We start from the raw sequence: 121,896 nt of genomic DNA on the forward strand, positions 1-121,896 counted from the left end.
ACAAGTCTCAACCTAAGAGTCCATGCTAAAGCCCAGCCTGGGTGGCATTTAACAGCAGAGGTAGAATTTACCTTGTTCCCAAGACTTCCGGAAATTCCTACAGGGAAAAAGAAATACTGCCCGGTCAAGGACTTATGTCCCAGGTGATTCCCTCCACCTCTTCATCCCCAGTTCATTACAAAAATCTTAAGGATTTTTAGAAACTAAAAGTAGCTCTTCATCAGCAAGCACTAGGGAGTTGCCAAACACCCCACTGAGGACTTTGCGCCAGACCACAGACACAACTCATGCCATAAAAGTAGATAAATCAAACACATGTGTGGGCTATTAAAATTGCGTTAAAATATACATATGAGCAAATGTAGCCCATGAGATGGGAGCCTGGCTGCTGGAAAAATCATTGGCCCAGAACAAGGGGTTTGGCCATTGCATCTCACCAGGACTTCACCAGCCCCCATCGCTCAAATCCTGCTTGTCTCCCAAAATCTAAAATGATAGCATCAGCATTTTGCATCCTCCATCTACTGAGATGGAAGCCTCTTGTGGAAAAAATTCTGGAAAGGCATACACCAGCTCATTCACAGCAGCTACCTGTCGGAAGGAAATTGTAGGGGAAAGTAGGAGATACTTTTAAATTCATGCACTTTGGGATTTTATAATCTGTCAAAACAAGCATATATTACTTTTGTAATTTAAGAAGTCAATCATGAGACTTTTTTTGTTAAGGGTTCTGTGGAAGATAAAAGTAGGCTCCTCAGACAGATGACTATATGGAAATTCTCAGTGACAGACAATTCCAGCTTGCTCCAGTGGGAAGCAAGGAAAAACAGGAATCTCATCCAGCTGGTCATCACCAATGCCACGTCTTCTCAGGACCCAGCGTTCAGCCTCTCAGAGGGGGCTTCACAACTGGGCTTCTCTTGTGTTCCTTTAGCCTCGATGGAGCAAGTGTTCGCTTCATCAACATTCTGCTCCGGAAGGTGGTCTGCAGTGTTCCCTGCAAGACTGCCTGCCTGAGACCAGGGCCACTCCCAGACTATTTCAAATGATCCCTTGTTTGCCTGATGCCCAGGGTCCCGCTGAACAAATTGCTTTAAACCCTCGAGCCCTGTTCCAAAGGGGATACAGCAAAGGGATTTATGAGAAGTCATGTCTGCAGACAAGAGGAAAATATTGGGTAATCACAGCAGTCTTGCAGAGGCTGGCGGTGGTAACTAGACGTCCGCTCTGAGGCAAGGCAGAGAACTGGGTCATGTTACCTGGACTCCATGGCACCACAGTGGGTCCCATTCACAAAACCACACCCCACGGCCCAGAGCCGGGAGAGGCTCCATGCCAAGGGCATCTTTTCCAAAATGTGGCAACTCAGATGTGTAATCAGAAAGAGTCTACATTTCCCTGTGGTCAGTGTCTGTGACTAAAAGTGAGGCAAGGCTGGCATTGCACAATGACTTTTAGAGTTGGAAGGGACTGTGGGTGGATCTAGAGGGTGATTTCAGACTGGGCTTCACAGAGCCCCCAGGGTCAGAGCCGGCATCTCAGGACACAAGGGTGAAGCTAACGGGGTATCTGAGATGCCCGCTCTGTATTCATCAAAAGTGGTTTACCATTGATCCATGTTATATTTGGCTTCTTCTGTAAATGCCAGACAACTTTGTGGTCCAATCTTGGTGTGGAGTCACATTCAAAGAAACAGCTGTCATTCAAAAAATATATAATCTAAAGCAATTCAAATCTATACTCAGTCTCTACAGAAAAAGCCCAAGGGGTGAAGAGCACATTTAATGCACACCAAGATATCTTTAAAATCCGTTACTCCCAATTGCTGCCATTCTCAATCTCCTTCACCCAGATGGCAGGTGGTTCCTGAAATCTTATGTTCCTTCTTACTTTCACAGCCAGAACAAAAACTTTCCACGACAACCAACCTGTGTAGTTCCTCCACCTCTCTTTCCTCCCTTTTCTGGCTCAGTTCCCCTTTATGTAGCTCAACTTAGCCTGTCTGACTTCACCAGTTGGGTTTTTATTTTCCCGTTGTTTGCCCTGAGTCTGCCCCACACAGCAAAGCCCAGGTGCTGCTGTAGTCCGTATGAACCCTTGGCAGGCAGGGAAAATGAAAGCAGTCTGTGAATCGTAATACAGTAGTCATTTCTACCTCATTGCATTGAAGTCCCACAGAAAAAAATCATCTGTAAAAGGATATCACTAGGCTAATCTTCCTAATTGGCATCTCTGAGAAAATTCTAACTGGTAATCACTCTGCCTCTACACACCCAGTGACAAGGAGGGCATTACTTTACAAAGCAATGTGCATACGTGTTACCCAGGTTTCATTTTTTCAAGTTCTTCCCTGGCCAAATTTTTCATAAGGTTTGAGGTCTGGCCAAAAGTCCTTCTGCTTAAAAATATTTCTTTCTATCAATCAGAAGAAATGTCTCAATGTCTGAGATTCCCACGTTGTGTTCTCAAGGACTAGTTAAATATAAATATATTTTCTAAAACAAGTAAACTCTTCAGTCACTAACACCAGCCTTATTCTTTGAATTTATTTCTCACATTAGCTAGCCAGGCAACCAGTGATACCTTGAGACCTTGGGTTAGGAGTGAAGAAGGAAAAACTTTCAAAGTATGAGGTGACCAGGAGGCAAGGCCCAGAGAGAGTCACACTGAAGCGGGAGGAGGGGCGACAGCCTGAAGAAAGGGCATATTCAAAGACAGACAGTGATGGAGACCCCTGCCCAACCCACAGCCCTCAGAGGAACAGGCCTGGAACCACCAGACACAGCCATCCCAGAAGCCTTGAGCTGTCACTGTCAGTGGACACTGTGGTCCCAGATGTATTTTTGGAATGATGTATCACCTGAGGGCACATCCTCAGCAAACACTCCTGACACAGCAAACTCACTAACTCTTCTCTTGTTTAATGACCCCACTGGAACTTATCACTTGATTCCAAATACCTCACCTAAACTGTCATCCAGTTCTCTCTTCTATCCCAAACCTCACCTTCTCCAAGCCTACCCAACTACTGCCCTTTCATCTCCTGGAGGGGACAAAAACCTGTTTCCCGACCCAGCGCAATGTGTTCCCATGATGCAGCAAGCTCTGGCCCTCCAAAGCCTCTCCCCACAACAAGCCTTTTTCTTCTCCCACTTGCCTCCAACTGTCAATTATCAGCTGTGTTTCCAGCCTCTGAAGGAGTTTAGCTACTTCACAGTTTCACCCAGGGACACCTTTCCTGCCTAATATCGCAAAACCACACTGTGGAATACTTCACTTCTCAGGGCTCTCTAAATACTGTCTCTAAATACAGAGGGTATTGTGAGAATCTACCAAATAGAGGTTCCCCTGATATGTGTTCAACATTAACACCAATGGCAATAGCAACGACAAATATATTGCAGATGAATGCTCAGTATGGACCTGTCCTAGAGCCCAATCCAACCCCAGTGGAAGTGGGCATTTATTGCTTGTGTCAAATTCACACTCACTCTCTTCTGATTTGCCTCTTGGAATTTTCATTCAAAGCACTTGTCCCTCTCCTGGCCAGAAATGGGTTCATGGCACAGTGAGGCCACCTCTCTTCCCCAGGAATTTGCATCTTGAGCTGACAGACCCAAAACTGGAACTAACAGGAGCAAATTCCTCCAGAAGGCTGTGCCCTACAGAGACTGGACAATTGTTTGAGCTCCAGAACGCTGTGCCCTACAGAGACTGGACAATTGTTTGAGCTCCAGAACGCTGTGCCCTACAGAGACTGGACAATTGTTTGAGCTCCAGAACACTGTGCCCTACAGAGACTGGACAATTGTTTGAGAGGCAACATGTGGCACCACATGAGTACTAGAACCAGCTGGCCCAAGATTGAACATGGCTCTACTATTTATTGTCCATGTGACCATGGATTACTTAGGTTTACTTCTCTCTGCCTCATTTTTTTCTGCAGAAAAGCAATATGCACTGCCCATTGGGGTCTTCTTAGGTTCAAATAAACATTTAGACTCACAAGACAGCAATAAGCACCAAAAGCTCCACATTTGGCATCAGTTTATTGAGAAGCATATCAGATGTTCTTCAGCACAAGAGTCCTTTCAATAGTCCACACAATAAAAATTAGGCTTAAGATCCACATCAGGTGGGAATTTCTCTGGATTAAAAACCTCATGACCTCTCCTCCCCCTTCACCCTCTTCTTCTTCAATAGCTGGTAGTTCTTGCAACAATTCCAGAGGCATAGCTTTCAGGTCCTCCCATAAGGACATGTAAGTTGTAAAAGTCAGAGAAGCCCAAAACTAGAGCTTCCTAACAGGTATTTATAGTTCTGTCAGTCTAGGAGCAATTTCCCAATCAAGGGTCATTTTTACCATAAGCAATGTCTCCTAGCATCATGGTTGACACACAGCATCATAACTGGTTTCCAGAGAACAGGCAGTTAACGAAAGGTCAATTAGGTTTTGTAACTCTTTTACCCACAGCATGACAAGTATACCCAACTTATAGCACTGTTTCAAGAAGCAGATGAATTAGTGCATGCCAAGGGCTTAGAACAAGGGCTGGAACATAGGAAGTTCTCAATAAATGTTAGTTATTGTTATCGGATATTTCTGGGATAGTCTGTATTTTCTCTGCCTTACAAGATCTGATGATCCAGTTATTTCTTCAGTTCTCTTAGCTACTACCAATCCTTCCAGTAAACTGAATCTTTGCTTATGTTGATCAGTACCTTTCTACTACAATTTATCAACTTGAATTACGTTGGAGTAGCCAGAGGAGAAAGAACCCATCTTAACCAGGTAGTCTAAACCTACCTGACTACAGGACTTTTGCTGAAGCTCAGATTTCACAAGTTACTGAGACTCTGAAAACTTCCAGCATCCCACTGGCCCAAAGTGACAAGTGACCTGAAGCCTATGTGGCTTCCAGCCCAGAGCCTTCGGTGACTGCCGTCAAGGAAGAAGCCCTGTTGCTCCACTTACTTCACTCTGTGATTTTAGGTTGCTGTGTTTATTAGCGACTTGAGGGAAGAATGTCGTCAGTGTACACAGGTTCAAGTAGAGAGTGGTCTCAGAGAAGCAGCTAATTAGGGAGCAGGGTGTCAAACTCAAGTAAACAAGACAGGGATGCTTTTATCCTTGTATGATCCTTGGCCAGAGCAAAGACCTCAAGCCAGGGAGGAGCAGGTTATGGTAAATCTGTGCCTAAAGGGGAATCACTACAAATGGCATATTCATTTCTTTCTCCTGCTACTGGTGAATGAGAATGATGGTATCAGCAAATTTTGTTCCCCTTCATTTCACTGAGGTAACTGTCTGGTGTTGAAACAGGATGACTCATTTAAAGCATTTCTCCTCCCGTCTCCTTCTTAGGGTCATGGTGTCTGGTTTTTTGAATTGATAGTTCCTTTCCTTGTCCCAGTTCCCCCAAGTCCCCTGCCTCCAGCACCCTGGGTCTGGCCTGGCTTCCACCTTTCTGCCTCCAACACTCTGACTAAAGCGTTCAGAGCAAGGAACCAAGGTGGCTTTTCTTGGTTTTCTTGTCCTGGGGCCTGGTAGAGTGATTGGAACTGTACTCCTTGCTAAAGTGAGTCTTCATGCATTGGGTCTAAGGAACATTGCCTGGGAAGATGACTTCTTCAGAATAGAGGAGAGGGTAAATGGATACAAAACATAAGCAAATGTCCTGATACAGGCTGAGACTTCCACTGCCATCTTTCCCTCCAGAAGCGAGGCAACGCAGTCCAGCCCCCGGTGCCTCCCAATGGGCTCAGGCTTCTTTGTGCTACTGTCCTACCTGATACAGACTAGTCATTGTCTTCATAGATGACCATTACCTGTGCTATTAGTTACCTACTTTACTTCAAATTATTCCAATCTTTTTCTTTTACTTAAATGCCTATTTTACTCTCTTTAAATTCAAAATATCCAACGCAATCATAAGTTCCATGTATTTTTTATTTCCTTAATAAACGCTTATAGAACTCTCGTAATGTAACCAAATATTAACTCATTACAAATATTAACTCATTGAATCTTTGCAATAACCCTATGAGGTAGGGCTACTATTATCCCCAATTTACAGATTAGGGAATTGAGACTTAAACTAATGAGGAAACAATCACATCATAAATCATAGAACTGGAATTAGAATCAGGTAGGATGGCTCTGGAACTTGAGTTCAGCCTGAGTTCACCTGAGTTAACCCCTATGCTATTCTGCTTGTCCCCCTTTTAAATTAAATTAAAATAAAAGCCTAAATAGTAAAATGTTTCTATTTCCATTCCTGCACCACCTGAAATTATCTAATGTCCCACCAGTGGTATATACCACACTTTGAGAAACACCAGTTGAGTGAAAGGAGCTCTGAACCTAGACTTAACTTCAGTTTCTTTCTCACTATTTTCTGGCTGTGTGCCCTTGAGCAAATTTCTCGAGCTGTCTAAGCCTCGGTTTCCCCATGGGTTTACTAGTGACAATAATCCCTACATCTCCCACGGGTGGTTGGAGAGACTAAGGCAATCATACCATGGAAAGTGCTTTGGGAAATACTGTCACCACAAGTCAACATCATCCCCTCTGATGATGAATAACCACTTAAAATTAAGGAAGCAAGGCCCCTAGTTTTCATTACAAGCAGCCCTTGCTGGTTGGAAAATCTTTCCAATAAAAAGTAGATCCTTATGTTCCTTTGTGCTAGATATTGTTGCTGTTGCCACCAATCCAAAGTAAATTACTCCACGAAGTAAGGTCTGTTTATACTATTCCAGTACCTGATGACTTCCTATGCAGAACATTCAATGTGAGCATCTCAGCCAAAGGCCCATAAAGCCATTTCCCCCACACTTTACACTTAGCTGTGCTAAACATCTGCTTTTCTTGGCCACCTGAGTTGATGAGTTTCACTTTGCACTACGGTGAGGTCCAGGTGTCAAGCAAGGACCCAGACAGTTTCTTCCCTCCATGTCTCAAGAGGGGTCTGAGTTTATAGCCCTATTTCCCCTGCAAGAGCTAGTGGTGAGGAAACCCTGCAGCTGGGCATCATTACACTCAATCAATGGCCACGACTTTTTTTTTCAAGGTAGCAGGCAGGGCCGAAGGTTGCATTCTCAAATTTTCAGCCAGGTTGAAACTGTGGCCATCTGGAAAGATGGATATGAATATAAACCTTGATGAGGAATCTTTCGTTTTGCCTTTTTGGGAGAGCTCCTCCAACGTGAAAACGCCTTGAGTCCTCACCCTGGGGGTAACATGTTTTCTTGACTGATCCTGTCAGTGTGGGCAAGCATCTAATCTCAGCTCATTTTTGCTTCTCTTCGTTATCAATTTAAAATGAGAATAAATAACGTAATGCTTGTAGAGTGTTTTGATATCCTTGCAGGAACAGTAATCTGTAATACATAAGTGAAACCCTTACAATGCAGATGGCTTTTGGGGGCTCTTACCTGATTCTAACACCCTTCAGTGTCAGAGGATGTCTTTTGAGCCCTGTACCACTTTTCTCCTTGGAGAATATATCTCATATAAGAGATAACATTAACTGATAACTGGCCGTTGTGAGAGGAAAGTTAAGAAAAATAAACACCTCCTGATGCAGAGGAAGCATCTCCTGAATCCCACATGGCTTATCTCTGTACCTCTGCTGGCCAAACAAGAGTCTCCTAACATGGGAAGAAAGTAACTCTTTTCCTGAAACAATACAGGCGGTATTTTGGAGACCAGATCTCATCAAGGAAATGATTCAAAATCTGTTGCAACTGCACCAATATACTGATAGCCCAAGTGTTGCCCTTCACTGCTTTTGTATTTAATAACATGGGGGTTTTTCAAGGCTCAGTAACACCTCAGAGGATGACGGTAAAAATGGAAAATGGACCAAAAGCATAAGTTTCCATTCTTTCTGAAAGAAGATTTGCACATGGGGTCCTGTTTGACATATCTCTGTGCTTATAGTCCAGTCCTGCCAGTAGTTTTCCTAAGCTACCTCCACTGCCTATCGAACAGGCATAGATCACTTCTTAAACAGTGGTCATGGTTGTCTCTAAATAGCCATATTCATGTGGCTACTTGGGATTTTTCCCTTCAACCATTCCTTTAATGCAGAGATGTATTTAAACACCTGTATTTTAAAGATGGGCTTTACAATGTTGAAGTGGTGTTATCTGGGGTAAATACCTGAAGTTCATTGTCTCAGGCCAAGAGAATCAAGCATACCGACGCAAGAAGTGGGTTTAGGAGCAGAGGTTTAATAAGCAAAAGAAAGAGAAAGGAGAACAGCTCTCTCTCCTGGGACAGAGGGGGCACCCCAATGGGACTTCTGACCCATAGCGGAGTACACCAGATTTTACCGACAGGCTTGAGGAAGCGGTGTCTGATTTAAATAGGGCCCAAAGATTGGTTGGGCCAGGTGTGACATTTACATAATGCACGGGGAAACTGGTTGCCCCACCCTAATCTTATTATGCAAATGAGGTCTTTGCCTGGCCAGCACCCTGTTGCCTGTTTCTTACTGTACACATGGCTGGCAAAGAGAAGAGGAGATGGAGCCACCATTTTGAACATGCCTGGTCCCACATAGCCTTTTCGTATTGGCACAACTGCCGGCATTCACCCATGCAAGCTTCCAGCTTGTTTGTCTATGTCCGCAGCTTGATTTTACAGGCTGCTCTTTGTTAGAAAAGAAAATGATGTGGGGGCTGCCTTTTATTCAAAAGAAAACCTTACCAAGGACTCTCATACACTCACTATCTGCCTAAATAATTCCTTTTTAACTCCTATAGCATTGTTCCCTGTCCATCCACATCTCCCAAAGCCATCATCTTTGATAATGTGCTCTGTATTCCCAAGCTAATGGAACCAGACATCTTCCTGTGCCTCAAACCTTCAGCCTTATGATAACCATGACACCTCCATTATAAGCAAGAAAACCCAGACATGTAAAGGTCATAAACCTGGGGGTGGTTGACCCAGGGTTTACACCTGGCTGACATCCAAGTCCTGTATCCCATCTATTAAACAAACCAACTTCTCTTACCTCCTCTCTGAGCTACCTCAATGGGCATCACTAATTGCCCACTCCCCTTTATCAGCAGTGTCCTCCCTTCTTTCCTCTCATACCTGGGAGCCCAGCCTCTCTGAGCTGCATCGCAACCTTTTTTCTCTGAGTCTTGTATTTTCTCTTTTCCGATGACTCTCCTTTCCTATCCTCCTTTCCTTCTCTTTTCCTATCATAGCCAAATTCCTGAAAAGCCAACTATACTCTTCCCATTGCTCAATTCCAATCTGCTCCTCACTCCCTTGGAATTGACCACCAAAAGGACAGCTTCAATTCACTGCTGGTCTATTCCTTTATTTTTTATCACATTCAGATTCCATTCAGGCCCCAGGCAAACAAGTATATGCTGATGTTCATGCAATTGTGTATGCCAAAAAGAGATTTATATCCAGATATACACTTTTGTCCACAAATATTTCAAAGCATCTTACTAACAATTTTTCCAGGTCTTTTGTTTTCCTTTTAATTGCTGAACAATTTAAGCTACCTGGAAGTAAAAACTATGTCCTCTTGCTTTCAGTAGTGGGACTTAGGACAGTCGTATAATTAAATTAGAATCAAATATTAGATTAAATTCAAGCCATTTCTACCAAATCAAATCAACTGCATCTATTCTGTTAATACTGCAGCTCCCATAACTTCAGACAACAGGAACAGTATGTAAGAAGAGCTGCATTATCTAGGTAACAACTTGTTTTTTGAAAGTTGCTAATATTACATAAAAACCCCACTTCGGGTAGATGGAAAAGAGAGACAGAAAGAAGAAATTAAATTGTTGCTAGCTCTATCAAAAACCTGTGTGAGCAGGAGTTCAAGGGAAAAACAACTTTGAGGCATTGCTGGTGTGAGTGTGAAGAATATGTGGCCCCAAATATGCCACTTTGGCATAGAGAATATTCTGAGCTAAAGGCAACTGAGAACCAGCAGATACAGAAAAACCTCTTTATCTCCCTCAAAATGCCTAAAAACAGTGTATAAATTTCCCCTTGCATAAAGGAAATATATATTTTTAAAGGAATTTCCATTTGTAAAGATGTCTCTTAACCAGGAAGAGAGCTATTGCCAGAGACAATTCTTATCACATGAGAGACTCTTATCTGAATAAAAGACAATCTTTATTTACCAAACATTTTCTCTCCTTGAAACCACCTTTGCAAAATTATAACTGAGGAAATTATGACAGTGAAAGGAATCAGACCTTACCAACTCCACCTTGCTTCTAACTTTTAAGCTGTTCTTGTTCATTCCTGGCACAGGCCAAACTAACTTTGAGAAGAAATTCAGTTCATGGTTTGATTCTGAAACAAAATTGATAAAAGTCCTTTACCGAAAAGACCCTCTTCTTGCCTGGGGACCAGTCTGCCTTTGCAGTACTAACAAATCAGCTACAAGATTAGAAATTACACTTTAGGGTCCAAGAGTCTGAACCTTCCCAAATTGCCCCTGGGGATAACATCACTGTTATAAAACCTAAGATCAGTGCTTAAGATATTTTTCAGACCCTGCACTTGATGGATCAGCTGACACCATCCAGATTGGTAATCTGGCTCAACCATCACCCAGAAACAGAAAACAGCAAGAAAAACTTACTTCAACCCCCTGCGATTCCATCTCCAACCTGACCAGTCGGCACTCCCCACTTCCCAAGCCCCTACCCACCAAATTATCTTTAAAAACTCTGAACCCCAAACACTTGGGGAGACTGATATGAGTAGTAATAAAACTCTGGTCTCCCACACAGGTGGCTCTGTGTGAATTACTCTTTCTCCATGGCAATTTCCCTGTCTTGATAAATAAGCTATCTCTAGGCAGTGGGCAAAGTGAACCCATTTGGCTGTTACATCCTCACCTTTCCATAATTTGCTGCCCTGTCCAAAAGCCCCATATCGTTTTTTCTTTGGTTACCCAAAAATAGTATATAAGCCTCCATCTTCTAGCCACCTCCTTGAGCCATCATTCTCTTTATGAACTCCCATGTATACATCTGTAATTAAAACCTTTTTCTCTTATCAATCTGTCTTTTATCAGTTTGATTCATGGCTCTTAGCCATACAACCTAGATGGGTATACAGAAAACAATCTCTTTTCTCCCCTGCAAGTGTGAATTGGAGGAAATTTTGTCAATATATATCAAAATTAAAAATGTATATACTCTTTGACACAGAAATTCTACTCTTTTGGAACTGATCCCACAGATTTATTTATATTTATGTACAAAGAAATGTGTATTAAAATATTCACTGTGGCATTAAAAAATGAGGCAAACATAGGAAATGCTATTCAAGATATGTAAAAAAGCAAAATGCATATTTTGCATATGTATAATATGCTAATAGTTATAAGGGTAGGGAAACACACATATACATATATACACACATGTACTTACATAAGTGTGTATATCAAAAAGATGATAGATCCATAAACACACACATACACATTTGAATTTGGAAAGACTGCCTCTGGTAGCTTATACCAGAAAATACTCTCAGCTATTGTCTTTGGGAAGAAGAATTAGGGGTTGGGGATGGAAACTTACTTTTCCTCTACATTTGTATGTGCTAACTTAAAAGTTTTGCCCTGTGCAAGTAAGTATAAGAGAGGAAAAGTAATTTCCTCTCTACCCTCCATGGTTCTTAGCTGGGATTCCCTGCAGCAAAAGACAGATTAACAAGGGAAAAATAAACAGAAGTTTATTAACATGTATACCTCCTGTATACACAAGCAATAACTTTGGGAAATCTCAAAGATTAAATCTCAAGGCTAGATAAAGAATTGTCTTAGACTTCAGACTTAAATACTATTGTCCCCTGAAACAAAGAAAGAGGAGTGTGGAGAAAGACATGGTTATGGGGAGGTGGTCAGGAAAAGTGCAATAAACAAGAACCAGGTTTATTTTGCAGATGTAAGACCACACTTTCTCCATTGATAAGAGTCTCTAGTGATTTAGTCAGCCCTATCTTCCTGGTGTGGAGAGGGAGATATCCTTAAAAGTGAAGATTTCCTTCATAGGTATAAATTTCTCTTACAAAAGGGTAACTTCTTTTTCAAACTGTCTCCTGTGTCTGCAGGTTCTCAAAATAACCAGCTCAAAATAATCCTTATGCCAAAGAGGCATATTTTGGGATGACTTGGGGTAATGTGTTCTGAACCCTGTTAAAGTATTTTTAAAATTATTTTTAAAGAAAAATAATTTGCTTAAAGATGGGGTGTGAATTTGAATCCCTTTTTTCCCCCAGTTTAAAGAGTTGCTGTAAGATTTGAGAGGTATGGGTGGGCCAACTCTGAATTGAGATGTTTCAGCCACTGATTTAGGATGAAAGAGGGTTTTCTCTTGCCTCCCACTGGTTTTGTGTTTCACTGTTTTCAGAACATTAAATGAAGTGTTACCATGAAGAACTCACAAATTACTTAATCCTCACACAAGAGCCAGTCTCATTAGCTCACACTCACACCTCTTAGGTCATACCATGGCCATCAATTATACCCGGCTGATGTTGCAAGGGACAATCTCACTGCTCTGTGAAATATTTTTCTGTCTTACAGATTCTAGGTCTCAAAATACAAGGAATGACCTCACGAGTCATAGCCATATTGTTCCTATATGTAGTTAGAAGGAGATACCTTAAGGTCGGTAACACTGTTAATATTATTCAATCATTTCATCTCTCTTCTCAACCTCTCTATTCTCAACACTCAATTTCAAGTTTATGGCACCACTGCGATTCTAGCCCTTCCATTTCCCACTCAGAATATCTGTGTTATCGTCCCTCAGGAGCTCCTCGGATCTGGCATCCTCTCTACTGTCAACCTCACACCCCAGGCAAGAAGGGGAAATCCCAGAGGCCATGATCCTCCAGCCATCTGGGAGGCACCCCAAAGACAACAATTAGCAGACACTCTGGGACTTCAGGCAGTTCTGCTCCGTGAAACAACTGTCACTGGAGAGGCGATTTTACAGCAGCTACTGTTGTCAAGTGGAAATAAATTTTTAGTAATAAGAATAACAGCAATGGACGGATAAGCTGGCTCTTCTGGAACAGCCATCCAGGGATATTCCAGCCTTACAGTTCTATCAGGTCGAGCAAAAGTTGATGTTTCCACCTCACCAGGGAGCACTTTAGCCCTTAATCTCTTTTACAAGCAGCAGAGGACTTGAAGACCAAATGACAGCCAAGGACCTGGCCATTGCCGGGTAGCCTAGGAATGCACGACTACTAAGGAATTGAAGCCCTTCTCTGTGTCTCTGTTTTTCTCACTTGTCTTCTTTCCAGCTGTCCTATAGGTGTGGTAAATCTGAATGCACAATTCTCAAAAACCATAACTCCCACTTTTTCTAGATGCCAAAGAGAATGTTAAAATATCTTCAATTATCCATTCTCTCATTTCAACTTCAGCTTCTAGTATTGATTAAGAAGTGGAGACCACCTCATCTGTCCTCCTCAATCTTATACCTAGATGCACCTACAGCAGGAGAAACACTTCCAAGCACACGATGTGAATTTGTATCTTTACACACCTAACATACAGACTATTCCTGAATCCTCTTCCAGTCTGAAAGAGAATACAATGCAAGTAAAACCTGAATTGATTTTAGCCTGATGTTTTCCCATGGAACAGGGACTCATAAATCACTCCATATGTCAAACTCTACCCTTCTTCCCCGATTCAGTAATCACTCTCTTAGTAACTTGGGAGATATAAACTAGACATTTGTATCTACCAGGGGTTCTATCTGGCTTATTTATTTAATTCAGCTGAGAATTTGGGGTGTTATGTTTCATTAATTCACCAATGGCCTATTTTAAATCAACAATTCTGAGCCAACTTCTTTTTGAGATATTGGACTTGATATAAATACAATGCAGAAAGAAGTAATTCTCCATTCTGGGTTAACTTTGTTATTGTGCTAAGTATTCCCATAAGAAAAAAAAATTATCATATGCTCTCAAGCTTCACAGACATATTTTTGTCTGTATGTTTACTCAGAAAGGAGATAAAGTCTACAATTTCATTTTCATACTTTTACAGCAAGATCCTAACCAAATCCAAAAACCCCAGCTATTTTGCATTAAAGCTAAAATCATGAAAATTAGTTAGAATCACAAATTATGTCTGGCTTTCAAGCTATCTGTAATGCATAGATGTAATGTAGCAAACATGTTGTATTTAAAAAAAAAATTTAAAGGTTTTAAAGGAAGGTTGGTGTCTTCTTCATTTCTTTTCAGACCAAGTGCTAAGACTTGGAGTTCAGTTAACTACTATTATTCATAATGGATTTTCAAAAATTCTAATGCAAGGAGAAGATAAACCTCTCCACCAATGTTTACTTACTGGAGAAAGCACAAAAAAAATGGGTAAGCAGATAGAGCTTTGTGATTTAAAGCAATAGCTTGCACTAAATGCCCCATCAAAAAGTAAATTCTCAAGTGTCACCTTTCAAATCTAAACCTGGAGGATGATTTTGCATTCACCACTAATGTCATCCATGATCTTATGACTCAGAAATACTGAGCCACTTCAGGCACATTGGTTTTCCTAACTAAATATCCATGTCTCCATCTGTAAAAAGTATAAATTCCTCTCATGCCTGTAATCCCAGCACTTTGGGAAACCAAGGTGGGAGGATTGTTTGAGCACAGGAGTTTGAGGCCAGCCTGAGCAACATAGCAAGACCCTATCTCTACAAAAATTTTTTTAAATTAGCTTGGCATGATGGTGCATGCCTATAGTCCCAGATACTGGGGAGGCTGAGGCAGGAGGATGGCTTGAGCCCAAGAGGTCAAGGCTGCAGTGAGCTGTGATTGTGCCGCTGCACTCCAGCCTGGGTGATAGAGTGAGACCCTGTCTCAAAAAAAAAAAAAAGTTTAAGTTTCTTTTCTGTTTTCACTACTCAACTTTAAATGGCCTCTTTTGGTCTGAGCTATGAGGTCAAAAAAACCAATCAGAACTGAGTTTTCAGCTATATATATTTTACATCCTTGCAACAATACTCTGATGAAAGTGTTAAAAGATAAAGTTAGCCACATTGAAATTTTATTTGAGCAGACAGCAATTCATGAATCAGGAAGCTCCAGATCGCAGGTGGTTGGGGTTCCACCAATAGGGCATGAGAGGAAGAGTTCCATAAGGTGAAACTTTCATAGGGTGACTCTCAGAAGCAAGGTAAAGAAAATACAATTGGTTAAAATGGAGCAGAAGTTTAATTTGGACCATTCCAGTGGAAAGTCCCTAATTAGAAATTAATTGGCAGTTCTGGCTGGTTAAGCTTAAGTTTCATTTTCCTAGAATATGACCCTGTACACTGACTTGGGTTTCCATTTGCTTACATAGTAGGCAGTCTAATAGCCTCCTAATTAATTATTTTAACAAAAAGAAAGAACACATGTGTCAGGCCTCGGAGCCCAGGCCAGGCCATCGCATCCCCTGTGACTTGCACGTATACATCCAGATGGCCTAAAGTAACTGAAGATCCACAAAAGAAGTAAAAACAGCCTTAACTGATGATATTCCACCATTGTGATTTGTTCCTGCCCCACCCTAACTAATCAATGTACTCTGTAATCTCCCCCACCCTTAAGAAGGTTCTTTGTTATTCTCCCCACCCTTGAGAATGTACTTTGTGAGATCGACCCCTGCCCACCAGAGAACAACCGCCTTTGACTGTAATTTTCCATTACCTTCCCAAATCCTATAGAATGGTCCCACCCCATCTCCCTTTGCTGACTCTCTTTTCGGACTCAGCCCATCTGCACCCAGGTGAAATAAACAGCCATATTGCTCACACAAAGCCTGTTTGGTGGTCTCTTCACACGGACGCGCATGAAATTTGGTGCCGTGACTCGGATCGGGGGACCTCCCTTGGGAGATCAATCCCCCGTCCTCCTGCTCTTTGCTCCGTGAGAAAGATCCACCTACGACCTCAGGTCCTCAGACCGACCAGCCCAAGAAACATCTCACCAATTTCAAATCCGGTAAGCGGCCTCTTTTTACTCTCTTCTCCAACCTCCCTCACTATCCCTCAACTTCTTTCTCCTTTCAATCTTGGCGTCACACTTCAATCTCTCCCTTCTCTTAATTTCAACTCCTTTCATTTTCTGGTAGAGACAAAGGAGACACGTTTTATCCGTGGACCCAAAACTCCGGCGCCGGTCACGGACTGGGAAGGCAGCCTTCCCTTGGTATTTAATCATTGCAGGGATGCCTCTCTGATTATACACCCACGTTTCAAGGATGTCAGACCACACAGGGATGCCTGCCTTGGTTCTTCACCCTTAGCGGCAAGTCCCGCTTTTCTGGGGAAGGGGCATGTACCCCAACCCCTTCTCTCCTTGTCTCTACCCCTTCTCTGCTTTTCTGGGGAAGGAGCAAGTACCCCAACCCCTTCTCTCCTTGTCTCTACCCCTTCTCTGCTTTTCTGGGGAAAGGGCAAGTATCCCAACCCCTTCTATCCTTGTCTCTACCCCTTCTCTGCTTTTCTGGGGGAGGGGCAAGTATCCCTCAATCCCTTCTCCTTCACCCTTAGTGGCAAGTCCCACTTTCCTGGGGCAGGGGCAAGTACCCCTCAACCCCTTCTCCTTCACCCTTAGCAGCAAGTCCCGCTTTCCTAGGGGGCAAGAACCCCCCAGTTGCTTATTTCCACACCACAACCTTTATCTCTGTGCCCCAATCCCTTATTTCTGCACCCTGACCTCTTATCTCTGTGCCCCAATCGCTTATTTCTGTGTTCCAACCCCTTCTCTGCTTTTCTGGAGGGCAAGAACCCCCCACCCCTTCTCTGTGTCTCTACTCTTTTCTCTGGGCTTGCCTCCTTCACTATGGGCAAGCTTCCACCTTCCATTCCTCCTTCTTCTCCCTTAGCCTGTGTTCTCAAAAACTTAAAACCTCTTCAACTCACACCTGACCTAAAACCTAAATGCCTTATTTTCTTCTGCAATGCCACTTGACCCCAGTACAAACTCAACAGTAGTTCCAAATAGCCGGAAAAATGGCACTTTCAATGTTTCCATCCTACAAGATCTAAATAATTCTTGTCGTAAAATGGGCAAACGGTCTGAGGTGCCTGACGTCCAGGCATTCTTTTACACATCAGTCCCTTCCTAGTCTCTGTGCCCAGTGCAACTCATCCCAAATCTTCCTTCTTTCCCTCCCGCCTGTCCCCTCAGTCCCAACCCCAAGCGTCGCTGAGTCTTTCTAATCTTCCTTTTCTACAGACCCATCTGACCTCTCCCCCCCTCGCCAGGCCGAGCTAGGTCCCAATTCTTCCTCAGCCTCCGCTCCTCCATCCTATAATCCTTTTATCACCTCCCCTCCTCACACCCGGTCCAGCTTACAGTTTAGTTCCGAGACTAGCTCTTCCCCACCTGCCCAGGAATTTATTCTTAAAAAGGTGGCTGGAGCTAAAGGCATAGTCAAGGTTAATGCTCCTTTTTCTTTATCCCAAATCAGGTAGCGTTCAGGCTCTTTTTCATGAAATATAAAAATCCAGCCCAGTTCATGGCTCATTTGGCAGCAACCCTGAGATGCTTTACAGCCCTAGACCCTAAAAGGTCAAAAGGCCATCTTATTCTCAATATACCTTTTATTACTTAATCTGCTCCTGACATTAAATAAAACTCCAAAAATTGGAATCTGGCCCTCAAACCCCACAACAGGACTTAATTAACCTCACCTTCAAGGTGTGCAATAACAGAAAAAAGTTGAAATTCCTTGCCTCCACTGTGAGACAAACCCTAGCCACATCTCAAGAACTTCCAAATGCCTGAACCACAGCAGCCAGGCATTCCTCCAGAACCTCCTCCCCCAGAAGCTTGCTACACGTGCCAGAAATCTGGCCACTGGGCGAAGGAATGCCTGCAGCCCAGGATTCCTCCTAAGCCACGTCCCATCTGTGTGGGACCCCACTGAAAATTGGACTGTTCAACTCACCTGGCAGCCACTCCCAGAGCCCCTGGAACTCTGGCCCAAGGCTCTCTGACTGACTCCTTCCCAGATCTTCTCAGCTTAGCGGCTGAAGACTGACACTGCCCGATCGCTTCGGAAGCCCCCTAAACCATCACGGACGCCAAGCTTCGGGTAACTCTCACAGTGGAAGGTAAGCCTGTCCCCTTCTTAATCAATATGGAGGCTACCCACTCCACATTACCTTCTTTTCAAAGGCCTGTTTCCCTTGCCTCCATAACTGTTGTGGGTATTGACGGCCAGGCTTCTAAACCTCTTAAAACTCCCCAACTCTGATGCCAACTTAGACAATACTCTTTTAAGCACTTCTTTTCAGTTATCCCCACCTGCCCAGTTCCCTTATTAGGCCGAGATATTTTAACCAAATTATCTGCTTCCCTGACTATTCCTGGACTACAGCCACATCTCATTGCCGCCCTTCTCCCCAACCCAAAGCCTCCTTCACATCTTCCTCTCATATCCCCCCACCTTAACCCACAAGTATGGGACATCTCTACTCCTTCCCTGGCAACCGATCCCATGCCCATTACCATCCCATTAAAACCTAATCACCCTTACCCTGCTCAATGCCAATATCCCATCCCACAGCATGATTTAAAAGGATTAAAGCCTGTTATCACGCGCCTGCTACAGCATGGGCTTCTAAAACCTATAAACTCTCCTTACCATTCCCCCATTTTACCTGTCCTAAAACCAGACAAGGCTTACAAGTTAGCTCAGAATCTGTGCCTTATCAACCAAATTGTTTTGCCTATCCACCCCATGGTGCCAAACCCATATACTCTCCTATCCTCAGTACCTCCCTCTACTACCCATTATTCTGTTCTGGATCTCAAACATGCTTTCTTTACTATTCCTTTGCACCCTTCATCCCAGCCTCTCTTTGCTTTCACTTAGACTGACCCTGACACCCATTAGGCTCAGCAAATTACCTGGGCTGTACTGCCGCAAGGCTTCACAGACAGCCCCCATTACTTCAGTCAAGCCCAAATTTCATCCTCATCTGTTACCTATCTCGGCATAATTCTCATAAAAACACACGTGCTTTCCCTGCTGATCATGTCCGATTAATCTCCCAAACCTCAATCCCTTACAAAACAACAACTCCTTTCCTTCCTAGGCATGGTTAGTGCGGTCAGAATTCTTACACAAGAGCCAGGACCGCACCCTGTAACCTTTCTGTCCAAACAACTTGACCTTACTGTTTTAGCCTAGCCCTCATGTCTGCGCGCAGTGGCTGCCACTGCTTTAATACTTTTAGAGGCCCTAAAAATCACCAACTATGCTCAACTCACTCTCTACATTTCTCATAACTTCCGAAATCTATTTTCTTCCTCATACCTGACGCATATACCTTCTGCTCCCTGGCTCCTTCAGCTGTATTCACTCTTTGTTAAGTCCCACAATTACCATTGTTCCTGGCCCGGACTTCAATCTGGCCTCCCACATTATTCGTGATACCACACCTGACCCTCATGACTGTATCTCTCTGATCCACCTGATATTCACCCCATTTCCCCATATTTCCTTCTTTCCTGTTCCTCACCCTGATCATGCTTGATTTATTGATGGCAGTTCCACCAGGCCTAATTGCCACATACCAGCAAAGGCAGGCTATGCTATAGTACAAGCCACTAGCCCGCCCCTCAGAACCTCTCATTTCCTTTCCATCGTGAAAATCTATCCTCAAGGAAATAACTTCTCAGTGTTCCATCTGCTATTCTACTACTCCTCAGGGATTATTCAGGCCCCCTCCCTTCCCTACACATCAAGCTCGAGGATTTGCCCCCACCCAGGACTGGCAAATTAGCTTTACTCAACATGCCTGAGTCAGGAAACTAAAATACCTCTTAGTCTAAATAGATACTTTCACTGAATAAGTAAAGGCCTTTCCTACAGGGTCTGAGAAGGCCACCACAGTCATTTCTTCCCTTCTGTCAGACATAATTCCTCAGTTTAGCCTTCCTACCTCTATACAGTCTGATAACAGACCAGCCTTTATTAGTCAAATCAGCCAAGCAGTTTTTCAGGCTCTTAGTATTCAGTGAACCTTTATATCCCTTATGGTTCTCCATCTTCAAGAAAAGTAGAATGGACTAAAGGTCTTTTAAAACACCTCACCAGCGGTCAGGAGCCAAGATGGCCGAATAGGAATAGCTCTGGTCTATAGCTCCCAGCGTGAGTGATGCAGAAGATGAGTGATTTCTGCATTTCCATCTGAGGTACCGGGTTCATCTCACTAGGGAGTGCCAGACAGTGGGCACAGGTCAGTGGATGTGCGCACCATGCACGAGCCGAAGAAGCGAGACATTGTCCCACTCGGGAAGTGCAAGGGGTCAGGGAGTTCCCTTTCCTAGTCAAAGAAAGGGGTGACAGATGGCACCTGGAAAATCGGGTCACTCCCACCTGAATACTGCGCTTTTCTGATGGGCTTAAAAAATGGTGCACCAGGAGATGATATCCTGCACCTGGCTCAGAGGGTCCTATGCCCACGGAGTCTCACTGATTGCTAGCACAGCAGTCTGAGATCAAACTGCAAGGTGGCAGAGAGGCTGGGGGAGGGGCGCCCGCCATTGCCCAGGCTTGCTTAGGTAAACAAAGGAGCCAGGAAGCTCGAACTGGGTAGAGCCCACCACAGCTTAAGGAGGCCTGCCTGCCTCTGTAGGCTCCACCTCTGGGGGCAGGGCACAGACAAACAAAAAGACAGCAGTAACCTCTGCAGACTTAAATGTCCCTGTCTGACAGCTTTGAAGAGAGCAGTGGTTCTCCCAGCACGCAGCTGGAGATCTGAGAATGGGCAGACTGCCTCCTCAAGTGGGTCCCTGACCCCTGACCCCCCAAGCAGCCTAACTGGGAGGCACCCCCAGCAGGGGCAGACTGACACCTCACACGGCCGGGTAACCCAACAGACCTGCAGCTGAGGGTCCTGTCTGTTAGAAGGAAAACTAACAAACAGAAAGGACAGCCACACCAAAAACCCATCTGTACATCACCATCATCAAACACCAAAAGTAGATAAAACCACAAAGATGGGGAAAAAACAGAGCAGAAAAACTGGAAACTCTAAAAAGCAGAGCGCCTCTCCTCCTCCAAAGGAACATAGTTCCTCACCAGCAATGGAACAAAGCTGGACAGAGAATGACTTTGACGAGCTGAGAGAAGAAGGCTTCAGACGATCAAATTACTCCGAGCTACGGGAGGATATTCAAACCAAAGGCAAAGAAGTTGAAAACTTTGAAAAAAATTTAGAAGAATGTATAACTAGAATAACCAATACAGAGAAGTGCTTAAAGGAGCTGATGGAGCTGAAAACCAAGGCTCGAGAACTACGTGAAGAATGCAGAAGCCTCAGGAGCTGATGCGATCAATTGGAAGAAAGGGTATCAGCGATGGAAGATGAAATGAATGAAATGAAGCGAGAAGGGAAGTTTAGAGAAAAAAGAATAAAAAGAAATGAGCAAAGCCTCCAAGAAATATGGGACTATGTGAAAAGACCAAATCTACGTCTGATTGGTGTACCTGAAAGTGACGGGGAGAATGGAACCAAGTTGGAAAACACTCTGCAGGATATTATCCAGGAGAACTTCCCCACTCTAGCAAGGCAGGCCAACATGCAGACTCAGGAAATACAGAGAACGCCACAAAGATACTCCTCGAGAAGAGCAACTCCAAGATACATAATTGTCAGATTCACCAAAGTTGAAATGAAGGAAAAAATGTTAAGGGCAGCCAGAGAAGAGCAGCTCCAAGATACATAATTGTCAGATTCACCAAAGTTGAAATGAAGGAAAAAATGTTAAGGGCAGCCAGAGAGAAAGGTTGGGTTACCGTCAAAGGGAAGCCCATCAGACTAACAGTGGATCTCTCGGCAGAAACTCTACAAGCCAGAAGAGAGTGGGGGCCAATATTCAACATTCTTAAAGAAAAGAATTTTCAACCCAGAATTTCATATCCAGCCAAACTAAGCTTCATAAGTGAAGGAGAAATAAAATACTTTACAGACAAGCAAATGCTGAGAGATTTTGTCACCACCAGGCCTGCCCTAAAAGAGCTCCTGAAGGAAGCGCTAAACATGGAAAGGAGCAACTGGTACCAGCCGCTGCAAAATCATGCCAAAATGTAAAGACCATCGAGACTAGGAAGAGACTGAATCAACTAACTAGCAAAATAACCACCTAACATCATAATGACAGGATCAAATTCACACATAACAATATTAACTTTAAATGTAAATGGACTAAATGCTCCAATTAAAAAACACAGACTGGCAAATTGGATAAAGAGCCAAGACCCATCATTGTGCTGTATTCAGGAAACCCATCTCACGTGCAGAGACACACATAGGCTCAAAATAAAAGGACGGAGGAAGATCTACCAAGCAAATGGAAAGCAAAAAAAGGCAGGGGTTGCAATCCTAGTCTCTGATAAAACAGACTTTAAACCAACAAAGATCAAAAGAGACAAAGAAGGCCATTACATCATGGTAAACGGATCAATTCAACAAGAAGAGCTAACTATCCTAAATATACATGCACCCAATACAGGAGCACCCAGATTCATAAAGCAAGTCCTGAGCAACCTACAAAGAGACTTAGACTCCCACACATTAATAATGGGAGACTTTAACACCCCACTGTCAACATTAGACAGATCAATGAGACAGAAAGTCAACAAAGATACCCAGGAATTGAACTCAGCTCTGCACCAAGCGGACCTAATAGACATCTACAGAACTCTCCACCGCAAATCAACAGAATATACATTTTTTTCAGCACCACACCACACCTATTCCAAAATTGACCACATACTTGGAAGTAAAGCTCTCCTCAGCAAATGTAAAAGAACAGAAATTATAACAAACTATCTCTCAGATCACAGTGCAATCAAGCTAGAACTCAGGATTAAGAATCTCACTCAAAACCACTCAACTACATGGAAACTGAACAACCTGCTCCTGAATGACTACTGGGTACATAACGAAATGAAGGCAGAAATAAAGATGTTCTTTGAAACCAACGAGAACCAACACACAACATACACAGAATCTCTGGGATGCATTCAAAGCAGTGTGTAGAGGGAAATTTATAGCACTAAATGCCCACAAGAGAAAGCAGGAAAGATCCAAAATTGACACCCTAACATCACAATTAAAAGAACTAGAAAAGCAAGAGCAAACACATTCAAAAGCTAGCAGAAGGCAAGAAATAACTAAAATCAGAGCAGAACTGAAGGAAATAGAGACACAAAAAACCCTTCAAAAAATTAATGAATCCAGGAGCTGGTTTTTTGAAAGGATCAACAAAATTGATAGACTGCTAGCAAGACTAATAAAGAAAAAAAGAGAGAAGAATCAAGTAGATGCAATAAAAAGTGATTAAGGGGATATCACCACTGATCCCACAGAAATACAAACTACCATCAGAGAATACTACAAACACCTCTAATCAAATAAACTAGAAAATCTAGAAGAAATGGATAAATTCCTCAACACATACACTCTCCCAACACTAAACCAGGAAGAAGTTGAATCTCTGAATAGACCAATAACAGGAGCTGAAATTGTGGCAATAATCAATAGCTTACCAACCAAAAAGAGTCCAGGACCAGATGGATTCACAGCCGAATTCTACCAGAGGTACAAGGAGGAGCTGGTACCATCCCTTCTGAAACTATTCCAATCAATAGAAAAAGAGGGAATCCTCCCTAACTCATTTTATGAGGCCAACATCATCCTGATACCAAAGCTGGACAGAGACACAACCAAAAAAGAGAATTTTAGACCAATATCCTTGATGAACATTGATGCAAAAATCCTCAATAAAATACTGGCAAACAGAATGCAGCAGCACATCAAAAAGCTTATCCACCATGATCAAGTGGGCTTCATCCCTGGGATGCAAGGCTGGTTCAATATACGCAAATCAATAAATGTAATCCAGCATATAAACAGAACCAAAGACAAAAACCACATGATTATCTCAATAGATTCAGAAAAGGCCTTTGACAAAATTCAACAACCCTTCGTGCTAAAAACTCTCAAGAAATTAGGTATTGATGGGACATATCTCAAAATAATAAGAGCCATCTATGACAAACCCACAGCCAATATCATACTGAATGGGCAAAAACTGGAAGCGTTCCCTTGAAAACTGGCACAAGACAGGGATGCCCTCTCTCACCACTCCTATTCAACATAGTGTTGGAAGTTCTGGCCAGGGCAATTAGGCAGGAGAAGGAAATAATGGGTATTCAATTAGGAAAAGAGGAAGTCAAATTGTCCCTGTTTGCAGACAACATGATTGTATATCTAGAAAGCCCCATCGTCTCAGCCCAAAATCTCCTTAAGCTGATAAGCAACTTCAGCAAAGTCTCAGGATACAAAATCAATGTACAAAAATCACATGCATTCTTATACACCAACAACAGACAAATAGAGAGCCAAATCATGAGTGAACTCCCATTCACAATTGCTTCAAAGAGAATAAAATACCTAGGAATCCAACTTACAAGGGACATGAAAGACCTCTTCAAGGAGAACTACAAACCACTGCTCAAGGAAATAAAAGAGGATACAAACAAATGGAAGAACATTCCATGCTCATGGGTAGGAAGAATCAATATCGTGAAAATGGCCATACTGCCCAAGGTAATTTACAGATTCAATGCCATCCCCATCAAGCTACCAATGACTTTCTTCACAGAATTGGAAAAAACTACTTTAAAGTTCATATGGATCCAAAAAAGAGCCCGCATCACCAAGTCAATCCTAAGCCAAAAGAACAAAGCTGGAGGCATCACACTACCTGACTTCAAACTATACTACAAGGCTACAGTAACCAAAACAGTGTGGTACTGGTACCAAAACAGAGATATAGATCAATGGAACAGAACAGAGCCCTCAGAAATAATGCCGCATATCTACAAGTATCTGATCTTTGACAAACCTGACAAAAACAAGCAATGGGGAAAGGATTCCCTATTAATAAATGGTGCTGGGAAAACTGGCTAGCCATATGTAGAAAGCTGAAACTGGATCCCTTCCTTACACCTTATACAAAAATCAATTCAAGATGGATTAAAGACTTAAACGTTATATCTAAAACCATAAAAACCCTAGAAGAAAACCTAGGCATTACCATTCAGGACATAGGCATGGGCAAGGACTTTATGTCTAAAACACCAAAAGCAATGGCAACAAAAGCCAAAATTGACAAATGGGATCTAATTAAACTCAAGAGCTTCTGCACAGCAAAAGAAACTACCATCAGAGTGAACAGGCAACCTACAAAATGGGAGAAAATTTTTGCAACCTACTCATCTGACAAAGGGCTAATATCCAGAATCTACAATGAACTCAAGCAAATTTACAAGAAAAAAACAAACAACCCCATCAAAAAGTGGGCGAAGGACATGAACAGACACTTCTCAAAAGAAGACATTTATGCAGGCAAAAAACACATGAAAAAATACTCACCATCACTGGCCATCAGAGAAATGCAAATCAAAACCACAATGAGATACCATCTCACACCAGTTAGAATGGCAATCATTAAAAAGTCAGGAAACAACAGGTGCTGGAGAGGATGTGGAGAAATAGGAACACTTTTACACTGTTGGTGGGACTGTAAACTAGTTCAACCATTGTGGAAGTCAGTGTGGCGATTCCTCAGGGATCTAGAACTAGAAATACCATTTGACCCAGCCATCTCTTTACTGGGTATATACCCAAAGGACTATAAATCATGCTGCTATAAAGACACATGCACACGAATGTTTATTGTGGCATTAATCACAATAGCAAAGACTTTCAACCAACCCAAATGTCCAACAATGATAGACTGGATTAAGAAAATGTGGCACATATACACCATGGAATACTATGCAGCCATACAAAATGATGAGTTCATGTCCTTTGTAGGGACATGGATGAAATTGGAAATCATCATTCTCAGTAAACTATTGCAAGAACAAAAAATCAAACACAGCATATTCTCACTCATAGGTGGGAATTGAACAATGAGAACACATGGACACAGGAAGGGGAACATCACACTCTGGGGACTGTTGTGGGGTGGGAGGAGGGGGGAGGGATAGCATTGGGAGATATACCTAATGCTAGATAACGAGTTAGTGGGTGCAGTGCACCAGCATGGCACATGTATACATACGTAACTAACCTGCACATTGTGCACATGTACCCTAAAACTTAAAGTATAATAATAATAAAAAATAAAAATAAATAAAAACACCTCACCAAGCTCAGTCACCAACTTAAAAAGGACTGGACAATACTTTTACCACTTTCGCTTCTCAGAATTCAGGCCTGTCCTCCGAATGCTTCAAGGTACAGCCTATTTGAGCTCCTGTATAGATGCTCCTTTTTATTAGGCCCCAGTCTCATTTGACACCAGACCAACTTAGACTGTGCCCCAAAAAAAACTTGTCATCCCTACTATCTTCTATCTAGTCATACTCCTATTCACCATTTTCAACTACTCATACATGCCCTGCTCGTGTTTACACTGCCGGTTTACACTGTTTCTCCAAGCCATCACAGCTGATATCTCCTCCTGCTATCCCCAAACCGCCACTCTTAACTCTTGAAGTAAATAAATAATCTTTGCTGGCAGGACTATGCTGAACCTCCGTAGGCACTCTCTAATTAGATGTCCTAGGTCCTCCCAATTCTTAATCCTTTTATACCTGTTTTTCTCCTTCTCTTATTCCATTTAGTTTTTCAATTCATCCAAAACCGTATCCAGGCCATCACCAATCATTCTATACGACAAATGTTTCTTCTAACATCCCCACAATATCACCCCTTACCACAAGACCTCCCTTCAGCTTAATCTCTCCCACTCTAGGTTCCCACGCCGCCCCTAATCCCACTTGAAGCAGCCCTGAGAAACATCGCTCATTCTCCATACCACCCCCCAAAAATTTTTGCCACCCCAACACTTCAACACTATTTTGTTTTATTTGTCTTATTAATATAAGAAGGCAGGAATGTCAGGCCTCTGAGCCCAGGCCAGGCCATCGCATCCCCTGTGACTTGCACGTATACATCCAGATGGCCTAAAGTAACTGAAGATCCACAAAAGAAGTAAAAACAGCCTTAACTGACGACATTCCACTATTGTGATTTGTTCCTGCCCCACCCTAACTGATCAATGTACTTTGTAATCTCCCCCACCCTTAAGAAGGTACTTTGTAGTCTAGCCCACCCTTAAGAAGGTTCTTTGTTATTCTCCCCACCCTTGAGAATGTACTTTGTGAGATCGACCCCTGCCCACCAGAGAACAACCCCCTTTGACTGTAATTTTCCATTACCTTCCCAAATCCTATAAAACGTCCCCAACCCTATCTCCCTTCTCTGACTCTCTTTTTGGACTCAGCCCATCTGCACCTAGGTGAAATAAACAGCCATGTTGCTCACACAAAGCCTGTTTGGTGGTCTCTTCACACGGACGTGCATGAAAGCATGTTCTCAGAAAACCATTACTGTGGAGGTTTCTGAGTGCTCTCCTCTCATGATGTGCCTTTCACTTCAAAGACCTCCTCTCCATGTATCCAAGCCCTTTTTGCATTAAGGACTGTTCTGACAGACACTTCTTCTTTCCCTAATACCTAGCAGAGCCTACCCACAGGAGCACTAAAAAAAAAATTGTGGAAGAGGGATGCTATGCTTTTCTGCTCTTGAAGGAGCTCCAAATTGTAACCTTTCAAGATTTTCATGTGCCCACAGGATGTAGCTCAAGTCAGGGCAGAGACTACACTAGATGCAACAACTTAGGTTAATATTTGGTACAAAGCTTAACTGTAACTGTTGTCTCAGAAGAGGTATACCTATGCACACCCTATGGCCACACAAAATGGACTTCTGCTCACCCTTCCCCCCTTAACCTGAAAGCTACCCACTATAGATTAGATGTTTGTCCCCCCAAGCCTCATATTAAAATTATCCCCATTGTGGGAGACAGAACCTAATAGGAAGTAGGAAGTGTTTGAGTCATGGGGATGGATTTTTTTTTTTTTTTTTTTTGACCGAGTCTCTCTCTGTTGCCAGGCTAGAGTTAAGTGGTGTGGTCTCGGCTCACTGGAACCTCTGCCTCCCAGGTTCAAGTGATTCTCCTACCTCAGCCTTCTGAGTAGCTGGGACTACAGGTGCCTGCCACCACACCTGGCTAATTTTTTTTTTCTTTTCTTCTTTTTTTTTTTTTGGATTTTTGGTAGAGACAGGGTTTCACCATGTTAGCCAAGATGGTCTTGATCTCCTGACCTCATGATCCACCCACCTTGGCCTCCCAAAGTGCTGGGATTACAGGCGTGAGCCACCGTGCCCAGCCAGGATGGATTTTTTATGAATGGCTTGACACTGTCTTCATGGTCATAAATAAGCTCTGGCTCTATTAGTACCAGCGAGAGCTGGTTGTTGAAAAGAGCCTGGTACCGCTCCTCTCTCTCTTGCCTCCTTTCTCACCCATGTGATTTCTGCACATGCCAGCTTTCCTTCATCTTCCACAGGGAGCAGAAGCAGCCTGAGGCTTTCAGCAGATGCCCAATCTTCCAGCCATCGGAATCGGGAACCAAATAAGCATTTTTTTCTTCATATATTACCCAGCCTCAGGTATTTCTGTATAGAAACTCTAAATGGACTAAGACACTACCCACAAACGTTTCATCCTGGCTTGCTGAAGTTGTTCGAAGAGGAAGTTACAGATCAGTTTCTTTTCCTGAAAGTATAGTCTGTTACCTCAAAGAAAGTGTTACCATCAGACAATCAAACGTATATAAATAAAGCAAAAAAATGTAAAACACTTTGAAATGGACCAAAGTTATTGTAAGGTGTCTTCAGTGGAGAACTAGGCATTGTCTAAATACATCATTTCAAGTTATGTGATTCTATGAGGCCTCTGTGCCTTTCCTTGACTTTCACTGTTTTACAACTCTTTAAGTTGTGGATAATTGGTAGTGACACAAACAGTTCTTTGTCCATAAACATGCAAGTCAATTTTGTTCTCTGAAAATACACCATTGGTTTTCCTCCCCCACTGTGGAATGAGACAGTTTTGCATCTATTTGTAAATTTATTGCAGCATCGTTTGCTGGTTCTTTAAATTTTCCTTTGAACTAGTTGTAACATCTTACTAGTTCTCTCATTAATTAATGATTTAAATAAAATCTCTAATGTGTATTCATTTTATATTTGAGATTCGTGATTCTATTCTATTTTTAAAATTATAAAACCCAGAGAACAGTACAAAATTGTTCTTTATTTTCCTCATTGAAGAATTCATGAAGTCCACCTCAGGTGGGCCTCAAAGAACCCCTCCTGTCTGATCTCTACCTTATTCTCTCCCCACTTCCACTCCTAAAGTCTTCTCAGTCTTTTTAGCCATTTACCCTTATGTCAGAGGTGTTTGAACCAGAATAACTCCATCTTGAATAGGAGGTGGGTAAAATGAGGCTGAGACCTACTGGGCTGCATTCCCAGACAGTTAAGGCATTCTAAGTCTCAGGACGAGATGGGAGGTCAGCACAACATGCAGGGTATAAAGACCTTGCTGATAAAAACAGGTTGCAGTAAAGAAGCTGGCAAAACCCACCAAAACCAAGAGGGAGAGAGACCTCAAAACTCACCAAAACCAAGAGAGAGACCTCTGGTTGTCCTCACTGCTACACTCCCACCAGCGCATGACAGTTTACAAATGCCATGGCAACTTCAGGAAGTTACCGTATGTGGTCTAAAATAGGTTATAGAGAAATACCAATGGTGTATTTACAGAAAACAAAATTTACTGGCATGTCTATGGACAAAGAACTGTTTGTACCACTACTGGTTATCTACATGCCTACATGGCATGAATAATCCACCCCTTGTTTAGCATATCATCAAGAAATAACCATGAAAATGGGCAACCAGCAGCCCTCAAGGCTGCTCTGTCTATGGAGTAGCCATTCTTTTATTCCTTTACTTTCCTAATAAACTTACTTTCACTTAACTCTATGGACTCGCCCTGAATTGTTTCTTGCTCGAGATCCAAGAACCTTCTCTTGGGGTCCAGGTCGGGACCCCTTTCCTGTAACACTTAGGGCAGATTCGTAGGCAGTCAGTTCTATCTGAAAGGAGGAGAGACAAATATTTTAATTCTTCTGTTCCCTCAGCATATTACAGCTACAAAAAATAAATAAATCTTCCCGGTGTTAGTATTCATGATCCGTCAGTGCAAAACTCAAGTGTGTTATGCTATTTCCGGTAGTCAAAGATGCCTTTGGTGAAAGGGGAGGAAGAGCAGTTAAAACTCTCTTCTGCCACTCTGTATTGCCTTTCTTCTTTTATTAAAATGGCAGGTTGCTAATTTGTCCTTCCATTAATGAGAATGTTTTTTGTTTGTTTGTTCATTTTGAGACAGGGTCTCGCTCTGTTGCCCAGGCTGGAGTGCAGTGGTGCGAACTAATGAAGATGTTTTTAATTGATCCCCACTCTTTCATTTCATCTATTTTATGGCTTGAAATGAGTTCAGGTCATTAATTGAGCATTTACTATAGGGTAGGCATTGTTTTATTTGCTGGGAATTCATAGATCTCAAAGAGCTCACAGTTTGAAAGGGTCACTTTCACATAAATGAGTATTTATAATACAATGTAGCCATGCAGCACATAATAAACCTGCACATTTTCAGGACAACTGTTCTGCAGGAGATGTCCAGCCTGTGGCTAGTTAACGCAACTAAAGATTCAGCAAAGCACTCAAGCGTAAGGTCCTTAAAGTTTTTCTCATTGAGTTTTTGTTTTTTTATTTTTTTGTTTTTGAGATGGAGTCTTGCTCTGTCGCCCAGGCTGGAATGCAGTGGTGCAATCAGGGCTCACTGCAAGCTCCGCCTCCCAGGTTCACGCCATTCTCCTTCCTCAGCCTCCCGAGTAGCTGGGACTACAGGCACCTGCCACCACCCCCGCTAATTTTTTTATATTTTTAGTAGAGATGGGGTTTCACAGTGTGTTAGCCAAGAGTCATTAAGTTTTAATAAGCCCAACCATCTCCAGACCAGAACCTCTCTGAATATGAGATAGGAGAGGTGAGATATCTCACACAGTAGCTATCAAGTTACTACTCACAAGCCAGAAAATGTCAGGGCTTACTTTGGCTTTCAAGTTCACAGTTCATGAAATACAGAGTTAGGAAGGCTATCTTGATGAGCATTCTTGATTGGACCTCTCTGCCTTTGGACTTGACATTCGGGGAGCTGTTCTACTTGGGGGTGCCTTTGTTAAGTGAAATGGGCAATTCATTTCCCTGACCACCAAGAGACATCCAGAATTTGTCATGTTTTATGAGTAATTTTGAAAGTGCTTACTAGACCTCCCTCCCTTTTCAACTGCTCAGGCTCAGTAAGCTTTTAAACTTTCTATTTCCTTACAGTACAAACAACTCTACGAGCAGGCCTCCTGCTTCTCCCCTCAGGCTATGCAGAATTATTCATACTCAAGGTCTAAAGAGGAACATCAGCATGAAGGAAAAACAGACTAAAGAGTGAAAACAAATTAGCAATCCAAACAGCCCTCTCCCCGCCTGTCACTGGAAGGCCTTTGGTGTCTCATTCCAGAGTCAAGGGGTTTTCTGAGTTGAAGATTAAAGGATACATTTTCAGGGCTCAGAGAACAGACAGTCTGTGAAATGCACATTCACCCAAGGCAGCCAGAACAAGGTGCGCATATGAAGAACCAGGATGTGCCTTCACCCCAAACCAGATGAGCCTGGTATGGATAGTCGGTATTTTGCACCTACTGGGCTGGAGTCTTTCATATTTTATTCATGCTTGGGTAGGAGAAAGAAAAGAAGAAAGAAAGAAAGAAGGAAGGAAGGAAGGAAGGAAGGAAGGAAGGAAGGAAGGAAGGAAGAAGAAAGAAAGAAAGAAAGAAAGAAAGAAAGAAAGAAAGAAAGAAAGAAAGAAAGAAAGAAAGAAAGAAAGAAAGAAAGAAAGAAAAGAAAGGAAAGAAAGAAAGAAAGAAAGAAAGAAAGAAAGGAGAGAGAAAGAAAGAAAGGCCATTAAGCTCTCTTTGGGAATGTGGTAAATCTTATCTTAGTTATTCTCAACCAGGGTGATTTTGCCCCACAAAGAAACATGTGGCAAAAGTCTGAAGATATTTTTGATGGTCAAAACTGGCACTGGGAGGTGTTGCTGGCATGTAGTGGGTAAAGAATAAGAAGGAGAAGGCTGAGCACCCTGTGATGCACAGGACAACCCCCACAACTAAGATTTATCTGTTCCAAGATGTCGTTAGTGCAAAGGTTGAGAATCTCTGCCTTAAAACATAAAGCAGTAAAAATAGATGTTAAGAAAGCTCCTCCCTCTCTCATGTGTATATTTGTGTGTGTCTCTGTTTCCATCTCTCTCTCTCTCACACACACACACACACATACAGCCGGCTTCATAGGGGTGAAACCTATGCACATGAGCAGGGTCCCATACTCAGAACAGTTCCTGTACTTGATGTAATCCTCTGCTTCACCATCTTGAAATTCTCAATAATTTTGCATGAGAGGCCCCATATTTTCCTTTTGCCCTGGGCCCTGCACATTACGTAGCTGGTCCTGTATGCAAATGCCTGTGCAAGAGACACTCAGCCATTTCATGCAGTAGAACCATATGTTCTCCACTACCCTCTTTTTTCTCCCCTTACATTCCACTTTATTATAGTAGTGCATGCTTTCGTTCTGTTTTTGAAACCTCTCTTTGGGTTATGGCAGAACCGAAGCTGGAAAATAGACTTGTGTCATGGATTCTGAAGCATCTGCATATTTTCTTCTTGCCCATCAAACTGTCTAGAAAATCCATACAGGGCACCAAGTGGCAGTCAGCAGATCGTGCGACATAAAAATTTTCTCAAAGACGCTGGAAAGAAGCTGCAGAGGCTTTTCTTTCCTGCAAGGGCAGCAGGGCTCTGCTCCGATCATCCTTGCAGAGATGACAAAAATGATCCAGGACAAGAATCTTAATATCTGTAATCAAATAAAATCCACTTTCATGTCCATCCTCTTCTTGCCAGTCCTTTTTCATTCAATGTTCTGGATTGTTCACAAACCTATGAATAAGCTTAAAACCTATTAAAAACCTGCAAGGCAGGAACCATCACTTTGCTTCTTGTTAATCACTTTTAATCTACTACCATAAGTCAATCAGCAACAATTTACTGAGCAATCGCGAAGGGATGGAAGACCCTATCTGCACACAATCTTGTTCACTTTTACAAATGGATCCCTTAAAATGTCCTGTTCCTGGAAGGATGTGGACCTCTCAGGGCACTAGAAGAAGCACCTAAGTGGATTATCTATGAGGCCTACATGAAAAACCAAACAAGAGCAACAATAAATTTGTTTTTTGAATACTGTACAGTATGACAAACCCTGCCTAAGAGATCCGGGTCTGCATACACGTGTCTCTACTGCCATCTTCTGACGGGCCATCCAGCACAGCCATCCATTAGCATCTGCCACTTGGGAATCCCTCTGAGTACTTTAGAATTGAACTTACAAAGTAAATGGGCTTTGAAAACAATATTAAAGCACAAACCATAGTCGCTGCCACACTAGTAAACAGTTGAGAACATCAATAATAATTTTTAAGTTTGCAGGCAATTCAACTTAAAACAGTACACATGGAGCAGAATTCATCACTGTAGTCTGTGAGCAGACAGCCTTGACTGAACAGTGGGACTCTTCAGGGACCCAGGCAAGGACTATGGGAAAGTCCAAGGGAAGAGTCAACAGGCTGTGATCCTAATAGCTCAAATTCTTTTGGAGTTTTTGTTTGTCTGTTCCTATGAGGGGGAAAAAGACCAAAGCTCTGAGCCTGCTTTTCTGGGTAAAGTAGAAATACAGCCAATGTTCCTACTTAGGCATCACCTGAGACATGCCTAGTTCTCCTTTCCCTTTTGTTCCTAACAGCACAGACCAGATTGGCAATAGTAACAATGATGGTGATAATGTGGATTCCTCAAGGGCAGAGACTTCATTCTATTAACTGCTGCATTCCCATGACTAGAACAGCAATTCATAGTAGACATTCCAAAGATACGTTTCTTGCAGGGACATGGATGAAGCTGGAAACCATCATTCTCAGCAAACTAACACAAGAACAGAAAACCAAACACTGCATGTTATCACTCATAAGTGGGAGCTGAACAATGAGAACACATGGACACAGGGCAGGGGGCATCGCACACCGGGGCCTGTCGGGGAGTGTGGGGGCTAGGGGAGGGATAGCATTAGAAGAAATACCTAATGTAGATGACGGGTTGGTGCGTGCAGCAAACCACCATGGCACATGTATACTTATGTAACAAACCTGCACGTTCTGCACATGCATCCCAGAACTTAAAGTAAAAAAAAAAAAAAAGAAAGAAAAAAAGATACGTTCTTAACAAAGGGGCAGTCATAGCTATCATTGATTGATGATATATTTTATGCCAAATCCTTTACAGTTCTTATCTAATTTAACATCTATAATAACCTATGAAGCATGTCTTATTATCCATGTGTTGGGTTTTTTTTATTTGTTTTTTGTTGTTGCTGTTGCTGTTTTTTGCTTTTTGGTTTTTGGTGTTTTTTTTTGAGACAGGTCTCCCTCTATCACTCAGGCTGGAGTGCAGTAGCGCAATCATGGCTCACCGCACCTTTGACTTCCCAGGCCCAAGCAATCCTGCCACCTCAGCCTCCTGAATAGCTGGAACCACAGGCACATGCCACCACACTCAGCTATTCTTTAAATTTTTTGTAGAGATGAGGTCTCACTGTGGTGCTCTGGCTGGTCTCGAACTCCTGGGCTCAATTGATCCTTCCGCCTCAGCTTTCCAAAACACTGGGATTGCAGGCATGAGCCACATTGCTGACCTGCATGTGTTATTGATGGAGAGTGAATCACCAGACTTGACAGATGACCAGACTGACCGGAGAGGAACGAATTTATGTTGAGTTGAATAAGCTGTAGCCCATGAAGAGGTGGCTACATAAAAATAATAATAAACCTCCGCTATTGAGAAATTACTATACACCAGGACAGTGCTCAGCGTGATCTTATTTACTCCTAGGAACAGCTTGATGAAATAAATCTTACTTGGCATTGCCATTTTACAGGTGAAGGCCAGGAAGTTTCAGCAATCTGCCCAAGTTAGGAAGTGGAGAGCTGGAGGTCCCACCCAAGACTGCCTCGTGGATGCAGCTTCTCTTGCCCTCATAGCTTCCCTCTCATGATACATGCTAGGCTGTCCTCCTTCCTCCAGGAAGTCACCCCACTTTCTCGTGAGCCAACAACATCATTCTTCACACATCAACAATGTGAGCCAACTCCCACATAAAATGCCCACCAACAGACCAACTGCAGGGCATTTCATCCTGAAATATGTAGCAGCTGGACACACAACAGAAAGAGACACAAGGTGGAGACATGAGGGTTCAGGCTGGTTTGTCTACAGTGGAATGGAGTCTCCTAAACTCAATGGCAAAGGTCACAGGATGGTCAGCTGTGAGAAGACAGCATGGAATCAAGGGCAGCAAATTGTTTTGTCCTACAAACACTGTCCTAAAAACACTGCAAAATTCTCATGTTGAAACAAAACTCCTGGATATCTACACAAAAATCTGCACACAAATATTCCTAGCAACATTATTCATAATACCCCAAAAGTGGAAACCACCTCACTATGAACGGAGTGTCTCCAAAATTCATATGTTGAAGTCTTAATCTCCATTGTGATGATATTTGAAGGTGGGGCTTTGGGGAGGTAATTAGGTCATGAGGGAGGAGCCTTCGTGAATGGAATTGGTGCCATTAGAAGAAGAGACAGGAGAGAGATCCTCTCTCTCTGCCACAGGAGGATCCAGCATAAAGATGGCGCCCTCCAAGAGCTCCCTCACTGAGCACTGAATCAGCCAGCAACTTGATCACAGACTTCCAGACTCCAAAACTGTGAGAAATAAACATCTGTTGTTTAAGCCACTCAGGCTACAGCGAGTGTTGTGGCAGCCAAACAGACTAAGACAAACCCAAATGCCCATTAACTGATAAATGGATCCATAAAATGTTATAATATTGTATGCAATATTATTTCATAAAAATGAAGGAAATTATTCCACAATACAAAGGAATACAATTATGATTCATGCGACAATACGGTTGAATCTTCAAGACATTATACTAAGTGAAAGAAGTCAGGAACAAGGGTCCCATATAACCATAGGTTCCACTTACACAAATGTCCACAACACATAAATCTAGAAACAGAAACTACGTTAGTGGCTGCCTAGGGTTTAGGGTGAGGAGGGTAGATGTGAAGAGTGAAGGAGGAGTGACTGCAATAGAGTACAGTTTCTTTTAGGGTAATGAAAATATTTTAAAATTGATTGCAACTCTGTGGATATACTGAAAACCATTGAATTACATACTTAAAATAGGTGAATTGCATAGTATGTGAATTATACCTCAATGAGGCTGTTACCAAAAAAAAAAACCCCCCACAATATTCTACACATGCTTAGAAACAAAATAAGTTCTCCGATTGTTGGGGGTCCAGGGAGGAACTCATGGTGTTTCATCAAAATGATCCAAAATTGATTCTGTTCTGATCTAGCCTCTTCTCCCAGACATCCTTAACTCAGCAAATGGTCCCACAATCTGCCACAGCTAGAAAGATATGAGTAATCCTTGATTTCTCCTCTTCCTGCAGCATCCCCCAAATTCAAATCCATCAGCAACTCCTGTCCATTACCTCTCCAAAATACACCTCACACTTCACCTATTTATGCTCCTCCTCAATGCCACCAACCTAATCCAAACCATCACCCTCTCTCAATTCTGACACATCTTGCTCCCATTCTTGCCATCCTCTGATCCATTCGCAATGCATGGCAAGTTATTGTTTCACAACATAAGTCAGCTCCTGGCTCTCCAAGGCAGACACCCTTCTCTGGTTGCACAAGGCAGGAACTGAAGATCCACCCTTCCTCGTGCCTCCAGCGCTCTGTTCATCATGACCCCCTAAGCTACTCCAGGCGTGCTCTGCTCCCTTTCGCCCTCAGCTATGCCAAAGCCTTTATCGCCTCCAGCTCTTTGCACTTGCTGTTCCCTCTGCCTGGGCGCCTATTCCTTCACATCTTTGCATGACTGACTGGCTGTGACTCATCCTTTAAGGGTCCCAACTCAGACCTCTCTCAGAGAAGAGGCCCCTGCCCCTGACCACCCTGTGCAGAGGGGCCCCACTCAGTTCCACCTTATCTCATCCAGTGTTCATGTTATAGCACTGCTTGCAAATTGTAGTTACCTTGTTTGTTTATCTACTTTGTTCTCATCTGCCTTACCCATTAGAAACTGGATCCAATCTTTTCTTTTTATTCAAATGCCTTCTATAAATATTTGCTTTTTGTTTCTGTTTTTGTTTGAGACACGGTCTCACTCTGTTGCCCAGGCTGGAGTGCAGTGGAGCGATCACTATGAAAAGATCAGGTCACAGGGATACAAAGACGACCAGGATTTGTAGTTGACCAGGATTTGCTGCTACCCTAAAAGAGGTCTTCTTTTCTGGGGGAAAGGGACACGGTAATGTAAACGTGTATTTCAATGCAATATGATAAATGCTCTGAGTACTTTTGCTATTGAAGCACAGAGATAAAGCTCTCTCCAAGTCTGAGTCATATTTGTTCTGGAAGAATCAAGGAATTTTGAAGACAAAAAAATGGAGCAAGGGCTCTCCGGTTTTATTTGCAATGTTCTGTGTTTCCAAATCACTTTTAGTAATCTGCCTTTTGAGAGAGGCATCCCCTTTACCACTCTGCCTAAGAGGAAAATTAATTAGATGATTATTTAAAATTTGGTAGGTTTAAAAGGAATGGGTATTTGGAGCACACTTCACTGGTCTTTCCCCTTTTGTTTTAAAAATTTGCCGAAGTAAAAAGTTGCTTTAGAAAGTAGAAAACCAATAATGACACTAGCAACCTGGAATGCAGTAGAGGCAGTTATCCGGCATATCTCACGTTATAATATTCAAATATATGCCAAAGACAAACACAATTTGGCATGCTACAGAACTAGAGAAACAGGTAGGCCTGAGAGTTACTTGAATTTTTTCTGGGGCAGAAACTCAAAAATCCAAAAATGATCTTATTTACAAGCCTTTAGTCTCAGTTGACCTTTCTTCTTTGAAAGACATCCATGCCCTTTCGTCGTTTCATTTTCTGCCAATTTCCAAATGTTTTCCAAGAAAAAGACAACCTCTGAAACTCACCAAAAAATAAATAAATAAAAACCCTCTAAATCAATCACTAAATGAGGAAAAATAGACAGAACTTCGTTAATTGACTCAGGCTTTTAAAAATTGTCTCTCCTGATGGAGACTGAGGGATGATATGTTGACGCTCACAGAACACAGAGTGAGTCAACAGCGGCATCTAGTGTTCAATCAGAATCCTGCAAAGCCCCTCGTTGGAGATGGGAGGATCTGTGTGTTGTTGTAACAGGCAAATCAGTTACATTTATCCACTCATGGAAATCATTGAGAAGCACTCACCCGAGTGTTTATGGTGCTGCTTCCACAGATGTTCACAGAAGAAGGACGCAGGTTGTCCTAATTCCAGAGAGACCGAACATCACACAGCCTTGGCATGCATCTCACTCGCATCTCAGCCTCATCTCAGCTTCCCCTCAGACTCAAATTCGAAGACAGGACTATGTGCCTGAGAGTCCCTGAAGGAGAGAAGCCCTCTAAGATGGCTTAACAGCCTTCTCTGGAGTAAACGGAATAGATCGTGTTAATTGTTGGAAATAATCCTGCTTTTGCCTTAACTTTTTTCTGGACACCCTGAACTCTTCAGTGAATAGTGAATTCTGGGGAAACTATTTAATCGGCTACAATCTGTAAATAAGGGGTGATTTTGGATCTGTGTATGCCAGTGATTTTCACCATTTTTCCCCAGCAATGAAATGATTTAAGGGAAAAACGTGAGATATTTGGAATGACAATGTTACAAAAATAGATACATATACATAATCTATAGCTGATCTCTTTAAAGAGGGGTTGGTGTAGAAAAACCAGACCTACAGGCACTCAGCCTTCCAGAACTCCCATCCTTCTCTTGCCTCTCCTCACCCCACTGTCCTTGGCCTCCCACCCTATTGACCCCAGCCTCGTGCCACTCCCGGCTTCTGAGGCTTATCTGCAGAGACCTAGGTCCTCCTAGAATAACACAAGCCTTTTAAACTTGGATCTGTTTTCTTTAGGAGAAAAGTGACAGAAAGGCACCCAACAGACCTGGGCAAAGGATGCAAGGTACATTAACACAAGTTAAGATGTAACCTAGCAGACACAGAAAGCTACAAAAAGCGGGAGGCTTAGCAGCATTTTGGCAGTTGGAAAGACAAGCTTCCCTTGTTTTCTATACCCAGCAAGGTGCCCTGCCTTCATCCTCACCACTTTGCTGATAGCATTATGTCTTTGGCTGAGGATGCCATCAGATCCTTTGGGAAATTCTCTTTGCCATTCTGAGAGATTTTATACCCTCCTGAGCTCTCCCAGGGGCTGCCCACCTGTCTGCCCATAGATGCAAGTTACTGGAGACAGTGCCAGCAAAAATCTGAAGGTTTACTGAAAGGAGAGTCAGTGGGCAGTATCTTCCTAACACCATGTGCCTTGGAGCTTCCTATATAATTATTCATTCGTTCACTTCATTCTCTGAGAAAGCATAATTGGGCATATTCCAAACTACCCCAACCAAAACGCCAGCATTTGTTATGGTTGGAAACTACATGTTTACCTAGATTATAAAAATAATAATCCCGGGCACAGTGGCTCACGCCTGTAATCCCAGCACTTTGGGAAGCCAAGGGCAGGTGGATCACCTGAGGTCAGGAGTTCGCGACCAGCCTGGCCAACATGGTGAAACCCGTCTCTACTAAAAATACAAAAAATTAGCTGGGCTTGGTGGTGGGCGCCTGTAATCCCAGCTACTCAGGAGGTGGAGGCAGGAGAAACACTCTAACCCGGAAGGCAGAGGAGGTTGCAGTGAGCCAAGATCACGCCATTGCACTGCAGCTTGGACAACAAGAGTGAAATTCCATCTCAAAATAATAATAATAATAATAACAGCATCTTCTAAACAACAAAAAACCTGGAAGCCAGCCCTTATGGCTGAAATGTCATTTGTATGGCTTATCAGAGAATAAAATGAATATTCCTCTCCATCTCTTTCACTCAGTAAACTATGTGTCAGATGTATGTCATTCTTACTCAAAGCTTATTAATGATAGGTAACACTGAGCAATTGCCACAAGACAGGCTTTCTTCTCAATACTTCATCTCAGGATTTCTCAATCTCAGCATTACTAGTATTTTGGGATGTACAGTTCTTTGTGATGGGGGCCTGTATTAAGCATTGTAGGATGTTTAGCAGCATCCCTGGCCACCCACCACATAAGAATTGCTTCCCCCAACCCCTGCTCCAGTTGTGACAGCTAAGAATGTCTCCAGATATGGCCAAATGTCCCCTGGGGAGCAAAATTGCTCCCCTCTCCTGTTATATAAGAATCATTACCTTGACCAGGTGCAGTGGCTCATGCTTGTAATCCCAGCACTTTGGGAGGCCAAGGCAGGTGGATTGCTTGAGTTCAGGAGTTTGAGACCAACATAGTGAAACCCCATCTCTGCTAAAAAATACAAAACATTAGCTGGGCATGGTGGCACATGCTTGTAGTTCCAGCTACTCAGGGGGGCTGAGTTAGGAGGATTTCTTGAGCCTGGGAGGTTGAGGCTGCAGTGAGCCCTGATGGTGCCACTGCACGATAGCCTGGGTGGCAGAGCAAGACCCTGTCTCAAAAAAAAAAAAAAAAAGTCACTGCCTTATGAAGTAATTATATAATTCATGCAAAAATCTATACAGATTAGTTGGTTTTATTTCCCCTGTTTTAAGTTGACAAAACCAAAGCACAAAAGGTTGTATAAATTTCCCAACTGTACACAACTAAACTCATCTTAGATGAGCACTCCAGCTCCAGAGCCTATGCTCTCCACCACCACTCTGTTCCATTCTCCTCTAAATTCCAAGTCCCAGTTTATTAACCAGAATCAGCAGAACTCTCAGAAGAGCTGGTAATTTCCCTGGCACCATCACTGTCTCGGGTGGATGTGCTGCCTCTTCCAGAGGCCTGGACAGTAAAAAGAAAAACAAGAGTTAACTCAGATCTTTTCAACCTTGCCCTCATGTGTGAAACTACATTTCTCAGGACATCTCAGCTAAGAAGTTACTATAAAGTTTCAAGAGCTATCACAAAACAAAATTTCTCCAGTTTCATCTCAATTCACTGTGGCCACCCTCTCCACCTTTAAATTCCTTCCAAAATCTTTGGGCCCCTGATTTGTTCAGAAACCACAGCTGGAACCACTTCAAGTGGGATCTTAGTGCGCGCTGTCTGAATTGATCAATTCCCATGCACTAGCTCATTTAAACTTTACAACAAGTATTTTACTCATTTAACTATAGGGGAAACTAAGGATTAAAGTGATTAAATAACTTGCCCAAAGTCACTCACATCATTAGTCAGTATTCTTCCAAGAAACATAACCAAAAGGAGAAATCTATCTATCTATCTATCTATCTATCTATCTATCTATCTAGGGTCCATAAGACATTTTGATACAGGTATGCAATGCATAATAGTCACATCATGGAAAATGGGGTATCCCTCTTTCAAGCATTTATCTTTCATGTTACAAACAATCCAATTACACTCTTTTAGTTACCTTAAAATGTACAATTAAACTATTATTGCCTATAGTCACCCTGTTGTGCCATCAAATACTAGATCTTATTCATTCTAATTTATTTTGTACCCATTAACCATCCCTAACTTCCCCTCAAACCCCTTCTCCACTACCCTTCCCAGCCTCTGATAACCATTCTTCCACTCTCTATCTCCATGAGTTCAATTGTTTTGATTTTTAGATCCCACAAATAAGTAACAACATTCAATGTTTGTCTTTCTGTGCCTGGCTTATTTCACTTAACATAATGACCTCCAGTTCATCCATGTTAGTGCAAATGACAGGATCTCATTCTTGTGTATATGCACCACATTTTCATTATCCATTCATCTGTTGATGGACACTTAGCTTGCTTCCAAATCCTGGCCATTGTGAACAGTGCTGCAACAAACATAGGAGTGCAGATATCTCTTTTTGATACACTGATTTCCTTTCTTTTGAGTATATACTCAACAGTGGGATTGCCAGATCATGTAGCAGCTCTATTTTTGGCTTTTCAAAGAACCTCCAAACTGTTCTCCATAATGGTTGTACGAATTTACATTCCCACCAACAGTGTATGAGGATTCCCTTTTCTTCACATCCTTGCCAGCATTTGTCATTGCCTGTCTTTTGGATATAAGCCCATTAGACATCTTCAGACATGCCTGAATCCTTGAGTGGACACAACATCCAGTCTTTCTCCAAAGGTGCTCCAGAGATCACCTGCATCAAACTATCCTGGAGCAGGAAGCATGAAAGCTGTCTAGTTTCTCAGGCAGGTGATCAAGGTCAACACCATCATACTACGTCGCCTTGTTAATGTGTAACCTTTGTATGATGTGATGAAAATGACACTTCATCTCTGTGGCCTTCCCCCAATCTAATCACAAGAAAAATATCAGACAAATCCCAGTTGAGGTATATTTTTACAAAATATTTGGCCAATACTCCTCAAAAACAGGGACAGTCCAAGACACTATCATGCCCAAGAAGAGGAACTTAAGGAGGCATGACAACTAAATGTAATGTGGCATTAGGTAAAAACCAAGGAAATAGGAATAGAGTAGAGCCTTTAATTAATAATAATGTATCAATATTGGTTCAGTAGATATGACTAACCATACTCATGTGAGATGTTAATAACATGGAAAACTGGGTGTGGAGTATAGGAAAACTTTTTTTTTTTTTTTGACACAGAGTTTTGCTCTTGTTGCCTAAGCTGGAGTACAATGACATGATCTCCGCTCACTGCAACCTCTGCCTCCCTCGTTCAAGCGATTCTTCTGCCTCAGCCTCCCTAGTAGCTGGGATCACAGGCCCCCACCACTACACCCAGCTAATTTTTTGTATTTTTAGTAGAGATGGGGTTTCACCATGTTGGCCAGGCTTGTCTCAAACTCCTGACCTTAGGCGATCCACCCTCCTCAACCTACCAAAGTGCTGGGATTACAGGCATGAGCCACTGCGCCCAGATCATGAAAACTTTCTGTACAATCTTTGCAAATTTCTATAAATGTAAAACTATTCTAAAATAAAAAGTCTATTTAAAATGCCTATTTTCAGGCCTCATGCTAGTCCTTCAGAATTAGACTATCCCGAGTGGGATGCAGGCACCTACATATCTAACAAGACCCCCAGGTCTGAAAACTAATTTAGGCTTAGCTGGAACTCCTACTACACTTACAAGGCAAGACCCTTGCAGCCACCTGCTCAGCTGCCCAAAAGAAAGGTGCAGAAGCTTCAACAGAGATGAACTTCAGCATACTAAAGGGTAAATACTTAGCTTCTAGAACACAGCAGCCAGTTCCTTTGTCTCGTGTATTATATTGCCATCAAATGCCTCTGAATAGAAATCATCAGTTCAATCTTTGCCCCAAAATTGGATTTGAACCTCTTGCAGTAATGATGCTAATAAAATTACCTCTAATAAGATATCTAAACTGCATTTTTGCACTCTGCCATTAACAAAGTAAAACACTTAATGGTTAATTTGTCCTGCATCTTGGCTCACCACTGTATCTCTTGAAGAGTAACAAAACCAGCCAGGCATGGTGGCTCACACCTGTAATCCCAGCACTTTGGGAGGCCAAGGCGGGCAGATCACAAGGTCAGGAGATCGAGACCATCCCGGCTAACATGGTGAAACCCCGTCTCTACTAAAAATACAAAAAATTAGCCAGGCCTGGTGGCGGGCACCTGTAGTCCCAGCTACTCGGGAGGCTGAGACAGGAGAATGATGTGAACCCGGGAGGCGGAGCTTGCAGTGAGCCGAGATTGTGCCACTGCACTCCAGCCTGGGCAATAGAGCGAGACTCCGTCTCAAACAAAAAAAAAAAAAAAAAAAGAGTAACAAAACCAATATTTATAAAAGTTTTCCATGGCTCTGGAAATTTTTCATCAGGCTTGAAAGAGCTAAGTAACTACTCCTCTGTAACAGATTTCTGACACGAATATAACGAAAATGCTGCCATTCCTTACTTGAATTAAGATACATCAGGACCAAATTATATTGCAAAATGTAGCAGCAACATGCAAACAGAACATGATGCAGCGGAAAGAAAATTAAACTTGAGATCATAGTCGCAGGTAGTAGACCATGTTGCAGTTACTTAACTAGCTTTGTGGCTTCCAAGAAGTGACCTGAACCCACATTAGCAAAATGATCAGTTTGGAATAGAAGACTTGTAAGATCCATTTGAGCTCTGGAGTTTTCACTATGGAATCTCAAAGCCGGGAGTGAGTCTTGCACCCAATATCAGTGTTAAAACTTGGATTTGTAAGCTCAAAATAATTTAGAACATAATTCAGAAACTAATGATAAAAGGTAAATGTAAAACTTGAGCATCTTAGTCCTTGAGAATTATGTCCCACAACATGAACTCAGCCAGTATCAAAGGCATTCAAAGATGCCTTTCAATCCATTTTGCCTCTATTACAAATGCTGCCATGTGAGACAGAGACCCAAGGATAAAAGCTGACAAGTAGTAGAGAACAGAAAAGCCCCATAAAACAGATGTTTTAAACATGAAGCAGGTGTTGATGTTTATTTATACCTGGCTGCTGCATAGATTGACGTTGTTAAAATTTCAAAGTAGAGTTTCTCCCCCACAGACAAGGGACAATGAAAACAAATAGACAAGTCAGAAAAGAAATTAAAATGGTAAACAAGCATATGGAATAATGTTCAACCCAACTAATAAACATGCAAATTAAATCAACAAGGAGGTACCAATTTTTTTCCTTACCAATTTTTTTACTAGTGTATATTTCAGTGATGACAAAGATATAGTGAAACTATATTCTCATACATCACTGGTAAGTGATAGCATAAATTTGTACGGTCTTTTGGAAAATACGTGATGATAAGCATAAAGAATGATTTATATATTCATGACCTTTGATTCTGCAATTTCACTAAGAACACAGGACAAAGCAATATGCGTGAAGATGTTCACTGCAGAGAAAAATTGGAAACAGCCTCTAAAAGTCCAAAAGTAGATGAAAGATTGTAAACTTTGTTACATCTACTCAAATATTATATAGCTTTGTAAAAATGATGTTCTCAGAGGCTATTTAGTAACATAAAATGTTTATGACTTGTGAAATGTGGTAAACTACCAGATCATATATATATATACATATATATATATTTCTTTGGCTTATACAATGTTTTTAAAATTTTAATTTAGTGAACATTTTCACACTGAGAAAATTTACACAAAAATATGTTTGTTTGGCTCTACTCAAAAAATCAGAATAACTGGCAAAACTGAGCCCTCGTACATGACAATTATTTGCAGCTGAGTAGTAACTATTCCCTTTAGGACAAAAAATATATAACCCCCTTTGATCCACAGTCCCAATCCAATGGCTCTTGGAAGCATTTGAGTTCATAATCCCTGACCTAAATTTAAAAATCAGGGTTTAAAATTATACATATAGGCCAGGCACAGTGGCTCTCACCTGTCATCCCAGCACTTTGGGAGGCTGAGGTGGGCGGATCACCTGAGGTCAGGAGTTTGAGACCAGCCTGGCCAACATGGTGAAACCCCATCTCTACTGAAGATACAAAAATTAGCCAGGCATGGTGGCAGGTGCCTGTAATCCCAGCTACTTGGGAGGCTGAGGCAGGAGAATTGCTTGAACCCGGGAGGCAGGGGTTGCAGTGAGCCAAGATTGTGCCCCTGCGGTCTACCCTTGGCGACAGAGTGAGACTTCATCTCAAAAAAAAAATTATTATTATACATATAAATTTTAAATATGCACATAAAAAAGAATGAAATATCCCAAATTGCTACGAATGCTTGGTTGTCTTACAGTTCTGATATTATAGTTGATTTTTCTTTTTTTTTTAATTTTCTGCACTACTCTTTTATTTGGAAAATTGGTTAGGAATTAGAAATTAGAAACCTGAGCCAATGTGACCTCTCAGTAAATGTCCAGTCTTTTAGTAAATACCAATAATCTCCAGCAACAAAAAAAAGAAAGTGAAGACGATATATTTATTTCCCCATAATCTTGTAAACAGGTGTTACAAGAACCAGGTGTTACAATGAAAGCAAGTGTTGCCCCAAATTCTTCTAAACGTACAGCCCTTATTGGCCAGAATTTCTACCTTTGCTTCCTGTAATCCCAAATAAGTCCTCCTTTCTGTTCTCAGAAACAAATATTGAAATAAAAATGGGAGTGAAAGTTTCATTCTTAGGCAGACACAACAATATTCCAATAATAAGATCCGACAACACATTGTCAGGTGTGTGAAGTAGGCAGATAAAAAACAAATAGAGCTCTAGGCCTTGAGTACTGCTGGGTTTGACAGATTTTTAGTATCTTCTTCCTAAAAAAGGTGATGGAAACCAGACAGAAAAGTATTCCTAGTATCGTTTACACAGCTTAATAAACTTTCAGATACAAATTTTGATGAAGATAATTGAAATGATTAAGCAACCATCTCTAGAAAGTGGATTCCTGATTAAGATACTTCAAATGCTAACTATATGTCTCTAGAATATATGATAAAGTTCAGTTACACATATGCATAATTCACATTACATGTTTAAAAATGTTTAAAATAAATTGCTGCATAAAAACTACAGATGTTGTTTTTTTAAAAAGTAATGATCTATAGGCCTAAGCTTCCTCTAGCTATTATGTCATTATTTTATTTCTGTATTTCTAATTCTATTCTCTCCGAATGTATTATCTTTAAATACTTAGAACATAGGTGAGAAACAATAGCAAATAAATCCCCTGTAGCTAATAAGTGATCAAACGATGAGACTCAAGCTAAAATCTGGTTGCCTGACTTAGTTCTCCACAACCCAGTGTTCTAAACCCATATGTTTAAGTGACTTGAAAACTGGATACCCAAATGTCCATCCATAGTGTGTCAAAACAGAAGATGGAAGAATATTCTAGAAGTTAATAACACTTGCTGAAACATTGTAAATAGCAAGTTCAAAGTGGCTAGCCATTTTCATGCTGTACGTAGTTGTGATTTAGAAGTTATGAGAGTATATACTCCCTTCACTGCAAAATATTTCTTGTGATGTTAGTAATAGAAAGTGATCCGAGGAAATGAATAAATACATTAATTCAATGGAAAGGAAGCCAGGGTTGTGCCATGATCCCTCTCTGGGCATTGGAAAGTAGTCAGATAAATTGGTTTCTGCTGCTATCACTGCAGTTCTCTTCCAAAATTACTGCCATTAGTCGGATAACTCCTAGGGAAACTTAACATTTAATGCCTTCACTAAAGAAAGGACACTCGATGATGGTCTTGAAAAACCATCTCATTGGAAAATAGGTGATAGTGATTGTATTGGCAACTCAGATACTGTCACAGTTGGATTCCCTGAGGGAAATTCTTTTGAAATGGAGATTGGCATGAAAGAAGTCTATTAGCAAATTCCTGTGGAGGAGAGAAGGAAGACAGGCTTGAGGAAAGGGAGAGATTTTACTAAGATGTAGTCACAACAAAAGCCTCAGCCAACCTAGTAGGGAACTCTGGAGCAATGTAAGTGTACGTGTGTTGTGTGTGTGTGCGTGTGTGTGTGTGTGTCCATCATAAATAGTTTCTATCTCAAGTGAATACAGTTTTTGATCTACCATTCTGATGGGTAGGGAAAGAACACATTTGACAGATCAGTGGCCGCAAACCATGTAGCTGACATTGTCTTAATCTATTCTAGCCAAGGTTTCACATCTGGTACAGACGCTGCAGTTACGGTTACTACTTGGCTGAGTTTTCAATAGTCCACTTTCATCCTCCAGTGTCTAGTTTTCATAGAGGTCAGAGTGGTGAATTAAGTGGAATTATGATAAGGCTCAACATTCCTGCATGCTTTAGGTCTGGAAGGGTAGCACTAATCTCTGCCTTCAGATGAGATGGAGTATTAATTTTGGTTTACTATCTTGGCCAAGAGGTGGGGCAGTTTCAGAGGCTTCCACATGGCTTTCCCTTTAAGAAAATTCTAACATACGCACCAAGAAAGGAATGGTGGTTCTGTCAGCTCTCAAGTATGTTCAGTCTGATTATTTATTCTGAAAGTAAGGAGATGACAGGGAGTCTAAGTAGAGGGATGATTATTTATTCTGAAAGTAGTTGTCAACAGGGAGTCTACCATTGGGTAGAGCCATGAATTCAGTGGACCTAGTGTTAAGTAATAACTGGAAAAGAATTCCATTTATTACCTGAATCCCATATGCCCCTCACTCCAAAAGGTGGACTCTAGTGATACTCTCGTCCTGAAGTGTCAACGTCAGCTTGGACCTTGTGTCTCAGCGCCCTCAGATTATTCATGTACTCCCCTTCCCCAGTGTACAGTTATCCAAGTAAATAACCATAGGGACATCATGGCCATCCACACTTGCAGTGGTTTTACAAAGCCCTTCTTGGAGACCTAGACTTTCCTTCAATCAGCAGTTTCTGCATTTGGAAAATAACAAAGGTCTGAAAATTTGGCAAAAGATTATAACCTTTTATTAAGGTGGCTATGTCCTATCTCCTGATCACCCATCCTTGAGGTCTTTTGAAGGTATCGTTTGAGCAATACTCATTTTAGACCTATTTTGCTCCTAAAGATGGCATGTTCCATTAACTGTCTCCAAAGCTCTCTGCAGGAATCCTTCGACCTGGCCACTCATTGTGATAATTGTATCCATATGGCTTCTGATAGTGACTCACTGCCATTGGGCCTCTGTTCTTCCATGTCCACTGCTGTCAGTGAGCTCACTTCTGTAACAGCATCTGGCCTTCAGAACTGCCACTGAGCTTCTCAGGGATGCTGGTGCCCTCTCACCAATGCATTCCTTATCCCTTTAGTACATATGTCCTCTGTGCCTTCCTGGGTGTCCCTTTGCCCTTAAGAAAGCATAAATAATATTCTGTGCAATACATCCATGAACTGTAAAACCAGGTGTTTGATCTACTAGTTAGAGGGTTTTCTCCTGGTGCTTATTAAAATAAATATTAATATAAAAACTTCCATCCATCTACCACCCCAAATCAACCTGCATACACAGATGAGCCTTTAAGAAGTACTAAAGTAAGAAAATAAAAAAAATTAAAAAGGAGTACTAAAGTAGTCGACAGGGAGACAAAAAGTGGGAAACTCTCTGGCGTTCCACACATCTGTGACTGGTCCTGCCAAACACACTGTGACATCTGCAGTGGCCACCTGAGGCACCCCTGCACCTCTCTCATGCACTGCCATGTCCATTGGACTTAACACACATCTAATCCTTGACTGGCTTTAGGATGATGGGAGGTCCTTAAACCCATGAGTGTTTCAGCCTCTCTGTCCTTTAATTGAAAGGGATTATGGAAAGAATATCTATCCCTTCTTATGTCAGAAATATAACACACATCCAGCTGAAAAGTAAATACAGGAGTCTTTTAATTCCTTGTAAGGAAAATTTCCTGGATAATTCCATGTATTTTAATAATCACAGAGATAGTCCTTATTCATTATCAAAAATACTATGGTAACAATTTATAGATGCAAACAATCTCATCTATTTTGACATAAAAAAGGCAGAAAGGCAAAATACAAATTCTGAGACGGAGAGTAAAACAATACAACATCCTGATATTTATTTATTTTATTGTTTGTTTCACTGTTTGAATGTTTATCTTGCAAGAGCCTACAGAATTGAGAGAAAATATCTGCAGGCTAATTTTACATAACATGAGGCAAAGATTAAGCACTAAATATAAAAAATAAAACTTTTAGCTTGCTTATTAAACTAGGAAGAATTTTCCTGAAACACAGCAGTTAAATTGGTCTACAATGCATTAATAAAAGGAGAACACGGATTTCGCCTATGAAATATTTTAAACATTGTGGACGCTACCAAAAAGCTCATTGGTATATAAAAAGTTTCAAGTCACAGTCCTCTAAGCAGACTAAATACAAGTTAGTTTTTAACCTGAATTCAAAGTGCAAAATCTGTAAAAATAAAAATATTGCCATTGTTCTCAGCAATCTATAGATTAACTTTACAAATCCTTAAAGTCTTTTCAGTAACAGGAACCATGATCTCTTGATAAGTTCCTTGCTTAAGTGGCAAGTAACTTTTGAAGCTGGACTTCTCAATCTGTAGAGAGAAGCAAGCTGCATTCGCAGCATTGCTCCCTTTTGAAAATTATCTTCTGAAGAGAAGGAGTTCCAGCAAAGATCTTCAGTGCAATACTCCCTGCATATGTGCAGGTCTACATGAGAGGTCCCCCCACAGGTGCAGCTGCCAGCTAACGAATCAGAAACAGATGAAAGACAAGAGAAGAAAACAGAGGTCAAACATTTCAGTTTACAGATGCCATTCCAGATAAAATGCCAAGGGCTTGGCCGGGCGCAGTGACTCACGCCTGTAATCCCAGCACTTTGGGAGGCTGGGGCAGATGGATGATGAGGTCAGGAGATCGAGACCATCCTGGCTAACATGGTGAAACCCTGTCTCTACTAAATATACAAAAAATTAGCCGGGTGTGGTGGCACGCGCCTGTAGTCCCAGCTACTCCAGAGGCTGAGGCAGGGGAATCACTTGAACCCAGAAGGCAGAGGTTGCAGTGAGCCAAGATCACACCACTGCACTCCAGCCTGGGTGACAGAGCGAGACTCCATAAAAAACAAACAAACAAACAAACAAAAACAAAAAAAAAAAAACGCCAAAGGCTTTTGGAATAGAAATGGACAATATACAAAGATGAGAGAACCAGATATCAATAATGTTGGGAATTTAAAATGCATGTACCACACATGAACACATAACTCTTTAAATGCAGCTGCAGGAAGTTCCATTTGGGTCTCCGCTCTGTCGCCGAGGCTGGAGAGCAATGGTGCAATCTTGGCTCACTGTAACCTCCACCGCCTGGGTTCAAGCAATTCTCCTGCCTCAGCCTCCTGGGTAGCTGGGATTACAAGTGCGTGCCATCACACCTGGCTAATTTTTGTATTTTTAGTAGAGACAGGGTTTCACCATGTTGGTCAGGCTGGTCTCGAACTCCTGACCTCATGATCCACCCACCTTGGCCTCCCAAAGTGCTGGGATTACAGGCATGAGCCACCGCGCCCAGCCATTCCTTGTCATTTCTATCATCTGATACATCTATACTTCTGAATAATCATAACTGATACTCAAAGAGATGCCCTGACACCCTCCAAGGTTCTACAAGGTGACCAAATCAGAGAGGTCACCTCATGCCTAGTATTATTTGGGGGTTAGCATACATTTTATAATAATTATTTTTAAACTGGCAATCCATTTTGGGACTCAATGACAGCTCTATTAATCATATTGTTTTATTAATTGAAATATTGCACTCAGTCAGTAGGATTAATGATCAGAGATTATGACACAAACAAAACCAAAACTGGAGCAATGGGCTCTCGTAATGGAACCACCCATTATGAACTATCCATCTGACCAACTCTTTAACTTTCTTCCTAAATGTGAGATCACCAAGGCGTTTCAGTGCAGCCTGCACAATTCATGGAGCAGGGTCCTCAGATTAAAGACTTTACATTTATGTAGAATTCAGTATCATTTTTCACTAAGCAAACTCTATTTGCTCACTCTCTTCGACATGTAATCGTCCAACTTTGGTTGACGGCTGAGTCCTCGTGGAAGAATTCCCATTCTGCCCCTGAGCCTCTCCTTTAGGGACTTGGAAATGGAAGGTAGTGCAGTTCTTTCTGGCCATCTGCCACGCATGGAACCCCAGGCTTCTTGGGGTAAGTTCGACGAGCAAGCTTAAAGAACTCTTCTGCAGCATCAAGTGCAATGAGACGGTCCTGCAAAAACAAACAACAAACCAAAAAACTGCTGGCAAGGTAGGAACCGAGACATGTCGATGGGAAAAATCAATCTAACAACAACAAAACCCACCCTGGAAATGAAAATGAGCAAGTAAGACATTTATTAATTTTTTCCTAACAAATGTAGAGACACGCCTTAATCCTTTACTTACATTATCCAAGAAACATTTCCCCACTCCTTAGTGTCCTTTCAGATTATTTTTTAGTCTTATAGGTTATATAAATAATACTTCTCACATCTCTTTGACCTACAAATGGTTCAGAAAATAGACTACACAGGAGAATTCACTGAAAAATACAAACTCTTGAGCTGGAACCCAAGCCTCAGTAGGTCTACGTGTGATACAGAAATCTGAACTTTCAAAACTCTTTAGGTGATTCTGATGCTGCGTGCCACTGAGGACCAGAGTATATAATGCCAGCATCTGCCACCTCATATGTGATAGTGATGGTGGTGTTGGAATACGGAGGATAGTGAATAGTTTTAAAAAGGCAAACAATTAAAGCAAAATTAGGGCAAATGAGAAAAAGCATCCACTTACCACAACAAAGAGATATCTCTCTGAGAGCTCCCAACTTGTTGGGAAAATATTGGTTTCTTCAGCCAGTTTTAACAACATCTCTCGAGCTTTCCTTGTGTTTTTAGAATCACTGATGGTGCTGAGTTTAGTCACTGACAACAAAGAGTCAGCTTCCTTTTGAAAACCTAAGGTACAAAAATGTACCACTCATGTAAACTGGTCCCAAGTTAACAAGTGTCCCCCAGTATGGTCCCTGCAGGAGATTACGAACAGACCCATGTGGATTCTGTACAAGCATGAAGCATCAGAAAACTGAAGCCAAAGGCACTATTCCATGTGCTGCCTCCCAGATCCATGTGATTGGCAGGATATTTAATTATAATTCTTTTGGTATTTTTTTCTCTTTGTTAACTTTTCCCTCAGAGCCTCAGATACTCACCCACTGGCTGCTTGCCACCTTGTTTCTGGTTTGAAGCCCTCTTTCCTGTCCTCCCTACTCTTTACTTTCTCCCCTGTCCCCAGAATTCCTACCTGCCTCCCAGCCTGCAAAGTGGTTCCCTCCAGGCTGTCCTTCTCCAAACCTAGATTTCCTTCCTCAGGGTAATATGATTAGCTGGTAAAAATCACTTACCCAAAAGTATAAAGGACTCAAAGACTTAAACCTATTTGGAGTAACTTACATTGTTTAAAAAAAAAAAAAAAAAAAAGGCTATTAGCTCACAACAATACTAGATATGCAAAGAGGGCAGCGGTCCCATCCCATTGCATGCCAACCAAAGCCATAGAGATCGGTCACATGACCCCCCACGCTTGAAAAGTGATGATGCCAAGATGTCATGTTCCCTTTCAAAGCAAAAGGATCAAGGACTTCAGAACTGATAAATTCACTTTTTAAACATTGAAGCAGGGTTATTTTATAATGTGGGGGTCACATTTATTGTATCACAATCCTGGGAGAACTGAGAAAAATCATTATCATTAACCATTAGTGATGAGGGCAGGTATCTACCCTAATGCCACAAGTATTTTTCCCAACCTCGAAGCTTTTCTTCCATATTTCTTCTGAAATTCTACACTGAGTTTTGCTGTCTGTCTTGCAAACAATATTTCTCCCAACCTGCTTCATCTTACAAAGCTATGACTAATTGGCCAATACCCCATCTAATTAAATTAATTTACAATGGCAAAAAAGTAAATGGTAGTGCCCACATGACTGCACTGGCCTGTGTACCCTATACTAGGGACAGATGGAGTAACACATGGCAGAGTGTGTCCTGAAGACATGGACTGGTGACATCAGAAACATCAGGCATTTATGCTTGAGGATATAAGAGCAAGATTGGGAAAATAATTAGTACACAGTAGCCCTAATTAGTCAATTATTGACATTCCTTTTATAAAAACCATGGTGAAGAAATTGAAGAATAACGATCACAACTAGTTATTTTTACCATTTCACAATCTCTTTCAGACTTACCTAAATCTTCTAAGATGCGCTTCCATCTGTTTCTTACTTCCCTTCGAATCTGCCGCAGGGTATGGATATCATAGTTGAGTTTCTGCCACTCCTGTAGGAAAATAAAAGTTTAGTTTTATTTATACCTCTTGGCTTAAACCTCTATCTCATTCCCAAACTTCATGTTGCCTAAACACGTGGCTCTTCTCTTTTATTAATCTTCAAAGCACGCCTAAAAGAAGAGAAGGAGATGGATGAGATAAAGTTGATAGGAATAGTATCAGCTACCACTGCTGGAGAATCTGCTCTGCATCAGATGATATGGCACCTTGCATAAATTATCTTACTGAAACTCTTCATATTACATATTCTCTCAACTTAGTGATCTCACCTGTAAAGTGGAGTTAACAATGATAAATATTCCATTTAAGAATGTTATAAAGATTGATGGCATACAGAAAGTACAATATCTGCACACAGTGAGCATCTAATAAAATCTATATATTATTAAAGCCATTTTATAGATACAGTAACTGAGGCCCAAAGAGCTTCCTTGGCTAATCCAATGTCATCAGCTAATAGGTATCAGAACAGATATTTGAACCCAAGTCTGGCTCAAAAGTTCATAAGAAACTGACACACAAAAAAATCTATGTCTCCCTTTGTAGTCAGAATAAAGTAGACCCGAAAATCCCAAGTTTCTTGATTCCTGGGCAATGTTTCCTTCACCACCATATCTCAGCAACATTCTTTTTTATTCATTTTCCTTTGATAGGATGAATCTATCACAAATTCAACTTTATCAACTGATTAAAGTTCTTTATCAGTCCTATGTATAGGAGGCCATCATGTTGTTCCAATACAGAACTTGAATCTTTTAGGAGCATTAGGGTCTTTATCGAGATAAGTGTGCCTTTAAAATGTCATAGAAATTTGTTTTTAAGGAGGCTTGTCACTATGGAGCAGTCATTTTTTAGAGTATACCTTTTACTGTTTCTTAGCAAAGACATTAACCACACAGCTATCCTAATGCACAGCCCAAAAGAACATCGTTCTAAATGCTCGATTTAGGACTCAAGTTATATGATATTTTGACTCCTGTAACTGAAAATGTTTCAATGATGCCATTATTTCTCTACTAAGTTCTGTTCAAGGCTTGCCTTGTTGATTGCTAATCAACTCATGACTGGTTAAGAAAAACCAATTTAGCTGCCATTCGCAAATGTTTATAGATACCACTTTGAAAAACAAAAGCTAGCAAAACAAATTGTGTTTCGTTATGACTGCATTTTAGATCTTGAATCTGAGGATATGCCATCAGCAAGGCATGGGCTTTCAGCTATTTTCTAGAAGTCAAGAAGTAGCAAGTTTGAACACTTTCGCCTGGTCCTCTTTTATTTTACCAAAGGCATGTTGAACATGCATGTGCACATGTGCATGGTGATTGGGGTCAGGGACAAAGTCTGTGACCTTGGAAGAGGGCAAAGTTAACTAAGTCATACAAGAAATATGCACCCCTGGCCATATCTTTAGCATCATGTTAAAGCATACCTATCTAATCCCCCACAGACTATGTAAGTTGTAGGGGAAAAAACTCAAGTACTGCTGTCTTCATTGGATGGGCCTTATTATACTTACTTGGCCACTCAGTATAGCATATTGGAAAATACTGTGGGTGCTGAGCCTGAGTGTCTGGGTTTGAATGCCAGCTCTGTTATTTACTGACAGCCTGACTTCAGGGAAGTTCTTAACCTCACTGTTCCTCAATTGCCTCATCTGCAATATGGGGATAATAAAACTACCTACCTACCTCATTAGCTTATTGTGAGGATCAAATGAGTTAATACAAGCCCTTAAAATGGAGGTGGGTCCACATCCTCCTCCAAATCAGTGTAGCACAATTAAGAAACAATCCTAGGTCAAGAACGCTGGCTCACACCTCTAATCCCAGCATTTTGGGACACAGAGGTGAGCAGATCACTTGAGGTCAGGAATTCGATACCAGCCTGGCCAACATGGCAAAACCCTGTCTCTACTACTACTACTACTACTAATAATAATAATAATAATAATAATACAAAAATTAGCTGGAGGTGGTGGCACACACCTGTAATCCCAGCTACTACTCAGGAGGCTGAGGCAGGAGAATCGCTTCAACCTAAGAGGCAGAGGTTGCAGTGCGCAGAGATCGCACTACTGCACTTCGGCCTGGGTGAGAGTGAGACTCTGCCTTAAAAAAAAAAAAAAGAAGGCCAGGCATGCTGGCTCATACCTATAATCCCAGCACTTTGGAAGGCTGAGGCGGGTGGATCACTTAAGGTCAGGAGTTCAAGACCAGCCTAGTCAACACGGTGAAACCCCGTCTCTACTAAAAATACAAAAAATTTGCCGGGTGTGGTGGTGTGTGCCTGCGGTCCCAGCTACTCAGGAGGCTGAGGCAGGAGAATTGCTTGAACCTGGGAGGCAGAGGTTGCAGTGAGCTGAGATCACGCCACTGCACTCCAGCCTGGGCAACAGAGCAAGACTCTGTCTCAAAAAAAAAAAAAAAAAAAATCCTCCAGGACTCAGAATTATTTCTACTATGAGCATGGAGGACATGATACATTACATTATGCAGTATGCAATTTGTGAGGACCTCCAGAAGAAAAATTTCTCTGCTCTAAGTACTAGATGGTTTTATCTTTCCTAAAAATTATTTCATCTTTCTGGATGTTGTAAATTTTATAACTGATCCATTTCCACTTGTGCCTGAAAATTTCAAGTCCTTTCATGAAAAAATATATACATATAGGATTTCACAAGCATTTCTGAATTACTTCAATTTCTGGCTACTTTTTATGACTTTATTCATATTTTCCTCTTTCTTTCCTGTCTTATTCTAGTTTATCTTATCTCACTATACTTTTATGTAGGTTGCCTTAACTCCTTTTAGATAAAAAAAGATGACAATAAAATAAACAAAATATTAGGCAGTGCTACACTGTGCTTATTCTCAATGAAAATGACCCTGCTTTCTGGACTTCATGAAAAGTGACCAGATTGTTAGTCACACTTGATTAGAGACCCACTCAATCAATCCTCGGATGAGTTGCCTCATATGTTCACACAACTTTAACTTATGAAACAAACCACTAGGTGGCTTTGCCAACTTGCAATTACAGGTCTCTGCCAATTTTTCTTTTAGCTCCTTAGGCTGATGTCTTAGGCCTTGTTCTAAGTGCAGCCAAATCTCTGTTTTTCAGAGACTCATTCATCATTGGATCATCCAGGCTTTGGACTTTTAAAACATCCTTCCCTTCCTGCTGTCCATCTATTAGTCATTTTGCTATTCCTAAATATCTACAATGAATGTGATACGAATTCATTCAGTTTCAGTGTCTGTTACTCTGATAAAACATTTTATGGGGAAGCAACACATAACTAATAATCAATATGAGATTAAAGATCTGCTAAGGATGGGTCCATAATTGATGCATCTTTGGATCGCACCTTCCCCTACCATGGTTTTGGGACAGCTTGCACATGACAGGTGCTTGTTAAAATTAGTGGAATGAAACTATGGATGTCATACTTCCATATTATTACTGTCTTCTTTTGACAGAACAGTCATGAATAATCATACATGAAAGTATCTGGAAATTTTATGCAAAATTTAAAGCTCTAAAACCAGTAGAAGCATTGGTAGGGTTTTAACTAAGAATAGGCACTTGATTAAATAATTGGTAAGAGGAGAATCTGGATTCCTCTTAAACATGTGACTCCAAAGAATTGGATCTTGATATGGTTTGGGTCTGTGTCCCCACCCAAATCTCATATCGAATTGTAATCCCCATGTGTTGAAGGAGGGGCCTGGTGGGAGGAGACTGGATCATGGAGGTGGTTTAGCACCATCCCCCTGATGCTGTCTTGTAATAGAGTTTTCACAAGATCTGGTTGTTTGAAAGTGTGTAGCGCTTCCCCCTTCTTTCTCTCTCTCTTTCTCTCTCTCTCTCCTGCCACTGTATGAAGAAGGTGCTTGCTTCCCCTTCACCCTTTCACCATGAGTGTAAGTTTCCTGAGGACTCTCAGCCATGCTTCCTGTACAGCCTGTGGAACTCTGAGTCAATTAAACCTCTTTTCTTCATAAATTACCCAGTCTCAGGTCGTTCTTTATAGCAGTGTGAGAACAAGCTAATACGGATCAAAATGCAGCAAATGAAAAATAGTGATGTAAAAAATTTTATCCACTTACGTCTCTCCACAACTAAAGAAACTAACTCCCCTACTCCCTGGTGTTAGAGCAAGTCTTCTGATGTCCCTCTCCAATTTTTAAATTGTAATGATTTATTTTTTAAGCTTGAAACAAATAATTTGAAAATAACAGTTAAAGGTTAATTACATATTCTTCCCTAGTGACTTCAATGCAATTCTACCAGACATCAAAAGCTAAAGTCTTATTTTCTAAAGTAATATTTTATCTGTTTCTCCTTAATTTCTGAAATAATATAGTGTGGTCAATGTGATGCCGTGGCCCTGAACTGTAACAATGGGTCAATTAGCAAAGGTGTAGCAAAAGAAAACATACTGAGCCAATTTCATAAGATACCTGAGAACAAGTCAAACTGAAAAACATAATTGAAATCAATAACTGAAGATGTTTATAGCTGAATTCTTGGGGTTTTTTTCCTCGTCAGTTGTTGGCCAAATCAGATTAGGGCTGCTAGATAAGAAGGTTGAGGCAGCAAGATGAAAGGCAGAAAGAACTCAATGTCCTGCCACCATCAATGGCTAATTCTCCTCCAGCTTTCGATCCCCAGGAGCTGACCTTGACCTTGAGTCCTGATTTAAGCTCCTCAGATCACTTTCTCATGCATAAAACTAAAACAACATTTGATTCTTTGACCAGCATTTCCCCATTTCCCCCACCCTCTATTCCCTGGCAATGACTGTTCTACTCTGCTTCTACGGGTTTGACATTTTTAGATTCCACATATAAGTGAGATCATGCAGTAATTGTCTTTCTGCGCTTGGCTGATTTCACTCAACACAATGACCTCTAGGTTCATCCATGTTGTCACAAGTGGCAGGATTTCCTTCTTTGTTAAGGCTGAATAGTATTCCACTGCAATATATTTACCAAATTATCTTTATCCATTCATTCATCCATAAACACTTAAGTTGTTTCCATATCTTGGCTATTGTGAATCATGCTGCAATGAACATGGGAGTACAGATATACATCCCCATAGTGTATATATGGTGACTATAGTTAACAATACTGTATTGTTTACTTGGAATTCAATATGATTTTAAGTGTTCTTACTACACACGTGCATGTGCACACACACACAGATGGTAGTTATGAGTGGTAATGGATGTGTTAATTAATTTGACTGCGGCAATCACCACACAATGTATATGTATATCCAAGCTTCATGTTGTATATCTTGAATATATATAATTTTCACTTGTCAATTAAATATTTTAAAATTAAAACACAACATTTGATTCTCATCTGTATTACTGAGTTTGTAGATAAATGGGATTGTTTAAAAGTACTTTTTATTTCTTATAAAAAAGGGGACTTATTCATTTAAAGAAATATATTCTAACAATAACTTACATATATTTTAAACCATCTTAAACTCTTAGGAACAACTTCAAAAGAGATCAATTTATTTTTAATTATAAAAATAATATAATCACATAGAAATACAATATCAAAGAGAACAGAAAGATACAAAATGAAAACTAGAGGTTTTCATTTTTCATTTAATCCTCTTCTTCCAGTCTAATTCCTCAGAGATAGCTATTGTTGAACATTTCCTCTTCTTCTTCTTTTTCTGATAGCTACTTTCATAACTCCAAGAATAGGCTTATACTTCCAATTTCTCATGTGTTAACTTTAAACTTCCTTGTACTCCCTCTATGAACAAAGAGTAACTTAGCTTTTCCTCTGTGCACATGTGTGCTCTCTCTTTCTCTCTCTCCCCCTCTCTCTCTCCTATCTCATTGCAAGGGAGGCTGGAAAAGTGAGGAAGCAGATTATCAATAGCACTTTGGACCAACCACGATTCATCCCTTAAGGTTGGCACCTTGCTGCCCCAAACAAAAGCTGGATTCTGATGGCAAGGAAGAAAGAAAGGGCATGAACACCGGGGCAGCTAATACGTTTGCCACAAGTAATATGATGTTTTCTTTGCCAACATCTGTTATCCCCTTCTCCCATCAATCTATTAAGTACACTCAGACTTTCCCTTGCAGAACAGTTATAGTCTTAGCTCTCAGAGCGGACACTGATTGGCTTATGCCAATAAACTCATTTTTGGCTGTATATTAGAATCACCCAAGGAGTGTTTTAAAATAGCCATGCATGGGATTCACTTTCCAGACCAATGACATCAGAATCCCTTGAAGGGGTTCCAGGTTTGCGATCCAATGACCAAGCCAACTAGCATAACCTATTGGTTCAGGGATGGGCACATAACCCAACTCAAGCCAAAAGAGAGGCAGTGAAATCCATGAAGCTTCTGGAGCAATCAAGAATGGTGTTTTCTCTTCCCCTGCACAATGTGATATGAAGGTGCAAAATCTGGAAATGCTCTCATCACTTTGACTAGCCTGAGAAGAGCCAGATTAAGCAAGAAGTAACACTCAGAGAACAAAGTTGAAAGAATCACAGAGATATAGAGCCTATGGATATCCTGAGACTCTGGGTCAATTCTCATCTGAAGTCAGACCTACTTCAGGAACTCTCTGTTGCCTTAGCCAATTCCATTTGGGTTTAGACAATTGGAGTTCTTTTTCTGGCCCTTGCATTGGAAACATTCATGTTGTAAAGCCTGCTCATTGAGTATATAAAGGACAATATAGATACCACACAAAATGTTAGCTTCATATTTTCCCACCCTCACCCCCAGGAAAAATTTTCAGTGCATAGATTTACCTAGCAGGGAATAGATAGGGCTTATAGCAGATGCAATGTTAATGGCTCTGCCTAGATCCCAATCTTTCTGTCCCAAAAGTGTCTTAGGCAATGACACAGATATAACAGTAGCCCTTGTCTGTAGCCAGGGCTTACTTTATGGTGCCTCCCCTGAATTCTGTCCAGCAGAGCAAAGCCTCTGACTCTCGTGAAATGTTGCTATAACAAAGGAAAGAGGTGGCTTACATCTAATTGGCTAATTTCTTCCAAAGATCCAAGCAAGAAGGGTCTAACTATGATTGGCTTAACCATTCAACTCTCTTATGAAAATAGGTTGAATCCTTCTGGCTGGATCTAATGACCAATTCAAAGTTCACTTTTGATTAAAAACTTTGAGCTAAAATCTATTCACCATCTGAAGACCAACCATTAAGATGACCTTGTCTTTTGTCTTTCTTGGATGGTGAAAAACCATCTTCAGAGGAAGATGTTCATACTGAGGCTAAAATGATCCTTATTGTATTTGATCTGTGTGCGTGCACACACACACACACACACACACACACACACAAAACAATCAGAAGAGTATTGCTCAAATATTATAGATGACACTCTGGTGAAGTTATGTAACTTGCCCCATGCCCAACCGCAAACAGCAGCTAAGCCAGAACTCAAATCTAAGTGCATCGAATTCCAAAGCCCACAGACTCTATAAAAAAGAAGAAACAAAAAAGAATGACTATTGTTGTTTCCTCAAATTATGCTTCTTTTTTCTTATGCATTCACTATTTTATTTTATTTTTTTTTTTTAGAGAAGGAGTTTCGCTCTTGTTGCCCAGGCTGGGGTGCAATGGCACGATCTCTGCTCACTGCAACCTCCCCCTCCCAGCTTCAAGCAATTCTCCTGTCTCAACCTCCTGAGTAGCTGGGATTACAGGCATTCACCACAATGCCCAGCTAATTTTGTATTTTTAATAGAGATGAGGTTTCATCATCTTGGTCAGGGTGGTCTGGAACTCCTGACCTCAAGTGATCCGCCCACATTGGCCTCCCCAAGTGCTGGGATTACAGGCGTGAGCCACCGCACCTGGCCACATTCATTATTTGTTAAGGTAATACATTTATATGATTCAGAAAGTACTAAAGGTTCTGTCCACCAGTCACTAGTGTTCTCTCCACAGGTAATTAATGTTACCAATTTTATCAGCATTTTCCCCACAAACAGTAGCATATTATACCTTGCACTTTTCATTTAATAATATGTTTTAGCAATCAGCCTGTATCAAAAATGTAAGATCTGGGCTCTTTCTTTGACTTTTTTACCATTTAGTATAGACAGAAATGGAATAATAAACATATTTGTTTTATAGAAAATGCCCCCCCATATTACAATATTTTCCTGCATCTGCCTTAAAACTTGAACATTCCTTAAGATTTTTCACTTCCTAGTCATTCTTTCCAATATCACTGTTGAAAAGCATTAAGCTCCCACGTGGATTCATGCACCATATACAACCCTTTGGGAATTTTCATTTCAACTCAAACAGCAAACTAAAAGAATATGCCACACTGCTGGGACGATGACAACACTGCATTACAAAAATTAAATACATCTAAATCACAGACTAAAAATTAGAGTAGTTAAATACTTTTACTTGGAAGTGGCAGCTTCTTGGTAAAATGAATTCTTTGAATATGATGACTGTTGTCTCTTTCCTTTCAGTTTTCACCAATTGACATCATCTTATGCTGCTTCTACTTAAAATGAAGAGGGATTATCCAAAAGATAGAAAAAATGTATTGACTGCTTCTCCAGTTTAGTTTTCTTTCATTTTGTAGGTAGTAGGAAATATCAGATAAGGTGGAGAAAGACATATAATACACGGTGGGAATCTGGATTATCACCAGCATCTAGGAAATCCTCTCATGTTTGTCTTTCACAGAGAAATGTGAAATAGGTAATGCAGACTAGGGTAGTTTTTCCGCTACTGAAGAGTACACAGAACTGTTGATGTCAGTCTGGAGAAAGGTCTCCAGTAATGCACCGTGGGACTCAATTTTGGAGCTGATTTTTATCAGTGACTCGATGAAGTCAAAGATCACAAAAGTAGAAAGGATTACTAGTACATGGAATCATAATGTCAAACGTATAACAAATAAAGCCTGTGAGGTACAATCTAAAGGCCAAAATTTATTAGGAATAAATAAAAATACACCCTACTTTTAGGTTGAAAAAAATCAACAAAGCCAAAGCAGCAGATCCAGGGATCGGCCTACAGAGCAGTTCATGTGAAAGAAAGGCTAAGGCCTTGGATAAACCAAATGTTCCAAATCTACCCAAAATGTGGCATTCCTGAGGATTAACTGAGTTAATATATGTAAAGAGATAAGAGTGGTACCTAGAAAATAGTAAATACTCTGTAAATATTACATCTATCTATCTACCTACCTACCTACCTATCTAATCTATCAATCATCTATCTGCCCTTTTTTGCAGATGCCTTTAAATCCTTTTTGGGTTTTGTCAGTTAGGTGATACAGAAAATAATATATATATCAAAAGAGCCTGTAGAAATTAAATTTCTAGAAATTAAAAATTTTATAGTACATTTCTTTTGGTGGTGTTTGTTGTTGTTTTTGAGATAGTATCTCACTCTGTTGCCCAGGCTGGAGTGCAGTGGCATGATCATGGCTCACTGCAGCCTCGACCTCCCAAACTCAAGCAATCCTCCTGGTTCAGCCTCCCGAGTTGTTAGGACTACAGGTGTGCACCACCACGTCCAGCTAATTTTGTTTACTTTTTGTAGAGATGAGGTCTCACTATGTTACCCAGGCTAGTCTCAAACTCCTGGGATCAAGTGATCCTCCCGCCTTGGCCTCCCAAAGTGTTGGGATTACAGGCATGAGCCACCATACGTGGTCTAAAAATCGTATAGTGTGTTTCTGTATAAAGTATAGAAATTATACTTCAGTGCTCCAGTTGGGGAGGTCTGTGTTACCCTATGAGACGGACACCCTTATAATCCATCTTAAGATGAGGAAACTGAGACTGAAGTAACTTCCCAAAGCGCACACAGCAAGTAAGTGAAAAGCTGGGATTTGAAACCCAGACAGTCTGGTTGTGCGGCTGACACATTGAGCCACTATCCACGCTGCCTGTTAGAACAGGACAGGAGAGCGTGGGCAAGGCAGGAAGGAAGGAAAAGAAGCAGAAAAAATAGAGAAAAAGCAACTGATTCAAGAAAAGACCAACCTGAAGCCACAGCAGCTACGCCTGAGGAGGAACTAGGAAAACACAATTGAAATCTGGAGAGAAAACAGAACTTTTCTAGAGGCAGAGAATTCCCCGCATCTAGCACAGGATGCTGCCAAACCCAAAGATGTTCTTTTTCCGAAGGGTGGATTCACGGGACACAGCGCCCTGGTGCTTCCTCTGGGGACTTCAGCGCTCCTCTTCCTCCTCAGAGCCAGTGGCAGGACCCTCCAGCCCCTCCTACTTTTCCCATCCCTCCCTCCCCCACACTCTCCTCTCCACTTTGTCCCCACTTCATCTCTCAAGGAGTTTGAGGAAGGTAAACCATTCCCCTCAAGAGGAAGAAAGAGACAGGCGGGCAGGAGCCACAGAGGTCTGAGATTCTAAGGACTGAGGAGAGAAGGTAAATATTTGGGGCTGAGCTGTGCTTGTCTGCAGCAGGGAGGGCTGTGAGATTCCCTGATACTTTTCTGAAAGGAGGTTTCAGGCTTCTAGACTGAGAAATCCCCAGGAAGACTTACCTAAAGTAACTCCTCGGCTCTTCCCACTTCCTTCCCCCAGCTCTCATCTCAAAAGGAAGCCTCTCCTTGGAAACCACCCTGGACAGCATGCCCCATTTTTCCCCCATGCTTGTGAGATTACAGCTTTAAAACTATTCACAATAGCAAAGACTTAGAACCAACCCAAATGTCCAACAATGATAGACTGGATTAAGAAAATGTGGCACATATACACCATGGAATACTATGCAACCATAAAAAATGATGAGTTCATGTCCTTTGTAGGGACATGGATGAAGCTGGAAACCATCATTCTTGGCAAACTATTGCAAGGACAAAAAACCAAACACCGCGTGTTCTCACTCATAGGTGGGAACTGAACAATGAGAACACATGGACACAGGAAGGGGAACATCACACACCGGGGACTGTTGTGAGGTAGGGGGAGGGGTGAGGGATAGCATTAGGAGATATACCTGATGCTCAATGACGAGTTAATGGGTGCAGCACACCAACATGGCACATGTATACATATGTAACAAACCTGCACGTTGTGCACATGTACCCTAAAACTTAAAGTATAATAAAATAAAATAAACAAAATAAATAAATAAAATAAAATAACTCCTGATTCAGAACCCAGCCAAGTCCTCTTCAGAGTTCGTGCAGCAAACCAGTTTCACTCACTCACATGATGGGCCTCTTCCTCCCAGAGTTAATTAGCTGCACATTTTAACAAACACCCAAATGTTTGACTGTATTTGCCAAACCCAAGAGAAAAAAGATTCCACAAGAAATGAGCTCACTTCTCTTCATAGGACAGCTGGCCGTACTGACGCAAGCAGCCACAGTGCCCTGCCCTTAATGAACTCCTTGACCTCCTCAAGCTCCAGTCCATTCTCCATCCCTCCCTTCACTGCCAAATGGCTTAGACTGGGAGCCTCCATTGCTCTTCTCACTTCCTCCTATCCCCTGATCACCAGCCCCCAGCAATCTGCCTTCTTCAGGCCTGCTCTCTATGGAAAGGGCTAAGGTATTAATACTTCCTCCCCATCCCACTAGTGACCTGATTTAGGGGAGTCTTATAGTCCTTTCCAAAGACCCTCACCACCTCTAAAGCATTTAATCCTGATGGCCATACCCTTCTTAACATGCCTTTCTAGGTTTCTAAGGGAAAGGGAAAAGGAGATGAGCATTTATTAAGTGCCCATTGAGTGCCATGGGTAGTAAGTCCCCCACCACCCTGTGAGGTGGGTATTAGTATCCCTATTTTGGGGAGGAAAGCGACAGTATCCTGCCTAGAGTCTAAGTCAAGAGGAGCTCTGGGATTCGGGATCTGCTGCCTCTAAAGCACATCCTCCAGCTGATCCCCGTCACTCTCAGCTCTCTTCCCTCTGCTGGTTCCTCCTCCTTCATCTCTTCCTTTGCAGTCCTTTCCTAAGGCTCTGTCTTAGGTCTTCTTCTCACCTCTGTCTCCCTAGATAATTTCCCCTAATGCCTCAATTTCTCTTGTCATTACTTCTCTCTAGTGACTCCTAAGTCTCTTACTTTAGTCCTCACCCCAAGCCTTGGCTCTAGGTCTCAATTTCCACCTTTCTGCTGGATGTGTCCAAGTGGACGGGCTGCTGACATGTGGATGAGCCCAATCAGACTCCACCATCCTCCTGCAAGTCGCCCTTCCACCTTCTGTTCCCAACTTTGTCAACTGCTGCTCACTCCCTTAATCCCATCTTCCAAATCTAAGCCAGCCACCTCAGCTTGTTGATTTTCCCTCTGCACAAGTTTCTTACTCTTTTCTGCCTTAATTGGCCTGAATGCCAGCAGAAACTGGTTCCCCTGCTTCCAGAAGATAAATTCTCCAATCTCCTCCCAACCTGCTGTCTTCCAAAGATGAGATTGGGTCACTTCCCTCCCTGAAAACTTCAGTTGTTCCATACCGCTTACTGAATAAAGTTTCAATCCCAAGAAGGTTACCCATGATCTGACCTTTCTGGTCTTGTTCCCAATGACAGCCCTCCACACACAGTCTGCCTCTGACACTTGGGACCACCACTCTATCCTCCAGCACACCTTGAATGAACCTGCATGCCTCAACCATGTTCATTCATGGCCTCCTCCCTCTGTGATCTAAATCCTACTCACCCTTCCAGGCTCAGCTCAAATGCCACCACCTCTGAGAAGTCTCTGCTGTTCTTACCAATTGAAAGTAAACTGCTGCTTCCTTTGAACTTCCTCAGTTCCTTTATGAAAATTGTTGTAGAGTTACTGACTGTATAGATACTCCTTTTTTTTTTGAGATGGGGTCTCACTCTGTCGCCCAGGCTGGAGTGCAGTGGCGTGATCTCGGCTCACTGCAAGCTCTGCCTCCTGGGTTTATGCCATTCTCCTACCTCAGCCTCCCGAGTAGTTGGGACTACAGGTACATCCCACCATGCCCAGCTAATTTTTTGTATTTTTAGTAGAGATGTGGTTTCACCGTGTTAGCCAGGATGGTCTCAAACTCCTGACCTCATGATCTGCCCGCCTCAGCCTCCCAAAGTGCTAGGATTACAGGCATGAGCCACCACACCCGGCCAAGATACTCTTATACCATAGGCATCTATAATGTCTCCTTTATTAGCAGAGTATAGGCTACCTGACCACAAGAACCAGGATTCGCCTAGGTCCTACCCAGTGCTTTGTACACAGCAGTTCCTCCAGTGGGGCTGCTGAACTGCACTGCACATGATGATGCACGTAAAAGCCAAGTTCTGGCCGTGCTCGAGTGCCTATCGTGAATACTGAAAGCCACACTAAATTTTATTGGAAAAAGTCACTTGGGCTATAATCCATGTGAATTCTGAACAAGGCAGATTTATATAATTATGATATTTGGGCTGGGTGCAGTGGCTCATGCCTGTAATCCCAGCACTTTGGGAGGCTGAGGCGGGCGGATCACAAGGTCAGGAGATCAAGACCATCCTGGCTAACATGGTGAAACCCCGTCTCTACTAAAAATACAAAAATTAGCCAGGCGTGGTGGCAGTTGCCTGTAGTCCCACCTACTCGGGAGGCTGAGGCAGGAGAATGGCGTGAACCCAGGAGGCGGAGCTTGCAGTGAGCCGAGATGGTGCCACTGTACTCCAGCCTGGGCGGCAGAGCGAGACTCCGTCTCAAAAAAAATAAAAAATAAAAAATAATAATAAAATAAAAAAAAAAACACCTGGGCCTGGACGGTGTCAAGGAGGGCACCCTCTTCCGGCACTACAAAAGCTGACTCTCTGCATCTACCAGGCATGGTGTGCAAGCAAAAAAGATAAGATTGTATTTCACTGTTCCTAGACAGCTGGCGCACTCATTAACTGTCTGCCCTCACCTCAGCCCAAATGGAAAAGGATCAAATGACACAGCAAAGAAACATAGTGACTTAGAGGATAGGCAAAAGACTGGACTAACCTTGGAGTAGCGGTTGGCAGGGGGTGGAGGCCAGGAGGGGCCTGTGCCCAGCGGTCTGGCACCTTCAAGACTTAGAGGGGCCCTCAATAACTCCCAACAATGGTTGGCTTTATGCTTTAGCTTGGATGTCTCACCACCCTGGAGCACTCCCTTTAAGAAAGGTTTGTCTATTGGTAACCAGAGCTGAGGAAAATGAGCCTTTTTGGCTGGGCAGGTCAAACTCGGATGTAGGTATCTCTCTCCATGCCTCATTAGACCTACTCATTCTGTGAGAAGAGAACTAGCTTCTAGGTATCAGATTCACATGCAGGTCTCCTCCTCCTTTTTTTTGAGACAGTGTCTTCCTCTGTCGCACAGGCTGGAGTGCAGTGGCGCAACGTTGGCTCACCGCAACCGCAACCTCCATCTCCCGGGTTCAAGTGATTCTCCTGCCTCAGCCTCCCGAGTAGTTGAGATTACAAGTGCCCACCACCATGCCCGTCTAATTTTTGTATTTTATAATACAGATGGGGTTTCATCATGTTGGCCAGGCTGGTCTTGAACTCCTGACCTCAAATGATCTGCCTGCCTCAGCCTCCCAAAGTGCTGGGATTACAGGCATAAGCCACCGCACCCAGCCTCTCCTCCTTTTTGACTCAGAGCTATCTACTTGCCCTTTCACTGAATCCCAGGAAAAACTGGGTGTTAGTGGAGTTCATGATGCCCCCAGGCCTAGGACCACCTGCTGCTCCCATCACCAGGCCCTAAGGCCCCACCCCAGATGCTCTGATACTTAAAAGATAAATAAAGTGAAATTTGGGGGCAGTTCATCTCTATATACCATACGGAGCCTCAAACCCCAAATCGCACCTCGGAGTTACTGCTTAGAGCACCTTAGACAGGCACATCCATAGCCTGGTTACTAATGCAGTCCCACCACTCTTTGCAATGCTCAACTGTTTTGACTCTGAATCTGAGCTAGAGTTTTGACCTAGAACAGGTCAAATGCGAAGGCTGAGTAATGCTTTTCCAATTCTATTTATTTTTATTCCACGGCTCCACTTGAGTTCTGGAAACAGACTGCTTTGCAGCCAGAGGCCCCTGACCTAATTCTATATCCTGGTTTTAACCAGATTAAGCCAAGGGAGAGCTCACAGCTCCTGCTGCCCAAGTGTGTCTGCAAAGCCACAGGAAGGGGCCACTAAGCAATAAGATTCAAGCTAGTTTTGTCTAATTTAGGCACTCCCACCTCATGTACAGTTTAGGGTTAAAAGACCAAAACTCAGGATGAGATTTTGCTAATGCTGTCAGTGGGAGGGCTGGGGGCTTGCCATTTTCCATGTGATATTGTTATTCCTAATCAACTAGTTGGAACCACCTCCGAGTTCTGGGGCTCTGCAAGGAAGAAAGATAATTAGTCACAGCAAAGACAAAGGATAATATGACTAAATTCCTGCTTGTGGATAGAAAAAGAAGACTTACATTTCTAACAAGGCGGAAATAGCCAATTCATTCAATTAGTTTAAGCACATACCATTGAGAAAGGCCACTTCTTCAAAGTAGTGACCCAAATTTAGATTGAACTCTGAATCCAGAGTAGAGAAAACATCTCAAAGATCTTGCTATCCCTCCACATCCAGACCTGTGCTGTCCAATACAGCAGCCAATAGCCACACATGCCTACTGAGCACCTCAATGTAGCTGGTCCAAACTGAGATGGGTTGTAAGGGTAAAATACACATCAGATTTTTGAAGACTTAAGAAAAAAGGGCCAAGCATGGTGGCTCACGCTTGTAATCCCAGCAATTTGGGAGGCCAAAGCAGATGGATTTCTTGAGCCCAGGAGTTCCAGACCAGCCTGGGAAATGTGGCAAAACTTTGTCTCTACAAAATATACAAAAATTAGCCAGGCGTAGTGGCGCACACCTGTAGCCCCAGCTTCTCAGGTGACTGAGGTAGGAGGATTGCTTGAGCCTGGGAAGTCAAGGCTGCAGTGAGCTGTGATCACGCCACTGCACTCCAGTCTGGGTGACAGAGTGAGACCCTGTCTCAAAAGAAAAAGAAAAAGAAAAAGAATGTACAATCTCTCATTAAGAGTTTTTATATTGGCCAGGTGACGTGGCTTGCACCTGTAATCCCAGCACTGTGGGAGGCCGAGGCAGGTGGATCACTTGATCTCAGGAGTTCAAGACCAGCCTGGGCAACATGGTGAAAACCCCACCTCTACCAAAAATACTGTAGTCCCAGCTACTCAGGAGGCTGAGGTGTGAGGATGGCTTGAGCCTGGGAGGCGGAGACTGCAGTGAGCCGAGATCGTGATCATGCCACTGTACTCCAGCCTGGGTGAAAGAGTGAGACCCCATCTCAAAAAAAAACCAACAAAAAAAACAGAGTTTTTATATTGATTACGTGTTGAAATGATAATTTTGTTATATAACTGATTAAATAAGACTATTAAATTTAATTTCACCTATTTATTTTTACTTTTTTAATGTGGCTACTAGAAAATTTAAAGTGACTTATATGGCTTGCATTGTATTTTTATTGGGCAGTACTGATCCACACAACATTATACTCAATTGTTTAATTTTAAAGTATGGCAAAACTTGCAAAGGAATGTCTTTTTAGCCTAATACCACCAGAAAACACTCTTGTGTGGCTCCTTCAGGATTGCAGGCCCTCTCCAAGTGATGGTGGAGGTGAAGATTCATCCCCCTTTTAGTCCTTTATTTGAAGCCTGTCTTCCAGTTTACAAAAATGCTTTCATACCCATAATTCATTAACTGATAACTACACCTAGACAAACGTCATTGCTTTGAAAAGACCTCTAAGACAAGAAAAAAGATAAATACATTTGACTAAATACAAATCTGAAACTTTTATGTGTGACGGGAAGGAAATAACAGTGTCTTTCAGTTTACAAAAATGTTTTCATACCCATAATCTCACTTAACTGACAGCTACACTTAGACACGTCTCATTACTTTTAAAAGACTTCCAAGACAACAGAAAAGATATACTTCACTAGTAAAATTTTGAAGCTTTTATACAGTTAGGGAAAAAATCACAATAAAATGGCAAGCAATATACCAGAAAAAGCATTTGATACAAATATAGCAAGGAGTTAATATAGAAAGAAAGTCAGGCCAGGCGTGGTAGCTTACACCTGTAATCTCAGCACTTTGGGAGGCTGAGGCAGGTGGATCACTAGAGGTCAAGAGTTCAAGACCAGCCTGGCCAACATGGTGAACCCCTGTCTCTACTAAAAATACAAAAATTAGCTTGGCATGGTGGCACACATCTGTAGTCCCAGCTACTCAGGAGGCCGAGGCACCAGAATCGCTTGAACCCAGGAAGTGGAGGTTGCAGTGAGCCAAGATCACACCACTGCACACTAGCCTGGATGACAGAGTGAGACTCTGTCTCAAAAAAATAAAGAAAGAAAGAAAAGAACAGAAAATCACACTAATGAGCAAAAGACATTGAGATAATTCACAAAAAAATCAATTAAGCCATAATATCCACCCTATAATAATCAAAGAAATTCTCAAACAATGAACACTGTGTTGCTATTGTTGTCTAGCCAAATTACCTATCAAAACTAAAATGAAATTGTCCAGTGCTAGAGAGGGTCTAGTGAAAGGGGCTATTTTGTATTATGATTGAGTTATACAATTTCTGTCACTTACTGTGAAAACTATTTGTCAGGATGTATCAAAGCATATAAAAATGGGCAAAATCTTTAACCCAAGAATTCCAGTTCTAAGAATCTAGACAGACAGACAGACAGATAGATAGATAGATAGATAGATAGATATCTCTTTTTAAAATACCAGAAGCAAAATGCAATAAAATAGTACGATAGTATTTATCTTGGCTAGGATTATGTATGAGTGACTTTTTTCCTCCTGTACTTTTCAAATTTTCCACAATGCTCACGTACTTCTTTTATAATCAGAACAGAAACTTTAAAATCCCTAAGAATGATTTTTTTTAAAGCTTCCTTTGTAAACCTAATCTAGCATCTAATTAGCTCAAAAATGGAAAAGTCTAGGTCTGAGTATGACTATAACTTAAATTTATTTTAAAAGGTATTTGCTATGTTTCAGATGGCAACTCATAGGCCATAACTCATCTGATTTCAAAGAATTTTGTTAAACTGAAAATCCTATTGATACATTTGCAGGTTCCTGTGCATGTCCCAGTATTCAGCCGAAAACACTGTTGCTTCTATGGGGCATTGACCCTGTATTCCAGGATCTCACCAGCCTCAAAGGGGAGGAGGCAGACAGGGAGCATGGCGACAGCAAGAACAAGGTGGCGACAAGGACAGGAGCCCCAGCAGAGTTGAGGTCATCTTGGGGGATAGGGGAGAACATTCAGCAGAGATAGGCAGGGTATACAGAGGGAGGAAGGAAGAGAAGAAATTAGAAAGTTAAAATGTGCTTTTTAGAAAAACCAACAATCCTAGAAATCTGACAGTTTCTCATTCTTTAGCCCAAAAGCTTCCTGTTGTAGTGGTCAACCCTTTCCTAATTATTCCTCCAGGATACCTATCACCATGGACCCTACTTACATTTGCTCTTCCTTTGTTTGCAAGCTGTCCTGCTTGACACTGAACAATTACAGTCCTTTTTTACCTTTACTCCCTAGGAGGAAGAAGTTTAAGCAGCAGGGCTGTGATCCATTCGTTCACCTAAAGGGAGTAGGGGACTTAGTGGCAAGAAGGGATGAATGATCCCAGGAAAAAAGGAAAGAAGGCAGGTGATCCTATCTAATTTCTCATCAACTGCACCTCCAGGTAATGAGAGGAATGATCCTTGCTAGGAAGAAAAACCTTGTCTACTGAATGCCCTTAGAAGGATGTCTCTGGCCAGAGGATTTCTTAGAATTGCAATACCCAAAATCTTTGAGGCATGGCTCCTTGGAAAATGCCATGTAGCCAACAAAATAATGAGGGGTATCAAATGGAGTTCTTTTATAACTTAAAAGCTTTGCACTGTACACCTTACTTAGACCCATTTAGTATTGTGAGTCAGAGGGACAGGTCTAGGGAGGGAAAGGGGGTCCCAGGGAGACATCCTCAATGCCCCAGACCTCTCTCTGCTTTATCTGAGCCTCTCAATTGCCTGCCTCTTTGGAATTATTAGTAAAGCTTAATGATGGGTAAAATTCATGATCCGCATGGATCTGATTTGACAATGGGTTTTGCTCATCCCACTCCACTTCCATAGCTTGATTTCTACTTTATAATTTTTCCATATTTTCATGACCTACCCCAGATCTTCTCAAATTACCTATATTCTTTTTTTAAGACTTAGAGCCACAAACTAAACCACTTCCTTAATCACCCCAAGCACATCTAGAGCACACTGTGTCCCCACAAACAAACCTGGTCATACTGACACTTTAATAAAAGGGACAGTATGTTGTGCTTGTCAATGGCAATAGGGTTCCTTTAACAGCTGAGAATTATTACTTAAGTTCAAGCCTTGTAAAACATTTTCCCTTTTTTTTTTTTTTTTTGAGACAGAGTCTCACTCTGTCATCCTGGCTGGAGTGCAGTGGCACGATCTTGGCTCGCTGCAACCTCTGCCTCCCAGGTTCAAGCAGTTCTCCTGCCTCAGCCTCCCAAGTAGCTGGGATTACAGGCGTGCACCACCATGCCTGGCTAATTTTTGTATTTTTAATAGAAACGAGGTTTCGCCATGTTGGTCAGGCTGGTCTCGAACTCCTGACCTCGTGATCCTACCACCTTGGACTCCCAAAATGCTGGGATTACAGGCATGAGCCACTGCACCTGGCAAACATTTTCCGTTACAATTCTAGTATCCCATTCACTGTCCATTTTTACACCCCCATAATCTTTAACTGAGCCTACAGATTCTGCCTACCTGACTCAAGTGTTGGGGCTTACTCTTACAAACCCTGATGCCAAAAGCCTCAGGCAAAATAATCACTTAAGCTGAAGCAGTCCTGGGATTGTCTGGAAAAACTGGTTAACACATTTATTTATAATTACCCAGTCTTTCCTCGCTATTATAGACATATGAATGACTTCTCACCAAGCCAGTTACGAAGCTGCATTTTGGATCCTGAATTCTGCAGCCATTCCCAGTTTCTGAGACCTTTACCTTGTCGGTCATCTGCCTGCCTCTTTGTCAACATGACAGGCTTCAGACAAAGCCATTAAAACATTTCCTGTGAATTTAAAACCCCAGAATAGGAAAGGAAAATAGCAGAGTGGCACTAGTCCAAGACAGGGTGCATTTTAATATATTTGAAAATTATAGTGCATTTTTTCACTTAGACTAATCTCACATAATAGAGCACTGTTTAGCCATTTTTCAAAAGAAAGAAATCACCAGTAAATGAAAAATGTTTTATACCCATAAATGAAAAAGCTAGAAGACTCTCTCAATCTCTAAAGAGGATCTCTTCTTCCAAAGTATCATAATATCATAAATCAGGGGGTATAAGAAGTCTTCCTCAAAGAGATTGCTCATGTGTCCTTTTTGTATGAAAAATTAAATCCACACGGTCATTTGCGCCAAGTCTACTGAGCACCAAGTGGCCTCAAGTAGAGGTCAGCAAACTTTTTATGTGTATTTTATGTTGGGGTTCTGTGTGAGACATCATTTGTAGCACAAAAGCAGCCATAGTCAGTATGTAACCTCATGGGCACGACTGTGTTCCAATAAAACTTTATTTATAAATAGGCAGCAAACTGGATTTGGCCCACGTGTCATAGTGTGTCCTAAGTGTGAAGGGAAATGTAGCAGGAGGAATCAAATCCACCCATTTTATTCTCAAAAATGCCCACAACTTCCACTTCAGGCCCAGTGCATGCATCTTGCTCAAAGGGCATGAATGAGGTCTGGCATGAATGAGGTCTAGCAGCTTAAGATGCAAACACATAGGAGTCCAATATTTAATGTTTTGGGGGTTAAAAGCTACATCACCTCTTCACAGTCCATCAGCCTTTAAATATGAGGACTTTTTGAAATCATGTCTCCAGAAGGAGGTATCACTTCTGTCAGATGAGAAAACAGGCCCAGAGAGGTTGAGTGGCCAGCCAAAGGTCACACAGCAAATTCACAGTAGAGTCAGAAGACAGTAGTAGAGTTAGGCCCAAACTCCAGGAACCCTTTCTGCTGAGTCACCTTCCTCTTGTGCTCTAGGGAACAAGCATCTGTTTTACTTTTCAACACTCATTACCACAGCATCAGGTAACAGAGTAAATAAGATGAGCTTTTAATCTTGCTTCAGCAGGATAGTGATTTTTTCAAATGTTGCCTCACAACAGAAGCCCAATATAAAATACACATGAAAGAAAGGTGCCTCTCTCCCTCTGCCTGGCCCTACCCAAAGCTCATGGGACAGCTCGAAGGGATCCTAATGATCACAGAAACCAAGTAGTTCAAAAGTGATTTTCATTACCATCTACTATCTCTTAGCACCTCTCAGTTCTAGCACTCCCCTCCTCTACCTCTCAGACCTGCCCTATGCCCAGGGCCCACTGATGCAGTGTTCCCTCTTACAAGCTTCCCCTCCATAGCCTACCATCAAAACTTACTAGTCCTGGAGCCCAGTCCTTTGAAAAACTAATTTGTGCTGACCTATGAGTAATTGGTAACTTAATTTTTTGCTAAACATAATTAATCTCTCATTAGAACTTTTTCTTTGAGACAGGGCCTCACTCTGTCACCCAGGCTAGAGTACAGTGGCGCAATCATGGCTCACTGCAGCCTCAACCTCTGAAGCTCAAGCGATCTTCCTGCCTCAGCCTCCAGAGTAGCTGGAGCTACAGGTGCACACCACCACACCTGGCTAATTTTGTTTTTTATTTTTAGTAGAGATGAGGTATTGCTATGTTGCCCAGACTGGTCTCAAACTCCTGAGCTCAAGCAATCCTCCTGCCTTAGCCTCCCAAAGTGCTGGGATTACAGGCGTGAGCCACTGCACCTGGCATTGTCTGATAAGAATTTAATGTGTTATTCTTCCCAGACATCAGATTTGAGTTTTAAAGGGGCCTTTAGTAGCCCAACACAATGTTTTTGAAATTGGGCAGCTTCTCCAAAGATGTCTCAGGAGCTGCCTAAGATGGAGAAATCTAGGCTTCTACCCCTATGTCATTCACCCAGAGAAGCTTTAATTGTATGTTTCCTGGTGGATTTCATTTGAGGGAAGAGTTCCAGAGATAACATAAAAAAGCTTAAAAACCACAGACTTATGCCAAAGCACTGACCCATGATCAACATCTGAACCACAGTGCCAGTACAAAAGTTATTTTAAGTGTGTCAAGAATTGTAAAGCATCTGAGTCTGAGATTTCACCCCCTTTACAAGCTAACAAGTTCTCCTGCCAATTTCAGGGGGGCTGGCAAAAGAAACGAGATTCCTGGATCAGCATTTTTATGTCATTTCTCTGAATGCCAGTTTCCATATTGTAAGGCAGAGAAAAACAGATGATGCATATACAGTAGGTTGCATTACAGAGGAGAAACCCTGAACTTAGGGAACCTGAATCTTTTATAATGGGCAATAATCCTGCCTGCCCTTTGTGGCAGAGGGAGACAGTATGTCCACCTCCCAAGGCCATGCATTATATAAGCATCCTTGAAAAGACAGTCCAGAACAAAGGGCAGACGATGACTCTGCTTACAAGATGTGCAGAGACCAGCAGACCCAGGGAGAACTGTCTCCCAATATGGAGGTCATGGAGGGGTGGGGGGCAGTTAAAGCTAGGCCTACTTAGGACTCCCAGCGTAAGCTTCCCAGGCTGGGAGTTAGCAGGTTCAGAGGGAAAGAAAAAACCTTGCAAAGGGACAAAGAAATGTTTTCTACTCATTTAGTTAGAAAGCATTCACCATCCCTCTTAGGATAGAGTTAAAAATTCTCACCATGGCCTACATTTTTTATTTTATCAATTGCATGCCTATCATTATGGGTTAAATTGAGTCCCCCCAAAATTGGTATGTTGAATCCTAAGCCCCAGTACCTCAGAATGTGACCTTATTTAGACACAATCTCTTTACAGAAGTAAACGAGTTAAAATGAGGTTATTCTGGTGGGCCCTGATCCAGTACAACTGCTTTCCCAATAAGAAGGGGAAATTTAGATAGAGACACGTGCACAGGAAGACAACAAAGATACAGGGAGAAGACAGCCACCTCCAAGCCAAGGAGGGGGCCCTGGAGAACATCCTTCCCTCAGAGCCCTCAGCAGGAACCAACCCTTCATCTCAGACTTCTAGCCCCCAGAACAGTGAGAGAACAAATTTCTGTTGTTTAAGCCACCCAGTTTATGGTACTTTGGAACGGCAGCCCCAGCAAACCAATACACCCACCAAATGAATGTATTTTCCATTTTGAATTCACAAGATGAATCAAATAAACAGAGCCATCCATGAAATATGAGTTTTTCTACTTTGAGACTTCTGCATCAAAGGACTGTGACTCAAGCCTCTTTAACAAGGGTCTCTTACTCATCTGCACAGCCATACACGCACAGGGCAGCAGGGAAACAGCATGGGCTCTGGGTCTGAGTCTGAGCTTCACCCCTGACTAGCAAGTCATTTAGCCTCTGTGACCTCAGTTTTACGAACTGTAGAGTGGAAGACACTTGCCTGCCAATGCCACAGGCTTGTAAACTCAAACATTACACAAGAAAGCACACTGCAAAGAAAAGTGTTGTACAAATGTTAATTATTAGGACAAGATGATCACAGCTTCAGCTGCTACAGTAGGTTAAAAATAATACTGATATTTACAATACCAAAGACTTGGAACCAATCCAAATGCCCATCAATGATAGACTGGATAAAGAAAATGTGGCACATATACACTATGGAATACTATGCAGCCATTAAAAAAAGAATGCGTTCATCCACGTCCTTAGTAGGGACATGGATGAAGCTGGAAGCCATAATTCTCAGCAAACTAACACAGGAACAGAAAACCAAATACCACATGTTCTGACTCATAAGTGGGAGTTGAACAATGAGAATACATGAACACGGTTGGGGGGGACATGACACACTGGGGCCTGTTAGGGGATGGGGCGCAAGGAGAGGGAGAGCATCAGGACAAATACCTAATGCGTGCAGGGCTTAAAACCTATATGACGGGTTGATAGGGGCAGCAAACCACCACGGCACATGTATGTCTATGTAACAAACCTGCACGCTCTGCACATGCATCCCAGAACTTCAAGTAAAATTTAAAAAATAATAATAAAATAGTGACAACTGCTATCCACGCTTGGAGGCAGGAGTTCAATAGAAAATCATCATTCTGACACATGTCAGCATATGCCCTCTCTCTAGTTTCCATGTACTCTGAGGTGCTTTTTATTCCCCAACCATCACTTCAAAACAGGTAAGCGGTAAATACTACGTCATGGATCAAAATATTAAGAAGTCAATGAAATTCTATGCTTTTGGACACCTAGCAATCAAAAGCCTAGATCTATCTGGTCCTGAGCCAGTTCCTCCAGATGACTGGATCTTGCCCTGTGTCAGATGAGAAGGATGAGAAGTTTGCATAAAGAAAGGCACAGGCAGAATAAGGTAGAATATCCTGGGCAAGGTGAATGTAGAAAAACATGGATCAAAGGAGCAGAGGTCCTGCCTGCTTCCTTTCCTGCCTACACGGGCTGCGCGCTCAACTTACTGCAGCTGGGAGAAGAGTCCAAAGCAGCAGAGACAAAAGAGCAAGAAAAGACCTTTTGAAACTAGGGCAGAGGAACAGGTAGAGTGAGTATATGAAGGACAGCCTGTGTTTCAACATCAGCCAAGGATCTGCTAGCGAGAAGGGAGATCATTTCTCAAATGCACTGCCTTACCTAACCCATCAGAAGGGAAAGACATTCCCGGCACCCGCACTTAGTTGCCCGATGGTGCAACTCCAAGATATGCCAGGTGCTGATTGCCAGCTCATGCCAGGGATCACCCCCTCTAGACCATTCAGCCGTTGGGCTCCACAAGATCGTTTCGGACAGGAAGCCACCTGGATGGTCCAGTGCTGTATCCTCTACCTTCAGGACCCTGTCTCCTTCCTAGGAATCCTGGATCCCAGGCCTCTGGCAGTATTTCTCAGATGATGAGGCTGCTCCAACTCCAACTTGGGAAAGACCAAAAACTTCAGCAGCATTATCCACGGGTTATCTGGAACTCCAGCAAGAAAGCACTGAACTGGCCTCTCTATTTGGAAAACCTCTCCTCTCCATAAAAAATTAAAAAAGAAAAGGAGGAATAAGAAGATAGGATTAAAAAGAGCTGTGAAGCTAGGTGCAGTGGCTCACACCGGTAATCCCAGCACTTCGGGAGGCAGAGGCAAGTGGATCACTTGAGGCCAGGAGTTAGAGACCAGCCTAGCCAACATGGTGAAAACTCATTTCTACTAGATGTACAAAAACTAGCCAGGCCTGGTGGTGCTTGCCTGTAATCCCAGCTACATGGGAGTCTGAGGCGAGGTTGCAGTGAGCCGAGATTGTGCCACTGCACTTCTGTCTAGGCAATAGAGTGAGACTCTGTCTCAAAAAAAAAAAAGATAGAGGAAGCATTTTAGGATACGGATATGTTCATGACCTTGATTGTGGTGATGATTTAATGGGTGCAAAAATTATCTAATTGTACATTTTAAATATATGCAGTTTATTATATGTCCATTATACCTCAATAAAGTTGTTTTTTAAAAAAAAACAACAACAACAACAAAAAACCTCTCCTCTCCCTCAATTTCACCAATTACGATGAACTGGGGTTTACAAGTTCTTCTTCCAAAATTGCAGAGCAGGTTAAATTCATCCACCATTCACATCCCTCACTGAATTCCTCTGGTTGTCTCCTAATACCTGCTTTTTAACAATTCCCAGCTGAGCTAAGCCTAGGTAAAGTGAATGGACATGTAACTGGGTGAAAAGAAGGGAGAAAAGAAATATCAGTGTTGGGGTCCTTTGGGGGTGAGCCAGACTTGGTAAGGAGCAACCAAAAGGGGCACAGCCAGAGGATGACAGGGCAAGAACCCTGGAGGCTGGATGACCCTGGAGAAGGGGCCCTTCGAGAGTTAAAAGGAGAGCCCAGGACAACAGAGGGAATGACCTTGCATGCAAAGGCAGCCCACCTTGCTGGTTACAAATACCTCTTTGGGTAGCTCAGTCCTACTCCAAAGCCCATTCCCTCCCAACTTCTGCCTGGAGAAGCAAAGAGACAATGGCTCAAGAGCATGTACTGTAGTCACTCTCCATTGAAAGAAATGTTGAAACCTCATCAACATTAAACAGATAACACCACATGCAACATAAGATAACAAAGAGCATTTTTGAATTTATTTTTGCAGACTGCCAAGGCTGGATTCAAAGAGAGGACACCCTGTCCAGTCCACAGTCCACAGGCCACTGCCTCCTTACAAGCTGTTGCATGCCCACTCCCAGGTATCCTGCAACTCCCCCAAATGTTAAGTGATTGCTGGGAAAGAGATTGGAGCAAATGGATAAACACACATCCCTGAGGCATGTCCCGCGCTTATCAACAAATTCAACTGCAGTAGATTTTTATCTCTACCACTTTGACCTGTTTTCCAAACTTTCTGGTACACTCACCAACACTGGCAAAAAGAGTAAAGAAAAGAAACTAGAACAGATTAAAGTACATTCAGTTGTACACTGGAACAAAAAATATTTTGGTTGTGCTGCAACAGGCTGACTCCCATCACAGCCCTCTCTGAGGACAGCCTAATACCTGGGCCTGGTTAACCATCAAAGGCACCTGAACCTTCTACTTCTTAGTTGAAAAATGCAACTCCACAGCCAGGTCTGGCAATCAGTGACTCCAACACGCTTCTTGCATGCTTGTGGCCTCCTGCTGCAAAACCTGTTTTTTATGGAAGAAGAAACTAGGTTAATTTGGACTCGGGTCCATTGAAAATCACCCCATGTTAAGTGCTTTATTAACAACAAAGACAACAGCATATTGGTAAAAGAGCTTGGGTGTGACTTTTCCTCATCTAAATTGTAATTCAACATGACAATTATTTCAAGAGGGTGTGCCCAGCTTGTATTCATTTGCTGTGTGGCCTGCCTCCTAGATTGCAAAACCATAAAATGACACAGCTCACTCCTGGGCTGTAAATAGCATGACCACGTGTAAGGATTATGTAACAACAGGTATCCGGGCACCTGGCACCCAAAGGAAAGGACGGTTTCAGGTCAAGAAAAATACGGTCTTTTTCCAGTACACTGTGGATTTAAGTCTTAGAAGCAGCAGGTCTCAGCCCCCATCAGAACTGGGCAGGGGCTCCCATTTCCCCACATATTCAATTAAAGCCAGAAAGCAAGCCCGGTGTTCTTATGGAGGGCTCCTCAGAACCCTCTTCGATGCCCCACCTGAGCCCAAGCATGTCAGGAGGTTCCATTGCATCTGTATCTGGGACTCTCCTGGGCTCCATGCAATTAACAGCCATTTTTACTGTAAGAGGAGCCAGATCAACCAAGGGAAGAGGCAGGGCTAGGAGTGGTGGTGAGGGCACAGTGCTGAAAAAGGCAACACACAAAGATCTATTAATTAGCATGTGACTTTACAGGCAGGGGAGGGGAAGACAGCTGCAAAGAAAGGTACTGATGTAAAGGAAGAATCTTAGACCCTTGGAAAGATAAATGCTGATCAATGGCTTCATCGCCTTTCTGCTTTATCTACTCTGGTGCAATTCCTCAAAGCCTGCTCCAGTTCCTAAACACAGATACAAACACACACACAGACACACACACACACACACACTCTCTCTCTCTCTCCCTCTCTCCACCTCCCACTTTCTCCAGCACACCCACAGTAAATCAAAGCAAAACAGTTTAGAAAGACCCAGGGAAACAGCCACCACAAAATGTGTTAGGAAATAATAGTAAGAGAATTTTATTTTATATGAATTATATATATATATGAAATAATACCTCTGAATTGTATTCAAACTGTACAGAAAACTATAAAGTTAAAGGAAAGTAAAAGCCTCCTTCCCTCCACCTACTTCTAATGCAGGTAACTGTCCACAAATCTTATCACTGTACATTAGCATATATATGCTTTTACACAAATGGGATAACATTATACATACCCATTTAGCAATAGACCATCACCGTCTTTCCAAGTCACTATCTATAAATCCTATCTCATTATTTTTGAAGGTATATAGCATTCATTAGTGAAGCTACTTAAGATATACTTAACCAGTACTTTCATTGGGTAGTTTTATTTCTATACTTTTGCCTTTCATAACCATACTCCAGGGAACATATAACTTTGTTTAGCAGTGTGAAAATGGTGCCCACTGACCATAGGCTAGATTGACAGCAAAACTGCTGGATGAGTTGATTTAATTTAGATGCAATATGTAGGCTATTCTACCTTAAAAAGAGCTAGTCAGAGCAACCTAAATGACTGCCACAGAAGCCAAGGAGCTGTTTTGATCACAAGGAATACCATTTGGGGGCAGCCACTTCCCATGGGCTCAGCCAAGAGAAAAATGTAAATCTTTACTAGACACTGCCACAGTCCATTCGGGTAGAGATTCCCCAAAGCTTAATAACCTCATAGGTTTCTGTACCTTCAGTCATCTTTATATATTAAATAATGAATCAAGAAAATGAATAAGCCTTCAGTTGGGAAAGTATAACTATCAATGGGCAACAGAGATGATATCATTATTTGACAGGAAGACAGTCAAGAAGTCTCATGGGGCCGGGCACGGTGGCTCACACCTGTAATCCCAGCAATTTGGGAGGTTGAGGCGGGCAGATTGCCTGAGGTCAGGAGTTCAAGACCAGCCTGGCCAACATGGTGAAACACTGTCTCTACTGAAAATACAAAGAGTAGCCGGACGCGGTGGTGTGCACCTGTAACCCCAGCTACTCGCAGGGGGCGTGGTATGGGGGAGCTGGGCTGAGGCAGGAGAGTCGCTTGAACCCAGGAGGCAGAGGTTGCAGTGAGCCAAGATCACACCACTGCCCTCCAGCCCAAGTGATAAAGCAGGACTCTGTCTCAAAAAAAAAAAAAAAAAGAAAAAAGAAAATGGGAGAGTAGGATGTCATGTCCTCACTGAGCCTTGGCAGTGCATTAAGTTCTACTTGCAACAATCTGTGTGTGTCACTCGGACTACAATTTCTTGAAACTCTACCTTCCATTCTATCCCATGCATCTTGCCTTCTATTCCAAATCTGTTGGTTCTGTGTGGGTATCTGCCCAGCCTCTTCAACTAGAGCCTTTATTTGAAATACATCCCTTTCTCTTAGCCCCATATTCACACAATATTACATTATTCTAGATTTGCCTTGATTCCACATTCTGCTATCTGCCTTCCCAAATTTCTGCCTGTACCCAGTGCTTAAGGCTACTACTCATCTGGGGATGACATTCAGAAATCACCATCTACCACCATCAAAGGACAGGAGGTTCTAGCCAAATGACATGAATAACTTTATACTGGAGAGGAAAGCACCAAGTTATCATACCTTGAGGACAACAGTAGTTGCTGTGGTATAGGTAACGTATTTAGAGCAGCATCTAGAGTACAGGGAGTGCTCCATAAATGTCAGTTGTTGGGAAGCCCATCAGACTAACAGCAGATCTCTCAGCAGAAACTCTACAAGCCAGAAGAGAGTGGGGGCCAATATTCAACATTCTTAAAGAAAAGAATTTTCAACCCAGAATTTCATATCCAGCCAAACTAAGATTCATAAGTGAAGGAGAAATAAAATCCTTTACAGACAAGCAAATGATAAGAGATTTTGTCACCACCAGGCCTGCCTTACAAGAGCTCCTGAAGGAAGCACTAAACATGGAAAGGAACGACTGGTACCAGCCTCTACAAAAACATGCCAAATTGTAAAGACCATCAATGCTAGGAAGAAACTGCATCAACTAACAGGCAAAATAACCAGCTAACATCATAATGACAGGAACAAATTCACATATAACAATATTAACCTTAAATGTAAATGGGCTAGATGCCCCAACTAAAAGACACAGACTGGCAAACTGGATAAAGAGTCATGACCCATCAGGGTGCTGTATTCAGGAGATCATCTCACGTGCAGAGACACACATAGGCTCAAAATAAAGGGATGGAGGAAGATCTACAAAGCAAATGGAAACCAACAAAAAGCAGGGGTTGCAACCCTAGTCTCTGATAAAACAGACTTTAAACCAACAAAGATCAAAAGAGACAAATAAGGCTATTACATAATGGTAAAGGGATCTATTCAACAAGAAGAACTAACTATCCTAAATATATATGCACCCAATACAGGAGCACCCAGATTCATAAAGCAAGTCCTTAGAGACCTACAAAGAGACTTAGACTCCCACACAACAATAATGGGAGATTTTAACACCCCAATGTTGCTATTAGACAGATCAACGAGACAGAAAATTAACAAGGATATCCAGGACTTGAACTCAGCTTTGCAACAAGCCAACCTAATAGACATCTACAGAACTCTCCACCGCAAATCAACAGAATATACATTCTTCTCAGCACCACACCGCACTTATTCCAAAACTGACCACATAGTTGGAAGTAAAGCACTCCTCAGCAAATGTGAAAGAAGAGAAATTATAACAACCTGTCTCTCAGACCACAGTGCAATTAAACTAGAACTCAGGATTAAGAAAGTCACCCAAAACTGCACAACTACATGGAAACTGAACAACCTGCTCCTGAATGACTCCTGGGTAAATAATGAAATGAAGGCAGAAATAAAAATATTATTTGAAACCAATGAGGACAAAGACACAATGTTCCAGAATCTCTGGGACACATTTAAAGCAGTGAGTAGAGGGAAATTTATAGCACTAAATGCCCACAAAAGAAAGCAGGAAAGATCTAAAATCGACACCCTAACATCACAATTAAAAGAACTAGAGAAACAAGAGCAAACAAATTCAAAAGCTAGCAGAAGGCAAGAAATCACTAAAATCAGAGCAGAATTGAAGGAGATAGAGACACAAAAAAACCCTTCAAAAAATCAATGAATCCAGGAGCTGGTTTTTTGAAAAGATCAACAAAATTGATAGACCACTAGCAAGACTAATAAAGAAGAAAAGAGAGAAGAATCAAATAGATGCAATAAAAAATGATAAAAGGGATATCACCACCGATCCCACAGAAATACAAACTACCATCAGAGAATACTATAAACACCTCTATGCAAATAAACTAGAAAATCTAGAAGAAATGGATAAATTCCTGGACACATACACCCTCCCAAGACTAAACCAGGAAGAAACTGAATCTCTGAATAGACCACTAACAGGCGCTGAAATTGAAGCAATAATTAATAGCTTACCAACCGAAGAAAGTACAGAACCAGACAGATTCACAGCCGAATTCTACCAGAGGTACAAAGAAGAGCTGATACCATTCCTTCTGAAACTATACCAATCAACAGAAAAAGAGGGAATCCTCCCTAACTCATTTTATGAGGCCAGCATCATCCTGAAACCAAAACCTGGCACAGACACAGCAAAAAAAGAGAATTTTAGACCAATATCTCTAATGAACATCGATGCAAAAATTCTCAATAAAATACTGGCAAACCGAAGCCAGCAGCACATCAAAAAGGTTAACCACCACGATCAAGTGAGCTTCATCCGTGGGATGCAAGGCTGGTTCAACATACTCAAATCAATAAACATAATCTATCACATAAACAGAACCATCAACAAAAACCACATGATTATCTCAATAGATGCAGAAAAGGCCTTTGACAAAATTCAACAGCACTTCATGCTAAAAACTCTCAATAAACTAGGTATTGATGGAACATATCTCAAAATAATAAGAGCTATTTATGACAAACCCACAGCTTAATTACTAATCAAAGCTTCCTGATTTAATGTGAGACACATCATTTTGAATAAAATTAACTGATGAATGGACACATCGGGTAGAATTTGAGCTTTTGTTAAAGCATGCCCTATGTATGACAATAGCCTAGATGTCTTTGAAATAACAATCACACATTGGAGTTTTCATAAGAGGGAAATAAGCTGGATGCTATCTTACATTTTTTTCTACAAAATTATATGCCTACAAGCTTATTCCTGTTCACGTTTAAAATAAAAGATAGGTCAGGCACGGTGGCTCACGCCTGTAATCTCAGCACTTTGGAAGGCCAAGGCGGGTTGATCATCTGAGGTCGGAAGTTGGAGACCAGCCTGACCAACATGGAGAAACCCCGTCTCTACTAAAAATACAAAATTAGCCGGGCATGGTGGCACATGCCTGTAATCCCAGCTACTCGGGAGGCTGAAGCAGAAGAATCACTTGAACCCGGGAGGCGGAGATTGCAGTGAGCCGAGATCGCGCCACTGCAGTCCAGCCTGGGCAACAAGAGTGAAACTCCGTCTCAAAAAATAATAATAATAATAAAAATAAAAGGTAAACAAAATTATTCAATTATCTGCCCTAAATACACTGAACCTTGTAGCTTTCCTTCTCCATTTTATAGTAAACAGCATTGACACCAAGTAAGAAGTGCATTTCTGCTTGGGCACTACTGAGAAAAGTCACTTAACCTCTTGGGTCTCTCACTCACTCTCTTTTAAAATAAATAGTTTATTTATCTCAAAAGACTGCCTTGAGAAGCCAGCAAATGCTTATAGGAGGTGCCTTGACTGTATGACAGGCAGGTATCTCTGATGATCTCAGATACTCTAAGAAAAACCAAAGTCAATACTGAGTAGGTCACTGGAGGCCTGACTTGGTATTAACCCCTGGTGTTTCAAAATGTATATGTCATCAACTGTGATTTTTTAAAGATAAAAGCTTTGAGGCAGCTTTATGGTTTCAGTTTCCTTTCAGGCCCTGTTTTATGCAAGATGTGAAAAAAACAAACAAACGAACAAAAAAAACAAAAACTAATGGAAAGAGCCCATTTCTGTCAGCAAATTATCCTGCACATGCCTGCCAATTAATATGTGGCCTTCCAGAAATTTTGACCATCACAAGCACAATACGCAGGAAACGCAGAGGTGCAGCAATGTGTTGCTGTGACAGCAAGGTTCTGGATATGGAGAAAGTTGGCCAGCATCTGCCCTTTTCCTCCAGGCACTGCATTCTCCTGGAGGGCCCCAACTTGTTGTCCATCCTTCCTATTTCACTGACCTGTCAGGACTCAAAACGTACGTCACCCTTGGCCTTCATATATCTTTTTGGGGCTCCAGAGGAGTGAGGTCAATGAGGACAAGCTCTAAAGAAGAGTAAAACAAGGAGGCCTGGTCATCACAACCTAGAATATAAATGCCCAGAAAACAGAGTAGAATTCAGTTACAAAAAGCTCCCCAGTCTCCTGTTCTTTCCATAGCCAAGCAGCTTCGAGGGAGGCTCCACCAGGCATCAGCCTCTTCCAGGTTTACATCCCTCATGATGATATTGAGTGGTTGTGACTGGCCCACAGTTTCAGTGCATCTACTTTATGCAGGTGTGAAAACTGATCACTATGAAACTGTCAGCTATTTTTTTATTGAGCAATTTGGAGGTTAAGAAAAGTGATAGAGGCTGGGCGCAGTGGCTCATGCCTGTAATCCCAGCACTTGGGGAGGCCAAGGTACTCGGGAGGCTGAGGCAGGAGAATCACTTGAACCCAGGAGGTGGAGGTTGCAGTGAGCGGAGATCGCACCACTGCCCTCCAGCCTGGGCAACAAAGCAAGACTCTGGCTTAAAGAAAGAAGAAAAGGGAAGAGAAGCAGAGGGGAGGGGAAGGGAGGGGAGGGGAGGGGAGGGAAGCGAAGGAAAGGGAAGGGAAGGAAAGGGAAATATTAATAACAAGTGTTGGCAAAGATGTAGAGGAACTGGAACTCTTGTACCTTACTGGTGAAAATGTAAAATGGTACAGATACTGTGGGAAACAGTACCGCAGTTCCTCAAAAAATTTAACAAATTAAATAACTTAAATAAATTAAATAATTAATAACTCATTAAATAAATTACTCTATGATCCAACAATTCCACTTCTAGGTATATGCCCAAAAGAACCGAAAACAAGGACTCAAGCAGATATTTGTACACCTGTGTTTGCAACAGCATTACTCACAAGAGCCAAAACATAGAAGCAACCCGAGTGTCCATCAATGGATGAATGAATAAACCAAATGTGGCATATACACACTATGGAATATTATTCCGCTTGAAAAAGGAAGGAAATTCTGACTGCTGCTGCAGTGTGAATGAACTTTGGAAATATTACGCTAAGTGAAGAAAGCTAGCTATGAAAGGACAAATACTGCATGATTCCACTTATAGTAGGTACCTAAAGTAGCCAAATTCATAGAGAAAGAAAGTAGAAAGTTGCCAGGAGCTGGGGAGTTATTGTCCAGTGGGCAGAGTTTTAGTTTGAGAAGATAAAAAAGTTCTAGAGATGCATGATGGTGATTGTTGCCAAAAAATATGAACATACTCAATGCCACCAAACTGTACCACTTAACTGAAAAATGATTACAAGAGGAAATTTTTGTTATATATATTTTAAATCAAAAAAGAAAGGTGATCCTTGTCTAGGGCAGTCCCAGTTTATATTTTTGGCCTGGAATACTTAATATTAGCAGCCCCTCTCCTCTTACTTAAGAACTTAAGTGACTATGTCCCAAACTGGACAACAGATAGTATAATAACTCTAAGATTAAATAACCATTCAGTATCATCTCGTTAGAATATGGCAGAGGTATGATTCTTATCCTCAAATCTGTCTGATTCCAGAGCCCACGTTCTTCACCACCACACATCCTGCAGAATTGCTAATGGTGCTGCTCCCCGGTCTACATCAGGTTTGCCACTGTTTATTGTGTCAACTCTGCTGACTTACGTGGAGCACTGAGGTGCTACCTACTTAGTAAGAAACACTGGCCAGCCGCGGTGGCTCACACCTGTAATCCCAACACTTTGGGAGGCTGAGGCGGGTGGATCACCTGAGGTCAGGAGTTCAAGACCAGCCTGACCAACATTGCGAAACGCCGTCTCTACTGAAAATACAAAAATTAGCCGGATGTGGTGGTGCATGCCTGTCATCCCAGCTACTTGGGAGGCTGAGACAGGAGAATCACTTGAACCTGGGAGGCAGAGGCTGCAGTGAGCCAAGATCACGCCATTGCACTCCAGCCTGGGTGACAAGAGCAAAACTCTGTCACAGCAAAACTCCATCAAAAAAAAAAAAAAAAAAAGAAAAAAGAAACATTGATTCTCTTAATGCTAATCAAAAGAAATGCTTATATATTTTTTAAAAAGGAGAACAGGGATGAGCAAAGAATAGAAACATCACAGACCGATGAACAGAACGTCTTCTGGTATAATCCATGGATTTTAGTAATCGAATGGTGCAATAGCATCAGGGCCATGTGATACGCAGTGCCCAAAGCAGGTAGATACAAAACTAACACCAAAACCAGTCACTCCATGACTCAGTTGACACAGGGTGAGTAATGATCAGCAAACACAGACCGGAGTGTCTACTCGAGGCAGGAAGCCAATATCCGCTTGGGAACTTTGTCTTTGACCAAAGAGGTTCCACTGATGCTCTTTCTAAACTCACTGGAGAGCCTGGAGTACTGTTTCTAGTCATGCAGGGTTTCTGGGTCACACCGACCTGAGCTGGGATCCCAATGCTCCCAGTCACTTCCTCCAATACTTTGTACCAGTGACAAAGTCTCTAATCATCTGAGTCAAAATGCCTCTTTCATAGGGTTACCATGAGGATTCAGTATTTGTCTGGAGAACATGAAGCATGTTGCTTAGCATACAGGGTAATATTCTATAAATATTATTACCTAGAAAATAGAGTGCAAGAACCCTTGATTCTCAGATCCTAGTAAGCTTGTTTATTCTCTCCCTCCACCCTGCCCCAAATCCTCTAAACCCAAATAGTCACTAGCAAAGTAAAAGAAAGAATAAATGCATTCAAGAATCCAAATAATCTGGACCTCAAAGAAAGAAGCCTTTGGAGGATCCCAAAATTATCTAGAGAATCGCTTCCCTTTTCCAGTTATTTTGCTCCTCCGTGGTTGGGGTAAAACTTGCAGTCCTATCTCCAAATGTAGCCAGTGTTCACCCACTTCTGGAAAAATCAGATGGCCCTGAAAGAGTGGGCTTTGTCCAATTCTTGGGGACATATTGAGACACAGTAATGCAGAGCCAAACTGGAGTATCTCAGTTTCTGAGTGCTTAAGCATTATGTGGCTGGTCCACGATCAATTCAACCCCCCTTTCCCTGTTTCTCCCACACAATATTCCAATCAACTCTGCTTTGTTGTCCCTTTTTGTATTAGGGACATGATAGGCTAAGTATATGATCCAGACATTGGAGACAGCCCGTGGGGGAAGGTCTGTTCCTATCTTAAACATTTTTAAGGAACTGTTTACAATGTCTGGCAATACCCTAGCAGGTAGTCTTTATGTACTGGGGGCAAATAAATTATAAATGAGGATCATTTATGTGTCTGCTTCTGTAGTTTTAATTTTTCACTTTTATTTTTAGTTGACATGTAGTAATTGTATGTATTTATGAAGTATTGCCTCTGTAGTTTTAAAAAAATAAAATTTAGCTGCTCCCAGGGGGTTTGGCCAAGTGTGGTTTTCAGAGATCACTCCAGCCACACAAGCATCTGGTGACCATGTGGTTCCTGCTGATGAGTGACTAGCAGGCAGACACATGTCATGAGAGGTATATGCATTTGTCAGCATACAATTACTTAATAGCCTTAAAGGATAAGCATAGAATTTCTGTCACTCATTATGCCAAATAAACATCACCTATTTTTGAACCAAAACAGTACTTGAAAGGGTTTATGAGAATGATCTGATAGTTCACGTATTAGTCCATTTTCATGCTGCTGATAAAGACATACCCCAGACTGAGAAATTTACAAAAGAAAGGTTTAATTGGACTTACAGTTCCACGTGGCTGGGGAAACCTCACAATCATGGCAGAAGGCAAGGAGAAGCAAGTCACATCTTACATGGATGGCAGCAGGCAAACAGAGAGAACTTGTGCAGGAAAACTCCTCTTTTTAGAACCATCAGATCTCATGACACTTATTCACTATCAAGAGAACAGCATGGGAAAGACTTGCCCCCATGATTGAATTACCTCCCCCCATGTCCATCCCACAACATGTGGGAATTCAAGGTGAGATTTGAGTGGGGACACAGCCAAACCATATCAGTTAGCATATATCTCCTTAACCAAAAATGTAAAAGCAGCCAGTCACAGTGGCTCATGCCTGTAATCCAATGCTTTGGAAGGCCAAGGCAGAAGAATTGCTGGAGCCCAGGAGGTTGAGGCTATCATGAGCTATGATTGCACCTCTGTACTGAAGCCTGAGCAACAGAATAAGACCTTGTCACCAAAAAAAAAAAAAAAAAAAAAAAAAAAAAAAAAAAAAAAAAAATTAAGGCTTTTTTAGCAGAGTCAAAATGTGAAAGCTATGTACAAACTCCTAAAGGAACTGCCAAACCATAGAAAGAGGCACTAAAACAGGTCAGAGAACACTAAACAAAGTGAAGAAGGGATGGAACAGAATAGAATGAAATATTTTGGAGGTAATAAAACAGACGACCAGGAAATAAGTCTTCACTAGCTGCAATCACCATGGAAAAGCATAACTTGGGAAAAATGTGTGTTGTGCCTGGAAACACTTCCTGAAACATGGTCACCATCCTCAGACCAAATGTAGCTGTCATCCCATTGATATGAAAATTCCTTTCGTACTCATTGGCACCAACAAGACACAGAAACAGGCTTATGAGCAGACTTTGCTTATACATTTTGAAAACTACATTGAGTCACAAACAATATCTGTTCCTTTCTCTCCATTTCAATCCTGATACTCATTATATATCTCGGGAGCCACAAAGGCAGATTCAAATCCTGCATCCAAACTCAACAGCTGTGTGCCCTTAGATAAGTTGTTTAAAATGGAAATAATAATGGTACCTGCTTCAGTGAGTTGTTGTTAAAGAGGACACAGTTAACATATGCAAAGTGGTCAGAACAGTGCCTGGCACTATTTTCATTATTATTAATATCTTAGAGAATAAGTTCACTCAGTATGATTACAATTATTAAATAAATAATAAGTTGTATCCATATTTCATTAACAATTATTAAGCTCCCTAGAGCAGAGCACGTTATGTAAAGTACAACTACTTTAATGAAAATGAACATAAGGATAATGATTTAGGGACATTGAGGCTGTTTGCTACTTCTTAGGCAAACATAATGTACTTTATGGCATCATTCAAAGACAAAAGCAATATTTTTTCCACTACTTAGAGGTTTGCAAATGCATCATTTCTTCTGCAGAAGGTCTGTTTTCCATCAGCTCCTGAAGGCTTATATAAATGAAGGTGGATTCTGTCTATGAGGTTTAAATAATGTTGTTTTGTATTTTTTTGACACCAAATGACTTTAAGCTCATGCCTTTGTTTCATTATTTGTTCTTCTATATATATTTTTTTTCCTGACTTTTTTCAGTTTGGAACACTATAAATTTAGCCTTAATTATCTGTGGTCCTTCCTCTACCAGCTTCAGATTCCAAGGAGAATGCAGATAGTACATACACTGTCTTGAATTTATTTGTTATCATCCAGAGAATTCCAAAGATGGACATTCCTAGGTCTTTTGTGCTATTGCTACTCAAGGAAAAACATTATGTTCCATTTTTCTTAATACCTTTCTTGAGCTTCTAAATTGTATCATACAAAAAATATCTAGGGTTCCTTGTTCCTTAGTAAGTGAAATTTGATTTTCTTCCAAAACCAGAATCCTTTTTTTTTTAAATTAAAATCTGTACCAATTTTATCCTGTGTGGAAAAGAAAATAAGCAATAGTAATAAATATGGAACTCATTCAAAGTTAAAACAATCCCCCTCTAGCTTCCCACTTTCACCTTCTAAATCAATGGTGAGTTCATTTTTCAATTATCTTGGACAAAACAACAATAATCATAACTAGTAGTAGTCCTTGCTATAAACGTCTTTACATATCAATAGCTCATAGGCATGTTTTATTTTATTTAATTTTATTTTAAGCTATCTCCTACTGGAAAGAAAACATATTTATTTAGCTGGCATATTTTTTAATTGAGTTATTTGAAAATCTGGACATTTTATATGAAAATCTGGATTTTCAGCTTCTTTTGAAAAATTAAAAATTCCAGTATTTGTGGGTCCACATTCTTAACATGGCAAGTGGGTTCACATTCTCAACATGGCAAGCAGCTATCTAGAGCTTAACAGCTGCTCCCATTAAAAGCAGTATGAGTTTCCAATGCCATTCAATATGCGGGGTGAAGGGCAGGGGGTGCCCACTTCCCTCACTGATGTGATTGCCTAGTCCCTGGAGAGATCTGAGATTGCAACCTCTGTTTGCCACCTTGAAGTGTTTTTCCTAGTTTCCCAAGAATGAAGTGATATGGTTTGGCTGTGTCCCCACAAATCTCACTTTGAATTGTAATTATCCCTACGTGTTAAGGGCAGGGTCAGGTGGAGATAATTGAATCATGGGAGCAGTTTCCCCCATACTGTTCTTGTGGTAGTGAGTAAGTCTCACAAGATCTGATGGTTTTATACATACGAGTTCCCCTGCACAAGTTCTCTTGCCAGCCACCATGTAAGGCATGACTTTGCTCCTCCTTTGCCTTCTGCCATGATTGTGAGGCCTCCCCAGCCATGAGGAACTGTGAATCAATTAAACCTCTTTCCTTTATAAATTACCCAGTCTTGGGTATGTCTTTATTAGCAGCATGAGAACAGACTAATACATGAAGCACTTTTACATTCCAACTTTCCAAATGCACATACTTTGATCCAACAATTCTACTGAAAAAACTATGGAAGGTCATACAAATATATATGGATGTCCACTACAACATTGCTTCCAACAGGAAAAAAATTAAATCAACCTAAATATCAATAGGAACTGGTTGAATAAATGATGGTGAATCCATGCAAGAGAATACTAGAGGGTCCCCTAAAGCAAAAAAGTAAACCTAAGCATATTAAAATGGAAATATGTCCAAAATATATTAAGTGTGAAGAAAGCAAAGTACAGAACAGTACATAATACGTGATCCAATCTGTACGGAAAATGAATTTCAACATTTTAGAAGAAAATATAAGCAATTTTTTTTGCTGTTTTTTTGAGATGAAGTCTTGCTCTGTCACCCAGGCTAGAGTGCAGTGGCACGATCTTGGCTTACTGCAACCTCTGCCTCCCAGGTTCAAGCGATTCTCCTGCCTCGGCCTCCTGAGTAGCTGGAATTACAGGTAAGCGCCATCACGCCCAGCTAATTTTTGCATTTTTAGTAGAGACGGGGTTTCACCATGTTGGTCAGGCTGGTCTCAAACTCTGGACCTCGTGATCCACCCACCTCAGCCTCCCAAAGTGCTGGGATTACAGGCATGAGCCACCACACCCGGCAACATAAGCAACTTTTAAGAACTACATTACTTTTGTACTTTTAAAAGAAGAAAGTGGAAGGGCACAGTGGCTCAAATCTGTAATTCCAGCACTTCAGGAGGCCTAGGCAGGTGGATCACCTGAGGTCAGGAGTTCGAGATCAGCCAGACCAACATGGTGAAACCCCGTCTCCACTAAAAATACAAAATTTACCAGGTAGCTAATTAAAAATTAGCCGGGTGTGGTGGTGCATGCCTGTAATTCCAGTTACTCTGGAGGCTGAGGCAGGAGAATCCCTTGAAACCAGGAGACGGAGGTTGCAGTGAGCCAAGATCACACCATTGCACTCCAGCCTGGGCAACAAGAGTGAAACTCCATCTCAAAATAAAAACAATTAAAAAATTTAAAAAATAAAAAAAAAAGGAAGAAGGAAGCACTATGAAAAGGTTTATTTCCAATCATTTCATGCATAATTATCATCACGTCTTCATGTTATTTATTTGACTGCCTGTCTTGGTAACAGAGTTCCTGCCTGATTTTATTTCTTAGGCAAGAGGAAGAGGTTATTCCAAGATGGCCAAATAGGAACAGCTCCAGTCTGCAGCTCACAGCGAGATCAACGCAGAAGACGGGTGATTTCTGCATTTCCAACTGAGGTACCTGGCTCATCTCATTGGGACTGGTTAGACAGTTGGTGCAGCCCACAGAGGGCAAGCTGAAGCAGGGTGGGGTGCTGCCTCACAGAGAAAAGCAAGGGGTCAGGGAATTCCCTCTCTTAGCCAAGGGAAGCTGTGAGGGATTTTGCTGTGAGGAACGGTGCACTCCAGCCCAGATACTATGCTTTTAACACGGACTTTGCAAACCGCAGACCAGGAGATTCTCTCAGGTGCCTACGCCACCAGGGCCCTGGGTTTCAAGCATAAAACGAGGTGGCCGTTTGGGCAGACACCAAGCTAGCTGCAGGAGTTTTTTTCATACCCCAGTGGCAGTGGAACACCAGTGAGACAGAACCGTTTACTCCCCTGGAAAGGGGCTGAAGCCAAGAAACCAAAGGGGCTGGCTCAGCAGATCCCACTCCCATGGAGCCCAGCAAACTAAGATCCACTGGCTTGAAATTCTCGCTGCCAGCACAGCAGTCTGAAGTTGACCTGGGATGCTCGAGCTTGGTTGGGGGAGGGGCATCCGCCATTACTGAGGCTTGGGTAGGCAGTTTTTCCCTCACAGTGTACACAAAGCCGCTGGGAAGTTTGAACTGGGTGGAGCCACTGCAGTTCAGCAAAGCCACTATAGCCAGACTGCCTCTCTAGATTCCTCCTCTCCGAGCAGAGCATATCTGAAAGAAAGGCAGCAGCCCCAGTCAGGGGCTTATAGATAAAACCCCCATCTCCCTGGGACAGAGCACCTAGGGGAAGGGGTGGCTGTGGGCACAGCTTCAGCAGACTTAAACGTTCCTGCCTGCCGGCTCTGAAGAGAGCAGTGGATCTCCCAGGATGGCCCTCAAGCTCTGCTAAGGGACAGACTACCTCCTCAAGTGGGTCCCTGACCCCTATGCCTCCTGACCAGGAGACACCTCCCAGCAGGGTTCAACAGATACCTCATACAGGAGAGCTCCTGCTGGTATCTGGTGGGTGCCCCTCTTGGACGAAACTTTCAGAGGAAGGAACAGGCAGCAATCTTTGCTGTTCTACAGCCTCCACTGGTGATACCCAGGCAAACAGGGTCTGGAGTGGACCTCCAGCAAACTCCAGCAGACCTGCAGCAGAGAGGCCTGACTGTTAGAAGGAAAACTAACAAACAGAAAGGAATAGCATCAACATGAACAAAAAGAGCATCCACACAGAAACCCTATCCACAGGTCACCAATATCAAAGACCAAAGGTAGATAAATCCACGAAGATGAGGAAAACCAGTGCAAAAAGGCTGGAAAGTCCAAAAACTAGAATGCCTCTTCTCCTCCAAAGGATCACAACTGTTTACCAGCAGGGAACAAAACTGGACAGAGAATGAGTTTGAAAAATTGACAGACATAGACCTCAGAAAGTGGGTAATAACAAACTTTTCCAACCTAAAGGAGCATGTTCTAACCCAATGCAAGGAAGCTAAGAACCTTGAAAACAGGTTAGAGGAATTGCTAACTACAGTAACCAGTTTAGAGAAGAACATAAATGACCTAATGGAGCTGAAAAACACAGCAGGAGAACTTCATGAAGCATTCACAAGTATCAGTAGCCAAATCGATCAAGCAAAAGAAAGGATATCAGAGATTGAAGATCAACTTAATGAAATAAAGCGTGAAGACAAGATTAGAGAAAAAAGAATGAAAAGGAGTAAAGAAAACCTCCAAGAAATATGGGACTATGTGAAAAGACCAAATCTACATTTGATTGGTGTACCTGAAAGTGATGGGGAGAGTGGAACCAAGTTGGAAAACACTCTTCAGGATATTATCCACAAGAACTTCTCCAACTTAGCAAGACAGGCCAACATTCAAATTCAGGAAATACAGAGAACACCACAAAGATACTCCTCGAGAAGAGTAACTCCAAGACACATAATTATAAGATTCACCAAGGTTGAAATGAAGGAAAAGATGTTAAGGGCAGCCAGAGAGAAAGGTCGGGTTACCCACAAAGGGAAGCCTGTCAGACTAACAGCGGATCTCTCTGCAGAAACCCCACAAGCCAGAAGAGAGTGGGGGCCAATATTCAACATTCTTGAAGAAAAGAATTCTCAACCCAGAATTTCATATCCAGCCAAAATAAGCTTCATAAGCAAAAGAGAAATACAATCCTGTACAGACAAGCAAATACTGAGAGATTTTGTCACCACCAGGCCTGCCTTACAAGAGCTCCTGAAGGAAGCACTAAATATGGAAAGGAAAAACCGGTACTAGCCACTGCAAAAACATACCAAATTGTAAAGACCATCGACACTATGAAGAAACTGCATCAACTAACAGGCAAAATAACCAGCTAGCATCATAATGATGGGATCAAATTCACACAAAGCAATATTAACCTTAAATGTAAATAGGTTAAATGCCCCAATTAAAAGATACAGACTGGCAAATTGGATAAAGAGTCAAGACCCCTCAGTGTGCTATATTCAAGAGACCCATCTTACATGCAAAGACACACATCAGCTCAAAATAAAGAGGAATATTTACCAAGCAAATGGAAAGCAAAAAGAGCAGGGATTGCAATCCTTGTCTCTGATAAAATGGACTTTAAGCCAAAAAAGATCAAAAAAGATAAAGAAGGGCATTACATAATGGTAAAGGGATCAACGCAACAAAAAGAGCTAACTATCCTAAATATATGTGTACCCAGTACAGGAGCACCCAGATTCATAAAGCAAGTTCCTAGAGACATACAAAGAGACTTAGATTCCCACACAATAATAGTGGGAGACTTTAACACGCCACTGCCAATACTAGACAGATCAATGAGACAGAAAATTAACAAGGATATACAGGAGTTAAACTCAGCTCTGAAGCAAGCAGACCTAATAGACATGTACAGAACTCTCCAACCCAAATCAACAGAATATACATTCTTCTCAGCACCACATCACACTTATTCTAAAATTGACCATAATTGGAAGTAAAACACTCCTCAGCAAATGCAAAAGAACAGAAATCATAACAGTCTCTCAGAGCACAGTGCAATCAAATTAGAACACAGGATTAAGAAACTCACTGAAAACCGCAAAACTACACGGAAACCGAACAACCTGCTCTTTAATGACTACTGGGTAAATAACAAAATTAAGGCAGAGATAAATAAGTTCTCTGAAACCAATGAAAACAAAGACACAACGTACCAGAATCTCTGGCACTCAGCTAAAGCAGTATTTAGAGGGAAATTTATAGCACTAAATGTGCATAGGAGAAAGCAGGAAAGACCTAAAATTGACACCCTAACATCACAATTAAAAGAACTAGAGAAGCAAGAGCAAACAAATTCAAAAGCTAGCAGAAGACAAGAAATAACTAAGATCAGAGCAGAACTGAAGGAGGTAGAGACACAAAAAACCATTCAAAAAAAAAAAATCAATGAATCCAGGAGCTGGCTTTTTGAAAAGATTAACAAAATAGATAGACAACTAGCAAGACTAATAAAGAAGAAAAGAGAGAAGAATCAAATAGATGCAATAAAAAATGATAAAGGTGAGATCACCACCGATCCCACAGAAATACAAACTACCCATCAGAGAATACTATAAACACCTCTATGCAAATAAACTAGAAAATCTGGAAGAAATGGATAAATTCCTGGACACATACACCCTCCTAAGACTAAACCAGGAAGAATTTGAATCCCTGACTAGACCAATAACAAGTTCTGAAATTGAGGCAGTAATTAATAGCCAACCAAAAAAAGGCCACAACCAGACGGATTCACAGCCGAATTCTACCAGAGGTACAAAGAGAAGCTGGTACCATTCCTTCTGAAACTATTCCAAACAACAGAAAAAGAGGGACTCTGCCCTAACTCATTTTATGAGGCCAGCCTCATCCTGATACCAAAACCTGGCAGAGACACAACAAAAAAAGAAAATTTCAGGCCAATCTCCCTGATGAACATCTATGTGAAAATCCTCAATAAAATACTGGCAAACTGAATCCAGCAACACATCAAAAAGCTTATCCACCACAATCAAGTCAGCTTCATCCCTGGGATGCAAGGCTGGTTCAACATACGCAAATCAATAAATGTAATCCATCACATAAACAGAACCAACGAAAAAAACCACATGATTATCTCAATAGAAGCAGAAAAGGCCTTCAACAAAATTCAACAGCCCTTCATGCTAAAAACTCTCAATAAACTAGGTATTGATGGAACGCATCTCAAAATAATTGATGGAACGTATCTCAAAAGAGCTGTTTATGACAAACCCACAGCCAGTATCACACTGAATGGGCAAAAGCTGGAAGCATTCCCTTTGAAAACTGGCACAAGACAAGGATGCCCTCTCTTACCACTCCTATTCAACATAGTATTGTAAGTTCTGGCCAGGGCAATCAGGCAAGAGAAAGGAATAAAGGTATTCAAATAGGAAGAGAGGAAGTCAAATTGTCTCTGTTTGCAGATGACATAATGGTATATTTAGAAAACCCCATTGTCTCAGCCCAAAATCTCCTTAAGCTGATAAGCAACTTCAGCAAAGTCTCAGGATACAAAATCAATGTGCAAAAATCACAAGCATTCCTGTACACCAATAATAGGCAAACAGAGAAGTAAATCATAAATGAACTCCCATTCACAATTGCTACAAAGAGAATTAAATACCTGGGAATACAACTTACAAGGGATGTGAAGGACCTCTTCAAGAACTACAAACCACTGCTCAAGGAAATAAGAGAGGACACAAACAAATGCAAAAACATTCCATGCTCATGGATAGGAAAAATCAATATCATGAAAATGGCCATACTGCCCAAAGTAATTTATAGATTCAATGCTAACCCCATCAAGCTACCACTGACTTTCTTCACAGAATTAGAAAAAACTACTGTAAATTTCATATGGAACCAAAAAAGAGCCCGTATAGCCAAGACAATCCTAGGCCAAAAGAACAAAGCTGAAGGCATCATGCTATGCTACCTGACTTCAACTATATTACAAGGCTACAGTAACCAAAACAGCATGGTACTAGTACCAAAGCAGATATGCAGACCAATAGAACAGAACAGAGGCCTCAGAAGTAATGCCACACATCTACAACCATCTGATCTTTGACAAACCTGACAAAAACAAGCAATGGGGAAAGGATCTGCTATTTAATAAATGGTGTTGGGAAAACTGGCTAGCCATATGCAGAAAACTGAAACTGGACCCCTTCCTTACACCTTACACAAAAATTAATTCAAGATGGATTAAAGACTTCAACATAAGACTTAAAACCATTAAAACCCTAGGAGAAAACTTAGGCAATACCATTCAGGACATAGGCATGGGCAAAGACTTCATGAATAAAACACCAAAAACAATGGCAACAAAAGCCAAAATTGACAAATGGGATTAAACTAAAGAGCTTCTGCACGGCAAAAGAAATTATCATCAGAGTGAACAGGCAACCTATAGAATGAGAGAAAATTTTTGCAATCTATCTATCTGACAAAGGGCTAATATTCAGAATCTACAAGGAACTTAAATAAATTTATGAGAAAGAAAACAACCCCATCAAAAAGTGAGCAAAGGATATGAACAGACACTTCTCAAAAGAAGACATTTATGCGGCCAACAAACATATGAAAAAAAGCTCATCATCACTGGTCATTAGAGAAATGCAAATCAAAACCACAATGAGATACCATCTCATGCCAGTTAGAATGGCGATCACTAAAAACTCAGAAAACAACAGATGCTGGAGAGATGTGGAGAAATAGAAACAATTTTACACTGTTGGTGGGAGTGTAAATTAGTTCAACCATTGTGGAAGACAGTGTGACGATTCCTCAAGGATCTAGAACCAGAAATACTATTTGACCCAGCAATCCCATTACTGGGTATATACCCAAAGGATTATAAATCATTCTACTATAAAGACACATGCACATGTATGTTTATTGCAACACTGTTCTCAAAAGCAAAGATTTGGAACCAACCCAAATGCCCATCAATGATAGACTGCATAAAGAAAATGTGGCACATATATACCATGGAATACTATGCAGCCATAAAAATGGATGAGTTCATGTCCTTTGCAGGGACATGGATGAAGCTGAAAACCATCATTCTCAGCAAACTAACACAGGAACAGAAAACCAAACACCACATGTTCTCACTCATAAGTGGGAGTTGAAAAAAGAGAACACAGGGACACAGGGAGGGGAACATCACACACCTGGGCCTGTCAGGGGGTAGGGGCCTAGGGGAGGGATAGCATTAGGAGAAATACCTAATGTAGATGACAGGTTGATGGGTGAGCAAACCACCATGGCACGTGTATACCTATGTAACCTGCACATTCTGCACATGTATCCCAGAACTTAAAGTATAATTTTAAAAAAAAGATGGAGAAGAGGGAGAAGGGGAAGAAGGAGAGGAAGAGGAAGAAGAAGAAAAGAAGGAGGGGGAGGAGGAGGAGGAAGCTTCTGGAGGACCCATCACACCAAGCCCAAGGACTAGCACAAAAAAGACACAATGGGCCACTTTAGAAGCTGTGCTTTTCGAGAGGGCTTTGTCATTCATGTTCCTCTTCTGTCTTTTGAAAAGTAAAGATAAGCGGGAAGAAAGGTGGGAGCTCCTCCAGGGAGAGCTGCCAAATTCAGCTCCAAATACCTTTTCCAGCCCCTTTCACATTTGCATGGGGCCCTGGTGAGAGAGAGAGACAGAAAGAGAGAGAGAGAGAGAGAGAGAGAGAGAGACACTATACATTATTTCCGTATTGCTGTTACTGCTTTGGGCAGAGTCAGGGAAGAAAAGGAAGAAAAGAGAAGAACTGACTCTGTTTTCACCAGCAGAAACCTTAACTGGTTAATATAATACAGGAGTGTAAGAATTTGTTCTTTCCACTAAAGAGAAAAGAAGGCCACGCATTCCCAATTATATGCTCAGAAAGGGCAGCCAGGCAGTGCAGTTCTTGGCGGCAGCAGGATTTATGACTTGCCTTCAGCATTGCCCATCACAGAGGGGATTTTGCTGGGGACATGGGCAGCCAGAGGTAGTGGGTGCTCGGTCACTAGTGGGATGCTACACAGCAGCCACTGAAGGAGTCCCAGCCCACCCTTCCCCAGGCCTCAAGAGCAGAGGCAACTGCCAGCCCTTCCCCCACCCTGTGATCCACATCTCTAACCCCTCCAAAGCATGCAAGTCACATCAGAATAAAAGGACCGGGACACATGGCACTTCTAAAAGTTATCACCTCCTGCTAAAATACGTTTTTTTGGGAGAAAAAAAAAGTTACCAGTTACCAAAAATAAAGAAACCTCGATAAGGAAAAGACAAGCTCCATAGCACCTCCACCCACCCCCCGCCACCAACATACACACTAAACCCAACTATAAGTTTCCCTACCCTGCTCAATTCCTCTATACAAAGAAGCATGGAGTGTATATTTAATACAGGTTTCTCCTCAGAGGTAGCTGATGAACACAGAAGTCAGAAAACCTAACTCAAACATGACTTTCCAAAGAAAGGAGAAAAAAAGTATGATCGTCTTTGCGGTTTTTTCTTAACTTACAGAGTTCTCTCCTTTTTAATATTCTAGTGTTCTTAAATCAATCTCTTTGGATTTAGAGTTATTGCGAGGGTTCAAGCCTTATCACAAGAAGTATCTCAAATATATAGTGGATCCACTGCTGTCTGATCAATATGCACAATTTAAGGACCTTTAAACAGGAAAAAAAAAAAACTAATTCAGGCTTCACTAATTCAAAATTAGTGATAATGCAAAGTACCCTTCAAACTTCAGTCTGAATCAAGTAACTGTGGCTTACCAAACAACTGGAAAGATTAGAGATGGACGGTTTAAGCCATTTAAGATGACAAACTATCTTCACACTCTTCAACAGCATTGCCTTGCGTGTAATTTGTGCCATTAAGGTAGGAATTAGAAATGAGCCTTATCTCTATATCAAGCAGGTCAATTAAGACTAGCTATAATTAGCAACCACTGATAATATATGCTGCTAAAATACCTGCCCTTCATTTCAAACATTTCATCCTCCATTCTTTTTGTTATTTCAAGGGGATCTTCTCAGGAATTACTATTTTTTACTATATAGCATCATCTGCACACAGCAAGACATCAAAAGGTGCTCACCTCTGAGTCTTTGGCCTGCTGATTACGAATGACTATCAAATTGTACAGGGTTCTGTCGTCATCTGCCTCTGTGTGGGACACATCATGGGGCATACTCCATAAATTCTTCTCATCATCCCTCACCAGAGTTGTTCCAAATGAAGAATATGGATTGTTATCACTGTTGTATAAAAAAAGGAAAGATTGGGGTTTTATAATATATATAAAACGTTATATATCATATGCATGCAACATACAATATCAATTAAAACTTATACTATGTAATATATAAATATATTGTCAAAAGGGTCTGAATTGTCTTTAATAATTAAGCATAACACAACACAGCAGTGAAAACAAACCAAAAATATAAATAAATCACTTTAAAAAGAACAGAGAACAGATGTACCTGAGCAGAGGTAATTACTACAGTTAAATATGAAATTCAGCACCAAGTACCCCAGAAGCTAAGACAACAAAGGAAACTCAAATCTATTTTTTTTTTTTTTTTTTTGAGACAGAGTCTCGCTTCATCACCCAGCATCACCCAGGCTGGAGTGCAGTGGCACGACCTCAGCTCACTACAGCCTCCACCTCTCAGATTCAAGTGATTCTCCTGCCTCAGCCTACTGAGTAGCTGGGATTACAGGCGCCTGGCACCACACCCAGCTAATTCTTGTATTTTTCATAATACAAGACGGGGTTTTGCCATGTTGGTCAGGCTCGTCTTGAACTCTTGGCCTCAAGTGATCTGTCCACCTCGGCCTCCCAAAGTGCTGGGATTATAGATGTGAGCCACCGTGCCCAGCCAGGAATAGAATTCTTGTGTGATTAAAAGAAGAAAACAATTAACATGAAGGGATGAACGTTTGACTGGCTCTGAGTTCAAGGAAGCATAGTAAACTTGGAGTACAATGATATATAATAGCTATCAAATTCCTTATGCCAGGAAAATTAAGTAATAAACATGCATACCCAAAGACTTTCAATAAACAAAGCAGAATGTTGAGTGAGAATTTCAGTAGTCCCGTTCTGTACATTTGTTTTATGATTTATGCCTTAAAAGGTGGTACCTGGGTGTGGACTTACAGAGAAGATTAGTGACAGAGCATCACATCTGGGGCATGCCTGCACACAGCCCCAGTTAACTTCTGTAACCCCCAGTTGACTTCTGTGGGAAGGACAGGTAGGATCATACAGAAGCTATTCACTTCATCTAGTAATATGTATAAAGCACTGACTACATGCTAATCACAGGGCTCAATAAAATTGTGAGCAAAACAGACATCATCCCTGTCCTTGGACCTCACTAGAATCTAGCATGGGAAACACATTAATGAATGATCACATGACTATAAAATAAAAATTGTGATAAGTGCCATTAAGTGGGAGCTCAGGAGGCCATGAGAACATATGCAAGCTGCTAAGAGAAAATCCTCATGAAAGCAGGCGTCAGGTAGGCGTCATGAAGAAGAGGTGCTGGAGCTTTAAGTGGAAAAACAAGAACAGAGTTGCAGGCAGAGGAAACAGCATCTTTAAAGGCCTGGGGTGGAAGGAAACAGGAAATGTTAAGATGTCTATATGGGATGCTCAGAAGTTGGCACTAAGGAAATCTTGCAACAGGAAGCAAAGTGCCAGTCCCCAGATTGGGGTTCAGCAGCAGGAACCCACCCAGCTTGGGAGGGGCTCCAGCCCTAGAGTGATGAGGTACAGGTCAGACTGCCAATCACAGCCTCAAATTTTGGAAGACAGGGCCGGGCACAGTGGCTCACGCCTGTGATCCCAACACTTTGGGAGGCTGAGGCAGATGGATCACCTGAGGTCAGGAGTTCAAGACCAGCATGGCCAACATGGCAAAACCCCATCTCTACTAAAAATACAAAAATTAGCCAGGTGTGGTGACACATGCCTGTAATCCCAGCTACTCGGGAGGCTGAGGCAGGAAAATCGCTTGAACCGGGGAGGCAGAGGTTGCAGTGAGGTGAGATCACGCCATTGCACTCCAGTCTGGGCAACAAGAGCAAAACTCCATCACACACACACAAAATAATAATAATAATAATAATAATAATAATTATTATTATTATTATTATTATTGGGACAACAACCAGGGCCCACTTACAAAAACTAGGGCAAAAGGTGGGGACAGAATCTTGGAATCAAGGCTAGCAGGAGACCAGCTACCTGAATCAGCATGGGGTTTAGAGACTGAATGTTGAACAGTGCTCCTGAAATCCTTGTGGCTGCAGGTCAGAAGTTTAGGGTCTGGGACTGAACAAAGTACCTGGCCCTACGGGGAAAGGTGCAGACGATAGGAAGTCAGACGCAGCTCAAGCACACTATGCTCAGAACCGTGCTGTTTTTACTGATTAATACCACAAAAGCTAGAACACAGGCAGCCCCACAGCCTGACTCTTCCTAAGAGTGATGAACCAGTGAAAGTGGAGGAAAATGATGCCTTTGGGCCCTGCCCATGTGATCTTTTATGAGCATGTCAAATTCATTCATTGCATTCATTCCATTGTTTGTTTATTCAACAAATGTGGAATAAATGCCTGCTGTATACTGAGTACCGGGCTGGGTGCCATGGGGACGTGAAGATAAATAGGACATTGTCTCTGCCCTTAACATAACTATAATGCAATGAGATCAGTACATTTTTTTAAAAAAAGTATACACAGATTGTTGTAGGAACAAACAGGAAGAAGTGATACGTTATGTATGATGAGAAGGAAGTTCAAGAACTAACCAGACCTGAGGACTGAACAGGCTTCCACCAGGAAGAGAAACAAGGGCAGAGTTATTCCTTGTAGAAGGATCAGCTTAAGCCAAAACAGTATATGGAGGCTTCAGGAGCCCATGAGGTTGGGGAATCAAAGTATTCCTGCATGACTGCAGCACGTGGTGCGCGGAGCAAGGAAAATGGAGGGACATGAAGAAGAAAAGGTAACGTGGGGTCAGACTAAAAGTAGTGCTGGCATCCAAGCTTCATTCTGTGAACAGCAACATTATCAACAGGATTTTGAGCCATGTCAGGTCTGGATTTTAGAGAAATAACTCTGGGTGAAGGAAGAACAAGAAGATGGCTTAGGAGGGTGTCACAATCAACTGTCACATGGGGGTAGGTGTAATTTTCAAGCCATGCTCTTTGAGGTCCTGGTGTCAGGGGGCCTTGGGACCACAGTGGGGCAGGAGTAAAGAAAGAGATGGGCAGGGCTTCTCTGGAAGAGATAGAAAGAAGCCCACGAACCAACCACAACCAGAGCAGCTTCTCCATTCAAATAGTCTTTGTTAGAGCTAGAAGGAAGATTGTTTGAGGTACAGGAAAAATGGGGTTCTACTGCTAAACAAATACATAATTTTGAACATTCTGAAATTATGACTGAGGTAAAAGTAAGCGAGGCTGACAGCGAGGGAAATAGCAGTGAGAGTGGAAATGAGGACCGATTCCAGCAGCATCGGAGAGGGGGTGACAGCAGCCCATAGTGGGAGGCACAGAGGTACCAGCAAAGGTGATGCCTTTAACTGTAACACATGGGGCAGAAGCCAAGGCTGACATTATGAGCCTGCAGGATGTTCAGGGAGATGTCAGGGATCTGGGTTTAGAAGCGAGGACAGGGCAGAGATCTAGATGTGGGGGCAATACACAGCATTTCATGGCATCACAGAAGCAGGTCAGAGAATCAGAAGAACGGTCTTAGGGGATTTGGAGAGGGAAGAGAATAGCTGAGTCAAGAAAGAGAGATCAGGCAGGACAAAGAACAGGAGGACACCAGAGAGTGTCAATAACATGAAAGATGCTGACTCCAATTTCTTTCTGCAGCCAATGATATGCAACCACTGCATAATATATTCAGGGCTTGAGCCAAGGGCTCCTGCATTCCACCCCTCACATTACACAAGCATCTAAGGTAAGAAGGATGGGTGGCATTGGCCCACTTTGCAGATAGGGACAAGAATACTGCAGTGCTTGACTTCTTCTGGGCCAGGCAGCCAGCTGACAGTCCCCGCAACATGAATTCCTGGGTGGGGATTTCAGACATCCAAATGCTGTGACACGGATGCACTCACAGTGAAGCAGCTCAGATAATGACTACCTGTGTGGATGCTCCCTGTACAAACCAGCAGGTTCCCCTGTGGCTTCTCCCCAGGATGCACTCTCCTTGAGTCACCCAGACCTGGCACAGAGCTTCCACCAAGAGCTGCAACCATGGCTTCTAACATCACAATAACTGCATCTCTGGAGCAATGAAACCCTGGTACTTTTCCTGACATCGGTCTTCCATCTTCCCCCAGATGTGTTTCATTTCTATGTCTTGTCTCCTCAACAGGTGGGTCAGTTCCTCTAGGGCAGGGGTTGTACCCAGTATTTCTTCTACATTTCTACATTTCTTCCCCACATCACCTAGCAGGGTCCTAGGACAGAGCAGTTGCCTTAAAAGTACTTGTTGAATGCAACAACTGTGCTGTGATCCCAATCTGCTGAAGGAAATCCCAGACATAATTCATGGTTACCGCCTTTTAAAAATTTCCCTAAAGCAGCAGCTTTAGAAAGGAGCCAGTATGTACCTGAAAAATCAGTAAAAATGACATTAGACCATGAATAATCTAGCCACCTTTTACTTTACTAAGCCACAATTTATTTTCCTATTTTAAAATGACGATCTCAGCTGCCTCCCTGGCCAATTCCCAACCTTCTCACAACCTCTCTCTCTGTCTCTCTATCCCTCCTCTCTCTAGCTGTCTCTGTCTCTCTTTCCTGTCTCTTGCTCTCTCTCACTATCACTTCTTTTCCTCTTTATTTCTCCTCTCCTCTCTCTAGCTGTCTCTGCATCTCTGTCTTTCCTCTCTTTTTCTCGCTTATCACATCCATCCACACACATACATGCATGACTTCAGCCAGCATAAAACACTAGCCTCTCATCCTTAATCTACAAGCCCAAGTAAAGCTCTATAGGAAGGTCAACCCCAGCCTGTTTAGAAGTGCCCATGTCTCTAGAAGGTGAGTGCCTCCTGGGTTCTCACCATATCTAGCCCTGCCCTAATTAGAAGCAGTGTTCCCCTAACAAGCCTCCAACTCTGCCTAGCCACTGATATTCAGGGGATGATGTAAATCAGGAAAGAGAACCAACCGCTGTGCCCCTGGACCGGCTATGCCTCCCAGCAGTGGTATTCTCTGAGAGCTCCTGGGCCCTCCCCAGCAGGATCTGACCTGCTTGTGGCTATGAAGCAGCCTCCTCCACTCTGCCCCACTCCCTCTCCAGACCCAGACCTGGCTCCTGCTTCGTTCTTATTCAGTAATTGCAAGGTTTCTTTGGGGCATAGGAAAGGTGGGGTGCCACTGTTAAATAAATAAAGAACTTTTTTCAAAATACTGGTGAAAATGCGCAGGGGCTGTGAGCTCATTCAGCAGCATCAGAAGCATCTGTGAGAGTTGGCCTGGCTCACCAGATCCTGGGTCCCGTTCTCTGGGCCTGCCCCTTTCAGTCCTGCACAGCCACCAGGTCAAGGTATCAAGCCACATTGTTTTAAAACTTTTAAGCCTTTGGACAGAGAAACTAGAACAGAGAGAAGCCTACAGCAAATGGCCTAAGGAGAAGCAACTTTGGAACCTCTATGTATCCCAGACCATGAAGGGCTCTGGGACCTGTGTCAACAGAATTTAGTGCAAAGGCCCGGGGGTCTGGGCCTGAAAACCCCTGGGAGAACAGATTGGGGGAAACAGACCATAAGTCAGAAGGTTCCCTTTCTCTCCCTTCCCCATATCATGAGTTCTAAAAGGCTCTAAAGAAAGTGAGAGTCGTTTTTCCCCTGGCCACCATCTGCTGATGATAAATATTTTATTAACATCAGGCATTTGAGAGGTGGCTCTGATATTACACACTAAGCTGCTTTTACTCTCAAAAGGTAGGGTAAGATTTCGCCCTTAATCCCACCCAGGGGCTCAAGACCCAATCAATCCAGAGTCTTTTCTTTCAACATGATCTAAAAAAGCGACAAAGGTTTGTAAGTACTAACTTCTGCCTGGGGATATGGCTGCAAAATGCTAGTCAGCATTGAAGCTATTTACCAAGAGTTCCTCAGGATTCCTCACTGCTAACAAGGGCTGCATGTAAAAGACCTTGGAAGGCTCCACAAAATACAGTGCACACAGGCTGGCCTCCAACACCAGCAGTTCCAGTGCCTTTACTGCTCTCCCCACAGGCCATGTGGCAGTGGCCACTAGCTTAAGACTGAAACTCTGAAAACAGCAAAGAAAGAAAATCTCCAGTCAACAGCAACCAACGGTCCAGAAAAACAGGCTGCCAGGTCCACACCCTTGACACTCACAGACTTTTGGTCTGATTTCCTGCTAGGAAGTCGCTGGCCTGCTACCCCGCTGGCTTCAAGACCTTTCCCTTCTTCCCTCTATTGAGACCTCCCTGGGATGGAGCAGGTGAACCAAAGATCTTCTCCCTCTCCATCCTAGCCTTGCTTCCCTCCTCGCTCTCCTTCTTTGTCTTTCCTTCAGTCCCTCCTTTCTCCCTCTCCTCTTTTCTTTCTTTTTTTTTTCTTCTCCCTCTCTCTTCCTCTCCTTTCTTTGTTTCTCTCTCTCCCTGTCCTTCTCTTTCTGTCTCTCTTCTCTCTTTCTCTCCCTCTCCTCCTCTCTTTTTCCTTCTCTCTCATTCTCTCTTTCCTTCTCTCTCTCTTTTCTCTCTTTCTATCTCTCCTCCCTTTGTTCTTTCCAATACTGGCTTTCTCTTACCTAGTTGATCCAGTGTTTAAACATGGCTTATCCCCAAGTTTATTTCTTTTTTTTTTTTAATTTATTTTTTATTTTTTGAAACAGAGTCTTGCTCTGTTGTCCAAGCTGGGGTGCGGTGGGGCGATTGTTCCATTGGTTCCAGCGCTTTCTTCAGCACTCGCCACCTACACTCATGACCTCCTTCAACCCCAGAGATGTGACCTGCCTCAGTGTGAAGGAAGAAAAGCCCTGGGCACCCCTTTCCTGGCATCCCACTCTGATGTGCTCCTACCATTTGGGCTTTCTATTCTCACGCTGAGGCAGAGCGCCGTATGATGCTGCTTCACACATCTGTGACCTGCTTTCAAGGCTTGAAGACGGTCCTGACAGGCACCCTGTGAAGCAAGCATTGTTATGTCATCCAGCTGAGGAAACACGAGGGCTCAGGAAGAAGACCCAGTCCGTGGTGTCTCCTCTGCTTTCATTCATACCTGGTCACTTCATCTAGTGCCATGCCTTTAAACATCATCTACATGAGGAAGATTCCTGAATTGGAATCCCCAGCTCAGTACTCTCTCCCAAATTTCAAATTTCCCGTCTTCGCTGGGATGTCTCACAGACAACACAAGCTCAGTGTGGTCCCGACCAAGCACCCGATCTTCCCGCTAAACCCATCCACAGGCTCCCCACTCAGATGATGGCAACACCACCCTTCCCATTGCTCAGGCCAAGACCCTTGACGGCATCCCCCACTCCCTCATCCCCTATATCCTATCCATCAGAAAATCCTATTGGCTCCACATTCAAAAAATATCCACCTCTACCACTACACCCTGAGCGAAGGCGTCTTATGTTTTGCACAAGAATTTTCTACAGTTGTCTCTTTTACCCAGCTATTTCTTTCTATTCTTAACACAACAGCCAAAGTGATCCTTTTAATATGTAAATCTGATCATGTCATCCTTCAGCTCAAAACCTGCCAGTGGCTAACTCATTTGGCCTAGAGGATAAGCCAAAGTCCTGCAGTGGTCCCCAGGCCTGCAGTGACAGTCCAACAACCCTTCCGTCTTCAGTTCCCTGAATCCATTAGTCAAGTCACACTCTGACCTCAGGGCCCTTGCACTGGCTGATCTCCATCTGCCTAGAATGTTTTTCTCCTGACAGCCACATCCTCTCTCCTCCCTCTCCTTCAAGTCTTTGTTTAAACACCACCTCCTCAACAAGGCCTGCCCTGACCAACCTATTTAAAATTGCAAACATGCTCCCTCCCTTGTTCTACTTTTGTTTCCTACACACTTATTTATGTCCTAGTTTACTTATTATGTTTACTGTTTATTGGGCTCCCCAACACTACCACCACTACCACTAGAACAAAAGCCATGAGGACAGGGATCTGTATCTACTTTGCTCAGTGATGTATCTCAAGTACTTAAAACAGTGCCTGACATGAGAATCACTTGAACCCGGGAGGCGGAGGTTGCAGTGAGCAGAGATAATGCCAATGCACTCCAGCCTAAACGACAGAGTTAGACTCTGCCTCAAAAAAACAAAAAACAAAAAACAAAAAAAAAACCCGTGCCTGGCACATAGTAAATGCTCAATAAATATTTGCTGAACCAATGCACTCTTGTTTCCCAAGTTCACAGGGCTCTAAACTGTAGAGATGACTATGACTCTGTGTCTTCAAGCTCACAGACAAGCTCCTAACATTTTTTTTAGCTGTTTAAATTTATGAAAATTGGCCTTACAGTCTTGTGGGAGGAAGCAGATGATAAGCACATATGTTTACGCCATGTGACATTCAGAACTGTAAAGAAATACATAGTGAGTAAGGGACACAGTGAGGGGTGGGGCACTGTTTTAAGAGAATGGTCAGGGAAGAATGTTCTGATAAAATGACTTTGAGCAGAGATCTAAATAAAGTGAAGCAGTTATCCACACAGAAAATTAGAGAAAGAGTCTTCAAGGCAGGGCAGGCAGAAAGCGCAAAGGCCCTGAGGCAGGGGTGTGGGTGGTATATTTGAGGAGCCAGGGGGAAGCCAGTATGACTGAGGGATGAAGAATTAATTTCACCTTATATGCTGACTTTAAACCATACTTAATAGCCCAAAACTGGAAACCACCCAAAAGTCCACCAAGAGTAGAATAGGGGAACAAAATGGAATACAGTCTAAAGCAATAAGAACCATGAACAAGGCTACACACAACAACATGAGGAATCTCACAAAGCTCCACCAACAAAGTGAGTTCTATGAGAACACACAGTTTGATCCCGTTTATGCAAAGTTTAAAGGCAGGCAAAACAAAAGTACATCTTTAAGGTGCACACATAGGTGGGAAAGCTAAAAGCTAGAAGTCTAGATATGATCAAGGAGGAGAGAAGGGGCTGGCAATAGCTATCTCTTGCCATGGGAGGTGGTTCCAAGAGTATTCACTTTCTAGTTATTCTTTTTTTTTTTTTTTTTTGAGACAGGGTCTAGCTCTGTCACCCAGGCAGGAGTGCAGTGGCACAGTCTTGGCTCACTGCAGCCTCTGCCTCCCAGCTTCAAGTGATTCTTCTTCCTCAGCCTCCAGAGTAGCTGGGATTATAAGTGCCGCCACCACACCAAGCTAATTTTTTTGTATTTTGAGTAGACACAGGGTTTCACCATGTTGGCCAGGCTGGTCTCGAACTCCTGACCTGAAGTGATGCACCTGCCTCGACCTCCCAAAGTGCTGGGATTACAGGCGTGAGCCAACAGTGCCCAGCCTATGGTTATTCTTTCTACTGAACATATTTGTGTATGGTTTTTTGTTTGTAATATCACACATTGGAACACAAGTTTTTAAAAGATTTTTGTAAACAAACAAAAAAAAAACCTAAGTAAGAGCCAATTCAGGACAGTGTCAAACAGTTCAGGGGTTCTTTAGTTGCACACTATGTCACCAAAATTATTTCCTAAAAGGGCACAAAAGAATAGAGTGCATGGTATATAACTGTCACAAAACAAAGATTTATTAACCAGACTAAAATGACTTCAGTTGCTAACAGAATAAACTATTTTACCCAGCATTTAAGCAGAGTTTACTTTTTAAACATAGGTGGTGTAGTGATAAGATCACTTCAAGATTCTAGAGAATAAAAAGTTCCAGGAAACTCTCACATGATGTGTAGGAGAAAGAAACTTCATCTTCTCGGGGAACTTCCAATGGCACTAAGACTGACTAATGCAAGTCACAAAAAGAGAAGAGGGATGCTGTGGCTTTCCGGGGAAGAAAACCTTTAAAAGTCATCCTTTTGAATTTTGGACAGCTGACTTCTTATAAAGAGCTTCCCTCCTACTCGTTGGGCCTAAAGCCCAGTCCCTGGGACACCACTCATGCACCTCTGGCCCTCCCCTATCACTCCTCTGTCTTTCAAAAAGGCAAAAGTGCCAGCCTTGCAATGGGAATCTTCCAGCCAGGGCACTTTCCTTCAGTAAAAACCCTTTGTGCCCCTGCTGGCACTTCCTGTGAATCATTGTCTGGCCCCGGAGCTACCGGCTTTGCAAACTGCAGGTTTCTGCAGGAAGCCACAGATGAGGTGTGCCAGTCTTCCCAATCTGCTTAGAGACTTGGCTCCGGAAAACCCAATAGTATATGGTGGGAAAAAAGTCAGGCCATCTGGGCCCCGGTCTGAGAAATCTCACTGACATAAACGTACTCGTCAACACTTTCTAAAAGCTCTTCCAACGGGGAGAAGACGATTTGGTCAGCTCCAAGGTCATGTGAGTCCACACTGTAAAATGAAAAACTCTACAAATGTAAAAGATTATTATACTTCTAGAGTTGGTGGTGATTCCCTTTTACATGTTGTGAGCCCTCCCTTACCCCCACCCTTCTTTCCCACTGGCACCTGGTTTCCCTAGCCTCGATGCAGGAAAAGGCCCAGTGTGTCTGGATCCCGGGCTATAACAATTCAGGGAAAGATTCAAACCCCTAACACAACTTCTAACACACACCACATAAGCAGCTAGTTCCCTACCTCTCTGCACACCAGAAGGGCTCTGCTCTTTCTATGGCATTGAAATCTACTAGCATATGAATCCCAGTTCGACCACGTGTGCCTCTAAGCAAGTTACTGACGTTCTCTGTGTCTTAGCTTCCTCAATGGCCAAGTGGGGATGGTGGACATAATTACAGCCAATCCTCATTATTTGCAGATTCTGCATTTGCAAATTCGCCCACTCGTCAAAATTTACCTGTAACCCCAAAATCAATACTAGTGATGTTTCCGAGGCCATTCGTGAACATGCCTAGAGTGGCAAAAAATTTAGAGTTGCCTGAGACGCACAGCCCCAGCCGAGGTCAAAAGGCAACACTCAGGCTTCTTGGTTCAGCTCTCAGACTGGAAACAAGCGTCCTTTTTGTGATCACTTAGCAACATTTGATTTATTTATTTATTTATTTATTTATTTATTTATTTATTTATTTTGAGATGGAGTCTCGCTCTGTCACCCAGGCTGGAGAGCAGTGTCTCAATCTTGGCTCACTGCAACCTCCGCCTCCCAGGTTCGAGTGATTCTCCTGCCTCAGCCTCCAGAGTAGCTGGGATTACAGGCATGTGCCACCACGCCCAGCTAATTTTTGTATTTTTAGTAGAGATGGGGTTTCACCACGTTGGCCAGGCTGGTCTCATACTGCTGACCTCAAGTGACCCACCTGTCTTGGTCTCCTGAAGTGCTGGGATTACAGGTGTGAGCCACCGCACCCAACCCCCACTTAGCAGCATTTTTTTTGCATTTTTGTACTTTTAGCTGGCAATTTCACTGTTTAGAATATCTCCCAAAGTGTAGTGCTGAAGTGCTAACATACATGTTGGATAAGCTTCACTCCAACCTGAGATATAGGGTGTTGGCCGTGAGTTCAATGTTGATAGATCAACAATATATATTAAATAAGGTGTCTTTAGGCAGAAACACATAAACCAAAGTTATGTATTGATCGGTTAACAGGGATCTAATCCTGCCATCGGCTCACAGGAACCTAACCCTGTATTTCCCCTAGGAACAATGGTTCAGTATTCACTAATTCAGTGTTCAAGTGACTTTACAGAACCTAACTACCACAGACAACAAGAATCAGCTGTGCTTCACAGGGCTATGGTGGGGATTTCATTAACAGATATAGAAGAAATGGTTTAGTCTGAGTCACGTTGCTTGGGGCAGAGACTGAGTTGAAGAGGAAAGCATCTCTGACGGGGAAGTTCATCTTCCCTGCCCTCATGCTGCTAATCCTGTATAGATTGGGCTTAGTGCTTGTGACAGACTAGGCACTGTTGTAAATGCTTTGTATCTGTGGGCCATTCAGGAAAATTCAGTTTGTTTTGAATTTGGCCCACACCCGAAGGCCCTGATCAATTCCTTTTTAGAATGATCCTTTGTGTGGGCACAAAACAGTCATCTAGAACAAACTGAGATTTTATTTTACTTTTCCCTCCCAGGAATTCAGGCACTGTAGAAAAATAAAACAGTGACGTCTGTCCATTCATTGCCTGCAGAGGGCATCAAGTATGTTATCATGAATGGAAGCTGCAGGTGGGCATCGAGATGAACAAGGAGCAAAACAGATTTGGAAGCTCATTATATGGTCCACTTGGGTGACTTAAGAGAGAGCCACACATAAAATCATAGCTATCGTTGTTCCTTCTTTCCATGTCTTCTTTTGCTGTTGAAAAATCAGACAGAAGTAAGGATGTTTGATTATCAGTTATTAACAGCTAATAGAAATTAGAGAGTAACAATTGTACTTCCCTGAAAAAGTTCAAAGCAACCCTTGTGAAAGATCCCTCGGTGCATGACATTTACACCATAGCCAGCTTCCCTGTGTTCTGATTCAGCATCTCCCAGGCCTCTGATGTCTGTATTAGATCCTACATGGCAGTAGGCTCCATGGTGCCAAAAGACCTGAGTGTCTTTCTCCTTAAAGGTGACTGCAGCTGTGCCTCCAGGAACACAAACATGCTCAGGAGAATCACATGTTCAAGCGATTCGCCTGCCTCAGGCTCCCAAGCAGTTGGGATTACAGGTGCCTGCCACCACACCCGGCTAATTTTTTTATTTTTAATAGAGACGGGGTTCGCCATGTTGGCTAGCCTGGTCTCGAACTCCTGACCTCAGGTGATCTGCCTGCCGCGGCCTCCCAAAGTGCTGGGATTACAGGTGTGACCCACTGCACCTGGCCTCAGGTAGATTTTTATATGGCAAAAGCATGCTCTTATCACTGATGGAAGAAAGCCATGCTACAAAAGTGAAATAATTACCAATGCTTTGGGCTCACACATCTTTCCAAAAGTACTCTGTAATGGGCTGAATAGTTTCCCTCCAAAAGATATGTCCAAGTCCTAATCCCCAGTCGCTATAATTATGACCTTAAATTAAGTCAAGGATCTTGAGATGAAATCATCCTAGGTTTTAGGGCAGACCCTAAATCCAATCACTGGTGTCCTCATAAGAGAAAAGAGAGGGAGATTTGAGACACAGAGGAGAGACACATCAAAGATGAAGGGAGGCAAAGACTGAAGCTGTGAGGCCACAAGCCAAGGAACACTGCGAGCGACCAGAAGCTGGAATCAGTGAAAAATGATTCTCCCCTAGACCCTTTGGAAGGACTGTGGCACTGCCGAAACCTTGATTTCAGACTTTTGGCTTCTAGAACTGTGAAAGAATAGATTTCTCTCTCTCTCTCTCTTTTTTTTTTTTTTTTTTTTTTTTTTGAGGCACAGTCTCGCTCTGTCGCCCAGGCCGGAGTGCAGTGGTGCGATCTCGGCTCACTGCAAGCTCCGCCTCCCGGGTTCACGCCATTCTCCTGCCTCAACCTCCCGAGTAGCTGGGACTACAGGCGCCCGCCACCACACCCGGCTAATTTTTTGTATTTTTAGTAGAGACGGGGTTTCACCGTGTTAGCCAGGACGGTCTTCATCTCCTGACCTTGTGATCCGCCTGCCTCTGCCTCCCAAAGTGCTGGGATTACAGGTGTGAGCCACCGCGCCCAGCAGATTTCTCTTGTTTTAAAAGCCACCACCTTTATGGGAAGTGGTGGTGGCAACCACAGAAAACCAGTGATTACATACTCCAAGTATTTGTTTTAATTAATACGATGAAATTTTGAATCAAAAGTCACTCACTATTTTACAGACAAATGATCAATGATCGGCCGGACGCAGTGGCTCACGCCTGTAATCCCAGCACTTTGGGGAGACCGAGGCAGGCGGATCACCAGGTCAGGAGATCGAGACCATCCTGGATAACATGGTGAAACCCCGTCTCTACTAAAAATACAAAAAATTAGCCCGGCACGGTGGCCGACACCTATAGTCCCAGCTACTCGGGAGGCTGAGGCAGGAGAATGGCGTGAACCCGGGAGGCGGAGCTTGCAGTGAGCCGAGATCATGCCACTGCACTCCAGCCTGGCAACACAGCAAGACTCCGTCTCAAAAAAAAAAAAAAAAATAGTGGTGACTGTTGCTCTACTTTGTGAATATACTAAAAACTACTGAATTGCATACTTCAAAAAATTTTTAAATCAACTAAAAAAAAGTTTTCAGATCCAATCTTCAGATGCCTTGTATAGGGAAGAACCTGCAGGTACCCATATACACACATGCCACTGTTCCACGTATCCATTAATAAGCTGTTCTTCCCAAATATTATTGGAAATGGTGCCAGAATGACACTAAACCACATGAGACCAGTCCACTCATACCCACATGCTCAGAATAACAATGATAATTAATAACTACAATTTATTGAGTATTAACTATGTGTCACACTCTATACTAAGCACTTTATATGTATTATCTCCTTTTATCTCTCATGGCAACCCTTGAAGTATGTACTATTATCATCCCCATTTTACAGATGATGAAATTGAGGCAAAAATAATTTTAATAACTTGTGCCAGGTTACCCAGTTGGGTGAGCAGACTCATTCCAGGCAACCTGATTCACAAGCCCTATGCTACTCCACTCCAATTGACCCTGGGGCTTCTTAAAATCACATGCAAAATTCACTGACTTGTATTCACTGGATAGAAGCCAAGACAGGAGAGGGTCTAGATTTTAAAACAACCAGAACTATTAACTGAAACAGCAGTCCTGGACAGAAAACTGGAAATACTCAAGCCTCTGAGGTTGAAACTAAGCTCAAGTCTGTATTTCATGTTACTAAGAGCCCTGACAAGTTCAGCGTATAACCTAAGCATAAAATTCTAGATTGTAGTTACCCACTACCTATTAGATTAGAGATAGATTATTCCATTTCTCCCTACATACAATAATCTAAAAATCTAAGTGGGAGTGCCATTGACAAAAGCAATCAAAAACACTGTATATTGTGTGTATGACTTTATATATATAATATACATGAGTTACATGTTTATATACATGTGTGCTTACCAAACAGCGAGCAGTAGATGATAATTTCTAAGTCCTACATCCTAGAAGAGGAAGATGGATAAGGGCAAAGTAATCAAAGAAGGTTGCTTGAGAAGGCCTTGAAAATAGCTTTTGGGAAGGAGGAGCAAGGATAAAGGTCACCACTTGAGGGAGGGTTGGAGCGAATGAGTGGATTATTCCCACGGCAGCAAGGAGTGTACACTGTTTAATGCACTGGAAAATCAGAGTGGACAGGCAGGAAGGGGTTATGTAAGATCTCCAAAGTCAAGGGGGTGTTTGGACTTGATAGAGTAAGAAAAGGTAAATCATTCCTTAGAAAAAGTTGTGCAAGCTGTATTACGTGAGTTTCATACTTCAAAAGAAAGAAACCCTGGCTTTAGTATTTGCTTATTCAACCCTGGAATTCCACCTGAAATACTGTTTCCTAATTCCATTTTAAATATTCTGTTTCTGTCATGTCTACCCTATGACCTAGTGCAGCCTCGATTTCAGCAAACTCAAGACAGAAAATCATTGCTTAAAATCACAGCAAAACTAGGCTGCTATGGTCTCTTCACAAAGCCTCTTAGCTTATTGCTAATGAGCATTACATTTCCTCACACTTCATAGCTTAACCTGTAATGAATCAACATCCTAGTGAATAGGCTGCCCCTTGATGAAACATGCATTTTTTTCATGTGAAAAATATTTCCTTATACTCAGTCACTGGAATAGTCTTCGTTGGGTAATAAAATTGAATGAGAAATAGACAACTTTTTTGCTGAGTGGCACAGAAATCCACAGTCGCCCGTTTCATTGTAATATACCGAACAAATACCCAGTCACAGTTGTATTTTATCAGACCCCTATGGAAACTTCTGATCAACTTCTCTCCCTTACTTCCCTGCCCAGGCAGGACGCCCGAATTCTTGGCACTTTGCACAGACATCCAGCTGGGTCTCAGGTGTCTCCGAAGATTTGTGCTTTTCGGCAAAAATCTTACTCAAGGCACAAACCCAAACATCCCATAAGGAACCAAGGGGCTGAGATGGCGCCTCCGCGTGCCCTTCCAGCAAGCCCACCTCCCCAACTCACACAAGCACACAGTGTCCACACTCTCGGCGCCCGGCTGCGGCCCAGGTAAGCCCAGATCCCGGCCCGGGCGGCGCACCCACCTGACTAGGGGCTCCTTCTCAGGCAGGGCGCGCTCCTCCAGGCACTCGCACCGGCAGCAGCAGCACACGGTTCTCAGCCAGTCCCTCAGCCCCATGGAGAGCGAGGGCCCCCACCGGCGCCGGGAGCCTGGGGCCGAGTCGCCGCGGCGAGCGATCGAGGCTGGGGCGCGGCCACCGCGCCGGCGTCCAGGTGCGGGGACAGCGGCAGCCCGGGCGTCGCGGGCTGGTCAGCGCGCATCACGCCGCGGCCGGGGACACGGGTGAGGGCTGCAGGCCGCGCGCCCTCCTCTACTTGCGTTTTGTTTGGGGCGTGAGTTTTCTTGGGGCTTTTTTTCCCCTCTTTTAATTCCCCGAGCGCAATTTGGGGCGCATGCGTCCCCGAGACGCCCCGCTGCCGCCCTCTAAGGGGGAAGCAGGGACTCCAGCCAGTCCTCAAAATCCCAGGGCACCGGAGGTTGGCAGCCGGGCTGGGGGAGGGTGGGGAGGGGAAAGCCCTGGAGCCACAGAGCACGAGGTTAGGCTGAATCTATTTATACCTTTTATTGGCTTCACTGCGCGAGGAAATTAAAGATCCTCCCCCACCCCCGCACGCCTTCAAAGCAGAGTTTTGGGCATGTTTTTGATGTCAGCTCCGCACAGAGTAAAAGTTACCAAAAGAGCATGGATTGATGCATATCGACGTAGGGTTTTTTTTTTAAATAATATATTTACAATGATTTGAAAAATTGTTTTCAAACCTCCTAGTCCTTAAGTAGCCCCTATTTGTGAGGCAACCACTTGTGAGTTTCCAGAGCTATTTATATATAGTTGTATTTATTTGTGCTTGTACAAACTTGTTAATATATGTGCCTGTCCTCCTCCCTTTGACCCAAACAGCGGCATACTCCACACATTTCTGCACCTGGCTTTTTTGACTCAGTGTATCATGGAGACTGTCCCTTGTCAGCGCGTGGATATCCTCCTCTCATTTTAACAGCTGCATGCTAAGCAGTTTTAAGGATGCCCACATGTTACTTACTCAGACCCCTATGGATGGACATATGGGTGGATTCCGGCCTTTCATTATTAATGCTGCAGTGAACATTCTTGAACCAAAGTATTTGAACACATCTGCAAGAATGTCTATTGGATAGGCCGGGCGCGGTGGCTCACGCCTGTAATCCCAGCACTTTGGGAGGCCGACGCGGGCAGATCACGAAGTCAGGAGATTGAGACCATCCTGGCCAACATGGTGAAACCCCGTCTCTACTAAAAATACAAAAATTAGCCGGGCATGGTGGCGGGCGCCTGTAGTCCCAGCTACTCGGGAGGCTGAGGCAGGAGAATTGCTCGAACCCGGGAGGCAGAGGTTGCAGTGAGCCGAGATCACGCCACTGCACTCCAGCCTGGGTGACAGAGGGAGACTCCATCTCAAAAAAAAAATTAAATTAAAAAAATATATCTATTGGATAAATGTTTGGCAGTTGAATTGCTGGGTCATTGGTCAGGTGCCTTTTTAATTTTGATGGATCTTGACAAATTGCTCCCCAAAGAAATAATCCGAATTTACACTCTGACCAGCAACATATGAAAGTATCTACTTCCCTATACCCTCGCCAAATGCAAGGTTCAATCTAAAGTTTTGTCTTTTCCAGTCTGATTTATTCAACAAATATTTACGGAGCATCTCATCTGTTATGTGCTGGGCATTTTCTAAGAGCCGGGAATACAGTAGTGAATGAAACAAATACAAATCTTTACTCTCATGGAGCAAACGTTCTAGTGGGAAGTCAGACAAAGTATTATTCAATATGTTAGGAGTCAATATGTACTATGGAGAAAAATAAGGCGGGGAAGGGAATAAGAAGTGCCAGGGAGAGCGGGGTGTGTGTTTGCGTGTGTGTGCTTGCGTGTGTGTGCGCGCGTGCGTGTGTGCTTGCGTGTGCGTGTGCGCGTGCGTGTGCGTGCGTACGTGTGTGCGTGCGCGCGTGCGTGCGTGCGTGTGCGTGTATGTGTGCGTGTGCGTGTGTGTGTTGGGTGGAGGGGAGTGGTGCCTGCACTTTTAAAGGAGGTGGTCAGGGAAGGCCTCGCTGAGACTGTGACATGTAAGAAAAACTTGAAGGAGGTGAGCAAGCTAGCCATGATATCGCCAGGAAGAGTATTTCAGGCAGAGTGAATATGGGCAAAACCCCAGAGGAGGGAGAATGAACTATGGGGTACCTGTGGGAGAATATGGACTCTAGGGGCTCTAGAGAGAAGCGGGCCAAGGAAGGGGAA

The 121,896-nt window shown here is 42.3% G+C and overlaps 1 protein-coding gene across 3 annotated transcripts; it reads right to left on the reverse strand.

Annotated features, from left to right (window-relative positions):
* Positions 1-49,880: 49,880 nt before the first annotated feature.
* On the reverse strand, positions 49,881-119,741 carry MREG (melanoregulin). 3 transcript variants are annotated; one of them, XR_002914119.3, is made up of 6 exons: positions 119,641-119,741; positions 103,371-103,530; positions 54,107-54,197; positions 52,651-52,814; positions 51,867-52,084; positions 49,881-50,541 (listed from the first exon to the last, which is right to left on the reverse strand). XR_002914119.3 is itself a non-coding variant. In XM_054549808.2 (6 exons), exons 1-6 carry the CDS (start codon positions 119,733-119,735, stop codon positions 51,950-51,952), a joined length of 795 nt encoding a protein of 264 aa, XP_054405783.1. In that variant the 5' UTR covers positions 119,736-119,741; the 3' UTR covers positions 51,321-51,949. The 3 variants fall into 3 exon arrangements, 2 of the variants coding, with proteins under 2 accessions (XP_002812872.3, XP_054405783.1); XM_054549808.2 differs by lacking the exon at positions 49,881-50,541 and adding an exon at positions 68,178-68,327 and having other exon boundaries at positions 51,321-52,084; XM_002812826.6 differs by having other exon boundaries at positions 49,881-52,084.
* Between the last annotated feature and the right edge of the window lie 2,155 nt (positions 119,742-121,896).

This window comes from Pongo abelii, chromosome 11 (assembly GCF_028885655.2).
Source record: "Pongo abelii isolate AG06213 chromosome 11, NHGRI_mPonAbe1-v2.0_pri, whole genome shotgun sequence".
In the NCBI taxonomy this organism is placed as follows: domain Eukaryota; kingdom Metazoa; phylum Chordata; class Mammalia; order Primates; family Hominidae; genus Pongo; species Pongo abelii.

Excerpts from the sequence above, each read along its gene's own strand:
- MREG (XM_054549808.2), bottom strand. The coding sequence starts at position 119,735 with ATGGGGCTGAGGGACTGGCTGAGAACCGTGTGCTGCTGCTGCCGGTGC. Across the intron at positions 103,531-119,640 it reads GAGAAGGAGCCCCTAGTCAG|TGATAACAATCCATATTCTT; the intron begins GTGGGTGCGCCG and ends TTTATACAACAG. Across the intron at positions 68,328-103,370 it reads AGCAGGCCAAAGACTCAGAG|GGAGTGCTCCAGGGTGGTGA; the intron begins GTGAGCACCTTT and ends CCTTTCTTAAAG.